General features: G+C 33.6%; 1 protein-coding gene across 1 annotated transcript; it reads right to left on the reverse strand.

The window, feature by feature from the left end:
• Positions 1-3612: 3612 nt before the first annotated feature.
• LOC143915144 (uncharacterized) lies at positions 3613-120621 on the reverse strand. Its single transcript, XM_077435612.1, has 5 exons — positions 120347-120621; positions 55373-55443; positions 20203-20498; positions 8457-8857; positions 3613-4402 (listed from the first exon to the last, which is right to left on the reverse strand). The coding sequence occupies exons 3-5, from the start codon at positions 20288-20290 to the stop codon at positions 4103-4105; spliced, it is 789 nt and encodes a 262-aa protein (XP_077291738.1). The 5' UTR covers positions 20291-20498; positions 55373-55443; positions 120347-120621; the 3' UTR covers positions 3613-4102.
• Between the last annotated feature and the right edge of the window lie 23558 nt (positions 120622-144179).

Raw genomic sequence — 144179 nt, forward strand, 5'->3', positions numbered from 1 at the left:
GAGTTTTCATTTCAAGTAAAAGGTTCGGGATTCAAATCCTAATGAAAGTCCTACTCAAATTTCATCATTATCATTTTGTAATGTTTTGAGCAACATCCAACTACCAAACCCCACATGTTATACTATATCCAAAGCATATTAAAAAATAATTTCTCTAGTGCCATAATTGAGGAAGAGAGAAGTTTAATACGTTTGTATGGACAAAGCGCTGGGTCTAGCCCTCTTAACATCTTCCTGGATACCGTTCAAGCATTTCTTCTGTCCATCTTTGTTTCACTTCGCTTATTATAAGACTATTCTTATTTAAACTTCACCTATTGGTCTTTAAACTTCACTATTCCTACGTTCTTCCAATTGATTTGAAACTACGCTCTAGTTTTCATATGTGAAAATGCAGTTACTTTTAAGAAGACATTTATAAATTATTACATTTAAAATTATTTATACATGTATTTAATGATGTGCGTGGTAGATAACTCATTTTATGGTTGTACCTCCTGCTGCCACAGTTTTTTTATCGAATGGCTCCTATTCCAAGAGCTTTCCGACTTCTCAATGAAATTGTTGCTACTGGGCCTGAGTGTGATATTTTCCACCTCAGTGAGCGTAGGTTATCGGAGATTATTTTAACCTATTTGTCTGCTAGCCTGCGCTCATCATTATTTTCATAATTGAAAGTAATATATGAGTGGAATTTTGTTCTTCTCTCTTGGGATGTTTTGTATTTGTGGCTGGTTCTTTTATATTGGTGCTGGCTTTATATGTGCAAGACATTTCCTACTTTGTATTTTATGATTTGATATGTTTACTTTATCTATGTACGTAGTAACAATAGATGAAGTTTTGTGATAATGCGAAAATTCCAACTTGAGATTTTGACTGATTCGAACTCAGAATCGATCACTGATCACGTTTTCATTTACTTTAGCTGCTATTATGATAATGCTATTGTTTTTATTTATGATTACAATGTATAAATGTATTTTTTGTCTGTGTATATGTATGTATATATTTATATTTTTCTCATCTTTCTGTATTTTTTCGACCATTTTGGCGCATTAAGTACTCCTGTGATACCACAATGGTCCAAACTTAAACTTAAATAAATAAATTTGTTTATAAACTGGTCGTCAATAATAAAATGTATTTCCAAAGAATAATTTGCATATGAAAATACATTTCGTAAGTATAAAGCACGGACATCCATCTGCGTAATATTACTCACCCCACCTCGGCGTATTTGATTAATACGAAAAAAATTCAAGATCGCCATTCTTCGAGAACGCTTTGTATACTTTTTTCGGCAGAAAAGTTTCGCACAAATGAGCCAACGCGGAATAAAACCCAGGGTCACGAGAGGAGCCGTCCTTTTGTCGCGCGTTATCTTCGAAAAGGGAACGAAAAAACCGAAAACAATACAAAATGAGAAATATTTATTTGAGAGCGACAAAGTAGTGATAAGGGACGAACCATGAAATATGAAACTTTTTCCCTTTCAGATGCGACGATACGCCGAGAGGACACCAGAAAAAATATTAAAAAGAGGGTGAGAGGGAAGAAAGGACATCGCTTTTGTACAGGGATATTTATATATGCTTGTATGTATAGGTATGAAGCTGGTGTATAACAAGAGGGTGTGAGATATTAATCTCGGAGACATGCTCGCATGTAACCAGAGACGTGACATTTTATTCTGCCTGCAATAAAAGTGCATAGAATGCAGATAAGATCGAAATTGAATTAAGTTCGCTACCACCCGTTGAAACTGATCGATATCGCGTATTACTAATGAAAAATTACCTTAGCCAAAATGTCTATGAAAGACCTACTTCATAAGTTTAGATTTCTCGAACACCATAGTTTCATATTTCATTATTCAGTATTGTTCACTTTCATTGTGAATATCCAGCAGTTTAAGAGCCACCACACAGCAGCTTACGTAAGCGACAGTTTCTATTCATAGTATCCAGCACCTCACGGTTCACAATTTTTGGCCAAGTGCAAGGCAAAATTGGCTTACATATACGTGACGATACGGCGCAATATTGCTTACGTCGTATCGTCACGGCCAAAGAAAACTAGTTTTGCTCGATACGTTACGGTGACATGTACTGCTGTATAGTATTTTTTTTTTATTTACTTAATTTATTCATATACATATATTTACAGGATATAATGTTTATTTCGAAGTTGGACATGTATTCCTTATCAGATAAGAGTAGCTCTTGTGCCTGATAAGGGAGCTACGATTCTATTATAAATTCTTAAAATCTATTATAATATTTTTTATATAAAAATTACATTAAAATTTTTCAGTGTAAGTTTTTTTGAAAAAGTGTTTAATTTTTTTTACTTGTTCTGTTTGGTTAACATACAGCGCAATTCAGAAGGGAGATTAGATTTGATTAGATTTTGTCGGAAACGTTAGACATATGTATGTATATGTATGTGTCCATACATAATGTACCGAAGAATACATTTCGTACTGCTGGCTAATTGCACTTGCCAGTTTGTGCTAGTATAAACTGACTTTACTAAAAGAGTAAATTTTAACCAGTAGCATATACTAGTGGTGAGCATACATATAATGCTTTCGAACAAAGTGGTCATGCGTTCAAATCCCAGCGGTTGCTGCTGGCCAGACCTTAGATACTTGGATATGTGACTACAGGTCGGTCGTTTCCTATCATAGTTTGACAATTTATGTCAAATGTTCATTGATATGATTCGAACAAATTGACAACCGTTAACCATTTTCTCGCAAAATTTCAAGTTTTTCAGCATCTGGAATTTCGCTGATTTGTATAAATGCTGCAAATTTGTCCATAGATGTTTAATATTTATTTTATGTTTGCCTCGTATAATAGATGTCGTGTTCAATGTAAGTATTTGGGTATATACCTATGTATATAATTAAGAATTCTTAAGAGGGATAGACACCAGCGCCTTGTCCATACAAACGTATTACACTTCTCCCTTCCTCAATTATGGCACTAAAGTAATTATTTTTTAATAGGTTGTGGCTATTTGCGGATACTACATATACCTGCGAATTATTAGCTATTTACAGGTACTATATCTGCGATTATTGGCTATTTGCAGGTACAGTTTCCTAGTTATAGCTCAGGTTATAATTTCTTACATTTAATGTATGCTAGACTTGTTTAATCAATTGTTCATTATACATGAGGCAAATAAATTTCGCACATTATTTTAATAGATTTATATCATTTAGCTAGTTCGCGGCTTGTACTTGTATGTAGGTATTATACGTTGTATATGATAATAAAATTCTAACAATTAATAATATTAACTAATTTGGATTATATTTTTTACTTTACATCACTTTATGAGTTCGAACTAAATTTTAAGAGGTTTAAAACAAAATTTTAACAGTAAGCAGTGATAGTTTACACGCATTCGCAAAAGGCTTTGCGCCTCTCGCAGATATAATACCTGCAAAAAGCCAATAATTCGCAGATATAGTACCTGTAAATAGCCAATAATTTGCATATATAGTACCTGCAAATAGCCACAACCTTTTTAATATGCTATGGATATTCACCATAGACATGTTTTATCTTTTTATTTTTTTGATTAGTTATTTTTTTTATAGGAGCTAGGAGCCACCAAACATCTACAAAATCGCCTCGTTTTTACACCAACGAAAAGAGTCCAGCGTGCTTATTTAACGGTTGATTTTTAAAAAAATACGTAAACACAAACATAGAAAATATTTTTGGCATACCGATGATGAATTTTTTTTTTAAATTGGTTCAGTTTCGGAGGAGAAAACTGGAGAATACGAAACCTCGATTTGTCTATTTAAAATGGGTATTATCTGCAACTAGATAGGTATAGCGCAACTGTCGCATTCACTCAATATGTATATCGAAGAAAGGAACGGCAAATAAATTAAGGTTTCGTGTATCCACCCCTTTTAATCTGAATACCACAATCTGCTAAGACGAATATGCATGATGGATTGATTCAAATCAAATATAAGTATACACGACATAATTTCGTGTATCAAGACGTACATACATACATGTATATGTAGTTCTACGTCAATAGTTAAAACGAATCTACCATTCAAGCGCTTCTACATATACAATCCCCATCCATGATTCGACTCAACTCGACGTATGTACATACAAATATAAGGTTTTAAAAGCAGTTTAAACTCACATGCAACTTCTACGTAAGCTGGCTGACTTCGAATCTGTCCTCGTCCTGTCCAAGCAATGCAGTCACACCGAAACTTGTCCTTGCTGAAGAACTCCTCGACTTGATTTCGAGTCACATCGCACTCTGCTTCGACGATTCGAATACCAGAATGAGGGTCTACAAACTCTTGCTGACGAGACGTGGGACACTTGACACCGTTGCATTTGAAATAGACCTGGAAAAATTCAAAAACTTTTCAATTAGGCGACTTGCAAAGCCCTCGCGGAATATTAAAACAGTTGACCGTGAGTGAAAGAATCACCGGGCAAAACTTTCCGAGTGTACTTTTGTACGACTTAGTATAGAGCAGAGATCGTAAACCGGTAATAAAATAATATGCTAGGTGTGTTCTTTCTCGCAATTGAATTATTGACTTGCCATTCTGGCGGCGATCGTAAATATTATGATCACGTAGCCAATTAATTAATATCAGACCTGCTCGAAATTATTATACTGTGTTGCTGAAGCTGTTTATATGTGTGTTGTGTCTTTATTATATAATTGTTTTAGAAAGTAATGTGATAGGTCGATTAAAATAATATAAAATATTGAATTTGATATTTTTGTATAGTTATAAATGAGGTGAATTAAACAATGAATGACCGAATCGCCACTTGTTCTAACGAGATGATTAAAATCATTCGCAGTCAATTGACACTTGGCCAACGGACACTTTGCCGAACGAATAAAATCTACTCAGAAGTGGATGGTGAATCGCTGTGGATTATGATGATGATGATGAAGAAAAAAGAGATGAATAACATTAAAAGAAAATATCTTTGCAGATTATTATTTCAATTATAATATAATTGCTTTGTTAAAAGTTGTATAAAAATAAAATAAAACAAAATTCAATAACGACGCCCATTAAGTGCCTTAAACATTGTTTTTGTCGTCTACTATTTATTGTACTAAATACAAATATTATTTTCAAATGATTTTATATTTTGATTGATTTAAAAAAATGGTCAGAATGTTGAGTAACTAGAAAAAAAAGTTTTTTAAAAACATACCTCTTCTATAATTATTTGTATATAAAATTATTATTTTGAATAAAAATACCAATAATTTTATTTTACTACCGCCATCTTTGTTTAAAACTAAAAATTGGATAAACGTCAGGCACTTTTCAGAAATTCAAATTTCAAATGCGTCTAAAACGATATTTTTTCTCTATCGTAATGGCGGAGGATACATTTACTTATATTGATGACCAAAATGAGCAATATGGCAAAGCATGAAAACGATCTGATAAGAGAAAAATTTTTTCCTGACATGTAATCGTAAGTGAAGCTAAAACGAGGTATGTAAAAAATTGGCAAACACTGAAATGAAACGATCGACCTGGAGTCACAATCCAAGGTCTGGCCAACAGGTAGGTAGATCAGGCTTTGCCAATTTTTATGATTTTAATTGAAACGATTCCTGTAAATTGGCATCTCCTTTCCAACCTGTCTTACAAATCTCGAGCTAGCGTCTTGATAAAAAAAATTCTTGAAAATTTTCTCCATAGATACATATATCACTGTGGATGATGTTTGTATGAATTCGTATTGTATAAAAATGCTTGTATTATTGTATTGTATCTACTTTAATACACTCGTCGCTTTGGAGCGATCTGTAAAGGCTAGTATACATGTTCAATTGAAATAAAATAAAAATTATAAATTTAAACGATTGAAAATTTCATTCGGCCAATAGCCCGTCAACCGTAGAACAGTTGAATTAACAGGTGTGCCTAGCAATTTAATAAATTTTACGTCTAATGCATTGATGTGTATAGATTTCCTTTTAATAAGTATCTAATCCACTTGTTTTCGATTGAAACGAGAATCGTCCAATTTGAAAAGGTTGGCAACTGCTGCCACAAAAGGGGTGTGCGAAGGAGCAGGTGTTCAGACGCTGACAAAATGGATCTTTACAAAAGTAGGAAAATTCCCTCTCTCGCACATCCTTTTACGTGTGACGAAGTAGAAGAAGAACAATCCGTTTCGATTTTTTCCCGTAAGCCGATTACTCCTATTTACTCTCCATTGCGTTTATTTCGTTTTTTTTCCCCGGCTTTTTGGTACATCTTCCTTGTCATGTTTAACTTTAGCATTAAAGGTTTCGTCTAATCCACTTATACAGCGTCGTTCCCGTTCGAAAGAAGCGCACAACAGCTCCAGAAGCAAACACTGGCCATCTTATTATATGAAATAGTGTCGTCTGTGCGAACAATGAGGGAATGTTTTGAATTAAATTAGTCTCGGGTAGACAGTCCACCTTCCAGTAGAGTCTGAGAAACCATCCAATTAGCGAGATGAAAACTTGTTAATTGAGGTCGAGTCGGGGATTTAAGCCGAGATAATCTGCAATGGGGATATAAAACCAATCGGAGCAGATGGAGACTTAGGCGAAGAATTGAAATTATCATAGAAAAGTAGGCGATATTCGTATTGCGACGAAATTTCAAAGCCAATTATATAATAGAAAAACGTTTCGATCAGCATTTTTTTTTTCACATTTATTTCATTTCATTCCCAGCGACGAATTAAAACAAACCAAATCCATCGGGATCGTACGGCTATCCAATTAAAAAGTTTCTACGTATTATAACAATGCTGTCATTGCAAATATTCTCACACGTTGTATACACAAAAAAAAAAAGAAAAACTCAGCATCCATTCTGAAACTTTTCGTAGAGCTAGCAGAATACTAGTACATACATACTGACTTCTTGTTTGCCTATACATAAAACGACCATTCGTATAATATAATACTGTAAATGTATCTATAGTAAGTTTTCTAATAGTATTTAATGCATGTTATGTAAGTTTTAGTATTAATAACCATAAAAGACATTATTCTGTATGTGTGATAATATTCTTTCTTATAATACAATATTGAAAACAAAATATAATAATTTCTTAGACAATCAATTATATTTAGTAGAGATGATGAAAAGAGATTCAAGAATAGTATTAAGAAAGGCGGTTATATATTATATATAAACAAAAAGAGGACGAAAAATGGTTCACAATGTAAGAAAGAGCGTTCTGAAATGAAGAGCTGTAGAAAAATATTACGGGAATAATAAATGAAGAATATCTGGAAGACTAAGCTTTTTTGATAAACTGAGGATTATTTATGTGTAATGAATTGTCTTTTGACAAACTTTGTATGAGACTGTTTCTTACATCTATTCCTTTATTTCGAATATGATATGAAATGGAAAAAAAGTGTGGCGAGAATATAGATAAGACACTCTGGATGAATGAAAAAGATTTTTTTTAATTGCATATTATTGTGTAAACTAGTGCTGTGCCCGTTGAAATTTCACGGGGGGTTTTGGAAACTAATTGATACATGATTTAAAATAAAGTTACAATACGTATAATAATAATTAATGGGAATCAGAGCCTATAAAGGGATCGGGATCGGAATTGAAGCAGGAATCGGGCATCGGAATTGAAACAGGCATCGGGAATTGGAACTGAAACAGGAATCGGGAATCAGAATTGAAGCAGAAATCGTGAATCGGAACTGAAGCAGGGATCAGAATCGGAATTGAAGCAGGAATCTGAAATCTGAACTGAAACAAGGATCGGGAATCGTAACCGAAACAGGAATTGGGAATTGGAACTGAAACAGGGATCGGAAATCGGAACTGAAACAGGCATTGATAATCTAAACTGAAGTAAGAATAGGGAATTGGAATTGAAACAAACATCGAGAATTGGAACTGGATCAAGAATTGGAAATCGAAATTAAAGTAGAAAACAAGTATTGGAATTGAAACAGAAATCGAGAATCTGAACTGAAATAGGAATCGGGAATCGGTACAGAAACAGGAATCGGGAATCGGAACTGAAACCGGAAACAGAGCTTTGAATGTTTGAAAGTATCGGCAGAATCTTTAGTATAGAAGAAGTGTAAAAAGGCAATTCTATTTAGCGAATACAAATTGCCTATAAAATGATTCAATATAGAGAAAATTTTGTAAATTAGATTGCAAGGAAATAAAACAAACGATTGTTATGAAAAAATAATAAAAAAAACCTTGTAAATGAGAATATTTACTAACATTCTCTAAATTATTTATATGTAGTTATTTGAAAAGTAGCTCTATTCAGTATTCGAAAATTTCAGATGAATTTTGACAAATAGTTTGAGTGTCGAGAGATTTAAAATGATTATCCAAATACATCCAAATCTTACAAGTGAAAAGACAATTAAATAATACTTACAATCAAAGCATGAGCAGCTCGGCAATGCAAAACAGCAGGCTTATTCTTTATGACGAACGCATTATGGGGCTCCATGAGGAACACTGGCAAATTGTCACCATTCAATTGGAGTAGATGATCAGTGTCCACATGGCTCAGGTGTCCATCTTCATCTTCGTGATGATCCACACTGGGATTGTTCATATCGTAGTCGTCCAAGTCCTCGTCCTCCGTTTTGGCGATCGGGATCTGATGTTTCGGGTTGTACGGGTCGTAAGCGTCCGGATGAAGCGGTTCCACGACATCCGGAAGCTTCGGAAGATCCTCGACCTTTTTAACAACAGTCGAATTGTCGTTTTTGACGACTTTGTGATTTTCGGAGACCTCGTCCATCGACGGGAAGTGCTCCGGCAGCAGATCATCTGAAACAAATGGAAATATGTATGTATAGTTCGATGTATGGATGTGTATCTATCTGGAGTGCCGTTGGTATGTGGAGCAAAAGGCAAATGCAATTTCCAGGGACGCTTCCTGAATTATGGAAGCCGATTCATTTGAATTCAATGCTGGTCGCATTGTACGGTTTACGACTGGTCCAGGATATTGAGCCTGGACGTCCCAGTGCACACACACTACACGTGGATGCAACTGGCGTGAGTGCATCCTGAATTGTCGTACGTTTAACGTTTCGGCTCGAGAATTCATATTGCCAATAAATTTGAATACCACGCAATAGTGGTTGAGAATACGTACCACAAATTTCAGTCGAATCATACCCGTGCTAATATATTCATAAATTTTATACTCAATCTACATACGTATAGGTAAATAGGTACATAATATGCCGTGTCAAGCAGAATTTCATATACATATGTAGTGAGATAAATAGATCGACACTACACACTAAAAAAGTAAACCTACTTTATATATACATATATATGTATACACCAGTTAAGCAGGTTAGGTTTCCGAAATACATAATTTTCAAGAAAGAAAACTCAAAATAAAATAAAATTATATCGCGCACTCATATTACCATTATTAACCGATGCTCCACCTGTATGGAATAACGCCTCGAATACTAATCTTTCCAAGCTCCAAGTAATACAAAATAAATCCCTAAAAATAATTTATAATACACCCATATATACTAACTTGAAAAAACTGCATGCCATATATAATATTCCGTTTGTTACAGACATTACTAACAAACTAACCAGTAGATTATATGACAGAATCACTAATTACCATACTAACACACTTGTGAAGAGTCTCGGTGATTACAACAAAATGTCTATACCCTTCAGGTATAACACACAGATTACCTAAACACAATATGCTTTAGGTCATCGACTTTAGAGAGTCTTTAATTATGTATTAGATGTATTATGAACATTTATAAGGATTGTAAATAGGTTTTTGAGCTATTTTTCCTATTACGCTGTAGATTAACATTAGAATAATATAATACTATGATTACTAACCAAATTAAATTAAATTCTAAAATAGAAAATGATCAGTAGATCAGTAGCTATTAAAATATATATAATATGTATGTATTGTGAACATAATTTCGTAATAATAAAAAGCATTTAAAAAGTAAAAGTAAAGAAAGAAACAAGGTTTTTAGTTTTACGTTTTGAATCAGATTTCTTAAGAAAATCAATTCACTTCAACTAAATTCCATCGAAAATTTGTCTGTAGACAAAACGGCAAAAATCCTCTAACAATTCGTCCATCGTAGTAGGTTTCCTAAAGTCCAATAAATTGTCCGCTAACAGATAAGATCCTATTAGTCTTTGTCAATTTATCCTATCGGTTAAAATACGATTTCAAATTGAATTGAAATTTCTTTCATAAGTATAATAGTATACATATGTCACGACAAAGCTCAGTTTTTATAAATAAGATCCCGAAAATTACATTATTTGTTCAAAAAAAGGTTTCAGAAACAAATTTGAGAGTCTCGTAGGATCTGTCCTAGTCTCTAGCTAAGATAAATTTCGTAAGGAGACTTATTTGCAAACAAATCAGCAGTTGGATGACCATCTTTACAAAGATTAATTTATTTACACACTGTACAAAACATTTAAACATCATTATAATTAGCAACAGTTCCGTAAATGACGACCATTTGGTATACATACGAGTATGTCACGATAAAACTTAGTTTTTTATCGATAAGATCCCGAAAATTACATTATTTGTTCAAAAAAAGATTTCAGAAACAAATTTGAGAGAGTCTCTCATAGGATCTGTCCTAGTCTCTAGCTAAGACAAATTTCGTAAGCAGACTTCCTACGAGAGACTTATTTGCAAACAAATCAGCAGTTGGATGACCATCTTTATAGAGAATAATTTATTTAAACACTGCACAAAGCATTTAAACATCATTATAATTGAAAACAGTTTCGTAAATGACGACCATTTGCTGAACTTCATACATTTTTAGTGTAAACTTTAACGCAATACTGTGACCTGACTGCAAGTCGTCAGACCAACATGTCATTGCTATTTACAAAGTGTTGTTTTTGCTCTATTGAATTATATGAATATAAATATTATAGAGGATATAATCTGGGGTTTATAGCAGTTTTAAGGGCGAAACTAATAAATTAGTTAGTTAATGCTAATATGTACTATGCACCCTCAAAAATGTAATAGAAATAATACCATTTATTAATTAAATATTACTAATGTACATATATAGCATTTAAAGGGTATATATGAAACACAGGTAGCAGAATATCAATTCAAAAACCTGTATATTTAATGTGAGTCGATCCTATCTTCATTGTATCGCTCGAATCATCATCAAGATTGCAGTTTTCACAAACGAGCAAAATTAGCACCCTTTCATGCGATCATACTACGCACTTCAAGCCGAGTATAAACAAATTAAAATATGCTCATAAATATTCAAAACGAAGCTAAAACCGCAAGCAGACAAACCTCATCATAACGCTTTCGGCAGTTGGTAAATCGGTGCATATTCACACGACCGCAATTATCGCAATTGGCAAAGTGCGGTTCGCGCAGGATTATTTTCATAATTAAATCTATTTTAGTATCGTGATAATACTATAATGATGATGATGATATCGAGTCGCGTGTGAAAATATTACGTGGGGTTAATTGGCGTGAAAAAGCGCCGATTATTTCCCACTGTGAATCTAGTTATGGAATTTTCCGCGCGAAAAACAATAAGCGTTTAATGTGCATGTATTATATGTATATGAAGTTTCGCGGTTGAATTTACAGAATTTAATCCAATTAAGATTAGGTAAAAAGGTTAACAATCCAAAAACGCGGTTAATTTCGTGTGCACAATTTTATAAACGCATTATAAACGTTCTCGTGTCAATTAAACTCGAGCTATTTTTTTAATCGAAATTTTTTTGTATTGTAAAAGCATTTTTTGTTCAATTTAATTTAATTTATGACACTCAGACATTCATTTATTTTTCAATTATTTCGTTTTAATGTTAGACATATGTGTCATTATCAAATTTAATTATTCAAGCAACTTATTTTTTACGTATTACTGGTTAAATGACTTGGCGTTGCTCAGGAGAGTGAAAGCAGAAAAAAATACAAAAACACGGATTTTTTCATAGTCTACAGTTTAAGTTAGAACACAGATAATAGTACTCCAAAATATACATAATAGTATCCAAATGTCATGGTTTTACATTGAAAATTGCAGATTGATGTATCATTCATCTTTATGTATTTTTATTTTATTTTATCTTAAATTAATACCAGGAGGGCCTAACAGGTAACCACAATGCGCTTTCCTGCCCAGAAACATTGTACATTTGATACAAATAATATAAATATTATACAAAGAACATAAATACATATCAATTAATATCCACACAGACATTTATGGTCAAATTTGTAAATTTGCAGCATTTTATTAAGTTCAGCGAAATTCGAGATTGCTGAAAACTCGAGATATTGCGAGAAAATGGGTAAGGTTGCCAATTTGTTGGAACCGTTTCAATAAAAATCAGACAAATTGGCAAACTCTGATAGGAAACGATCGACCTGGAGCACAAATCCAAGGTCTGGCCATCAGAAACCAATGGGATTTGAACCCGAGACCACTCTGTTCAAAGCATATTATAGGTTTTGTAGATTTTATATAAATATACATATGTATGTTTAGTATATATGTACATCTGTTAATGCAATGAAAAAGGTTTTATTAATATTTTGAAGCGTATCTGTAAAAAATATGTATATATTACCAATAAAACAAAATTTTCACGGTTAATGAATTATATCAGCTAGTCAACTTTTTGATAATTTAATAAGATGTTATGATGTGTTCTTTAGCAACGGTTTGAAATATTTAACGAGATTCGTAGAAAACGTTTAGCTTCAATTATAACTTCTAAGAAGAAAGTTTTCCTCAATATTCTATTCGATACAAACTGGATCAAACATGTCAGTGCAAAAGTGATCCAAGATTTATTGAAATTCATTTACGAATTCACTTTTTATCTTTTCAAAATCACATCCTAATTTTTTTCACAATGTAATATTCAACAATCAAGCATCAATTCCTTTCCAAAGCTACTACATTGAAACATCAACGAGCGAAACATAACACGCAGTTATGTACATAACTAGAGTACAAATATGAAGAATAATTGATTGCAAAAGCTGCCCTGAACAATTAGATCTTATTTAATTAAAATCGTTGCCGTCTGAGAATGTGGCAGACAACCAATGTTTAATAACAATTATAAAAACGAACATCGTAATAGTTAATTAAAACACAAAAATACACGATACGTAATCAGCGACATTAACAAACGATCGAACAGAAAATTTTTATGGTAAAACCGAACTTTGCCTCCGTGTAAACGTATTTTCATGTAAATTTATCGGGAACTACCGCATTTTCTCGTGTCGATAATTCCAAAAATGCGGTCGACGACTATCACAAACATACGTACATACTTGTTGTATACGTATGTATATTCGAATAGCGAGAACAAACAAATAAATAAACACATGCATATCTGGTTTCGAGAGGTGGGTGGGTTTGGGTATGGGTAGCGTAAATAAATTAATTAGGGCCACTTCGTATGTCCGTTTTGAGCTCGAAATAATTCATTGCAAGACTCGAAAGCGCAGCTTTTCAAAAGCTCACACGAATGCATTTAAATAACGGGTACCTAATATATTGCATTAGCGACGCTCTTTGACGCCGGAAAAGATGCAAGGTGCACCGAAGAGTGGGTGCATCACAAACACGTGTTTCGAAATAGACGCAATTTCAATTTCAATTCAATTCCAAAGTTCAAAGGGTCGCCTAGACGAAAAGGCATTCCTTCTACATGATAGTGAGTAGTTTTTTCTTTTTTTGGACAACGCTTTATATATATGTACGTATCAAAGCATGACGATTTGCACGTTTAAAATACAAAATGCATAAAGCGAAGAGCATCACTAGTATCACACGTGAATGATGATATATTGTAATTCATTTTTAGATCAACAGTTATTATTATTATATGTATATTTATTATTATTATTATTATTACTATCATTATATTATATTTTTTTGATTATCTATATATTATTTCGGTCTCCGTCACGGGCCCGAACGTGAAACGTCCGAAAACGCAAATATCGGAAGGTAAAGATCGAAAATCGAAAGATCTTAAGTCGAAAGATCAAAAAAAAGGGTGCATGGTAAACGGTACATACTCATTTAATTTGCGCGACCAGGATACAACAGAAACAAGAGGAACGGGCTTTTCCTCCCGTATTAATGTGCGCGCGCAAAATATTTCAGAAAATATTCAAAAAATACTGTCAATTAATATATTTGATCGACGTCAATTGACATATTTGGTCGACTGAATATATATTAAAATAAATATTTATGGTCGAAAACTCGATTTACAAATTCGCTGAAAAAAAATACCGATAAACTTGCCAAGGGCAAGGTGCTAAAGACTCAATACAATACCGTGTTGCCCCCACACCATAACATTATGATAAAAGCCAGATAGTAATTGACTTCAGGTGAAAACGATTGTAAGACTTTTAAAAGATAATTCCAAGAAAGTAAGACGCAATTTGGTGATCAATTGAGAGCTTTGGTCAAGTTTATGCCTGACGCGCTTAGCTTTGCGCGGAGTATTCACTTGAAGACGAATTTATTAACCTTTTCTACGACGGAACTCTAAACAAGTCTTATATTTTTTACGGAGCACCTTGTTTATTTTCCAATTAAAATAATATAAACAAAAAAAACATTCATTGTCAAGCGTTAATCATATTAAAGAGGCCCATTTGGGGTCACTGTGACGCAAAACAAACTTTGGACATTAAACAATAATATATTATACATGAATTTTATTGCAATATATGAGAGATTTATTACGATCATAAGGCGACGTATTTGCTCACGTAGTTCTACGTCAAAATGAAAAACGTTGAATTTAAACAATTTAAAAACAATATACGGCACACACGTGGAGTATAAAAATGCATCGGAAACAATTCTGAAACGGGTCGTATATCATGTCCGGAGCGAAAGCGTTCCGAACGAATGAAATCGACGTAAATCATCAGGCCTTCTGGTCTATAAAAGACGACATGGACTGAGACTATATGTATATATATATATATATATATATATATATATATATATATATATATATATATATATATATATATATATATTTATAGAGTTGGTCTGAGACGTGAAGCCATTAATTAAAGTCTTGGTCTTCAAAGTTGGCTAATTTCACGGTGACGCTTTATTAGATGCGGCGCGAAGCTAAATGCACGTGTGCGACCACTCCTTAGGGAATGTGCACATTTACCAGCTAAGCAGCCGTCGTATAATTGTGATTTTGTTCTGGGACTATCGTTACGATCCTCCTCTCCATGATGTTGATTGTTAAAATTTCATTGAAATCAAACTAGTCGATAAATTGGCGATGTAATAAATGTACATAGCTTGGTTGTAAACTCGAGAATGTATTTTGTAGTCGTTTTTAATTGGGATTCATATTACTTAAAACGCATAGTGAGTTATTAAAAAGCTTAAAATAAACTTGTGAGTTGTAAATGTAGAAAAATGAAGTTTGCATTCAACATGTTTTTGTATTAGTCTTGATGGTTTTGGAAAGTAATTGAATCATTTGAAAAAGTTTAAACGAGAAAAAATTACGATGATCGTTTTTTTATTTACAAGTTTCACTTTATCAATTGGTCTGACAAAATTCCTACAATCTTCTGATTTCTTTAAAAGTTTGCCACTTCTTAATCACCCAATAAATGCTGTGAAGCGACTTTGGCCTTCCATTTGGATCCTACACAACAATATCTATATATCTAAATTGTATAATATGTTTGGATATGTACACAGTTAGCCATAGAGTCGATTTTTTTAGATGGTTTGGACATGTAAAAAAAACGCTAGCACGCCCCATATATGCTATTGCAATTCAGGCCAAAACTCACCCTCTAGAGTTTTTTGGATTATTTTATCTTTGAATTGACGTACATAAGTTTGACAGTGATTTTTAAAGATTTTATTTATTCAATCGATCATACAAACTCGTCTAACAGATTTCTGGAGAGATAGAAAATTATTTACTAATTATTTAAACATATATAAAGCCATTTATTAAACACGACATCTATGGTCAAAAAATTAACAGCCACAGATACACACGTGGACAATTTTTTGCAGCATTTTCCAATCAGCGAAAATCAAGATGTTGAATAACTCGAATTTTCGCGAAAGGATGGCCAATTTGTTGGAACCGTTTCAATGAAATCAGATAAATTGGAAAAATATGATTGGAAATGATCGACCTTGGAGTCGCATATTCAAGGACTGATTTTTTATTTTATTTTATTTTATTTATTGAAAAATCAACAGACAACAGGATGTACATAGAGATATGTATAAAAAACAAATAGTAAATATATAATATATGTAACATCCGAGTCCAATAACAATAACAAAATAATGAAAAAGATAAATATAAGGAAAACAAATGAAAAAGAAAAGAATAAAGGCTATAACATGTCAAAATATGGAGAACATTGCATAATTAAACTATAGTATTAAAAACTGATATCAGAGAACCCGTGACCACACAATTAATGCATTAAATGTTAATGTTGGTTTTATTTGAAGACATGTAGGTCGAAATAAAAAGATTGTACGAATTCAAAATGATATGAGGAAACGCCCATCACAGCTGGAGTCTACCTCGGCGTGCCGTTCCGTATGATTCATATGATATATGGCATATGTGAAAAAAAATACATATTTGTGATCGATCAGTTCGGAGGCTGTATTCGATGAGATATACTTAAGCCGTCGACAAATACGATAACAAAAGCCTGATAATGCATTCAGAATGTGAGGTGCATTCATTGTATCGCCACAAGTTATGTGCAGTGGAAAAGCGATGCGGTATAGACCGCTCGTTCCCAACCTTTCCATAAATTGCACCGTAACAAACGACATGAATCGTTCAAATGCATATGAACATCGACAATTTCATGTTTATTACCACGAAAGTAATGGAGAATTTCTGAGACAAGTATGTGTGTATGTCCATGAAGATATTCTTTGCTTAACACCTGTACCTACATATGAACGACTCGTATCGTATGTTTGGAAATGCCTGGCATTTGCCGAGACTAATGCGCGGTCACGCATGGCGTTAGCGTGAATCGCCCACGCATGCTCACGAATCTCGCCAGGTTCTGACCATTGTTCGAGAAAGCCGAGAAATTTACAAGTCGAGAATTCTTGCGGTCCGCCGAGAGCAATTATGATTTTTGCCCATTGCCATTTTGCGGTCTCGCTCGCCCGTGGAAATTTTCCCCTGGGAATGAGGACCGGTCGTAGACCATGTTTATTGTCGTATTGCTTCGGCACAAATAAACAATAAATAAATACACATGCCCGAGAAACGACATGTCGCAAAGAGACATGCCTTTGATCGTGATCAATTGGGAAAATCCCCAATTATTACTATTATACTAGTGCTGTACCCGATGACATATCATCGCATGGGTTTTGGCATATTAATTTATTAAATTAAATAAATTTTATACATAGCTTGGTATTAAGCTAAAACTTGTAGATATGAAATTACAGTTCAATAAACCAAAAGGTTATTGAACTGAAAGTTTGCCAATCACCATCCCTTTCTCTTTCTCTCTCTCCACTAGTCCCTCACTCTCACAATAGAAAAGTAAACAGACGTGAAAGATGCACTGAGCTACCTGCCCTTTATAAGCAGGTACTTAGGCCATATCAGGTCATTCTGGAAGGAGCACTGGCTGTGTGTGGAACTCTTTAATCACCCAATTAATGCTGTGAAGCGACTTTGGCCTTCCATTTCAGTTCAATAACCAAAAGGTTATTGAACTGAAAGTTCATACACATAAAAAACCTTGATTTGCTAGAGTAAAATTTCTACTTCCGGTTCAGGTAAAAATATTTCAAAATATTAGGGTATTAAATTTATAATTTCTACTAGCTGAACCCGGTATGCGTTGCAATGCCACAATAACGCATGCAATTCCCGTTCCCGTTCCCATTCCCGTTCTCGTTCTCGTTCTCATTCCCGTTCCCATTTGTAAATTAAAATAAAGTATAGGAACGCATACGTGACAGACAAACATTGATTTATATAGATATGTAGGATTGTTATGGGTGGTACGTAATGTCAGGTTGGTATGAGTGGTACGCAATGTATTTTTACGTTGGCATAATAATCAAATTAAATTATAGTAAAGAATAGGAATGCATAAGTGACAAACAGACAAACATTGATTTATATAGATATGTAGGATTGTTATGAGTGGTACGTAATGTATTTGTACGTTGGCATAATAATCAAATTAAATTATAGTAAAGAATAGGAATGCATAAGTGACAGACAGACAAAAATTGATTTATATAGATATGTAGGATTTTTATGAGTGGTACGTAATGTCAGGTTGGTATGAGTGGTACGCAATGTATTTGTACGTTGGCATAATAATCAAATTAAATTATAGTAAAGAATAGGAATGCATAAGTGACAGACAGACAAACATTGATTTATATAGATATGTAGGATTGTTATGAGTGGTACGTAATGTATTTGTACGTTGGCATGCGTGCGCGCAAGTCGGTTACCAACGTAAACATTTCCTTAACTACACACTGGCGCCTCATACTTTCGCTACGATAAAATCGTAATTACGAATATTATTATTAAGAGATTTGATCCCGTTTTTTTTTAACAGTAATCTTCCCGGACATGCATACAACAAATCCTGAAAGTTCCATCATAATCGGTTCAGTAGTTTAAGAGCCTATTCGAGATAGACAGACAAACATTCAATTTTATATGTATATATAGATTACATGTAAAAAAAATACAGTCCGATTCAGTTGGCGGTTTGGAAGATAATTGAATTCAAAAACTTAAAAAGAGGACACCTATAAGGGGAGGTACCATTTCCGGTCAACTTAAAAATTTGAAAAAAAATTTTTTTTAAAAACATTTTTTAATAAAATACTAGTATTGTGCCCGTTGCATTATAATTATACATGCATTATAATTATTCTTCAGCTTCTACGTGGTAATATGTCATGCCCGTCGTTGCTAGAACAGTTGGGACTTCATGTCCCTAATAATTATGTGCTTGGACTTCATCATTTGATGGTTGTACCTCTTTATCGAATGGCTCATATTCCAAAAGCTATCCGACTTCTCAATGAAATCGTTGCTACTGCGCCTGAATGGAATATTTTCCACATCAGTGAGCGTAGGTTATCGGAGATTATTTTAACCTATTTGTCTAATAGCCTACGTTCATCATTATTTTCATAATTGAATGTGAGTGGAATTTTGACCTTCTGTCTTCCATTTGGGTCGCTATGATAATCTACAGTTTTCAATTTGTAATCACCGAATTTGGTATACTAGCTCATGGTAGTCTTACTTCGATTTTTGGATTTTTTAAAATGAAAATTGAATGATATAAGAACGAAACGAACTGCTTTTAAATGCTTGTGCAAATTTCAATATTTTATTTTTTGAATATTTTATATAAATATTTCTTTATTATTCTATGTATGTACTATACTATACACATTTTCAAATTAATTTCAACGTTGTACTTAATTTTTATATTGAATATTTTATCCATCAATTCTCATCAAACGATTTCAATCTCGATTATTGCAAATTAATGTAAATTACAGTATGCTATTAGACTCAAAAATTTATATGGATATTTTTAATTATTTTTCTTAGTGTACATAAACTTGACTCAATCCGCTTTTTATTTAAACATCTACAGTAAATATTGAAATCAAATAACGAGTAATCGAGCTCGACTAATGGGCTTCTTTTACAACATAGATAAAAAGCACACGAATTTTCCCAAGAAGTAAGCGCAAACAAATGGTACAACCCGGAGATACTTAATTTTAATACCCGAAAGAATAAATATTGATAAAAGGAAAACCGCCAAATTAATTCCGTTTCTTCCTTTATTTTTCCTCTCTAACTTCACTGTGCAAACACGGCGAGATCAAAGATGGACCGAACGGAAAATTAATTTTCACCAGAACGTGTCGACCACAAATACATACATATATATAATAATATACTCACTTAATATTATGCAAGTCTACACTATCGACACTGTATTGAGTGTTTGCTTTGGAAAAACATCACTTTTTGACAAGATTGAACGGTCAAATATTTACCTTCTTCTTCTTGGACGGTCGTCGGCGATCCCAGTGTCCCCAAAACGGTCAAACACGAGCACAAAATCAACACTTTCGAACACCACATTTTGAGCAACACAAAACGACAAAGAACTGAACACTTCTTCAACCGACACCATCAAATTGAAACATTTGAATTTTCCTCTATGCGCGAACTTCTCCACCATGCCAAATGATAATACCAACCTTCCACATATTCAATTTTATTCTATATTTAAAACTGTGAATTCATCGGTTATTATTGCAAAAGTTTCCAACACCTTCGAGGGTCAAATCTGAAACAATACAAAAAAAAAAAACATTAATAAACAATCATAAAAATGTATGTCTAGGCAAGCTTATTACAAGTGCATACAAATATTATACGTATGTGTGACTTTCAAAAATGTAAATATTTGAAAAAGCGACATGTTTTTTTTTACTTTGAACCGTAGCGATACAGACAAAATTGCACTGTGTAAAATTTTGTCGAAAACTAACCGGTTGATTCATTACAAAAGAGAGCCAATTCAAATTTAATATTTAATCACATCACATTAAAATAGAACCTTACAAATAGCAATGTCAAGCTTAAAACAATTATATTATTAAGTTACATTTTGTATTGTGCAATCTATCTAAAATTAGAACGGATTTTGAAAAGGTCTGGAGCCCGGAATTGTAGGTCTTCCATATAAAAACTACTAGACAAGATATTTGTCCGATATACAATTTGCTATACTATTACATACGTCTCGTTCTACATATGTTGAGGGTTTTAAGGGTCGAATTGTTTGACTTTTAAAGCGGTCATTAATATACTATTACATTAGAATAGCAGCAAAGGTCGATGGTTAGCATGTGATGCTTTCAATTATCAGATGTTGTTTTATAATTTTATCAGATTTAATTGAAACGGTTCAAATAATCTGGCAATCCTGTCCTATCTCTCGCGAAAATTCGATTTACTTTGCATTTCAATTTCTACTAATTAGAAAATGCTTTCAGTTGTGTAGTCACGGGTTCTATCCCGTATGCTGATGGTCAGACTTTAGATATGTGACTCCAAGGTCGATCATTTCCTATCCAATTTATCTGATTTCATTGAATTGGTTCCAACAATTTGACAATCCTGTCCCTTTTGCAACAATTCGAGTTATTCAGCATCTCGGTTTTCGCTGATTAAAACATGCCGCAAAAAATTGTCCATATATGTATGTCTCTATGGCTGTAAACCATTTGACCATAGATGTTGTGTTTAATAAATGAATGTGTACTTGTTTAAAAATTAATAGATAATACTGTAACGTACGCCGCCGGTTAAGTGCAATCGGTATTATCAGGCGGCTTAAGTGCTTTCGAGGGTAACAACCCTAAAAGAGTAGCATCTCCGTTATTTCCCAGAATCCGGACAAGCGTGAGAGAAACGTAAAATAATAGGTAAACGAACGTGTCGAGGAAGATGCACTGAGCGACCTGCCCTGTATAAGCAGGTACTAAGGCCATATCAGGTCATTCTGGAAGGAGCACTGGCTGTGCGTGGAACTACTTAATCACCCAATAAATTCTGTTAAGCGACTTTGGCCTTTGATTTGGATCCTCCACTCACCCCTACGCAATAATATCTATACATCTAAATTGTATAATATGTTTGGTTATGTACACAATTAGCCACAGAGTCGATTTTTTATATCTAAATAGATCTTTAGCATCTAAATAGCACGCTCGTCGCGTTTGAGCAATCTGTTAGACGAGTGCATGATTGATTGAATAAATAAAACAAAAATTATTATAGCAACGTATGATTTCGGAAAGGCTTTATTTAAGGTAGCTTGTATATATGTACATACATATAGGATTTTACCGGAAAACGCACGCTAATACATCATACAGTATACATTTTCTACCGCTGAAAGCAAACACCTGAATTGGAACTGGTCCACTTTTGGATGACAACAATGATTCAAGCACGGTTCATGAGCACCGAACACGAAAATTCCATTATTAAATCGCGAATGATGACATTCTGAAATCGCACAAAAGCATTTTTTTTTTTTTGGTTTTCGCTCAAATGCACTCGATTTTATAACGCCAACAATATTATATGTATGTATATGCAGTATATATATTATGTGTACATACTGAGGATTCGACCCAACTTTGATATATCGGCACGGACGTGTACAAATCAGGTAATTGGCAAATTATGCCTGACGATTCGCAATATTGTTGTAGTGAGAGGCGTTGAAATACAAAACGGCGTGTGACGGGTTTTACAAATTGATGCACAAGCGATAATAATAATAAACATGTTCGTTTTACCGAGGGGTCTTCTGTTGAACACAGGAAGGAGGTATAAACGGCAAACGGTGGTCTGACAAGAAGTCGATAAAGCTGTTCAAACAGGGATACGAGCAGATTTCAAATTGGTTGATTTAAATTAGCCAACACGTGGGATGGAGTTCAACTAGTCGGATTCGAGACTCGTAGATGTGCCAAGATAAATTAATATCGATAGTGCGAAAAAAAAGTGGTAATTATAATAACGTTCGATCAGATAGGCCGAATCGTGATCGTAGATGCCTGTTTATCACTAATCGAATCAATGTTTCATTATTAATAAATGATATAATGCGATTATACATTGCTATCAATTAAATTTTTATTACACTTGTACGTAATGTGGTCAAACAAATGTTTGAAGTTTCGCCTATTATCGAATTTTTGAAAACTTTATAACTACATATATATGATACAGTTGAAGTGTTTCTTCCAGTTGCGATATATTTTGTCTAGTTGGAATATATTCCATCTAACCTGGCAACAATTATGTTATAGTTGAAGTTAGCCAGCAGCATAGCTCGGTCGTTAAGAGGGCTGGACACCAGCGCCTCGTCCATACAAACGTATTACACTTCTCCCTTCCTCAATTATGGCACTAGAGAAATTATTTTTTAATATGCTATGGATATCCACCATAGGCATGTTTCTGTGGTTTTATTTTTTTTGATTAGTTATTTTTTATAGGAGCTAGGAGCCGCCAAACAGCTATAAAATCGCCTCTTTTTTACACCCACGAAAAAAGTCCAACGTGCTTATTTAACGGTTGATTTTGAAAAAAATACAAACACACAAACATAGAAAATATCTTTCTCATACCGATGATGAAATTAATTTTTAAAGTGATCCAGTTTCAGAGGAGAAAACTGGAGAATACGAAACGTCTATTTTGTCGATTTATATTTTGTATTATCTGGTCGAAGCTTAACTGTCGCATTCACTCAATATATATATTGATATATACTGTCGCATTCATTCAATATATATATTGAAGAAAGGAACGGCAACAAAATTAAGGTTTCGGGTATACAGCCCTCTTAAGCTTCTGCCTAACACCGAGAGGCGCCAGGTTCGATCCCATGAGCTGACCTCGATTTTAAAGACAGAGTATATCTGTAGTGCAGCTGGTCAGAGCTGGATATTTGTGTCACCTGCTCGATCGTTTCCTATCAGAGTTTGTCAATTTTCTCTGATTTCATTGTTGAAACGGTTCCCGATTAAAAATTAGCTAAAATCCTACCTACCTACTATGTCACCAATATTTGATTGATGTACAATAAAATGTGTGTACACAATTCATAGTTTTCAGTATCTCGTAATTCAGCGACTTGTATAATAAAAATGCTGTATTGTTTTTAATTGGCCAGGAAGGCGCATTGGGGTTTACCTGTAAGACCTTCCTGGTATAAAATGTAATAAGATAATAGAAAAGTGTATTTTGAGTTGTATTATATGTATGTTGACTAGTTGGAATGTATTCCATCTAACCGAAATAAGTTGATTCATATGGCGAGTTAGATTCCAATTGGTTAAAATATATTCCAATTGAAAATACAGTTCAACTATAAGTTGGTACCAGGTTAGATGGAGATGTTATATTTTCGGGAAAACATCACTCGACTAGTAAAATGAGTTGTAAAGTTACATTTTTGTTTTGAACACATTCTTAGAGTTATCGTAATACGGTACTTATTAACCTTATTCATAATACCTACCAAATATTAACACATTATCGCCTTCTAAAGCATTCGTAAAAACAACTGAGCTGTCAAAACTCAACTGTCATATTACAACTGGCGCATATTGTTGAAAGTGTATTTGCGCTTGTGGATATATTTTACTAGTTGAATTGTATTCTAATAAGAATGACCGAAAATGCCAGTTGGAATATATAACTACTGAAAAGACAACTGACAAATAGTCGTTACACCGCGGTTTTAAATTGAATTACATAAAACATTGTAATATCTCAGAACTCAATAGATTATTTTTGCTTGATTTGTTTGTGATTTGTATAATGATAGAGATCGGAATTGTCTGTTTAAATTTCTACTACTATAAAATGTCATTTGAGATGTTTTATATCATGTCGTACAAGATGGAAATAAAATTTCAAGGAATATTTAAGATGAAATTCTTGCCACAAAAATAGAAAGTTTCAAATTTGTTTTATAGGTTAAATGACACTAAAAGTAGAAAAAGCTTTAGATTTTTCAATCACCTTACAATGTAGAAAATATGTAGCTTAACTCTATTAGTTCAATGACATTCCAATCCGTCAAAAATTTGTGATCTGATTTTGATCCATTTCCACTCTTTAGATCACTTTGATATTTTACCGACGTATGGGGGATAACTAGTTAATGTCTCTGCTTGATGAAGCTAAATGAGTTAAATCATTAACGAACCCATTAAAAATTACATCAAGCGATGACACAGCTAACTATCCATATGCGAATTTCTACCACCCCTTTGCAAATCAATTAAACAGTGGTAAAAGTTACTTTTTTCACTCTCATTTGGCATATAGTCTGGATTTTATCTAAACTTTAACTTTAATTCCATACTACGTATTCCAGATACAATATGTACTTCATACTAGCTATTTGAAATAATTATAAATATATTATCAATAAAAAGTTATGAATCTATCGAATCAAACATCATTATGAAAGTCGATTTTGACTTTCAATACAGATAATTTAAAAATTCACATTCTAATTGTATGTACATATACTCAATTCGAAAGCGGAAATGTCGGCATTGACCCTTTCAGAACCAGCACACACGTACACGCGAGTAAATATTATACAAATGCATAAGCTAATATAATAAACAGTCGTTTATTTATCGGTGAATTACAAGCGTAATTTGTTATTCGTGATATCGGCGCGGTGAGTTGTTAAGCAAGTGCTTAAGTACGTTAATATTTTAAGATTTCTGTCAAACGGGTTTCGTCGTTGCGGCACCTTTCATACCGGCGGGAATGCCTTTTATTGCATTTTCACGTGAAATATCATATAATCCATGTTATATTAACTGAAAATATTTTGTGCGATGAATAAAAAAGCTCGTTTGTGAGATGATCTCGCGCGCGCGTAACGGTTTGATGTAGCAATTAACGAACGTCAATACGGATAATGTTGCGTTAAAATATGTACATTTAATTGAACGCAGTCATAAACTCGTGTAAACATTGCTAGTGTGGAGTTTTGCAAAATGGAAAGCATGTGCTTCAAATATGTATATAAGTTCAACGCTTTAAATACATTCCTGATTTAGTAAGCAGTTGGTATGCAGACTTCGACATTATATATAAAGATCTTTTTTACTTTGGATCGGTTATCATCTCAAATGATGGTGGGTTTGAAACCAAAATTAAAATATATATAGCAAAAGCCAAAGACTAGCTGACTCAAATCTGTAAGGATAGGTCTATCACCTCATTGACGAAGGTTTTTCAAGTCCAAACATATCTTTTCCAATATTTATTTATGATGTTGAATCTTGGACCAAAATATAGACGCCTTTGAGAGGTGCTGGAGGCATATCTTGAGATTATTATATACAGCAAGAAGAACTAATGGGCATGTAAATATGTCCTCCAGGAAGCTAAGATCGCCAATAGACTGTCATCAGTCTGTCTTTAAAGAATCCTTGTCTTCTTTGGACAGTTAGAAGATAGCTTGTCGGAGCCGAGTAGCTTGGAAATACTACTAGAATTACCGGACATGAGGAGAAGATTTCCTACTCGATGGACCAGACACATCCAAAGGATCTTCTATGACTTTTTAATCTGACGGAGTTCTGAGAAAGATGGAGACGAGCAACGAGACAGTTGATAGACTTGGGAGATCATGACCTTTTGCACGCAATATAACGACTTGATAAGAAGAATCCAGAACATTTTAGACATCTAAACGACATAAATACTACCCAAAATGATTTGAATTGTGAAGTAAAACAGAATGTTCCAGGAGTTTTTTTATGATAGCCCTTCAATTCCAGGCTCCAAACCATCCCGAAACTCGTTAAGGTGGTGGTAGCTTAAAATATAATACCAAATTTGATGATCTTAAGTCGAACAAACATTCATGAAAAGCTTTTTATTAGATTCACTGTTAGCTGAGTGACATTCACAGCCGTCAAAAATTTATGATCTGATTTTGAACCATTTCTACGCATCAAGTCGCTTTGATATTTTACCGACATACGGGGGACATTGAAGTAAGCTATTTTTTCCAACATAAAACTAGAGTTTAATCATTAACAAATAGAAACCTTGTAATAAAGATTGTGTCGGATCAAAGTGAGGACAGCTATCCATACGTGGCTTTCAACCGCCCCTTTGCAACTGAATTAAATAGTAGTAAATGTCATTTTTACAAGCTGTTTTTTACTCTCATCTTAATTTTTTCATATGTATACATTAGATTTAGTATACATATTTTAAATTCATTATTTTATTAGTGTTGAATAAATTTAAGCAATTTTCATAAATGAGTTCTAGTTATGAAAATATTAAAACTAAAAAATTAAGTTTTTAATGAGGAATGAACCAAGCAATGACTATAAATATAAAATTATTATGTTGAAATTCATTTTAGAACACAATAAGTATAACTTTAAATATAAAATATATACTCATTCAACTTTTTCAAAACAACACATTGTTTTCAAATATAGCCTCATCTAGCACAGGTATCTCATCGTAGTATATATAAAGTTACTCAATGGATTCTGCAATTATAATGATGAATCTATACACAAAATGTAATGCTATAATGACACACGCTGTTAACTCGTCATAGGCAGGACGACGCACACTGCGAGTATTTCCAAAATTTGGCGCAGATCCGACGACGCACATGTAAGTCATTTACAGTTTGATACAGAATTCAATCCTAAGCTGCAATTCCGACTGCAACACTAACCTATCCGGATATATTTTAGTCTAGCCTGCCTGTAGAAACGTTGTTTTTCTACTCGAAATTTTGAGAGCCACTGAAGGCACGAAAGCTCCTTGGTCCAGTAGTATATCTAAACCAATAACGGCTTGCCTCCGGCGGCAATCAACGTAATTATACGCGTCCCGCGCTCACCGAGCAACCCGATCGCTCTTTAGTCGGTGGTTAGGTACCTACCAGCTCTGAAAGCTTGCCCCATTATCTCAAGCACTTTATACTACCAAAGGAACCGCTGGTTTATTAAGATCCAGGAGCTTTCCAGACCAGAACAAACTTTTGAAAAAATAAAGGCTGAAACTTCAATGACTTCATTAAAAAATCCCTAATTCAATACTTTAATACACAAAGTTAATTCACCCATTGTACTTCACTACGTAGAACTATGTATATGTATTATGTGTTAACTGAGCACGTAAAACTACGTACTATGCACTAACTAAGCACGTATTTTATAATTACGTAAACCCAAGCTAGCTCGGAATTCAAAATACTAGAGTTGCTGCTTTACAAAGATGCATTGTCTTGTGCATTTGTTTTATAAACACCAAAATAACTGACCATAGTTATGCTTAATACAAAATTACATACATTTTTAACATAACTTTGACGCTATACTCGACTTTAGAGTCACACATTCAAGGTATGTACAAGGAACTGTACTTTGGATATGTGACCACATAATTGGAAACATTATACGGTAACCATTGATCTATGCCACTGGCTATGACGATTAAATATTGGGTATATTGAAGACATGCCACGTATCGTTAAAATATCTTTGAAATCATCAGGACTCTAAATATATTCTAAAATTTTCTAATCGATAGGATTTAAGGTTCATGTATGTATACTAGAAGTTTATTATAAAGCTAAATAGAATTGAGATTTACATAGCTATACAGTACAGTCCCACGACAGGAAATTAGAGCACCCGATTAACCATCCATTTGTGGCGGTCATAAATGGGACCTTCTGGGCTTATTTTTTTTTGTAAGAGTCATCCTTACAAGCAACTCTATTCACTGACAAAAAATAGCGGTACATTGTCCTTCAAAATTTCTTCAAAAATAAAAGAAAGATGTTAGAAGTCATTTTGCTTCTGAATTACGTTGAGTGAGTTGACGTACGTTCCCGCGAAGATTAATAATTATTTCGTCAAAATACCGCGATTTTTTTCTTTCACTGCATCTTTATCATATTTTTGAGGATAAGCTTGCAAAAAAGGATAATCTTATCCTTTAAGGATAAGTTTACAAAAAAAATAAGCCCAAAAGGTCCCATAGTGAGTTATTTATGACCGTCAATTCTATCAGGTGCTCTAATTTCCTGTCGTGGGACTGTACATATGTAGCTATGTAAATCTCAATTCTCTTTAGCTTTATAATAAACTTCTAGTATACATACATACATGAACCTTAAATCCTATCAATAAGAAAATTTTAGAATATACTTAGAATCCTAATGATTTTAAAGATGTTGTAACGATACGTGGCATGTCTTCAATATTCCCAATATTTAATCGTCATAGCCAGTGGCATAGATCAATGGTTACCGTATAATGTTTCCAATTGTGTGGTCATATATTCAAAGTACAGTTCCTTGTACCTTGAATGTATGACTCTAAAGTCGATCGTTCCCTTTCAGAGTTTGCCAATTTTCCTGATTTCATTGGAAACGGTTCTACTCTCTTCCATTTGGGTCTCGTTGTTATTTTTTTTTTTGTCTCCTTATGTACATTTTTATGTACTGTAACGTACGCCGCGGATTAAGCGAATAGAATCCCAGAGACTGTGTGACCGTTCAAAGATTATCTGTAACGGATATCTGTTAACGGATTAACTAAATGCATACCGTGCGACTGGTATAAGTGGGGTTTAAGGATTAGCGACAAGCTAAGTGCATGAAACAATGATTGCACTTCTCATGCCGTGGGAATACATATCCGAATACGTGACTATACAGTAGGTAAACAGATTAGACGTCCTGAGAGATTTACCCCTTATAAGGCGGTACGTAAGCGATCTCAGGTCATTCTGGACTGAACACTGGCAATACGTGTAACTCCTTAATCATCAATAAATGCTGTGAAACGACTGTTGGCTTTTACTTGGATCCTCCACCCACCCCTACGCAACAGTACTATTTTTTGTTTTTGTTTTGTAGTATTTTTCTGGTTTTAACTTTTATTTATTTTTATTTATGAATTATTACTACAATATTATTATTATGATATTTATTTTTCTCTCTTATTTTCTTATGGAGGCCATTATGACGCATTAGGTTCTTCATGTAATGCCACAATGGTCCAAAACTATAAATAAATAAATAAAATATACTTGAAAAGTAAATAGTTCTATGTAAAAATATGTGCATGAGAGTTTAAGTGCTCGATTACGTGCAACGAGATCGTGTCAGGATAAAAGAACTAATCTCATAAAACGAATTGTCCATTGTCAGCACTCCTCCCCTAGATGTTACGAGGTCGTGCTTTGGACTCGTGCTACCCAAAACTTTTACTAGGTACCATTTCCGTGTACGTGGGTTATGTATGGGCGTGATGGCTCACGTGCGCTGATAAATTTATCCCTAATCGCTAATTTCATCTATCGAAATTTTAATTAAACCGACACAGGCAACTGAACGAGCGCAAACAAATAGTGGGCCCCGACTCGTTTGCCCTTATTGAATTAGGGGAGTTCGTTCCCCGTTGAGGCATCGTTTCGCATTCAGGACTTTGGCACAAAAACTTGATTTAGGTCCTGCGCTTTGAGATTTCATTATTCGGCCGGTTCAAAGTAAAATACGACGGCTTGAGTAACAAGACTGTCGTGAATTTAATTATGGGGCAATTGTCTAAAAGCTGCTCCCTGCCCCCCCCCCCCACGTTCACCTGTTTGACAAATAATATAAAACTTTCACCTGGCGAAATTATTCTCGGCAACCTCTCTGACACTCTTCAACAAAGAAGAACGCTTGCTACTTTTCGAAACTGTGTCTATAGATATAATAAAACTTTCAAGGTATTCGTTCCTTCGACCGGCACGGTTATTTGGACACCTGTAACTTCAAATTTCAACTTCAGCTGTACATAACTTATAGCCTAGTCTGAAAGATCCAACAGTCAGTTCAGTCGAGGCGAATTTTCAATGTCTGAAACTGCTGGCAAAACTTATATGAAACCACATCAAATAAATAGCCTTTATTTTATATCATTTCGTATAAGATGGAAAAAATTCTAATTAGTAAAATGATAAAATACTACAGAATATTTGAGATGAAATTCTCGTTAGAACAGAAATCCTACTTATTCTATTTTAGACACATTTAGTATTAATTGGTTACGATCAATAATTGGTGCACTACATAGAACCCTTTATGCAGAAAACATCTTTGTCCGTTTGTTTATGAATGGCATATGTCATTTCCTTTTGAAAAGACGGTACCATGTATGGTACCACATGGTACCACGTATGTGACCACGTACACCATTTTTTTCTGTATGTTTAAAACTATGTAAAAATACGTCCCACATACCGCGCTGTGTGATTTCGCTCTAATGCGCCACAATGGTCGAAAAATACAGAGGTGAGAAAAATACATTTATATACAATCATAAAAAAAACTATAGCATTATAATAATAGCAGATACAGTAAAAATATCAAATTATAAAATACAAAGTAGGGAATGTCTTGCACCTACACGTACATACATACATATATAGCCAGCAATAATATATGTATGTATAAGAATCAGCCGCAAATACGAAACATCCCTACGAGGAATAAATCTAAGAGAGAAGGTCAAAATTCCACTCATATGTAGACATATATATGTACACTCAAGTACATATATAGACTTGCTTTGAGTACGAATTAATCCGTAGTAACTAGTCAGGAGATTATTATCTATTTTACAACGTTTTCTCTGTTAGGATTTATACTCGATTGATCTAAGAGAAAATAGTTTAAAAACATATTTATGATATTGTACGATTCATATACTTTTTAATGCATACTTTATGGTATTTAAATACTCAATAAAGTAGTAGATATATTTAAAATTTAATTATAATATTGTATACATCGTACCTGTTCGGTCATATGTAATTACTGATTGAGAAAACCTTAAATGATACTTATAAAATAGTAAATAAGTATAAATACAGGATAAAACAACTAATTTTACAGATACATTTCAAGTTTTGTGTTTACATAGCAGGTTTGTTAACCTTTTCCAGCTCTACATAATCTTCAGTTTTAATCCAGTTATCAATCTAAAATCACCAAATTGGAATGGAAGTACTTTAAGATAAACAGCCAGCAGTATGGATAGGTGGTTGCGTTTAATGTTTGGCACCGAGAGGTTACCGGGTTCAATGTCATGCTAATCTTGAATGCTGCTGGTCAGACAATTGCCTATTTGAATTATTTACAATTTCTATATAAATGTCCGTTGTGTAAATTAGTTTCCAATTCAGGACTACAACTTTGTAATATACTATTTCATATACATTACTAACAAACTAACCAGTAGATTTTATGACAGAATCACTAATAACCATACTAACACACTTGTGAAGGGTCTCGGTGATTACAACAAAATTTCTATACCCTTCAGGAATATATACAGATTACCTAAACACAATCTGCTTTAGATCATCGACTTCAGAGAGTCTTTAATTAATATTATGTATCAGATGTATTATAAGCATTTATAAGAATTGTAAATAGGCTTTTGAGCGATTTTTCCTATTATGCTGTACATTAACATTATAATAATATAATACTAGGATTACTAACAAAATTAAATTAAAATTGTAAAATAGAAAATGATCAGTAGATCAGTAGCTATTAAAATAGGTATTGTGAACATAATTTTGTAATAAGCTTTTCATTTAATCAGATGAATGTATGTACTTATAGGTGTAGCACAATACAAAATGCGATAAAAACAACCATTATACAAACATAAAACGGATCTATAGGTAAAGTTAAATTGTAATTTATGTGTCATAGTACAGGAAGAATACGAAAATTGAAATTTCACATGTGTGCGTTATAAAACTGATATTCGTTTTATATGATACGGTGTACAGATATACGGGCGAGCAATGAGTGTGAGCGGTGAAGTTCATAAATATTCATGCAGGAAACAGGATATTTTGCCACAAGGGAAGTTTTCTTAATTGTAATACAAGCCATAAATATGTTGGGCCATCCGAAGCGGTATAAAGGTTGACCGCCGTCACGTCTTAACCCAGAGGGTAAACAGTAGTTAATGTTCCGAAAGGAACGAGCGTAACCCAGACACGCCTCGAGAAACCTCAAAATTTACAACTAAAAATTAAAAAAAAATCAAATTAGTCGCACACTACCCATCCCAATCGAAAATGGTCCAGGTGAGAGATTTTTTAAATGCTGGAGAGCCGGAAAGTTGTGCGACGATCGGTTTCGCCCCATTGAAAAAGTCGAACTGAAAAGGAAGCCCCGAGTACGGAAACTCCCGCAAAGTACTTCTGTCGATAAGTATAAGAGCTTTTTCTTGTAAAAAGCTTAAACCCGTGACACATTTGTTTACGGAGGAAAAAATAAATAAATAATAAAACAAAAAAAAACCGACAGCTCAACATAAGACGGTCTATGTACGTACATACATATTTGACGAAGCGTTAAGATGCTTAAATCATTCAATATTTTCGAGGAATGATTTTATTATCATTAAGTATGAAACGTATGCTATAAATGTACATTATTTATAAATAATATTTATACTACAATTAAATTAAAGATATATTAATATATAATAAGCCTGAACGTGATATTTTCCACCTCAGTGAGCGTAGTTTGTAATTTGTTTGTGAGAGTAGAAGTGTGTCAAACTAACGGAAGAAATGAAACTAATAAAAACATCAATCTTACTTTATTCAAAGACAAATATTATTGATATGCGAGAGATAATCTCAAATTTATACCGATTTTAAAAGCGACACATTTTTCTCATAATTTTGACGCAAAACTGCGTACTACTTAGAATGTATGCAGTGGTGTAGTCGGGGCAGGTCGCCACCCTGGCACTTTGATTGATATAAACATTGTTTTTCGAGTACAATTAAAAAATATTTTGACTAAAATTTCACATAAAATGTTGTATTCCAAATATTGTGAGCAGACTCTCGTTCTAACACTCGATGATCACAATAGAATAGTAATCTGAGCACATTCAAAACTTAAAAGACGTTTAATGAAAATTATTGGCTTTTTTATCTAAAACCACACAAAACTTCGATAGAAAACATTCTTTGAACATATTGACCATACGCATTTGAGAATAGATATAAGATGAGGGAACTCAGCTTAAATGAATAGTTATCTCTAAAGTCACATGTTAAAATTTGATAGTTTTTTGACATATGTATACATATGGTTTTAGCATTTCTTTAGGGCTGGGCCGCACCGTCCAACTTTGTCGGCCGACTTGTTGCGCGACACGAAAAAATGTATGAAAATGTGTGCGACAAACAAGTTGACGAGTGTGGCATGTCCCATCTACCTGCATGCATTGGTCTGGTCGCCCTCAACCAAGTTGTTCGCGAGTTGAGCGGTGCGGCCCGGCCCTAAAATAAATGTTGCTGTTGACACACAAACACGGGTTTTGCAAAATCAAAGATGTTGAAGAGGATGCATTATGGAAGTTTTTATAAAATATAAGAAAATACATCATAATTTCAACAAGTAAGAGTATTTTTTAATTATTATTTGATTTTTTTTATAAATATTTGAACTACCAATATTAGGATACTACTTTTTTTTAGTGAAGAAAAATAGGGGGGGGGGGTGTCGTAAAAATTAAACACTGACCTGGTTCTTTTTTATTTAGCACTACACCACTGAATGTATGTATGTATTATTGATACAAAACGTCATTATTTACTATATTCAATAATTAGAATATGTATTAATTATATTCCATAGATAATATATGTAGGATTATCATACAAACATGTGTATATCTACGTAGCGTCACGAATACTAGTAGTTCTGTATATGAAATTCATTCAATAAAATGTTTGGTAAATGCATTCGGCTTTCTTTTCTCCATTTTTCGATCATCGATCAACGCACAGACGTCGCTGATTTTATCATTCGGAATCGAAAGGGTTAACACGCATCCAAAAACACAGCCAACCTTACGTATCAATGAAATCGTTGCGCATAAAATATACGCGTCGTCGCGGAACAAAGTCGTAGGTGTTGACATTTTTATTTACACCACATAAACATTCCATAGGCATTTTATTTATATATATGTACACAGTATACCGCAAGTGAAACCTCAGGATGATAAACGATAAAATAATGCATTATTTTGTCCTTAAGCGGCCACACGTAATGGTCCTGGCAATAAATTACTTATAACACAGAGGCCACTCTCTGCCGTACGAAATATTACACAATTGATTTTATTTCGCGATAAAAAATAAATATATTGCCCGCCTTTCATTCCGTGCCAATTTTCAGAACGTTGCCGTTTTTTATTAATATTAAATCATTATTGCCGAGCGAACAGATCACTCATACTTACTGCGACAAATATAATAGAACGGTTTGTTATGTGATGCGTTCAATGAAATAATATATCTTCATTGGACATGACGTTGATACGATATGTATTATTAACAAACGCGTACAGTGTGACCCAATGATATGAAACATGTACGCTTTATGTTGAATCAATTTAATCAACAAAAAAAAAAAACGATTCGCTAAGCCGTAAATTAAACCGACAATCTATTTTCGGTTACCGCCCTTAACCGGATTCGAAAACTGGTCGGTTGACAGTTCATATTTTCATGCCCAATTTGCCAAGATGAAATCAAGATTGGCAGACGGGACAAAAAATTGTCTTATAAGTTTTTTTTTCTATTAAATGATTGACGTTTCTTTAAGCGTCGTATCTAAAACGTGAAGATATGTGTGCATGTTTAAGGTCAACGTGTATGAAGTTGAAGTTCAAGGTTCGCATAACGTTTCGCTCGTATATTGTAAAATATTATCAGATGTGAAATTTAAGGAAAAAGTTGCCGGAAGTTAAGAGTTAATGTACAACGATATATGACCGTATTTGTTAAAAGTTCTGGGAACATTATTTCTATGCAAAATTTGATACAATCTCCAAGCGATATTAATCTACAAGTTATTGTATGAGGAATTGAGTTCGACATCAAAACGGAAAATCTCATTTCAAATTAAAATTGTTATTAATATAATACGCCTTTAAGATGTGTATATAAGTAAATATTTCAAAATGTATGTGGTTGATGTAATGGAAGGAGAAAATAGATTGAAATGACAAAAGGCGGATCACGTAGCTAGAAGAATAGACGATTGATGGAAAAAAGCGCTCGAATGATACCCAAGAGAATGTAAAAGGCTTCAAGAAAAGCCACAAGGGAGATGGGTCGATGAAATATGAAAAAAAAGTGTGGGATGAGATGGATGAAAGTTGCCCAATAAGACAAATGAAAGCGTTTTGGAGAAGATTTCATCCTGACATTGATGGCGAATGGCTGATGATGATGATGAATGTGTATTTAATAGTCAAACCTTATTCTATCTGTACTGATATTTTTTTTAATTTAAGTAAAAATCTTTATCATATATATATAATTGTTATATATACCAGATTTTACATAGATATGTATATACCAGAGAGGCCTAACAGGTAAACCCCAATGCACCTTCCTAGCCAATTACAAACATTGCAGCATTTTTTATTACATAATCGCTGAATTTCGAGATGCTGAAGTACACTAAATTAACTATTAATTAATTAACGAATTAATACATAGATACATCTATGGATTTAGACTTGTGCATACATTTTTACATATTGTACATAAATCAAATTCAGATATTGGTGACAAAGTGAGTGGGGTGAATTTTGACAATTTGATGGAGGAACTGTTTCAACAATGACAGCAGATAAATTAGCAAACTCTGATAGGAATCGATCGCCTTGGAGTCACAAATGTCCAAGTCTGACCAACATCATTAAAGATTAGCACGGCATCAAACCCGGAAACCTCTCGGTGCTTAGCATAAACGCAACCACCGAGCCATACTGCTGGCTAATATAAGACAATTGCCTATTCAAATTATTTACAATTTATATATGTATAAATGTCCGCTGTGTCAATTAGTTTCCAATTCGGGACTACAACTTTGTATTATACTATTTCATATACATATGTACATACATTACTAACAAAGTAACCAGTAGATTCTATGACAGAACCACTAACAACCATACTAACTTGTGAAGAGTTTCGGTGATAACAACAAAATGTACATATATACTCTTCAGGTATAACATACAGATTACCTAAACACAATCTGCTTTAGAGAGTCTCTAATTAATATTATGTATTAGATGTATTATGAGCATTTATAAGAATTGTGAATAGGTTTTTGAGCTCTTTTTCCTATAATGCTGTACATTAACATTAGAATAATATAATACTATGATTACTAACAAATTTAAATTAAAATTGTAAAATATAAAATGATCAGTAGATCAGTAGCTATAAACATAGATATAAGATAGATGTATTGTGAACACAGTTTCGTAATAATTTCGAAGCATTTAAAAATCAAATACTATTTCATACAATTTTAATCGCTTGGTCAATTGGCCTAGTACTCATTTAAAATTAAAAAATATAAAATCTCATTAGTTAGTGAATACATTCACACTACAACTTCATAAAAAGTCAGACACACTAAATAATTCGTTAATAAAAATAGCTTGTCAAAAGAAATATGCATGATAAAGTAATAAAACTCTTATTGCACATAGTAATAAATTTCGGCAAATTTCCGGTCCTCGCTTCGACTATTTAAGTTAAAATATAATTTCATACACTTTCATAAACTAAATTTCACAAAATACGTTCACAATAAATTGCACAAATGAGTCGAAAACGAATCAATTAATTCCGAATGGGTAACGTCCGGAAATCGGCACCGGAAACTGTCACAAGAGAAACACGCCATCGACAGAGCACTTCCGTTTCTCTAAAAAAAAAAAACAAAAAAAAAAAAACAACCCCACCAAATCAACTAGAAGGGATTCAACGCGAAGCGACATGGAGTTCCGGCTTTGAACATTTTATTTTATTTTATTTTATTTTATTTTATTTTTATTTTATTAATTGAAAAATCAACAGACAGGATGTACAGAGATAGGTATAAAAAACACAAAAAGTAAATAAATAATATATGTAACACCCGAGTCCAATAATAGATTTTTACAAAAATGAAAAAGATAAATATAAGGAAAACAAATTAAAAAGTAAAGAATAAAGGCATGACAAAATATGTAGTACATTGCATAATTAAACTATAGTATTAAAATATTTGGAAAAGGTTATAAGATAGAATATAAGAAGAAATTGAAATTTACAAATATAAAAAACAAATGAAAAAGGTAAATACAAAATAAACAAATGAAATGGAAAGGAATGAAAGCTATAATATGATTAAATAGCACATTACATAACTAAACTAAAGTATAAAAATAATGGAAATATTGGAAAAATAGAATAGAAGAAAAAATGAATCAATCGGTCAAGATTCTCTTGATGTTAGACCTGAATTGATGTAGGGAAATACCAAACAGATCAACCTCATTCAGCTCTCCGTTAAACATACGATAAACGCGCTGCAGATAAAAATATTTTTGGGAATTAGTATTGAAAGGATCAAGTGAAAAGAGTGTAACGCGTCTAGGGTATCGAACTGGGATTCTGAAATTAACCTTATTCAGTAAATCAGAACAATCAAGGAAACCATTTATGAGCTTAAAGAAGAATATAGCATCAGAATGTCGTCGCCTGACAGAAAGATTGTTAAAAGAAAGGATTTTTAAAATGTCGGAAACAGTAGAATGGGTATAGGTAGGAAAAAGGTAGCGTAAGGATTTAATAAATTTAAGTTGAACTTTCTCAATACAATTAATATGGGATAAATAAAAAGGTGACCAGATAATTGAGGCAAATTCAAGGTGAGACCTTACAAAGGAAAAATAAAGTAATTTTAGTACATAAGGATCATTAAAGGGTTTTGTTGAGCGGAGTAGGAATCCAAGAGATTTAAATGCTTTGTTGGTAATAAAAGAAATATGTTCAGAGAAATCTAGTTTATTATTGAGTATTACACCAAGATCCTTAATAGAAGATGACGTGTTAAGGATTGAATGATTTAATTGATATTGATTAGTAATAATTGACTTATTTCTAGTGAAATTTAAAATAGAGCATTTTTCTAGATTAATAAAAAGATCATTATTTAAACAATATATAGAGAATCTATCTAGATCTTCTTGTATCTTATGACAATCGTCTATGGTGTATATAGGTTTGTAAATTTTTAAATCATCAGCGTAAAGAAGTATAAAGGAATGTTTGAAGATGTATGAGATATCATTAATATAGAGTAAAAAGAATAAGGGACCTAAATGCGACCCTTGTGGGACACCGGAAGGAATATGTCTAAGTGATGATCTAAAACCATTGAGAATTATGATTTGGTGACGATTTAGTATATACGAAGAGATCCAACGAAATAAATTTCCTCGGATTCCAAGGGACCAAAGTTAATTGAGTAAAAGGTTGTGATTGATTTTATCAAAAGCTTTAGAGAAATCCGTATAAACGACGTCTATTTGGATTCGTTTGTCCATATAAGATGTGAGAGTACTAGTGAAATTAAGCAGGTTAGTCTCTACCGATCTCCCCTTAAAAAAACCATGTTGTTCAGGTATAATGTAGTTTTTGAAATTGGAGAAAAGGAAATTATAGATAATTTTTTCAAAGATTTTACTAATGACAGATAGTTTAGATATAGGACGGTAATTCTCAATAAGATTCTTATCACCTTTTTTAAAAATAGGGGTGATGTAAGATAATTTCCAATAGTCAGGAAATTTACCGTTCGACATAGAAAGATTGAAAAGGATTGTTATGGGAAGAGATAATGGGACAGCACATTTAACAAGGAAAAAAGAAGGCAAACCATCACAACCCGCACCAAGATTAACATTGAGAGAGTTGATGTGACTGAGTACAGTAGATAAGTCAAAATGAAAAGTAGATAAGTTACAAGAAGAAGTATCTGTATTAGAGATAGAAAGGTTAATGGTAGAATCACTATTGAAAGTGGAGTCAAAATAGTCAGCAAAAATGGTACAGATTTCAGAACCATGTGAAGCCGACTTATTTCCATAATACATTACGGAAGGATATGAAGAGGAGGTATTTTTTTTTGAATTTATATATGACCAAAATGATTTGGGATTAGTTTTAATATTATTTTGAATAAGAGAAATATAATTTCTAAAGCAGATTAAAGAATATTTTTTAATTCGAGCTCTTAATAGTGAAAAACTTTGATAATCTAAGGGATTTGAATAAATTTTAAATTTTTTATGGAATTTGTTTTTTTCTTTTATTATTTTAATAAGAGACGATGTAAACCAAGGGGGATATTTGGTACGCTTAGATTTAAGAGTAAAAGGGACGTGGCATTCAATAATATTTTGTAAGGTATCGTAAAATTTTTTACAAGCTAAATCAATATTTAAATTGGACAAAAGTGAATTCCAATTGATATCGCTTAAAATTGGAATAATTGTAGCATAGTCAGCTTTTCTAAAGAGGAAAGTTTTATTATAATTATAATTCAAGGGTGAAGATTTGTTGTAAATTATTGAGATGCAAAAGGATAAATGATGAGAATCTTCATGGATTAGCGTAGAGTCAGCACGAGAAATATATAAGGGGAAACTACTAATAGCTAGGTCAAGAATACGATTATTAGTATTTGACAAATAATTGTATTGATAAAGTTTATTATAAGATAAGAATTGAGTAAAGGAAAGGGAAGAAAAATTAATACAATTGGAAGGAAATAGATGCAGATTTGAGTCGTATTTTGTCCAATCAATAGTGGGAAGATTGTAATCACCGAGTAAAATGAATCGATCCTCTGGATAATTGGTTATTAGATCAGATACTTTATTTAAATGGGTAACTAATAGAGTTTGGTGAGAATTACCAGGAGGAATATAGACAGTACAGATATTTAGTTTAAAAAATTTAGTGGTAATAGTTGTAAATTTAGTGGTATTTATGTAAAATACAAAACAAAAAGGATCGACTTTGAATTCAATTTGCGAGAGACCTGGAGATCTTACGATACGTACATAAAAATAAAACGACGTGTGCATAAATAAAGTTGATGGGATAATTTAGCGAAGACTTATTAGCGTTGTTTGTTTAACAAGGACTTAAATTTTTACAAATGGCCGCCTCGGATGCAGGATAAATAAGCGAGCTCGGTACCCCTATAGATCATCGATACCTTTCGAAAAGAAAACAGGAGACCCTGCAGGGTTCGATGAGCAAATTTATCGCGGTCCCTTTTATTATTTGAGGTCTTGTTTTAAATTGTTTCAAAATATGTATCCCGAAGACAAAGAGAGAGAGAGAACGAAAGATCACCCACCTGGCGATGCTCGGATCGGTTAGTTTTGGAATTTCAAACTTGAAAAATTCCATGTAACCGAAGAATGCGACTGTGCATATCGAATACGTTGTCTTCTAAAAACCATCCCATATATTTGAATAGTAAAAAAACTTTTATTTACATGCATAAGCATTGGAACAAAACCATTAGAAGCCAATTAGCATTCGAAGACAAAGGAATCGTGTTGTGCCCGTATAGTTTGTTTTTTACTCCTTTTTTTTGTATTTGGTCGAAAAGAGAATATAAATTAGAGACCCTCCTGTCTCGTTTGTTTGAATTGATACATTAGGACAGCGCTTCTCAAAATATATTCAGCAGGATGTTGATAAACTAAAGAAATCATTTTTTTATTGCATTCACATATATGCATATAATAATTTTATTTTCCAAAACTACATATGTACATATGTATGTACCTACTTGTCAAAGGACCTATTTGATAATATACAGTATAATGTGAATAAGAGCTCAAAAACCTATTTACAATTCTTATAAATGCTCGTAATACATCTGATACATAATATTAATTAAAGACTCTCTAAAGTCGACGATCTAAAGCAGATTGTGTTTAGGTAATCTGTGTGTTTATACCTGAAGGGTATAGACATTTAGTTGTAATCACCGAGACTCTTCACAAGTGTGTTAGTATTGTATATATACATATAATATGTAGCTAATATATTAAATTATCACTTTCAAAGTAGCTCATTATAATCATGACTTCACGGAGTGACTTCATTCTACACACAGAAAATGTTGAAACAATCGGTTTCAAATTTAAAAATTATATGCTAGATAATATATGTATAATAATAATTTATAACCGATAGGAAAATGGCACGAAACGGTCACAAGAATGCATTTAATTGTCGAAAACTTTGAGAAGCATTATTCAGACAAGGCAACGAGCAAAATACACACGCCGAAGGGGTTAGTTTTTTACAGGTGTGTCAATACTTCAATTACACTGTAATAACACGGTGTATTTCGCGTAAATCATGTCAAAAGTTCCGCGCAATAATAGCACCGGGTATATATTAGTGCACAATTCGAACGGTAGACGGGGGAAAAAATTGGATATAATTCGCATTGGTTATAAATCAAACTTTAATTGCTGACATTTCAACGTGAGCTTTTTTGTGCGCGAAAAATTTCGCGCACACATAAACCAGAAGAATGGGACGATCGCATTAGATTACGATTCGTCGTCGATTTTCAATGTATTTTATGTATACACATACATACATATAAAAATCAACTTTCACGACGTTCGTTGGACTCTTGACTTTTGACGCCTTTGACCCAAAGTACAAACAATCACGCATTCGGATGATTATACTTTTGTTTTGTCACTGCGACGAAATGCATTAGAAAACCACAGGCGTGACAGAGCGCGATTTGAATCACATTTTGTTTATTAAAATGAGGCAATTATACTTGTACTAAAATGTAAAATATGAAATAAAACGCTGCTTAAATAAAGTACTACATAAAATATTACCAACGATTTCTTGTAAATTTCCTTTGTAAATATCTATTTACATATCAATACAGGTATATGTATGGCTCGGTGGTTGCGTTTATTTTATATTATTTTTATTTTATTTTATTTTACAAAATCAATTAATCAAGCACACTCGTCTAACAGATTGCGCCAAAGCGAAGAGTGTGCTAAAAAAATTAAGAAGTACAAAAGGAAATAATACAAGTTAAATAAACAAATTATATATACAAATATACAAATTAAATAAGGAAAGGATAACTAAATAAAACTTGAAATCATAATAAAATCATAATTAAAAACACTAACTCAACATTTCTAAATGGTCGCTACCTCCATAACTTAGGAAGTGGTGCAGAGAATGAAGAGAGACGTGACAAATGTCAATGGCACCATCCAGTGAATTTAAGAAACGGAGGCCGCGAGGAATGGGAGAATAACTAAATTCCACAGTTCTAGCTAAAGGAGTGTAAAAAAGGGGACGATGGCGGGTCCATATCACACTCTCTGGAGCATGAAGGCCCAACTCAGCCAGAATAGACGGACAGGAGATACAGCCTCTAAATATGGAAAACAAGAACTTGATGAGGGCACTCCTCCTGTGGTCAAGAGAAGTGTATCCGACCATACCCATGACGAATTTTGAAGGAAATAAGTATGGGTAAATCCCATATTGCTCCTTATAAAACAGTCTGAAAAATCGTCTTTGGACAAGTTTAAGCTTCACAGATAGAGACTTAGTGTAAGGATTCCAGATCATAGAGGCGTATTCCAAGATACTCCTAACTAGAGCATTGTACAGCAATCTCAAAACAGCGGGATTATGGTAGTGTCGAGAATTACGACAGACAAACCCAAGCATTCGTGAGGCAGAGGAACACACAGAGTCGATATGAACAGAGAAATTTAGGTCACTCTGGAACGCAACCCCAAGATCAACAGTTGAATCGATCCAGTTCAATAAAAAGTTTCCATCAAGATATGGAAAGGTACGATATACTATAGTATGTTTATGTGTAGCACCGAGAGGTTACCGGATTCGATCTCGTGCTAATCTTTAATGCTGTTGGTCAGACTTGAATATTTGTGATTCCAAGGCGATCGTTTCCTATCAGAGTTTGCCAATTTATCTGATTTCATTGTTGAAACTGTTTCTCCATCAAATTGGCAAAAATCATCCTACCCACTATGTCACTAATATCTGAATTTGATTTATGCACAATATGTAAAAAAATTATGCACAAGTCTACATCCATAGATGTCTCTATAGATTAATTCGTTAATTAATTAATAATTAATGTCGATATCGAACGAGTGTCCCGAACCGGGGATGACTAAGACCCCAGTATTTTTTAATCAAAATACAGCTTTTCTCAATACAAATGGGTTCGATACATATATCTTATTAATCATTTTATACATCAACATAAAAAAGTTTTAGTCCTATAGCATGTTTTTGACTAGTTTTGTATTAAAAAATAACGACAACCACCGACATGCAAACGCACATAGGTAAGGCCAACAGGCGACTGCATGACTCAATAGCCACGCGCGAAAAGCGACGAAAACAATAGCTTACGAAAATATAGCTGTTTCTTTCTCTCGCATTGATTCATCGATCAACAAGAATATGCAAGCGAACAGTCAAAAATATGACTTATTCGCTACCGCCTTTAAATCATACTTTGGAACGTAGAAAAGTATAAATGTATTTTTTTACGATGTACCCCTTTTCTAAATCAAACAAAATCTATTAAAATAATTTTCTTGTAGTTCATTCTAGGAATACAAGAAATATAGGGTGTATAGCTTTGAAAACCACATAGTTATTACGCAAAACATAAAAATTGGGGCACTTGCAAATATCCAAGTTTTTATCCTAGTAAAACCACACAATAGAAAGCATTACATACTAACCACTGGTATTTTTATTTTTATTTTATTTTATTTTATTTTACGGTCAAGAAAAAATTGACCATTTTACATGTTGGAAATAGAGAAAGAAAAAGAAAAAAAAATTAAAATGAAATATAAAATGTATGTTAGCTAGATATGTTGCTGGTAAATTCATTGAAATAAAAAAAGTCATTTAAAGCGCAGACACTGAATCGTACGGCAATAGCAATCATTTTATAGACTGAACGATGACGGCGATTCCTATATTTGAAGTAATGTTGGAAAAACTAATCGAATTGTTGAATTAATGAATACCCAATCCCAGCTAGAGTCAACCTAAGCATACCGTGCCGTACAATACAAGTGTGTCTGCGTCTTAAATCACTGAATCAACTAATTATAATTATTTAAAAGCATAATTCTTCTTCGATTTGTCAATATATGTACATACATACGTATTATTGAAAAATAAACTCGGATTTATAATATCAAAGGTGACATATTTTCATAATACATTTTTTGAATTTATATTATACGCTATACCGCGGACAGACTGTACGTCATAAGGCCGACTAATCAATATTGTCTCAAAGGATTATTATTAAACAAAACAAATGTGCAAAAAAAAATCTAGGCATCAACGCGAACAGACATCCTACGATGGTTCTACGTCCAAAAATATGTATCAAAGTAAATTACATTCCGTGATAAGACCTCCGTAGGGATACTGTGTAATTGAAGCGGTCGACAACCTTGTTCGTAGCGGGTAATTTTTATCCGCGGATTAATACGTTCACGTCGGGGTGCATTGTTGATCGTTCGCAGTCACGTCACGTAAACGATTGTCTAAAATTGCATTTTAAGGTATGAATCATGCGATACTATCCTGCAGACTGTGCATATTTTCAGGTACGTAATTATGCTAATAGTCGAGGGAGAAATATAAATATGGTATTTTTCGTGTGAATTTGACTCGACGCAGATATGGGCAAAGTTCGAAATGAACGTGCTAATATATGTATGTATGTATATATGTACATATATAAATAGTAGAATATTTTGATTTAAAGTTTTACCCGAAGACAAGTGTAAATTTTATTTGTCAACTTACTGTGTACATATATTGAGTAAATAACGTTCTTCAAATAATAATAAAAAATTGTCACAGGCCGTGTTTGATTCTAAGATTAAACGAATACATATGTATAATTTACTTGAACGATTTTGTTTTGAATAAAATCGATCAAAACTTATGGCGTTTTTTGTTTTTAATATATTCGATCAAACCGGTGCTATATTATAGATTTATGTATGTATGTAGTATTTATTTTAAATAATTATGAAAATTGTATTATAATTATAATGGCAAAATGAGGCAAATTTCAGCATTTCTTTGAATTCTTGTAGAATGTCAATGTTTTAATTTTGAATAATAAACACATAGATTTTTTTTTTTTGGTATAGATCACTGTCAAGCAAGGTCCACTGTCTACCATACAATTTCAACTACATATGTAGGTCGAAAGACTCGTTTTGAAAGGACGTGTTCCACCGTGTGCCATGCATGCGTACCATGATCGTCACATTTTGTCTATACATATGTATGTTTAAAACTATCTAAAAAATAACCACGTGCCAAATTCACCGCTGTGTGATTTCGCCCTAAGAGTTGCGCAAAACAGAGACGAGTAGAAGCGTTTTGGAGAGGCCTTCATCCGGCAGTGGATGGTGAGTGACTATAGATGATGATGACCCATTTATCTGGTAGTCTGCGCTCATCATTGTATTCATGATTGATTGTGATTTATGAGAGAAATTTTGATTTACTCTCTTTCATTTAGGCCTCACAGGGATGTTTTGTATTTGCAATTGGTTCTTATTTATTGGAACTGGCTGTAGGTAGACATAACATACGGCATTCATAATAAATAATAATGATACATATGTACATAATGCAATATGAACCTAAACTGAATCTTCCAACACATTCCAAAACTAACATTCGACTAAAACACACTGCTTTATAAGAATTGCAAATAGGTTTTTGAGCTCTTTTTCTTATTATGCTGTACATTAACATTAGAATAATATAATACTATGATTACTAACAAAATTAAATTAAAATTGTAAAATAGAAAATGATCAGTAGATGAGTAGCTATTAAAATAGATATTTATATTTGAGTCTCGATTCTGAAAGTTTTTGTGAGCTTTTACAAGATGATCTTCATGATTGGTCGTTAACCAACTGTTTGCCTCTTAATGTCTCCAAGTTCAAGGTTATGTGTTACTCCAGATCCAGATCCACCCCCGATCGTAACTTTCCATATCTTGTTGGTAACTTTTTATTGAACTGGATCGATTCAACTGTTGATCTTGGGGTTGCATTCCAGAGTGACCTAAATTTCTCTGTTCATATCGACTCTGTGTGTTCCTCTGCCTCACGAATGCTTGGGTTTGTCTGTCGTAATTCTCGACACTACCATAATCCCGCTGTTTTGAGATTGCTGTACAATGCTCTAGTTAGGAGTATCTTGGAATACGCCTCTATGATCTGGAATCCTTACACCTAAGTCTCTATCTGTGAAGCTTGAACTTGTCCAAAGACGATTTTTCAGACTGCTTTATAAGGAGCAATATGGGATTTACCCATACCTTTTTCCTTCAAAATTCGTCATGGGTATGATCGGATACTCTTCTCTTGACCACAGGAGGAGTGTTGCCCTCATCAAGTTCTTGTTTTCCATTATTAAAGGCTGTATCTCCTGTCCGTCTATCCTGGCTGAGTTGGGCCTTCATGCTCCAGAGAGTGTGATATGGACCCGCCATCGTCCCCTTTTTCACACTCCTTCGGCTAGAACTGTGGCATTTAGTTATTCTTCCATTCCTCGCGGCCTCCGTTTCATAAATTCACTGGATGGTGCCATTGACATTTGTCACGTCTCTCTTCATTCTCTGCACCACTTCTTAAGTTATGGAGGTCGCGACCATTTAGAAAGGTTGAGTTTGTGTTTTTAATTATGATTTTATTATGGTTTCATGTTTTATTTAGTTATCCTTTCCTTATTTAATTTGTATATTTGTATATATAATTTGTTTATTTAACTTGTATTATTTCCTTTTGTACTTCTTAATTTTTTTAGCACACTCGTAGCTTTGGAGCAATCTGTTAGACGAGTGTGCTTGGTTAATTGATTTTGTAAAATAAAAATAAAATATAAGATGTATTGTGAACATAATTTCGTAATAATAAAAAGCATTTAAAAATCAAAACACTGCGTTATATGTATGTATGTAAAAGCGTCGATTTATTTACTCGAAAATTTTAATTTATCGTCACGAGATTGAATTAAATTTCGTTCACGCAAATTAAAAAATAAATAAAAAAGGTTGGCGCCCCCTCGGACCCCCAAGATATCGCCGACGACGATAAATCAAGAGTCGCTCGTCCCCCGACTTTCGCGGCCCCTGATTATGATTTACGGCCGGCACCGCAGAAACGCATTATTACTTGCGGCGCGCTGAGTGCTGACATTTTTCAAAATTACATATTTTTTCAACGGTCGCGTTTTATTCCACCATTCCACGGCCGGCTCGCTTCCACACTCTTGCATTCCACGAAAATAGACATACGCGGAATATTTATCGGTTAATTCGTCTTCCCCGAGGGCTTCGAGCCGAGATCGGCGTGGGAGGGAGACCGCTCCTCGGAGATGTCGTTAATTAGGCTCCGAAAAAAAAAATAAAAGAAAAAAAAAATGTCGTCGAGGAATAAAATCCACTCGGGAGGTAAAGGGTCCCTCCCTTGGAATGAGGGCCTCTTATGGTGTCCCCAGGGGCAAACTGACGAGCAATTTACGGGTCGTCCCGCGTGGCACATGTCTGCAACACTCACTCAACCCGAACCCATTCTTTCTCGACTGGTTTGTTTGGTGCTTTTTTTTTTGGTATATTCGTTCAGAGTCAAAATTAAAGCATACGATTAGTGAGACATGTGTCTGGCATTGCATTGATGATTGTTTTCGTATTTGGGTCAGACGTTGTGGTTTTAGGTAAAGCCATTATTCAACGAGTTCAAAAGTCGCCAAGTGTCCGACTAATGCTTTTAGTGTTAAGTGTGTAAAAAATATATGAAGGTATTTTTTTTACTAATATTTTTAACTGTGGTTGCATTCAATACCTTTTTATTATTACATACCTCTTCTTAGCTTGCAAACGATTTGGTCGTGAGACAAAGTTTGGGCTTTTATCCGATCGTTTTCAAACTTTGCCATTTTGCTTGATTTGGTCATCAATATAAGTAGAAGTGTAATCCGCCATTATATAATATAATAATAATCGTAATAGACACATTCATCATTCACATCGGTAGTTTCATTACTAGTCACCGGACCCAGAAGGTGCCGCGTATTGTTCAAAGGTTGTAAATGATTTGTTAAAGGTTTGCCGAACCTTTTTTATAAAGGATTTACAACAATGGAACAATAGATAGCACTGTGACTATCCTACCTCTATTCATTACTTTTCGCCCTCCCATCTCGCTCAGACTATGACTTTTTCTTTTTTCACTCTATATTTTATAAAATTTGCTTTATAGGTTCTCTTTATCTCTCATATATATTTTTAGTTCACTCAAAGTGTTAATAATGAATGTTATCGATAGCCAAATATTCTCGACTCACTATAACCGCGTTAGGCCGCTTTTAGATCATCAAATACGTACATACATACTTACGCGGTTACAGTCGAGTCGAACTTACAGGTTCACTTCGGCGTCATATTTAAATACTGTTTTTGCCCTGAACAGTTTTATTTTTAGTTACAATTACTTATCAGATGATTGAAAAGTTCATCCCGGGCGTAGGGCCCATTCATATAACAATTTCATGCCTAATATATTTCATATTTCATATTCTAGATTTAGATTTAGGGGTTTTGTGACTCCAAATCGATCGTTTCTCTATCAGAGTTTGCCAATTTTATCTGATCTTTGCTGAAACGGTTCCTGAAAATTGGTATTAGATCTAATCCTGTTGTCACAAAATCTGCCTGTGTATAATTTGTAATAATTATAAACAGTAATCTGAAATCTATAAATATCTCTATAGACATCTCTATAATTTCGTATTTATTATATGTTTAAAAATTGTACACAAAAATAAAATCTTAAAATAATCCATAGATGTTTCTATGATTAATATTTCTGATGAATTGTTATATGCTATATATTCTGATTGTATATGTATTACTGTATTTCTGATTGTTTATGTATTCTATATTTCGTTAACGTACACCCGTCGCATTGGAGCAAATCTGTAATGACGAGTGTATATTGATTTGTAACAATAAAAAAATAAATAAAAATAAATAAATAAATATTCAGAATATGATACTGGTGGCCGAAAACACCGACCAACTCTATGACAACTCTTGACTACGTTCGGGTGATTGCCCATGGATGTTTGACCTTCCACTCGTTTTGTCAGATTTTAATGGTTTAAAATCTAACAAAATTAGTATACTACATGATTAACGTAAAAGATTAATGTAATTAAATATACCACTTCATATAAAGTTATATGTATACTAGAGGATTAATGTAATTAAATATCTTTATATCATATCATCTTTCCGTGACCCAAGGTTTTAAGTAGTATATTCAATTACATTAATCCTCTAGTATACATATTATAACTTTATATGAAGTAGGTACATACTTGCAAAATTGCAAAAATTTGGACAAGTCCAAAAATTTAGTTATATGGATGCGGTGCATCCGCTTTAAAATCGCCAGACAAATTGAACGACAGATTAACGGACGGCTGCTTTAAATGCAATTCTCGTCTTCTCGAATGATAGATTGCACATCAGATGACGGGTAACCTTTCGATGTGCACAGATGCAATTATTAAAATTGAGTTGAATCTTTCAGGCGAGTTTAATAAGGGAAGATTCGATAAGTTCCGAATCTTGCCTTATTAAACTCGCCAGAAAGATGCAACTCAATTTTAATAATTGCATCTGTGCACATCGAAAGGTTACTCGTCTTCTGATGTGCAATCTATCATTCGGGAAAACGAGAATTACGTTTAAAGCTGCCGTTCTGTTAATCTGGCGATTTTAGAGCGGATGCACCAAACCCAAGTTATATAAATGTATTATATACTAGTGTTTTTACCCGGAAACATAGCAAAACAATCTAATAGTAAACATTAATTTGTTTTTTTATTAAATTTATTTGAATCGAAAAAAAATAATATTCAACGATGTCAATATCATCGACATAGAAACCTTACATACATATTTACAAAGTCTTTTTCGAAATTATATATTAGATACATAGTGGCTTATGTTGCAGTATTGTTAGAAAATACAAACAAAATGAAGCAAGTCGATCGTGTTTCTTTTATTAAAAACAATTTTAATTCCAGTGCCAATTCCATACTAAGCACTTCAAAGGCTAAAGCAATCAATCAAAATGACCCAACATCCGAAAATACTCCTACGAACTGCATTCGATGATGCATCACAGCAATGATTGGCATCATCATCATCGCCGTCGTCGAACAGAGAGCCTGCCCGTTCTATATCTCCGTAGATAACCGGTTAATGCGGCTTTCGCCGAACACAACCGTGAATCTATTATACGGCCGATTGCACAATGCAAATGGTACATAATGGATGAGGAACCCCGCGTTTGAATAACATGTTAAATAACGTGTCAATGGCACACACAACAGTGACATCAGTCCGACAATACCGTGGATACCGAACCTCGATCCTCATAAATCATCTCAGCTCACAACGCCATTGTTGTGGCGAGATGAATATTAAAAAAAAAAAAAACGAAACCGGTAAAGAAGCGGCTAAATGAATCTACCGAAATGCCGATACTTACATAAGCATATGTTGAAAGAAGAAAAAAGCACGCAAATTTGTGAAATGTGTGTACAATGCAGAGTGCTTTATTTTTGTTTCGCATAATCGGATTTTCCGTGACGCGGTCACGAAGCTTTCGCCAAAAGTATACAAAAGCTCTCGTCAAAAAAATATTCGTACATTTGTTAAGTAAGTGAAAATAAACGTGCCAAAATAAAATACATAGATTAAATCGTACGTTGCGAAAACTTTGATAAAACATTTGAAAGCCGCAGACCCGTGCGAAATAAATACGGGGCGCAAAAGCGGGTACTAATGGCTAAATTTGCACGTCCTAAATAAATTAATAAATTATTCCAAAGGGTAATTTAAATTTGTTTTTAATTAGCTATGAATTAATTAATTATAATGCTTACAATGCTGTTCAAATAAGATACTATCTCTATACAGATTGTTTTACGGAACATAATATATGTACTACTATATAAAATAATACATATGTAAATATATAGAAATGATTTGAATTTAATAAACAGACAACGTGTGTAGATTTATTATTATACCTCCCCAAAATATGAATTGATTTCCTTATCAACAGACGATACAATTCTTCATCTTCCTTCAATTCCTATCATTTCAAATAAGGGCTGCAAGCAATTGACTGTCGACCGACAACGTTATTCTACACATTTAGAGCATTTACACAAATATACATTGCAATTTGATGAAGAAAAGCATAAACGCTTTAAATTTTTCAAAACAAGCGCTTTAAACAGTTTGAATCTGCACCCCGATGATTAACCTGAGATGCCAATTTTAGAGGAACCGTTTTAATGGAAATCAGAAAAATTGGCAAACTCCAAAAAGAAACGATCGACCTGGAGTCAAAACCAACAGCAACCAGTGGGACTCAAACCCGTCACCACTATGTTCGAAAGCATATATACTTACCACTAGCCCACACTGCTGCAATCGTCGGGACACCGTGACTCGTTAACTATACCTAAACGAGTGTTGTGTAAAAAATAAAGTTATATGTAGTATAATGTATAATGTAAGATAATTTATAGGCGCACGCGCACGTAATATTAATCGTAATAAAAGTGGCACATTATACACGTAGCAATCCAACCCGTTCGAAATGATGAATGAATGTGCGTGTGTGTGTGTGCCCTGAGGGCTTCGCCCCTCCAAGGCCCCCGGGGCTCTGGGGCTTCGTCCCCAGGGCCCCTGACGCCCAGAGCGCCCCCCTCCCTTACTTCCCCACTACCACGCTTCCCGGCGTCTCGATTACTCGACTGTGATTGGTTCCCCAAACCGGTTGATCGTCCGAAACATACAAACATATTTAGCGACAGTCGGTTTTTATATATATTGTTACGTACGCCGCGGATTGAGCGAATTGCACTTAGACCAACGGATATCTGTTATCGGATTAACTAAGTGCATGCACTTACTTCCAAGGATTATATCTGGACTGCATTTAGGCTAAACAATGACCGTTATTAGTTATTTCTCAGCATCGGTACGGGGAGACCCAATGTCGTGGAAATACATATCCGAATACGTGACTATACAACAGGTAAACAGGTTAGGCGTCCTGAGAGATCTACCCTTTATAAGGCGGTACGTAGGCGATATCATGTCATTCTGGACTGAGCACTGACAGTGCGTGTATCTCCTTAATCTTCAATAAATACTGTGAAACGACTGTTGGCCTTTTACTTGGATCCTCCACCCACCCCTACGCAACAATATTATTATAAAGAGCTACTTAATAATTTAAAAAAATATAGATAATTTAAAAATTCAATTAATTAGATTTAACTAGCATTTGAACATACTTGATTTGGTACGAATTTTATTTAAGCTTAATTTGAGGAAAAAACTCATAATCCATAGTCAGCACAATTTAATCCGATTTTATGTCCGTATTATCCTATACTATTCTAGTTTTCAGCGTAAGTACAATGGATTTTTTAAGCCCAATGAGTCCTCATCAACTAATCCAATTAAACAGATATTGGACATTATCTTTCGAAATATTAACGATGACAGTTTACTCTCAAAATATATAGAGTTTATTATTTAAATAGTTCGAAGGAAGTATTAAACATTATATGCATATTGAAAAGAAGCCGTTTAAAACTACACACACGTTCAGACAGAGTTATGAAAACTTCATATTGAATGGACTCGATTCAAACAAAAAATCCAATATTCCATTAAATGGTTCCGCAGCCTCGGATGTATGTACATACATACATATTATATAGTTCTGGAGCGAAGGAGAAATTCTAAATCGAATTCACATATACATATGTACATATAAATATAACAATCCATCTCGAAACGAGCAGCAGCTAGACATTGATCTCGCATTATACGCGTCCGAACAAAGGGACATCCCGCTGTCATGCTAGAATTTCGTTTCGACATTTCAACTTGGAAAGTCATTCTTTTTATTCATACACGGATCAATTCCGGCCGTAAATCATCCGAAATTAAAAACGTACAGACCGCCAGTTTCCAACGTCTTTTTCATACATACATACGTCGACGATAATATCGATTGCTTCACAAAAAGGCCTCACACCCGTCGATAGAAAAGTGTTTCGGCGATCGCGATGGCATTTGAAGACAAGTCGAGATAACAGGTAAGCCCCATTAAGCACTAAGTAAGTGTATATGCCTTCGAGAGCCGACAATTTCGTAACACAATTAAAACAGCATGTCGACAAGCAACACTTTCAGATCTTAATCTCGCGAGTTGGTCGCGCTCGTAAAAGCCCAAGTTCATTCCGTGGGGGGAGGGAAATATTGCCATAATAAGCCGTTAAAACAATATCTAATATTATTATCGCATCGGTTAAAGCGTATCATATAGCTGAGTACTCGCAGACGTGTCGAACTTGCGGCCCGCGAGCCGCATGCTGCTATCAATGAAACGGAAAACGACTGTTTGAAACCATTACATATTGTTTTATTCGAATTTGAAAGCCTAGAATTATAAATATAGCATATTGTATTTAACCTTTAAAGGACGGAGCGTCGAGATCGAATAAGTGTTACGAACCGGGGTCGAGTAAGACCCCAGTATTTTTTAATCAAGATACAGCTATACTTAATACAAATGGGTTCAATATTTATCTTATTAATCATTTTATACACCAACATAAAAACTTTTTAGTTCTATAGCATGTTTTTGACTTTTTTGTATTAAAAAATAATGACAAGCATCAACATGCAACCGCACATAGGTAAGGCCAACAGGCGACTGCATGACTCAATAGCCACGCGCCAAAAGCGACGAAAACAATAGCTTACGAAAGTATAACTGTCTCTTTCTCTCGCATTGATTCATCAATCAACAAGAATATGCAAGCGAGCAGCCAAAAACATGACTTATCGCTACAGCCTTTAAATCATACTTTGGAACGTAGAAATGTATAAATGTATTTTTTAAGATGTACCCCATTTCTAAATCATACAAAATCTATTAAAATAAAATTCTTGTAGTTCATTCTAGGAATACAAGAATAATAGGGTGTATAGCTTTGAAAACCACATAGTTATTACGAAAAACGTAAAAATTGTGGCACTTGCATATGAAAAATAGTAAAATAATTGATTTTCAAATTGAAAATAATAATTACAATTTGTAATTTATATCAAGATTTTTTCTTCCAAAATAAACTGTATATGTGTATGTATGAATATATATTTTTAATGTAACTCTTTTACAGTTCAATTCATTATATGTAATTTACTGTTCCAATTAGTGTCGTTTCTAATAGAATATAAATTTTTTTGCAAATCATAATTTTTGATAAATATTTTCATTAAATAGAGAGCGTAGTAATGATGCGATTTTGATATAAATTCGAATTTATTTTTATGACCTGTTAAGTCAAAGTTTGTTTGGCACGTCTGACCTATCAGAATATTGTCGAGTAGATCGGTATTTTTCCTAACAAGAAAACTTGTCTTATCAAAGTTTTTACCTTCTAAATTGGTGCCTTTCTACGTCGTAGTCGGGTTTGAAGAACTCATTCCATTCGCATTGCTTTCATTGCTGAAATAAAAAAATAAGTCAACGTTACTAAAGGGAATATACATACATACATACATAGATAGATATAAAACTGCAAAATGTATACACAAATGATATAAAATTCAATTGAGTTTCTGCTACAAAGTTTTCAGCTTTTCCATCATTGAGAATCGTAAATACAAATTCTTATTATAGTGAATTTGCAACTATGTACGTCTGTATTGGTTTGTATCGGAACAGTTAAAGTCTAAATAAAATACGACTTTGTAGCGCAAGTATCGTACGCTCAACAATGGTTAAGGCAAAACGTGTTATCTACTGGGCATATATTTAGCATATAATAGTTACGATATTGCCAACAAATCGTAAATTTGGCGGTTTGATTGTTTAAGTGTGTACAATATGGGCACATTGTAAGTATATATTACATATATAATATTTGGTTGCCAAACAGTGAGTATTACTTCTAATTATATACGTATACTTGGACTTAAATACAAGCGTTGCTTCACCTGTATGGAATAACGCCTCGAATACTAACCTTTCCAAAGTCCAAATAATACAAAATAAAACCCTATAAATAATTTATAATACACCTACATATACATATATACCTACTAACTTGAAAAAACTGCATGCCACAAATAATATTCCGTTTTTTACAGACATTACTAACAAACTAACCAGTAGATTATTCGACAGAATCACCAATAACCATACTAACACACTTGTGAAGGGTCTCGGTGATTACAACAAAATGTCTATACCCTTCAGGTATAACACACAGATTACCTAGACATAATCTGCTTCAGGTCATCGACTTTAGAGATTCTTTAATTAATATTATGTATTAGATGTATTATGAGCATTTATAAGAATTATAAATAGATTTTTGAGCTCTTTTTCCTATTATGATGTATGTACATAAACATTAGAATAATATAATACTATGATTATTAACAAAATTAAATTAAAATTGTAAAATAGAAAATGATCAGTAGATCAGTAGCTATTAAAATAGATATAAGATGTATTGTGAACATAATTTAGTAATAATAAAAAGCATTTAAAAATCAATCAAAAAAATCAAAATACAAGCGCAATTAATTTGCATCGTTAAAAAGATTTCAAAAATCTATACAAAAGGATTTAAAAATATATGTACATATAAATATATATAATTTTTGATATTCTGACATCCTCAACAATGTGCTTGGCAGTCAAAAGGTTGAAAAGTATAAACAAGACAAGAATGAATATATAAAATACATATGTACTACATATGTATTTGACGACCTATAAATGTATTAAGGATTCCAAAAATATCGAAATTTGTCACTACCGACCATACCGAAAAAATATACCCACTACCGGTAATACCAGTAAATACCGATATTGATTAATTTAAGTAATAAGTGTGATTACGTGTAGACTAACTGATAACTAACTAATCAGCTACTTTCTTGAAGCTTCTTATCGTTAACAGTCAGTTATAAATATTAATATATATAGGTATGTATTCGGAAATAGCTTAAGGTTAAGTACGATATTTTCGCATTCTTTATCTTTGATTTTAAATTTAAGTTACGCTTAGCGGCTACTTTGAATAGAATGTGTAACAAGATGTTGAGTTTTGACTCATTCTTCGACTAATTCAAAATAAATCATCAAACATAAAATTGAATTTATTATTTATTTCGGTACTGATGGTAGTCTGTTTTGTACTAACGATAGTACCGAAGGTTGAATTCTAACTAAAAACCGGTATATCCGATTTAGGCAGTACCAGTTTTGGAATCCCTCATATTTATATATGAATATTCAATTACTAAGTAGCATTATTTGCTTCTGGTCAGTTATTGATATATATTCCGATAAATAGGCAAACGGTCAGTAATTATGATCAAGAATTTTGGAAGTAATCCTTTTTTTAATTTGTAGATGCATTTTATTATTACTAAATTATGTTCACATACATCTTATATCTATTTTAATAGCTGCTGATCTAATGATCATTTTCTGTTTTACAATTTTAATTTAATGTTGTTAGTAATTATAGTATAATATTATTCTAATATTAATGTACAGTATATATATATATATATATATATATATATATATATATAATAGGAAAAAGAGCTCAAAAACCTATGTATTTACATACATGGTCAGTAGTACATATCTAGTTATACTGAAATCAAATGATTTTTTGGAGACAAAAGCAAGTGATTTTTTTTTTGTAATTTATAAAATTATCTAAATAATCGACCCAAAATTTTATTGTCTTTTTACACGTCAATTTGAAAGACTTGAACGAGCGTTTTTTATTATATTTTAAAGCGTATTTAATTTGCGATTCACCGTTGAAGTTTGATGTAAAAATATACAAATGAAGATTGAAAAGGTTGATAATCCCGATATTCGATCTCGTGTGTGTCAAATTAGACACATTTCAGAAGAGAGGCAATCCTCCCCTTTTTGCAAGGCATTGATTTATAAGCCGAGTCGCGTGTCGAGAAAGAGACGAGAGATCGATAGATAATTTTGCGTACAACAGTTGCGGCTTTTCCGAATTTTCACATGGGCTCGACGCTTCCGGTTCTGCGGAAAATACTGATTCACAAGTGATTCACCGGAAAAACCGACCGGTGCCCGCTCGTTAATTTTCTTCATCCGTTTCCCCTCACGTTTTCACGAATTCGACTATAGCTATACGTTTGTTTGTTTATTTTTAAATTACAGGTATAATTCGGTCAAATCGTGCGACACTATACAGACATTTGAAGAAACCGGGAAACCGCTCCGTCGCATTTTAATAAACCGGCGATTCATCAAAAGAGACCGCCGGATGCGCATATGGATAAAAAAACATATCAGATTTACATAGCGGATAAAAGAAATAGACATCACACTTGAAACGCCGATTAAAATAATATTTTCGACCACGGATTCCATTTTGGTACAAAGCAAACAAACATAGTGCATTTCTCGCATACATATGTATTTTATATACGCACTTGAACATAACTTGAGTTTTTTTTATGTGAAATGTGAACATGTGAGGTCTTCCAAAACACAAGTAGGCAAGCGTATTTTATAAAGACGTATACTTGTTTAAAAAAAATCTTAATGACGTGATACGTTATTTCTCGGAATTCGACGTTACACTTATCTCTACGAAATTCTTTCAAAAGATTCTCGAGCTTACGACGTCCGACAAAAGATGAAAATCTGTTAAATTTTCTCATAATAATAAAATGCCTGCTATTATTTATGTCATAATTAACCATAAAACTACAGGTGATTTCACGTACTTTGAATACCAACGCCAGATTGACCCGTCAAGAGGTTAAATACACACAATAGGAAAAGGCAGCTTTTTAAACGATCGTTAACTCGGAATATAATATGTAATTACAGTCAAAAATACAGCTATAAAACACACAAAACTTTCAATTATATAAGATTTAATTTAATTTTTAAAATCACTTAGATAAGTGTTCATAATAATAATAACACTAGATTACAATTTTCCATATTTTTCATACTAAACATATTAAATACCGATAACGAAAAATGTTCTTACTTCAAACTAGTTTATTTGATTAAGTAATATTTACTCTATTGTTTTAAGCTTAGAAAACAAACATAATATACTATAATATTGTATCTAAGCTAATCTATAGTTTTCAATCAAGAATCGCCTAATTTTATCTATTTTATATATTTTTATTTTAACTTTCTCCCGCCCGAGTAATGCTGGGCAATTCAGCGGAAACAAATTTACATAAAAAACACGCATGTATAAATTAACATATTCATTTCGATCATAGGCTTAAAAAAATAGGCACAAATCTTTAACTACTCGATTTAATCTATTAGTGAATTAAAAATGGAACATGAGAAAGTATAAAAGCTTTTAATTTTAAGTTTATATGAGATGAGAGTGAAAAAAATAGCTTTAAAACTGTTTAAATGAGTTGCAAAAGGGTGGTAGAAGGCCGTTTATAGATAGCTAGCTGTCATCGCTTCGATTTGACACTTCGATCAAGTTTGTTAATGATTAAACTCCTATATGCTTCAGATTGGAAACAATAGCTTACTTCAATGTTAACTAAGCCCCGCATTTCGGTAAAATATAAAAGAAAAGTCGGCAAAAGGGTGGTAGAAAGCCGCGTATGGATAGTTAGCTGTCATCACTCCGATCTGACACAAGATTCCGATTTTAATTTTAATAATTTCGTTAATGATAAGATCCTATAGCTTCATGTAGGAGACATTAACTTACTTTAATGTTAGCTAACCCCTTACCAATGTTACCAATGTTACTTCAATGTCGGTACGATATCAAATAAAGAATGGAAATGGTTCAAAATCAGATCAAAATTTTTTAAAGGGTAAGGATTTTTATTTATTTATTTTTTATTTATACCAGGAAGGTCTAACAGGTAGCCCCAATGCACCTCCCTGGCCATAAACATTGCACATTTGTTACTAAGGATGCCACTGAACGAACAAAGTGCAAGGTAATAAAACCTAACGTAATTATATTAATTTAATCAGTCAATTAATAATTTAAAGTTCTTTATCAGCAGTTCCGAAATAAAAAAGCAGGTGTTGTTGAAAGATTGCTGTCCAGCAAAATACGACTAAAGTGCGTACATATTAATTAAATTAAATCAATAAGTCATAAAATTATCTCAGGAAACAAAATTACACGGAAAACCGTATAATTATTTAACCTAATGTCGATTTTTTAAATTACAACCCGCTTATACCAGTCGCTAGCTAGTCTATAATTAAAAAAGGTACTAACTACGTGCGTCAAAAAAAACTTTCACATTTTCTGTACATACCAACCAGCATTAGTTTTCATTTTAGCCGTTGAACATTCGATTAATTGAATGATTGCTCGTAAAATTTATGTTAATCCCTCATATAATGTGTATTTTTTCAATATCTAGAATTGCATAGACGGCGAGTAGGTACGACCGGCTTTGGTGTGTCCGTAGATGGTCAAGATTAGTTCCGCGCTCATTATTACTATTATTATTGTTAATGCCTGTACTTGTCGGCGTCCATCCGATGAAGACGAGAAGAATAATAAAAAAAATAAAAAAATAAAAAAAATGAACCATCGGTACTACTTAAAACGTCTTCCATACATGGCTTCCATCGGTCATTAGCTCCCATTGTCGGCTTATTTAGAGTTGTGCGATCCGTTAGGTCGATTTTCCACTCTTGGATTTGTGTCCATGCTGAGGAAAATCCACCGTCACCGATCGATTTTCCACACCGGAGTCGTTAAGGTTGAAAAACGGTCGAAACCGACGGGGAAAATGTTTTGAAACCGTTGAAAATCGCATCGTTGAGCTTGAACGCTCGCATTTGCATACTAGTACTGTGTATAGTGGTCGTCAATTGTACAGGCCCGAGACTTAATGAGTCAGCATACGTAATGTTATCGATTGTGGAATGTGCATTAAACTAAAGCAAGGTAAAATTTCCGCTCCGATACCTAATCTTAAGCAGTTTTTACTCTTTAAAATGCGAAGAAAACTCTTTATTTTCACATTTTTATTTAAAACCCTTTTAAAACTCAGTGCTGGGTTTCATTTCTAAACTTGCTACATTGCAATGAGTAGTAAGATTTGAAGTTACATATTTACCTTTACTACTAATTATAATTCGGTTCATTTAGAAATGAAACAAAGGAGCTAAAGCTTTAATATTTGAAATAATTATAAATAAAAAATAAAATTATTCATATTTTGTTCAGAAAATTTAATGACCTTGATCTGTATATTACACTCGTCGCATTGGTGCGATCTGTAATAATAATAATAATAATAGCTTTTATTCTAGACGATGGGGAGAATAGTGCAATCCCCAACGCCCATATAAATAATATATAGATAGTAAAAAGAGTATTAATAAGCTTATTGTAAAAAACGAAATGTATGTAAGCTTATTGTAAATCATATTAACAATTCGATACAACATAACTTCTTATTGAATACTTTTCTCGCAGATAAAACTCCGTGAAGAGATATACTTTTAGCCGTGAAATGTCAGATCTGACATATTTGGCCATAAATCAATATATATATCGTGTATTACATTACATGAAGCTAGACGCCAAATTTGAAATTTATATATACATATGAGAGTTAAAACTATTAATATTTAAATATTAGAGATAACGAGAACCTATTGAGCAAATTTCATAAAATATATAGTGAATTATAGGCGTTTAAACAATTAAAATCTGAAATGGCCATATCAAGGCGAAAAGGTTGAAAATAGATTATGGTAGCTTGCCGTACCGTCATAGACGTCACCGTAACCGAGATTCTGGATATTTGATACGCATTGTATACGATATTTTATCTCCAACGTAATGGCAGACGATACATTAACGTATATTGATGACCAAAATGAGCAATATGACAAAGTATGAAAACGATCGGATAAGAGATAAGAGATATAAAAAATGACCACTAACACGAAAACCATGTGAACTTAATAATAGGTAAGTAAAAATAGTAAACAAAAATAAATAAATAAGTAAATATATATGTAAATATTACTCATAATAAATAATAATAATTTAATGTCTATTTAAGGCGGTCGGTGTAGTTCCATCCATCGAACATACAATGAAGAATGCAAATGAGAAGATGCAGCAGCAAGAAGATAATTAGGCGATAAAAATTATTTATTATTTATTAATAGTTTTGGACCATTGTGGCATTACAGGAAGAACCTAATGCGCCACAATGGCCTACATTTGATAAATATATGATGGAGGAACCGCTTCAACAACAAAATCAGATAAATAGGCAAACTCTGATCTGAAAAGTCTGATCAGTAACATTAAAGATTATACTCAGAATAAATTATTTTCAATCGAGGTCAGCTCATGAGATCGAACGTGGCGACCAATCGGTGCTTAGTATCAACGCAATTGCCGAGCTATGCTGCTGGCTAATTTTAAACCATACTAAAAACAAACTTGTAGATGCTTGAATTATACTTTGTATAATAATAGCATTCCAAAGTTGAGTTGTACAATTTGAATATATGTGTGTAATTCTTTAGTACGAAATTTAGAGGGTCCTCGTCAAATGACGCAGTATAATACGAGAACATATGAGCGATAATCAAGAACACGTTCCAGAATGCAGAATATGAGTAACGAGCGGTAATTATTAAGCGATGCTCTCATGATTTATGCAAGAAGTATTTCGCTATCGCCTGTCTAATGAATGCAACGCTCTCGCAATCAGAAATTGTAATGTCGAGACATTAGTCTTGGCCATTTTGCTCAGCAGTAATATATGCATATACATACATATGTACATACGTACTATATATGTAATAATATGAAATAAAGCGGGTCGCACACACACGCATATACATATCTACGTACATACATATACATATATTTCAGCTCTGGAACAAGTGGCGAGATTAAGCTTCGGCAATGAAAGCTCTCCTCTTCCTCTTTCTATTCCAGTCTCCCTCTAACTACGGTTATAATTGATACTTTCGTGAAAGCTGCCAGATGGGGAGCTTTCGCCGGAGCAACTTACACTTGTACCCCCTCGTGCGTATGCTTCAACTTTTAATTTAAACTGTACTGCGAGTACTGGGATCTGGGAGGGTTTAATTTATGCCCAGTGTTAAAGAAAGGTCTGGGGAAAAAATCTGGCGAGGCCAACACGTGACTTTCTATGTACGTGTTGGTACGTGTCAAAACTTATATTTCAATACACCTGGTGCGTCAAGATTAGTCAGTATTTCTATCTAATCCACCTATGTACCTACCTGCATATGTATATGGGAGTTTGAGCTAGGTTAGATTAGATTTAAGCTAGATTTATGACACGTTTAGAATGAATTTAGACTAAGTCAACACCGAGGTATGTGGTATTTGATTAGTTTTAGGCTAAATTGCGGCTAAGTACTCTTAAAGTTTACATATGTACGTTTAATGTGGGCGAAATTGAGCTAAGGTTAGGTTTCATTTGGTTTAAGAATGGATTTAATCCAAGCTAATACCAAGGTCAAATACTAAGGTAAGTGGGATTTGATTAGTTTTAGATTAATTTTCGGCTAAGTATGCTTAAAGTTTAAAGTTAAGGAATGAAAATGAAACTGAATTAAGGTTCAGTTTCGTTTGGTTTAACCCTTTGCCCGCGTCACCAAATTTAGCGAACATGCCCTGTACTTGCTTTTTGCTTTTTGCGGATTTTGTTATCGCGTTTTCGACTATAAATATAGGTTGTAATATTTTTTTGAATTTTACAACCTATATTTATTTTTTTTGACTTCTGCCATCTATTGAATTTGGTAAAGTATACATTTAGTAATATTTTCAACCAAGTTATAAAATTTTAACACAATAGACGGCTCTTTTACAGGTTGAAACTTCCAAAAATCTATGCGTGTCTCGCGCGCTGAGGACATGTTCGCTAGGACATGTATAGTAGTCGTACGCGGTGGAAAGGTTAAGAACGGATTTAGTCCAAGTATATTTAACCAAGGTATGTGGGATTTATGTGGGGAAGTTTTAATCTAAATTTCGGCTAAGTATACTTTAATCGGTTTAAGGATGGATTTATTCAAAGTTGAGTTTAAAATTGGTTATTGATATTTTTAGGTTAAATTGTTACGTTTATTTTAAGTTTTCCATCAAAGTTTAGTCCATGTTTAATCCCGATTTAATATTGGATTGGACAATGGTTATGTTAGGCTAAAGTTAAGAACGGATTTAGATCAAGTTAAGGCCGAGGTATGTGGGTTTTGATTAGTTTTAGGTTAAATTGAGGTTAAGTATACTTTTGGTTTAAGAATGGATTTATTCTAAGTTGAGTTTAAAATGGGTTATTAATATTTTTGGGTTAATTTTATGTTTAGTTTTAGTTTTCCATCAAAGTCTTAGTTTAATCTAGGTCAAATCTTAGATTGGGCTTATGTTAGGTTAAGATTAAGCTTGGATTAATATTATGCTAATTATTAAGGTATGTAAATATTTCAGTATGCATCATCATCATCATTTACAGCCATTCACCATCCACTTTTGTATGAAATACACACATTTGTTTGTTATCAAATAAACATTGATTTTAAACTGAATATGGTCCATATAAGTCGTAACTATTTAGGTTTAGATTCGGTTTAAATCTAGGTTGAAATTAAGTACGTAGTAAATGTATATAAATAAGATTTACAGAAATGATGTATAATTAATTAGCTATGTATGTAAGATCTCACAAATATACACAAGTTATTACACATATTAAATTACATCAGTAATTTTACTAAAGCCTCAACTTTTCACGATTTTTTCGAAAATTCGAATAACAAAAATGTTAAGCTTAATTACATCGAGGAAAAACCACTCATTTGTAGAAAATTACAAACCTCACCAACACTAAACCTTTACAAAACACAACACCGAAAGCAATAACTCAAACTTCCGGATTGAAACAAAACATCGAACGAATGCAGCGAGCAATAATAGATCGACCATTTGTCTTAAACATTGTAAATTCCAGTCTTCAGACTTCGATATATGTATATCGAGAACGAAAATTCAATTTGGTATTCCGTCGACGTCGAGAAACCCCGACAACTATCCAAAGACCGAAAATGTTTACCAAACAACGTTCCGAATTCGGGGAATGGCTTCTTTAAAGTCAAATCAAAACACAACCAAAAATCAAAATCTCAAACCGAAACATCGAACCACAAATTTCCCACATACATACATAATATGCCGGGAATTTTAGAGCAACCCTCGCACCAATTAACCGGGGGGGTGAGCCCAACAAGCACCCCCCATAACCCACCCATTCAAATCACTTTCAATTAGCATACGTTTAACGATAACGACGCGTCGTTATGAAAAGCTCCGCGTCATAAATACGCATGTTTCGTAATACGTATGTAAGTTTTTCACATTTTCCACGTGTCTAAATCGATATCGATATATCTGGCGTGGTCCTGGAGCTGTCTGAAACTAATTAGTGAGCAGATACGCTTCCGGGTGTGTCAAATTCGTATTGAACTGTCAACTTGTCTCTCGTATGTGTGTCATAACTAGTCGAGCTCGACGAAGACGACACGCCTGATTTATAACGAGGCATTTCATTACGGAAGATGGATGCTTTAATTGAAAATCAAAATTGATATTACACGCAAGCTTTTTATCTGTTTTGTTATGCCATTGTCGGTGTGACAGTGAACTGTGTCAATATCCGTTAAATGTGTGCTCGCTTTACGGTTATCTACAACGCTTCCAAAAGCAAACTTTTAAGCCGTTAAAACCGTAACATAAAATAAATATGTGACGTGTATTTTATTGAATTTGTCAACATACATACATAAAATGCTGGTCTATATAATCGAACATGAACACTTTATGCCTTTTCAGATCACTCCAAAGCCACTACTAAAAGTGTACTACATAATACAGATACAGCACAATGATACAATAAATACAAGCATTTTTTATACAATGCCAAATCGTACAAACGTACGTCATCCACAGTGACAGCTATGGAGAAATATTTGCAGCATTTTATTATAGAAATTTGAAGAACCTCAAGACTTGCAAAAGAGATTGGAAATTAGCTTGAGATTTGCTTATTTAAATTAGCTTGAGATTTGCAAAAGAGATTGGAAAGAAAAAGCCAATTTAAAGAATCCGTTTCAATGAAAATTAGATAAAAAAAAGTTTTTTAAAAACATACCTCTTCCATAATTGATTTTTTTCCCTTCTATTTTTAATATATGTAAATGAAAAGTGCTACAATTACAATGAAGAAACCAATGATAGACTTCAATGAGAGGATTAGTGAATTATCATATAAAAAAAAGTTTTTTAAAAACATACCTCTTCTATAATTTGTACATAAAATTATTATGTTGAATAAAAATACCAATAATTTTATTTTACTACCGTCATCTATGTATGTTTAAAACTAAAAACTGTATAGACGTCAGGCACTTTTCAGAAATTCAAATTTCAAATTATAGATATTTTTGCACCATCATAATGGCGGAGGATCCATTTACTTAAATTGATGACCAAAATGAGCAATATGGCAAAGTATAAAAACGATCGAATAATAGGCAATTTTTTCGACGAATAATAGGCAAGTGAAACGTAAAGGAGGTATGTAAAAAATTGGCTAACACTGAAATGAAACGATCGACCTGGAGTCACAATCCAAGGTCTGGCCAACAGCTACTAGTGGAAATCGAACCCGTGACCACTCCGCTCGAAAGCATAATATGCTAACACTAGTCCACGCTGCTGGTTAAATGATTTCTGCATGAGCAAAAAACATCGAAAGCCGGGTACGATTCTATACGTCTACACCTTATGAGTAATTTTGTTCCTGGTCATTCCAGGTCAACCAGAAGCAAATAAGAATTCACTCACTAATACCTACATATTAAGAGTATTCAATACGTGATGATACAGTCAAAAGTATTCATATTTTTCCTCAAGACGGCGCCTTTTCCTCAAGACAACGCTATTCTCCTCAAGACAACGCTTTACATTTTGAAAGATTGCGCCAGTTACTCAAGCAATAAAATCACTATGACCAGACCCATAACCGGCAACCGATCTCACTATTCGGGTGACTTTATAGCTCGGGCAACCGGTGAGTTGACTGGTGTGGCATGCTCCTTACAACTGCCTACATTTCATCTGGTCGCGCAACAAAATCACTCACCGAGTTGCCCGCAAGTCGCCCGGTGTGGCCGAGCTTATTCGTAGTTTCCAGCTACAATGAGCGTAATGTCATGTCTTATTATTTCGACAAGTTTCTGCTACATGTCTTCAAATATGGATAACACCATTATCGATCACTCTCCTATCTATGCCATAGCTATGTTATGTCTAATTTCTTTAGTTATTATTTTGTTTATTTTCTTTTCTGTTATATTTTTGACCATTGTGGCGCATTAGGAATTAAACCTGTAATGCTACAATGGTCCAAACTTTAAATAAATAAATAACGTGGATGAAATAACAACGAAAACACTAAAGGGAGTAAGTTTTGCCAAGGAACACTGGGATATAGATTTGGCGTACCGCAGTAAGTCTTGTGTTTATTTTTTATGTGTGAAACTATTTAATTATAGGCGTTTAAACAATTAAAATTGATAAGGCCGTGTCATGGCGAACAGTTTACGCCTTGTTAAACAACGCTTGTTAAACGTCAGGAAGATTTACTTTCCCTGTTTTTAAAACAAGAAGCTACACGCCAAATTTGAAATTTATATATACATATGAGAGTTAAAACTATAAATATTTATATAATAGAGATAACGAGAACCAATAGAGCAAATTTCATAAAATATAGAATTATAGGCGTTTAAACAATTAAAATCTTATATCGCCATATCAAGGCGAACAGGTTGGAATATACGGGACGAATGCTTATTAAACGTCAGGGAGATTTACTTTCCGCGTGTTTAAAACGCGTTGTATACGATATTTTATCTCCAACGTAATGGCAGACGATACATTAACGTGTATTGATGACCAAAATGAGCAATATGGCAAAGTATGAAAACGATCGGATAAGAGATAAAAATGACCACTAACACGAAAGCCATGTGAAACGTAAAGGAGGTTAGTAAAAATAAATACGTGCCGCTTTCCTCTCTGTGCGTCTTAGCCGTAATGGTAAGAATACACACAAAAGTGTGGCATAGGATGTGCTCCTGGTTTCCAGCATTGATGGGCGTATCCTCATGTCATTTTTAATTCGTACGATCTTATTATTTCGACAAGTTTCAGCTACATATCTTCAAATACGAGAATCACCGTCAAATCAATGTTAATACTATGATAAAATATCACCAAAAACACTCTAAAGGGTGATTTTTGCCATGAATTGCGACGGTATAGATTAGGCGTGCTAGCGTTTTTTTCTGAATATATAAAAAATATCTAAAAACTAAAACACGTGTACCACTCTTTGTCTGTACCTTTAGAATGAAACAACCCACAACACAAGGGAATGTAGAAAATTGAATGTGTAGCCACTGAACGAGGCACACACTTCACCAGACACACAGTGACGTGCACGATGCACCCGAAAGATTTACAGGATCGCGATACAAAACTTCCCCTCATTATTGGACCTCCATTCTTTCGGAAGTCGTAAAAGCGATCGGGGGATGTACACACTCGCCACGGACAAGACTCGGTCTCGTCTCCTGCGCCGTCGACCCTCTTGTTTTTTATCATTGGTAAAATTTAAGTGCAGACACTTCCGGTAAAGATGGTAATTTATCGTTTCACTCCCCTCACTTTTGTGTAAGGGTGGCTTTTCCGATCGCCGCACCCGACGATTTACTCCACTACGCCTTTTCAATTTTACAGTCACCCAGTTGAATGATAGCCACGGCGATATACCCAGTCGGTACTGAGTGCTAAGACAAAATGGATCTCAACTTAATAAAAGATATGTAATTCAATTTACAATAGTGTCATAGAGAATTTCCCGTCTTCTTTTTTGAATTTGATTTCAGACATCAATGACAAAATAGCAGAGGCGAAAGGTACAAACAAATAGTGGTACGTGGCACGTGTTTTTTTTTAGATATTTTTGGAAATGCAGAAAAAACGCTAGCACACCTAATCTATACCGTCGCAATCCTTGTAAAAGCTCACACCCTAGAGTTTTCGGTGATATTTTATATTTGTATTAACATTGGTTTGACAGTGATCGATAATGGTGATTCCCGTATTTGAATATATGTAGCAGAAACTTGTCGAAATAATAAGATCGTACGAATTAATAATAACATGAAGATACGCCCATCAATGCTGTAAACCATTAGCACTTCCCATGCCACACTTTTGAGTGTATTCTTAACATCAAGGTTAAAACACACAGAGAAGAAAGCGGCACGTGTTTTGTTTTAGATAGTTTCACACATGAAAAATAAACACTAGACGTACTATGGTACGCCAAATCTGTACCACAGTGTTCCTTGGCAAAACTTACCCCATAAAGTGATGCATGATCAAGTTATTAAATGCAGGATCAAGATCAATCAACTCAGTAGTGACCCTTGTTGGACTCTAACCTGCACGCCGAACATATGTATTGCTTCCCGAATTCGCGAGAGAGAGGCGATACCGGTTTTATTAGCTATAACATAATTTGTACCATATTACACCAAATATGACAACTCCAAGCTTTAGACCACACTATTGTACGGAATCAATGATCCAAACGGCTTTGTTTATGCAATTTAGAGCATCTTTTCCGGGAACCGAAATATATATTACTTAGATGTCGAACGATAAACAAAGCCGTTTGGATCATTGATTCCGAACAAAAGTGTGGTCAAAAGCATGGATTCATCATATTTAGTGTAATATGGTACAAATTATGTTATTGCTAATAAAATCGGTATCGCCTACCTCTCGCAAATTCTTGAAGCAATGGTTCCCGGAAAGATGCACTAAATTACACTGAATAGTAGCGCAGTTTCGAAAAGACATCGTTTTCAAAGGCGCTCAAAAAGAACTTACGCAATAGAATTTCATAAAAAAAAAAGGTTAGAACCCTCGGATAGCATACAAATACCCCTTGGCGCTTTTTACAAACCTCCTTTACGTTTCACTTACGATTACAATTCAGGAAAAGATTTGCCTCTTATCCGATCGTTTTCATACTTTGCCATATTGCTCATTTTGGTCATCAATATACGTTAATGTATCGTCTGCCATTACGTTGGAGATAAAATATCGTATACAATGCGTATCAAATATCCAGAATCTCGGGTACGGTGACATCTATGACGGTACGGCAAGCTACCATAATCTATCTTCAACCTTTTCGCCTTGATATGGCCATTTTAGATTTTAATTGTTTAAACGCCTATAATTCACTCTATATTTTATAAAAGTTGCTCTATAGGTTCTCGTTATCTCTAATATTTAAATATTTATAGTTTTAACTCTCATATGTATATATAAATTTCAAATTTGGCGTCTAGCTTCATGTAATGTAATACACGATATATATTGATTTATGGCCAAATATGTCAAATCTGACATTTCACGGCTAAAAGTATATCTCTTCACGGAGTTTTATCTGCGAGATAAGTATTCAATAATAAGTTATGTTGTATCTAATTGTTAATATGATTTACAATAAGCATACAATAATACATACAATTATTTTTAGTTATCGGCTGATTTAATTTATCTGATGATTGAAAAGTTCATTTCTGTAAATACATAAACTCATTTATAGACAATCGTACATTGATAAGCTATTTTTAAAGCAAATCATTAATTCAAAATAATAATTTATATATCTTAATATTATATACAAAACTAAAAAAGAGGTTTGTTTGTAAAAAACTTATCTTTTGTGGAGTTCTATTGCGTTAGTTCTCCTTGAGCATCTTGGAAAGTTTGGATGTCTCGAGAGTGCAACTATCTCGAGTGCAGTTTTCCCTCAATGAAGCTTTCACGAAATTTTGTAACTTTAGTTTGTTTTCGCCCATATGCTCACCGGTACACAGTCTATACTGCTGGTTAATTTTATCATAGATTTATAGAGCGAGCTATAGATGATTTGATTCCGTTTGAACCGACATATCTACATACATATGTATCTATGCAAACAAATATTCGATTATTGTTCAACATGACATGCGTGTTGCCTTGTCAAATACCACTCCTAAACAAGTACTTTATAATTTGATCAAAGAGCTCGCCTCATCCCATCATACATACACGGCTATGAAATGATACATATACATATTTAGAGTCGGCATTATTATCTATCAGAGCAGTGACAATTAACAAAGCGTGACCGAAGCCAAAGCTCTTTACACGAGCTTTGGCGTTCCTTTCGCTTATCGGATACGAAGATTTAATGAATGCTCGAACATTGATTGTGTACCAGATTGGCGTTAGGCACGCACCGCTCCCTTATTCTTAGGCTTGATAGCCTCCAGATAGCACTGCTAATGGCGTTCTTGTGCTTCGTACCGAAAAGCACCGATAACGCCTATAAAGCTCACCTGGTCTGTCTGTCCGATCAGGTACGTGCATACAAACGCGAAAGCTTTCCGGCGAACTTACCCGCGAATGGCGTGGCGTATCTGCACTTTCCATGTCGTCGATTCGGCTATTTTTGAAAAAGAAATGAATTAAATGCGCATTATATAAAATAAATGCGCATTTATCGAAAGCATTCCATAAAATTTATGGGAATTAAAAAAATATATATCTAATATATAATTTCAAACGAGACTTTGTATGTATGTTATGTCAAGTTTTGGTTCGTAGAATCTGTGAAATTTTCTATGACGACGATATCGATATTTATTTATTTATTTTTTACATACATATTTTGACATACATACATATATACAAATATACCAGGAAGGCTTAACAGGTAAACCCCAAATGCGCCTTCCTGGTCCACATAATTATTACATAGATACATGTAAATCTAAACAATATCTGACATCTATCGTCAGATATTACAAATATCGTATTTTACGATAAATAACGATGAATAACTTTCATGTAACAATACGAATTTTATATTCGATAAACAACCACAGAGACATCTATGGTGAGCAATATGGCGAAACCTAAGATATAACAATAACTTAACAGAAAATTGGGAAGGAAACGCCAATTTTACAGGAATCGTTTCAATGAAAATCAGAAAAATTGGCAAATTCTGATAAGAAACGATCGACCTTGACAAATCAAGGTCTCGCCATTAGCGAGACTTAGCGGGAATCGAACTCGTAACATCAAGTACGAGATAATTCAACATTCATCACTAGAGCACGCTACTGGTTGATATCGATTTCGATTCCGTTTTCGATCCCTATTTCTTTTTCAATTCCGATTTCGGATTCCTTTTTCCATTCGGGATCCGGACTCTTGTTTCAGTTTCGGTTCCGGATTCGATTTTTCAGTTCCGAATCCGGATTCCTTTTTCAGTTCCGATTGCGATTTGAGTTCCGATTCCCGGTTCCAATTTCAGTCCCTGTTCCCTTATATATTATTTATAAGGGATTATTTAACCTGCTTTCTGGGAGCCTTGATGTTTTTACTGCATCATACAGTTCTGTCAGGCAGCATATTTTAAATGACTTCTAGCTACATATGTACATACTTACACATATTGTTTTCATTTTGTAATTTTATTATTTAGCATAATGTGTATGTATGTTGGTTTTATCTTTATTTGTATATGTATGCTATTTTTTATTTTTATATATATGAGTAATTTATCTTTATTTATGTGTTTATGTGTATATGCATGTATAATGTTTGTATGTATATGGATGTATGTATTGTGTGTGTATATGTATATGTATATATATATATATATATATATATATATATATATATATATATATATATATATATATATATATATATATATATGTATATGTATGTATATGTGAATATATATATATATATATATATATATATATATATATATATATATATATATATATATATATATATATATATATATATATATATATATATATATATATATATATATTATATATATATATATATATATATATATATATATATATATATATATATATATATATATATATATATATATATATATATATATGGAGTTCGGTCTTTCGTGTCATGCGGGGAAGACGTGCTTCTGCGTTCTTCCCGCTATTACTCGCTTAAACCCGGCTATTGCACGAAATTTAATCTAAAAATTTAACCATCTAATCACTTATTTTACTAATTGCATCCTAGTATAATTTAAGTGTAAAAATAAACAGACGATCGGCCGTTAACAGCGTTTTTAATATCAGTGATTGCGAAAAATTTTGTGTTAATTTTGTGTCAGTTACAAAAGCGTATACGAACGAGATACATCTCCCTACCTGAATACAAAAAAAATAAGGGTCGCCAGTCAAAATTCGGTCCCACAGAAGCAATAAATCTTCCACATAATTGCTTTCAGACAAAAATTTTTAACGAACTTTACTTAATAGAATAATAGCAAACAGAAACGGTGTTTCCCAACTGTCTAATAGTTCTTTTTCATATTTAATTTATATTAAAGTAATTCGTGTAATTTTATATTCTTTACTAAATTTATTATTAAAATATTAAATTGCAAAAAATATTAAATTGCAAACCGCACTCACATATATAAATCCGTTGTCTCCAAAGAGGCGTCTCACGATAAAGATCTGTAAAAAAGTAGTATAACAATTGCTAATCTATTATTATCATAACTAACTACTTTCACTTACAAAGTAACCCTGTTAAATGGCATGTAATAACTCATAAGTGATCCAAGTGATACCTAGGATGACTATCTGTCAAAGCTGACCACAGAGAAGAGTCTATGGCGGTAAGAACTCACTCCTTGAATGGAAATCTCTCTCAAGTACCGCCTTTTTCTCAACACATCTTGGATAAATGCGAGAAAAATAATATCCAAACCTCCAACAAGGTAAGAGTGACGATGGATGATAGCTTAGCTAATAGAAACCTGTATTTAGCCACGTACAATGTAAGAACGTTATCGAGTGAAGGAAGTGTGCTTGCATTAGAGAATGAATTAGAAAATATCAAATGGGATATAATAGGACTTAGTGAAGTAAGACGAAAACAGCAAAACCAAATAATCCTAAAAAGTGGTAACTGTCTCTACTGGAGAGGGCTACCAAATGGTAGAATAGGAGGAGTAGGGTTTCTTATCAATAAGAGAATAGAAAGAAATATTATAGAAATAAGCGACATATCGGAACGTATATGCTATATAGTATTAAGAATCTCGAGCAGGTACACTTGTCAAATCTTCCAAGTGTACGCCCCCACATCTAGCCACCCAGACGAGGAAATAGAAGACTTCTACGAAAAAATACAGGACGCATACGATAATAGCCGTCACCACTTTAAAATAATCATGGGCGACTTTAACGCAAAAATAGGACAAAAGGCAAATACTGAAAGAGCAGTAGGCAATTTTGGTACCGGCCAAAGAAACGACAGAGGCGATCGCCTCATAGAATTCGCAGAACACAACAGGCTCTTTATCACTAATTCATTTTTCAGGAAAAACACCAACAATAAGTGGACTTGGGAGAGTCCTAAAGGAGACAGAAACGAGATCGATTTCATCCTAACAAATGCCCTGCACTCCGTTAAAGACGTTAGTGTTTTAAGTAAAGTAGATATAGGTAGCGATCACAGATTAGTCCGTGCCAAGATGGCCATTAATATAAATTGCGAACGTAGGAAATTAATAAAAGGATGCAGTAACTCTCCAGATTTCGCTCAACTAAGGTCTAGGAAAAAGGAATTCGAACTCGAACTTGGAAATCGATACGGGAAATTAAACCCAGAAGCAGACATCGAGGAATTGAACACTGTAATTAGTTCGGTTCTAACCTCAACAGGTAAGAAATTAGGTGGATTCAGGAAACAGATTAAATTAAGCAAAATTTCAGCGGAAACAAAAAACCTAATTAAGCATAAAAGGAATTTAGATAGGGATAATAATAAGCAAGAATACAATCTAGTAAATAAGGAAATTAAAAAGAGAATAGTCAGGGATGTCAGGGATTTTAACAGCAAGCTAATAGAAAATACCATTAAGAATAACCGTAGCCTGAAAAAGTGCAAACAGGATCTTTTCTTAGGCAAAAACCAAATGATCGCAATCAGATCAGAGAGCGGAGTAATAATTAGGAATAGAGAAGAAATCATAGACAGAGTTTACACGTTCTATGCAAAACTATACGAGAACGACAACGGCCAATTCCCCGCTCTGGAATCGACACACGGCCAAAGGGTTCCTGCAGTATTGCCTAGCGAAGTAGAGGCCGCGCTAAAAACTGCAAAGAACGGTAAAACCCCAGGGGAAGATAATATTCCCATTGACTTACTAAAATGTGGCGGCCCCCCCCTAATTAATATCTTAGCTAGGCTTTTCAGCAAATGCATCCAGAACCAAGTTATACCAGAAGGATGGAATAACGCAACTATCATTTTAATACACAAAAAAGGCGACAAAAGCGATATCAAGAACTACCGACCCATTAGTCTACTTTCAGCGGTCTACAAGCTCTTCACGAAGGTTATTACAGAAAGGCTGAAGAATATCCTCGACGAGAACCAACCTATAGAGCAGGCAGGGTTTAGGGCAAATTTCAGCACAATGGACCACCTCCAAGTAGTTGGCGAACTAATCGAGCGCGCCAACGAATATCAACGGCCATTGTGCCTAGGTTTCGTCGATTATGAGAAAGCCTTCGATACAGTTAGTCATAATGCAGTACTTAACGCTCTAAAAACACAGGGAGTGCCGGAACCCTATGTGGGACTGTTAGCTGCAATATATAAGAATGCCACAGCTTCGGTTAAAATTTTTTCAGGTACAGATAGATTTAGCATAGGAAAAGGAGTAAGACAAGGAGATACAATCTCGCCCAAGTTATTCAATGCGGTGCTTGAGGGAGTTTTCAGGAAATTGGATTGGGATACAGCCGGAGTAAGCATCAATGGTCGCTTTTTGAGTCACCTTCGGTTCGCAGACGATATAGTTTTAGTAGCTCGTGATTCAGCTGACCTACTTATCAGACTAACACAGCTGGACAGGGAAAGTAGAAAAGTAGGATTAAAAATTAACGTAGATAAGACTAAACTAATGTTCAATAGTTATTGCATGCCTGATAGCATCCCCTTAGATGATAAACCAGTAGAAGTAGTAAATAATTATTTATATTTAGGTCAAATAATTGACATGTCTGGTAGTAAAAATGAAGAGATAAAGAGACGTATGAAATTAGGGTGGAGTGCATTTGGACGGATGAATGCTGTTTTTAAATCAAAAATGCCACTCTGCCTGAAGAAAAGGATCTTTGATCAATGCGTTTTGCCAGTGATGACGTATGGATGTGAAACTTGGACACTGAACGCCAAGATGCAAAATAAAATCCAATGCACTCAAAGAAGTATGGAACGCTGTATGCTTGGCATAACGAGGAAAGACAGGAAGCGGAACACGTGGGTGAGAAATATGACAAGGGTAGTGGACATAGTGGATAGAGTGAAGAGATTGAAATGGCAATGGGCGGGTCACGTAGCTAGGAGGATGGACGAAAGGTGGACAAAAGAAGTGCTTGAATGGTACCCGAGAGAAGGCAAAAGAGTAAAAGGAAGACCGCAAGGAAGATGGGTGAACGAAATTAGGAAAATGTGCGGAATGAGATGGATGAGTGTTGCGCAAAACAGAGACGAGTGGAAGCGTGTTGGAGAGGCCTTCATCCAGCAGTGGATGGCGAATGGCTGTAAATGATGATGATGATGATATATATATATATATATATATGTGTGTGTAGGTGTGTATGTATGTATATGTATATGTGTATTTTTATATTTATGTATGTATGTATGTGTATTTGTGTATACGTGTAAGTATTTGTGGATGGCGCATTAGGTTTACCTGTTAGGCCTTCTTGGTTTAAATTAAATAAAAAAAATATAAGAATTGTATCGATAAGAATTTCAGTAACCGATGCGTTGAGTTTCAGTTCGATAGGACTAACGGTGGAATTAAATGTGGGAATAATTCTAAAACGCTACACACAATAATTAGAAGAAGAATAAAGGTTTTTGAACAAATTTAGACCTGGGTAGAAAGTACATATGTATGCGTATATATTAAAAATGAAAGTAGTGATGGGATAGTGTAGAATTGAAATTTAAGTGTTTCCAGAAATTAATCAATGAGTACTATCTTAACCTTTACTGTAAGTCAGTTATGTTTGGGGCATTTTGCCGTTATACCTGAATAAGAAAGTTTTATATATATATATATATATATATATGTATCTTATATATATATATATATATATATATATATATATATATATATATATATATATATATATATATATATATATATATATATATATATATGTATATATATATATATATATATATATATATATATATATATATATATATATATATATATATATATATAATACATTTGTTTCATAGAATAGGAATAGTATTATGGACTCGGTCATTATTGCGATAATGTAATGCGAGCGATTATCGTTTAATTTTATTTTTTATCAAATTAAATTCCGGACATTACAAAGCTCGAAAGCCTCCCCTTCAGTATGCGTAACAGTCGAACGATGATGATGATAATAATAAACGTAATGAGAAATCCTCGAGTCCTGTTTATTAAATTCGGGGGAGAGCAAGGACGTGCTCCGACTCGACGTGCTAGCAAACAAAACGCATTATGGGCGACTTCAAAAATCCGCTTTCGCGAGATTTCGACGTCGAAAATGACGACGATATTATTTACGAACGAAAAATGTAAACACACTCGAAAATGCGCAAAATCGTCAAGTGTCTGCGAGGGTAAAAGGCAAGTGGCCAACACGCGACTTTCCGATCGATCATTGTCGATTTTGTGAGCATTCCACTTCGACGCGGGCAAAAAGCTCTCGCTGAACAAATCGAGAGGACACGCTTTAAAAATGTACAACTCGACTGTCAGAACGTCTCAAATTGACGCTCATACATACTAAGATTTGACCATATAAGGTTTTATATTTTACCATTTCGTTAAGCTTCTGCCCAACACCGAGAGGCGCCGGGTTCGATCCCATGAGCTGACCTCGATTGAAAATAATTTTTCTGAGTATATCAGTAGTGCTGCTGGTCAGACTTGGATATTTGTGACTCCAGGTCGATCATTTCTTATAAGAGTTTGCCAATTTTTCTAATTTTCATTGAAACAGTTCCTTTAAAATTGGCACCTCCTTTTATATCTCTTGCTAATCTCAAGTTATTCGACTTCTTGAGGTTCGCCAATTTAATTATAAAATGCTGCAAAAATTTCTCCATAGATGTCACTGTGGATGTTTGTATGAATTCACATTGTATAAAATGCTTATTTATATTGATTGTTTGTATTATATTATATATAAGTGCACTCGTCGCTTTGGAATGATGTGTAAAGGCGAGTTATCATGTTCTATGAAATGATATAAATAAATATATTTCTGTTAAATAAAAATTGTGTGTTCACTTTGCAAATCTGCAGTTTATAAAAAATTGATATACCATCTCCTGATAATTAAACTTAAGCCAAATATGGTTTTTGGAAAGGATTGAAGTCCATGGAAGGGATTTTTTTCCAACTTTTACCCACCCAAGCAACGCCTGGCGATTAAGCTTACAGTATCCAAATAACTCAAGCAAATCCCATATAAAACGAGCACTAGCGTAAAATTAAGGTAAAGGGGGGTCTGTACAGATACATATATGCAGCATTTGTATAAAATGTTGCAAAAATTTCTCCATAGATGTCACTGTGGATGTTTGTATGAATTCGCATTGTATAATATGCTTATGTATATTGATTGATTGTATTGTATCTGTATACGTGCACTCGTCACTTTGAAGCGATCTGTAAAGGCGAGTGTTCATGTTATATGAAATAAAACTATAGGTGTCGCTTTGGGACACAATGGTAAAAGTTGGCCAAATGTCCATTCGGCCAATAGTCAACCGTATGCATATATCATTCCGATTTTCGCTCCTTCCGTTTCAGAAGATATTGAAAACTCTTCCCCAAGTGATCACAAAACAGACAAATGAAAATATATAATATAAATAAATTCACTAATGAATCAAGTTTAATGGCTAAATACAGGCCGGTTAAATTGCCAGGGCTCGAACCTCTTCAGGATCGTAAAATTTCTAGAATCCCGTAAGCATCGGCTATTTGGCCCCAGCTCGCTCGAGCGCCATTTTATTTATTAGCGGTAAAGTGGATGAGAGCAATCAGCAGAGCATTGGCCTCCCTTCGCGTACTGGGAAAACCCTAAAAACATAGTACCCACCCTTGCGGTAAAATTCCCGTACAGGGAAATAACTAACAAGCACCGTGCAAAAAAAAAACAAGAGGTGTGATCAAAAAATGCAGCGAACGTGTGTAAAAATAAACGCTTTTGGCATCGTTTTATAGCTCTGTGAAGTCGCCAAAGGGCAGTGGTCGCCACGTGGGCTCTTTTCAGGCGTAGTTTATATCGGTATTTTGGGCATGAACCTTTTTTAGCCTAATAAGGGATGAACACCAGTCAAGAAATTGATATTGTTCTGACATCTTTTGAAAAAAAATAACTTAAGCAATGATAACTTAAGGTCTGACCGCACTATGCGTCAAACGAACGATCCGACACTTCACAACAGTGTGCGACAATATTAGGTAAACCGCACTTAAACGACAACGATTCGACACTACGCAGTAAATTATGTCAATCATTCGTTCGGTACCTCGGAGCAAGATCGACGAAACGGACGCTATTATAATATCTTTGATATGCGAGGAAGAAGAACAATCGAGAAAAACCAAAAGATTATGGCTACATGCTATTTCAAAGTCATGATATGAAGAAGGAGACTAATTGTCGCAAGGCAACCCCCACTCAACGAAACATGCGTCACGTTGCGAAAGTCAACTTAAACACACGGTGTCGTTTTACGCCATGCGACTGTCGCGCAGTGCGTTATGTCTCATACAATTTCATACAAACAATATTTGGTCGCGTACTGTTGTTAAGTGTCGGATCGTTCGGTTGGCGCATAGTGCGGTCAGACCTTTATGGTATATAACCAGCAGTATGGCTCGTTGGTTGCGTTTATATTTAGCACCGAGAGATTACTGGGTTTGATCCCGTGCTAATTTTTAAAGCTGCTGGTCAGACTTGAATATTTGTGATGTCGATCGTAAGTGAAACGTAAAGGAGGTATGTAAAAATTGACAATATCTTTAATAAAAAGTTAGTATCAATGCTAATTTATTTCAGCCAGAAAAGTACAGATTCTGAAATACAGATATTAATAATACATAGATATATCAGATTCTTTTATCAATAATAAAAAATCAGTAATCAATAATAATAATTTAAAATATAGAAAACTCCAAAATCAATTGACTTTTAATCTCTTTTTCTTTTCCTTTCCTCGATTTTACAAATTCCATCATGGATAGTCATAAAATATAATTATAATATAATAATAATAATATAACAATCAAATATACATATGTACTTTTATTAAAACTGGTGATTAAAATTCATATAAATTGATGTTTATTCTATTTACTACAATAAATTGAAATTAAATATCGTATATAAATTGAAATTCAATATGCTCTACCACACTCAATTTATTCTAATTTATTACATTACTTTATTATTAATTATTTATTTATATTTTAAAACAATTTTTATCCATTGCGGGGGTTATTTGCACGGGGGTTTATGTCCATGGGGGCTTTGGCACGGGGTATGTGTCCGGGGGGTACGTGTCCAGGGGGTGCATATCCGAATACCAGTAAATACATATCAATTAATATCTAAATAGACATTTATGGTCAAATCTGTAAATTTGCAGCATTTTAACCATTTTAGCGAAATTCAAGATGAAAACTCAAAATTTGCCAGAAAATGGATAAGGTTGCCAATTTGTTGGAACCGTTTCAATGAAAATCAGATAAATTGCGAAACTCTGATAGGAAACGATCGACCTGGAGTCACAAATCCAAGGTCTGGCCAACAGAAACCTGAGGGATTTGAGCTCGTGACCACTTTGTTCAAAACATTACATAATAACCACTAGTATCTATATTCTGTTATGAAGTTGAATCGAAACGCAATGAAACGCGTTTGATAAGAAGTATCATAAATGACCATCTTAATCATCGAATCAAATTGAAACGAAACAGACTAAAAATACAGAAGGATATTAAAGATGAAATATTTTATTATCACACCTGTAAGTGTATTTTATATACGAGTATCGGTGTTAAAATTTTGACGTAACTCAGTTACGATGGTAACTGCGCGAATTTCAATAAAGCTCACGTTTTTACGATGCAATATTTTTTTTTTGTTTTTGGGGGATTGTCGTGGGATTTCCTTTACATACATATATACATACATATATAAATACTATGTGAGTGCGAACTGAGGAGACAATTGGTCCGTTTTACGACGAGTTTTTAGGAGTCTGTTAAGCACCCGAGTGCCCCGTCGGGTCTTGCTTATTGCATTTTTATAAGTCATTAAGTGCCCATTCTAGCCTTTTTTATGCCATCGAAGATATACAGATGCTCATTAACATTATGTATTTTATTGAAGTCGACGCAAAATAAACAGATCTTCGAATTCCAATTCTGTATATGATCCCGAGTCCTTTCCGTGTACGTATTATTTGAATTTATTTTTTAATTATGACACGTCCATTTGAATTCCTCGGGTTATAATTATTATTATGCGTAGGCTTCGTCCGATTTTGGCTCTACGTCATTTGTAATTGCACCGTTAAATTTTATTGCGGCCGCAAGACATTTAATTACGAAGAAGAAAGGAGGAGGACGAGCTCGAACTGCTTGAGCATCGGTGGACCAGGAGTTGTCAACTCCTGTCCTTCCTACATACATAGTACTTCGTATATTTGATGATAACACTTCGATTTAAATCAATTCCTTAAACAACAAAAACAAATAAACTATCGGTGACAAACATATTATAAACAGGTTGCATTGACATTTCAATACAAACAATTTCTCTACTAGGTATGTATGTTTACTGAAAGTTGGGTCAAAATCATACGCATGATACATATATATATATATATATATATATATATATATATATATATATATATATATATATATATATATATATATATATATATATATATATATATATATATATATATATATATATATATATATATATATATATATATATATATATATATATATATATATATATATATATGAGTTCGGTCTTTCGTGTCATGCGGGGAAGACGTGCTTCTGCGTTCTTCCCGCTATTACTCGCTTAAACCCGGCTATTGCACGAAATTTAATCTAAAAATTTAACCATCTAATCACTTATTTTACTAATTGCATCCTAGTATAATTTAAGTGTAAAAATAAACAGACGATCGGCCGTTAACAGCGTTTTTAATATCAGTGATTGCGAAAAATTTTGTGTTAATTTTGTGTCAGTTACAAAAGCGTATACGAACGAGATACATCTCCCTACCTGAATACAAAAAAAATAAGGGTCCCTGCTCGCCAGTCAAAATTCGGCCCCACAGAAGCAATAAATCTTCCACATAATTGCTTTCAGACAAAAATTTTTAACGAACTTTACTTAATAGAATAAAAGCAAACAGAAACGGTGTTTCCCAACTGTCTAATAGTTCTTTTTCATATTTAATTTATATTAAAGTAATTCGTGTAATTTTATATTCTTTACTAAATTTATTATTAAAATATTAAATTGCAAACCGCACTCACATATATAAATCCGTTGTCTCCAAAGAGGCGTCTCACGATAAAGATCTGTAAAAAAGTAGTATAACAATTGCTAATCTATTATTATCATAACTAACTACTTTCACTTACAAAGTAACCCTGTTAAATGGCATGTAATAACTCATAAGTGATCCAAGTGATACCTAGGATGACTATCTGTCAAAGCTGACCACAGAGAAGAGTCTATGGCGGTAAGAACTCACTCCTTGAATGGAAATCTCTCTCAAGTACCGCCTTTTTCTCAACACATCTTGGATAAATGCGAGAAAAATAATATCCAAACCTCCAACAAGGTAAGAGTGACGATGGATGATAGCTTAGCTAATAGAAACCTGTATTTAGCCACGTACAATGTAAGAACGTTATCGAGTGAAGGAAGTGTGCTTGCATTAGAGAATGAATTAGAAAATATCAAATGGGATATAATAGGACTTAGTGAAGTAAGACGAAAACAGCAAAACCAAATAATCCTAAAAAGTGGTAACTGTCTCTACTGGAGAGGGCTACCAAATGGTAGAATAGGAGGAGTAGGGTTTCTTATCAATAAGAGAATAGAAAGAAATATTATAGAAATAAGCGACATATCGGAACGTATATGCTATATAGTATTAAGAATCTCGAGCAGGTACACTTGTCAAATCTTCCAAGTGTACGCCCCCACATCTAGCCACCCAGACGAGGAAATAGAAGACTTCTACGAAAAAATACAGGACGCATACGATAATAGCCGTCACCACTTTAAAATAATCATGGGCGACTTTAACGCAAAAATAGGACAAAAGGCAAATACTGAAAGAGCAGTAGGCAATTTTGGTACCGGCCAAAGAAACGACAGAGGCGATCGCCTCATAGAATTCGCAGAACACAACAGGCTCTTTATCACTAATTCATTTTTCAGGAAAAACACCAACAATAAGTGGACTTGGGAGAGTCCTAAAGGAGACAGAAACGAGATCGATTTCATCCTAACAAATGCCCTGCACTCCGTTAAAGACGTTAGTGTTTTAAGTAAAGTAGATATAGGTAGCGATCACAGATTAGTCCGTGCCAAGATGGCCATTAATATAAATTGCGAACGTAGGAAATTAATAAAAGGATGCAGTAACTCTCCAGATTTCGCTCAACTAAGGTCTAGGAAAAAGGAATTCGAACTCGAACTTGGAAATCGATACGGGAAATTAAACCCAGAAGCAGACATCGAGGAATTGAACACTGTAATTAGTTCGGTTCTAACCTCAACAGGTAAGAAATTAGGTGGATTCAGGAAACAGATTAAATTAAGCAAAATTTCAGCGGAAACAAAAAACCTAATTAAGCATAAAAGGAATTTAGATAGGGATAATAATAAGCAAGAATACAATCTAGTAAATAAGGAAATTAAAAAGAGAATAGTCAGGGATGTCAGGGATTTTAACAGCAAGCTAATAGAAAATACCATTAAGAATAACCGTAGCCTGAAAAAGTGCAAACAGGATCTTTTCTTAGGCAAAAACCAAATGATCGCAATCAGATCAGAGAGCGGAGTAATAATTAGGAATAGAGAAGAAATCATAGACAGAGTTTACACGTTCTATGCAAAACTATACGAGAACGACAACGGCCAATTCCCCGCTCTGGAATCGACACACGGCCAAAGGGTTCCTGCAGTATTGCCTAGCGAAGTAGAGGCCGCGCTAAAAACTGCAAAGAACGGTAAAACCCCAGGGGAAGATAATATTCCCATTGACTTACTAAAATGTGGCGGCCCCCCCCTAATTAATATCTTAGCTAGGCTTTTCAGCAAATGCATCCAGAACCAAGTTATACCAGAAGGATGGAATAACGCAACTATCATTTTAATACACAAAAAAGGCGACAAAAGCGATATCAAGAACTACCGACCCATTAGTCTACTTTCAGCGGTCTACAAGCTCTTCACGAAGGTTATTACAGAAAGGCTGAAGAATATCCTCGACGAGAACCAACCTATAGAGCAGGCAGGGTTTAGGGCAAATTTCAGCACAATGGACCACCTCCAAGTAGTTGGCGAACTAATCGAGCGCGCCAACGAATATCAACGGCCATTGTGCCTAGGTTTCGTCGATTATGAGAAAGCCTTCGATACAGTTAGTCATAATGCAGTACTTAACGCTCTAAAAACACAGGGAGTGCCGGAACCCTATGTGGGACTGTTAGCTGCAATATATAAGAATGCCACAGCTTCGGTTAAAATTTTTTCAGGTACAGATAGATTTAGCATAGGAAAAGGAGTAAGACAAGGAGATACAATCTCGCCCAAGTTATTCAATGCGGTGCTTGAGGGAGTTTTCAGGAAATTGGATTGGGATACAGCCGGAGTAAGCATCAATGGTCGCTTTTTGAGTCACCTTCGGTTCGCAGACGATATAGTTTTAGTAGCTCGTGATTCAGCTGACCTACTTATCAGACTAACACAGCTGGACAGGGAAAGTAGAAAAGTAGGATTAAAAATTAACGTAGATAAGACTAAACTAATGTTCAATAGTTATTGCATGCCTGATAGCATCCCCTTAGATGATAAACCAGTAGAAGTAGTAAATAATTATTTATATTTAGGTCAAATAATTGACATGTCTGGTAGTAAAAATGAAGAGATAAAGAGACGTATGAAATTAGGGTGGAGTGCATTTGGACGGATGAATGCTGTTTTTAAATCAAAAATGCCACTCTGCCTGAAGAAAAGGATCTTTGATCAATGCGTTTTGCCAGTGATGACGTATGGATGTGAAACTTGGACACTGAACGCCAAGATGCAAAATAAAATCCAATGCACTCAAAGAAGTATGGAACGCTGTATGCTTGGCATAACGAGGAAAGACAGGAAGCGGAACACGTGGGTGAGAAATATGACAAGGGTAGTGGACATAGTGGATAGAGTGAAGAGATTGAAATGGCAATGGGCGGGTCACGTAGCTAGGAGGATGGACGAAAGGTGGACAAAAGAAGTGCTTGAATGGTACCCGAGAGAAGGCAAAAGAGTAAAAGGAAGACCGCAAGGAAGATGGGTGAACGAAATTAGGAAAATGTGCGGAATGAGATGGATGAGTGTTGCGCAAAACAGAGACGAGTGGAAGCGTGTTGGAGAGGCCTTCATCCAGCAGTGGATGGCGAATGGCTGTAAATGATGATGATGATGATGATATATATATAACATATATCTATATATATATATATATATATATATATATATATATATATATATATATATATATATATATATATATATATATATATATATATATATATATATATATATATATATATATATATATATATATATATATAAGATACATATATATATATATATAAAACTTTCTTATTCAGGTATAACGGCAAAATGCCCCAAACATAACTGACTTACAGTAAAGGTTAAGATAGTACTCATTGATTAATTTCTGGAAACACTTAAATTTCAATTCTACACTATCCCATCACTACTTTCATTTTTAATATATACGCATACATATGTACTTTCTACCCAGGTCTAAATTTGTTCAAAAACCTTTATTCTTCTTCTAATTATTGTGTGTAGCGTTTTAGAATTATTCCCACATTTAACATTCATTCATCATTGATTTTTATTTTTAAATGCTTTTCATTATTACTAAATTATGTTCACAATACATCTTATATATATTTTAATAGCTACTGATCTACTGATCATTTTCTATTTTAAAATTTTAATTTAATTTTGTTAGTAATCATAGTATTACATATATTATTCTATTGTTAATTTATAGCATAATAGAAAAAAGGGCTCAAAAACTTATTAACAATTATTTTAAATGCTCATAATACATCTATTAAATAATATTAATTAAAGACTCTCTAAAGTCGATGATCGAAAACTTGTGTTTAGGTAATTTGCGTTTACACCTGAAGGGTATAGACATTTTGTTGTAATCACCGAGACTCTTCACAAGTGTGTTAGTATGGTTATTACTAGAGACACATATTTTGGGCATTTTACTATTAATGCTTAATTGATGCTAAAATTCGGAATAGATGCTAATAGATGATAAAATAACAAACAAAAGTGAAATTTGCATAAAATTTATAGAATTTTAATAGACAATTTAGAAGGGTCTTCCTATCCCTTTGCCCATTTATTATGTGAAGAAATTGAGGGGATAAAACAGAGCTTGCAGTTTACCATAGACGGTGTTTTTCGTGTCGAAACCAAGCAACTGCTTTTTTCTACTACTGTAAACAAAAGAAGACAGTTGGAGCTGTGTATCCAAAAGGCTGCTCAAAAATAGATGCCCAAAATACGTGTCTCTAGTTATTACTAATAACCATACTAACACACTAATAACTTATTAGTGATTCTGTCATAGAATGCATCATTGATAGATCGAATGTATTCGGTCGAAAACTTTCTTCTTCGGGTATAACGGCAAAGTTGTACGATTAAACATTCTTACGATGAATCCAAATTGTATCCAAACAGCTGACAGATATGTATGTACATACAACGGATACAATATTGTTAAAATTAATTTTTGGGTAACATGTGTACGTCTGAATTGATGGCGTAACATTCAGTCGCAGGTACCAACCACTTCCATTTGTTCGGGGCAAACTGCGAAGACACTTCTCGCTTTTCAAGTCCCACGTTTGATATATGATTTGTGTGAATGTGACAAGCACTCGGAGACACGTGGCTACGCGAAGAATGGAAATTCAACTCCAGAGAGGAGAAAAAGCACGTCGAAGACACCAAAAGCGACAGACGGAGAACTTTACTTTTTTTTCTTTACTTTATTTTTTTTTTTTTTTAAAGAGAGCAATCAGGTTAAGTTGCGCGGAAGAAATCTTCGACGAGAAGAATATTTTCGACAACCCATCACCGACACTCGAAGATAATTTCGCCTCTCGGAGGAGAGACGAAGAAAATAACGAGGCGACGAAAGGTTCGACGCCCCTGAGCGATCTTTTGGGCGCGAATCCAAGTTTAATTAATTTCAGGGTAATTGTTTTTATCTGAACATATTTTTAATTATAAACTGAGGGGCGTTTTCGATTTTGGCGAACCGGGGGGGACAGGGAGGGGGGGGGGTGAGACGATTGCGATCGGACAAGACTGTGTGCTTCTTTTCGTGTGGGATTAATTGAAACTCCCGTTATGGAAGAAACGGGATTCGAGGACATGCGAATTCATCCTGCGAACAAATTCAAAGTTTTCCAATCCGGTGATTGGTTTATCGTCGAAAACAATGGGGATAAATATAAAATTATCATAAATTTATTATTGTCGACTCGACGGAGGAAATACAAGGGAAGAAAGCAATTTTCTCGCAGAGCGCGTGTTTTGACTTGTGTTCGCAATTTGAATTTCAACAATAATATGCTAATGCGAAAGAAATGAAAAGATCGACAAGCGTAGAAATAACAATCATGAAAAAAAGAACAAACAAATAGAAAATCGGATAAAGGCGTCCATAATTTAGAAAAAGAACATACATACATACGTATATACGAAAAACAAAACAAGCGGCATATTGAAAATAAAAGAATTATTTCGGTAATTTCAAGTAAATTTGTATGGAATATAATTTTCGAAAAATTCAAATAAATATTCCATTTATGTATATATATACTCTAAAGATATTCGATCCTTATCAGAAGATGGTAAGAGTTTTTATGTAAATTTATAGACGTTCGCCGTTTGAATAATTATCATAAATATTAAAATCGGCACATAAATTCAAATTATATAAAACCATAATTAACAAGGCTCATATAATTACATAGGTTTGACCTTTAATCATCATTAAAGCCTACGTTAACGTACATACATAAATATAATTCAAATAGTAAGGAAAATAACATAAACAATAATTAAAAAAAAATCTGATTACAGTTCAATAACACTACTTTTTACTAACCGTAGCAGAGTCTAATCAATATTACTAGATTAAACACATTTAATTCGAATATGACAACGATTTTTCTTGGTTTCTTTTCGTTTACGAGATATAATCGATTTAAAAAATACACAATATTTTGGCTTTTACAGTCTTTAAACCAAATTCTAGCATCGCTGTGGCAAAAGTGAGTATGGGAAACAATAGTCGAATGCTTTTTCTATCGATTGGGATTTTTTATTGCTTTAAAATACGTATTTTTAATTATCTAGCGAATTTTAAACGTAGAAAATATTTTTTTCCCGAGCTATTTATTATGTATCCATTGGGCCAGTATTGTATTTCGCACTTATCCAAACGGTAAATTAGTTAGTGAATTCTAAATTCGCTATATAATTAATTATAAGTATTTTAAAGCAATTAAAAATCACAATCAATAGAAAAAATATTTGACTCATTTCTAAATTCCAATATTCTTTTAAAATTTAGAAATACTAAATTTTAAGCTAAAAAAGCCAAAAATCTGTAATTATTGTGCATTTTTTTAAACGCTCATATCTCATAAACGAGAGGAAATAAACAAAAATTATTGTCATATTCAAATTTAGTAAAAATTGATTTGTCTGCGATCTGATTTATTTATTTTTATTGAAAAATGCAATTAAGTAGCTCATTTTCTAAATACTGGTACATAATATATTCATTTCTTTATTTTATTTGTTCAAACTGCGTTAAGGTCAATGTCTGGAGGGAAAGCAACTGGTTGGGACAGCATTAGTACGGATCATGTTCTGCATAGTGGTAAGAATTTCTTCATCATATTAGCAAGGCTTTTCAATGTGATGATTTTGCATGAACATGTACCTGAAGAGTTTTCAAGGACGACTATTGTTCCTGTCCTCAAGTCATCAAAGCTTGATGCTTCAGTCATTGACAGCTATCGTCCTATTGCTCTAGCCACCATTTTATCTAAAATTCTAGAGAAGATATTGAGTTGCAGATTAAGTGGCTACCTTTTGTCAGCTGATGAGCAGTTTGGATTCAAGAAGCACTCGTCGACGGACATGGCCATCTACACTTTAAAACAGGTAGTGGATTTTTATACATCGCGAAAAACTTCCGTATACACCTGTTTTCTAGACTTATCCAAGGCCTTCGATCGAGTGGATCATGATCTACTTTGGTCCAAACTTTTAAAAAGGGGAGCTCCAAGTCAAATCGTGAGGTTTTTAGCATCCTGGCACCGGAATCAGTTCAGCCATGTACGCTGGGGGAATTCATACTCTGATCCCGCTTCTTTGAAGTGCGGGGTTAGACAGGGTGGGTCAATGTCTCCTGGCTTATTCAACCTTTACATGGATGAACTTTCACATCGCCTTCGACAGACTGGAGTTGGTTGCCACATAGGAGGAATATGCAGTAACCACATCAGCTATGCGGATGACATGGTGATCTTGGCGCCTTCTCCGTCAGCTCTGAATCGCCTCCTGGAAGTTTGCTCGAGTTATGCTGCAGAACATAATATGCGGTATAATACGAGTAAATCCATGGTATTGATTTTCCGATACGGTCGAGGTCCTCATTTCGTCCCCAACATTATTTTAGATGGGCGTAATCTTGAAACTGTTAGGGAAGTCAAGTATCTGGGACACTTGCTGACGGAGGATCTATCTGATGACCGTGACATCGAAAGACAAAGAAGAGCCATTTGTGTAAGGGCAAATATGCTGGCTAGACGATTTTTCCACTCCAGTGTAGAGGTTAAGAGACAATTATTTATGTCCTTTTGTACTAGCCTCTATACTGGTGAATTATGGACCAGATACAAGCGGGAGACGATGAGGAAGATAAAGGTACAATACAACAACTGTTACCGTGCTCTTTTCGGGTTACCTAGGAGCTGTAGCGCGTCGCAAATGTTTGTAGAAGGGCATGTGCCTCATTTTGAAGCCATTCTCAGGATGAGAGCGGCCTCTCTACGTCTTCGTATATTTTTATCGCCTAATTGTCTTCTTGCTGCTGCATCTTCTCATTTGCATTCTTCATTGTATGTTCGATGGATGGAACTGCTACACCGACCGCCTTGAATAGACATAAAATTATTATTATTTATTATTATTAGACTTATTTATTATTATTTATTTATTATAATTATTATTATTATTATTTATTATTATTATTATTTATTATCAGTAATATTTATATATTTACTTATGTATTTATTTATTTATTTTTTGTTAACTATTTTTCAATACTTTTATTTTTTTTTTTTTTTTATTATCTATATATTATTTATATGGGCGTTGGGGATTGCACTATTCTCCTCATCGTCTGGAATAAAAAACTATTATTATTATTATTATTATTATTTCATTTTATTACTTCATAACCAGCAGCGTGGTCTAGTAGTGAATGTTGAATTATTTCGTACTTGATGCTACGGGTTCGCTTCCCACTAAGTCTCGTTGTTGGCCAGACCTTTATATCTTAGGTTTCGCCATATTGCTTACCATAGATGTCTCTGTGGTTATTTATCGAATATAAAAATTCGTATTGTTACATGAAAGTTATTCATCGTTATTTATCGTATTCATACGATGTTTGTAATATCTGACAATAGACGTCAGATATTGTTTAGATTTACATGTATCTATGTAATAATTATGTGGACCAGGAAAGCGCATTTGGGGTTTAACTGTTAAGCCTTCCTGGTATATTTGTATATATGTACGTATGTAAAAAATTTGTCTCCCCAGAAATTATACTCTCATTTAAGTAAAAGCATACATTATTGCTGAAATCTGGTTGATTTATATACGTCAAACTTATAACTGACAATCACGTTCAATACAAATTGACCAAAGGCTGAGAGATCGACCTGTCGAGCATTTATGTGAGGATTAGATACGCACGTTAAAATACGATTCATCACACCTATGTATGTATGTATTATGTAAGAGAGCTTTTTCTTAATATTCCATTGACGGAAATGATTCTTCAAGAGACAAAGTTCGACGGGACAAAGTTTCCGAAAGACATTACGAACAACGTTTAACGAAAAGTCATAAAAAACACGAACCAATCGTAAAACACACAGCAATATAAACACCGTAAAAACCTTTCAATTACCGAGACAGACTGTACGGCACGAAACTCGGCAAGGAATCAAATCGCGAACACCATAGATTCTTTGTCGACTTTCTGCCACACTTTATGTAAGATGAAGGCCAATCCAGTCCTATCCAATTTCTGCTCAATTACATACCTCAACATCCTACACACAAAATACCAATCATTCGAGCACGCATATTTCTTAAATATAGATCGAAACATCAGTAACATTCATTCGAATGTTATTCGAAACATCAGTAACGTTCAGTAACATTCCTTCCCATCAAAAATGTATGCTCTGTTTTTGAACCACTTCTATTCTTCATGTCAGATTACAGCTAATTATCCAAACGTGACTTTCTACTCGACTTTGCAACTCAAACCGTGGTAAAAGCTACTTTGTTCACTCACATTTGGCATATATTCTATACCTAACATTGGAGTAAGTCAATGAATCCGACATAAAGCTAGAGGAGTTTAATCATTAACGAACTCATTAAAAATTACATCGGAATCTAGTGTCAAATCGAAGCCAGCTATCCAAACACGTCTTTCTACCACTCCGTCACAACTCACTTAAACGGTAGTAAATTTAATTTTTTTCACTCTCATATAGGTAAATTTAATATTACAAGCTTTTATACTTGCTCAAGTGTAATTCACTAATTATTACATACATATGCATATTTTCGAAATATAGTCGTACTCATCAAATCTAGTGTATGCACATACATACATATTTCAATAACTACAATTTTAATACTATTTGTATTCAATTTGAGGAATTTATAATATTGTAGCATATACTAAAAAGAGCCGCCGGTTAAGTGCAATCGGATTAAGCCGAGGCGCATCCCTGACACTGTGCGACCGTTATAATTGGTTTCATGGATTACTAAGTGCATGTAGGCTAAACAATGGCCGATACCGTGGTACCGTGGGACCAAATGTCGTGGGAATACATATCCGAGTACGTGACCATAACATCAAGACATTCTGGACGGAGCACTGCCAGTGCGTGTATCTTCTTAATCACCAATAAATGCTGTGACACGACTTTGGCCTTTTACTTGGATCCTCCACCCACCCCTACGCAACAATATTTTATTTTTACATAGATATATTACCAGGAAGGCTTGACAGGAAGACACCAATACGCCTTCCTGGACAATTAATTACAAACCATTTTATTATTACATAAATCACTGTATTTCCAGAAGCTGAAGAATACGAAATAAAATAAATTAATTAATTAATTACATAATTAATCCATTGAGACATCTATGGATTTTAGATTTGTGCATAATTTTTACAAATTATATACACAATAAATACAGAAGATTTGTGACAACAGGAAAAATGATTTTTTGCCAATTTTGAGGAACCGTTTCAACAATGATAAGATAAAATTGGCAAACTGTGATATGAAATGATCGATTTGGTGTCACAAATACCCCCAAATCTAACCAGCAGTATAGCGGATCGAACCCACTGATCACTTGGTGCTAAACATACACGCTACCATTAAGCCACACTGCTGGCTGAATATATACTACGTATTTTTGATTCAGTACCATATAAAGAGATATTTATATACAGACTAATCGGCAAAGAAGTCTCTAGCAGTTTATCTGTCGTAGCGGTTTATTAGAGACACATATTGCTTTTCTGTAATCTATCTATCGTAAGGTTTTCTGTCTGCGTAGACAAATCTCTACGTGAATAGTCACGTTAAAAGTTATAAACACACTATGTGCATATAAAAAAGTACATAAAAAGCTACAAGTACCCTCTGTCGAACCTGAGAGTACATTTGAGGGTACTCGCGGCACAAGAGAGAAGGATCATAATTAAACGTGGCGAGTATTCGCTTTGGCCCTCACACACACGCCCATACAATTTCGTGTGGGCCACATAATGACAGGCCGACGCAAAAAGGGGCGAAAAACCCTTCGGATGTGAATTAACATTCCGAGCGTGTCATTTCTTTTATCCTCTTTAGCGACTCGTAATAAAACATTTAATGCGCGGTAATAACACGCCGCGGCCGCCAAGGGGTCAAAATCGCGAACTTTCGCTCCTCAATACGGTCGACGTTTGACATGTGAAGTCATCGAGTGAATGACTGCTGTTAATATGTTCATCTCTGACTGCAAAATAATAAAATAAAACAAAAGACGAGGCAAAGGAGAGTCATTGAGATAAGGAAACAGGGGCGACTTGTCCGAAATATGAACAGGCTTCGACCGATTGGACGTATTCGATAAGTCACTGTCGTGAAAGACAGTACATATTATATTATGAATTCACTAAAAAAAATCAAATATGAATATGAGATTGAATAATAAATAATCTTAATAAAATTTCAATGTAAAAAGTCATATGTATGTAAATTAGTCCGGAGAGAAAAATCCGCATTTTGAATTTTCATCGATGAAACTTTAGTCGTATTAAAGGATGGTTGAGTAAAAAATTTGATTCATTTTTAACAATGTCTTGTGCTTCCAATCAATCGATTTATACTGACAAAAATTTGGAAAAAGTAGATTTAATTCTTTATCGACAGAAGTTTCGATTTTTTTTACTATTTAAAATAAAATAAACACTCATTATTCACTTATTGAAATTTATTAGGATCAATTAAAATAAGTTTTGACTGATTGACGAGAATTCAAAGCCACTGTTTCGCTCCAAAGTTCCCATACAAAGCGCGCCGCGCTCACAATGGGTGTTTGTATGGAAGATGATGATTATTTTCAAAAAATCATCATTTTTTCATGTTCCCGTTATTATTTTAAAAACAAAATTCATTGAGAGCTTCGTTGGGAATATAGCTTTAATTTTTAGATAAAATAATACGAATAAAGTTAAGAATTTTATGAAATTTCGGGAGGCGAAAATAACCTGTTTTAACGTGAAACCTGATATTTAAAACCTGACAATCATTCATTCATAAGACAATTCAGTAATTCAAAAGAAATGGTATACAAAAAACAAGCTAAATTGCCCGGCGTTACCTACTCAAAGTAAAAGTTGAGAGGGAAATTAGAGTACATATCATAAAATAGTGTTGCGTAGGGGTGGGTTCAGGATGCAAATTAAAAGCCAAAGTCGCTTCACAGCATTTATTCAATGATTCAAGAGGTCCACACGTAACCACCCCTCAATCCAGAATAATCTGATCTACCGTGTGTAGCTCCTTATAAAGGACAAGTTGACCACCACAACTTCCCCGATCCATTTATGTATGTATCTATTGTCTAGGCACGTAAAGGTCTACCGTGGAGAGTCTATTCTTCTGTAAGAACTCCAGCGTATCCTTTGTTCGAGCACTTGCGCTTTCTGAGTCCCGTTAGCCTAATCCTGGGTCTCTATTGATCACCTACGAATACACTTAGACAGTGGATACTCTCTCATGTTCCCACACAATAGTATACAAAAACTAATGGTTCCAAATTTAAAACTGTAGATTGGCATAGTGCACAAACAAAGTGGAGGTATACATATATATGTATATACTACATATGAGCCGTCTAGTTTCAAAACCAGATAGATCCATTTTTTTCAATTTTCATTTTATGTTATTTTTGTTAGGTCAACATACGGATCCATATGTTGGCCAAGAAAGAAAGTTCAAAGCAATTTACATCCTATATTAATTACTTAGCTAAAGTCAAGGTTTGTTTCAAAATCAGATAAGTCTCGTAGTTATTGGTCAAAAGTGAAAATACAGTCAAGGATGTAAACATCTATGACCAGTTTTTATAAAATATTTAAAAAAATAAAAATTAAGCTAGTTATAAGTTTTTCCTTGTTCCTGAAAAATTTCTAAAAACTGACTTATCTGGTTTTGAAACTAGACGGCTCATATATAGTTAGCGACATTTTTGGTAATCATATTTTTAAAAGATATTTAACAGCCAAGAAATGATACTGACTCATTTTATATATAGGCTAATATTAAAATAGTTTCATATATTTTATATTAAGCGATAAAAAAATGATTACCTCTTCATAAGCCGATAATCTGATGGCATCAGTCCAAACGAAAATTAATTCAAAATCCACTCTTAAGTGTTACATTTTTATCACAATTTCTATATGCAGAAACTTTAATCTGAAAAATATTACACACAAGTGCAGTAATTACATTTCAATTTGCTACAAACCGGAAAGTCAGACCTCTCGAACATGCACCGTCATATAAAAGACATAAGCGATCGGTGGTAAAGAGTTAAAAATAATACAGAAACAATTTGAATACTTGTCAGGTGGTTGGTAACGGTGCCGACGAGCAAGAAACCAAATTACCTGTTGATGATGAAGGACGGTTCGAGTCTTCGAGTACATACATACCTCGTGGGTCCAAGAAGAAAACGACTGGTTATTAATATAGTTAAACCTTTTAAAAGACGTTAAATTATAGTGTCGGCTCCGTAGGGCCCATATTATAGGGTACCCCTCTTCGATGCCAAATCATTTCCTATAACGAATTACTCGTCTCATTATGTGCGACGAAAAAATAACACCGACAGATTATCCCGAGACCCAGTAGATTTGTACCAGAACGCTGGAAAAACTTCCCACACGCCACTAATCCAATGTGGCAAAAAAGTGGGTCACACGAAAAAGAGGGATAATTGCGAAAAACCCCCCAGAGGCTTAAGACGTCGGCGAAATCTTAGAAACGATTGCTCTTTCGATTTTTTTCTGAATTATGTATATTAAATAAAATAGATCATAGGATACATTCAATCTGAATATTTAAATATAATGAAATAGTCGACAGTTTTATCATATTACATATGTACCAATATAATTGAGGTAAAGTTAAAAAAAAGTCTTTAAAAAAAACTCAAATTTTACTGAATTTTTGCCTTGGCAGTCTTTAACTCAAAATTTAGTATTGATGTGCCAAAAGTGGGTATTGGAATCGATAGTCAGATGTTTTTTCTATGGATTGTCATTTTTTATTGCTTCAAAATACTTATAATTAATTATCTACCCATTTTTAAAGTCGAAAATATATATTTTTTTACACATTTTACATGAAATCTGTCAGCGAGTTGTCAGTAGGGATTGCAATTTACCGTCAAACTTCATAAACCAGTAAAAGGTCAATGTTTTTTCATACCACCGGTATACCGGTATATACCGGTAAATGGAAAAAAGTTTTTTCGTAGATTAGATTTACTTTTCCTAAAAACGTTAGCATAGCTTGAATCGTAAATAATTAAAAATATATAAAATCAATAACTAGAATAATTCATAATATAAACCGCTTAAAAATGACTAATCTAATAGTAAACATTTTATTAAATTTATTTGAATAGTTTTATTTGTTTTTTTATCAAATTCACTGTCACGAACAAGCAAACATAAATAGTAAGTCTCGTATAAAAAATAAATGTACACCCTTGGGGTCTGCGCCCCCTAGGGCTCCGCCCTCGGCGTCTGCACCCCCTAGGGATTCGCCCTCGGCACATACGCCCCCGGGAACTTCGAATCCTTTGAATCGGAAGAAAGCGAATTATTTGTTCGATGACGTCAGAACAATAGACTGTTGACGAAAAATACGTAAGTACATAAATACATACATACAACTTTAATGTTTTATATAGTAGATGCAATAATATGCCTGTGCATATATGTATGTACATATTTAATTCGGGATAAAATAGTTTCCGACAATTAATTTCCGGTAATTCATTTCCGACATTTTACCGATTTAAAGGTAAACCGGTATTCGAGTATTGCAGTCCCTAGTCGTCAGTGAAATGAAATATCCGAATACAAAAATTTAGTGATCGTAAGTCGAAAACTGTAGACGAATATTTGTATTTTTATTATTGGTTTAAAATAACATGTTGCAACAAATATAAAATTATAGCCAGCGGCGGGATTCTCCATAAGAATCCATAAAACGAAACTCAATTATGAAAGGAAGTCAATTATTTTCCTATAATTTACACTTCAGGTGTACTAAAGTTGGATATTTTTTTCAAAATTTAAATGCAACATTTAAAAAACTTCGATTTAGCAAAGTCGGTTGAGGAATGCTAATTTTTGAAATTTCAATTCGATTAAAGTAAATTTAACGACCGTTTTCATTAACCGCTCAACGGCCGGCGCGTTAATGCAAGCAATAAAAAAAATTTCATTAAAAAATTAACCGAAGAAACGCATTTAAAAATATTACGCAAAAAAACCAACATCGAGAACGAATCGGCATTGAATCCAATTAAAATTAAAAGCGCACAAATCGTTTCGCGAAAACCGCTCAATTTCCTCAAACGTCCATTTGCCCAAGTCGGTGCGTTGCGTTCGCATCTTATTTATACATCTGGCATTAATTTTTAACAGTTCTTCCCTTCGAATCGGTATTGGAAGGGAATCGGAAAAATTTCATACGATATACAACAACATGCAAAAGCGTTTAAACACAGTCATTAAATTTTACCGGTCCGTTTTCAGCGCAGATGGTTAGCGTGTGCATATTTAAAAGAAAACGATGACCGTTTCGAACCGAAATACACACGCACAACAATAACGAAGAATATACGACATGTATAAATTTCTAAGAAGTGCTCTGAGGAGATACCGAAGCGACCTTTGCATCTCGAGAAATCGAGAAACGAAGGGACTTTATTGCGGTACTAAATTGCAGCATCATGTACATGTGAGAATTCTCATTGTGTTGTCCGTCAAGATCGTCCATTTAAGGACGAACGGACAACGGGAGATCGCAATTATATATATTTGAATGCGTTATACATATATAATATAACAATTTGTCCATAGAGCAATCATATAAGCAGCGAAAACAAAAACCGAGATGCCCTTATCTAATCAGGGTTGACCCCACAGACGAAAGATCAACAGGGGTGTGCGTCGACATTTACATCTACAGATTCGTATTCGTCATACTGAACAATTGCACTAATGATCGCTTCAAAACCATTCTTATTCAAAGCCAATTTTGTAACGTCAAGACGGTAATTCAAATTAGTCATCAAACCATATACAAACGTATACTATACATATGTACTTTCATTAAATATCCATATACGAAATTGACACCGTTTAATATTTTTCTTAAGACAGCATGACGCCTCTCTAAAAGTATCATTTTCAAAACAGTTAAGATAAAAGACAGCAACTGAAGATTGGTTCTGTTTATTAAAGAACCCTATTAAGAAGTTGGAACTACGACCCCAATTTTAGATAAAGTATTGAAGAAAAAACTAAAATAACAGACTGTGGAATGAGTGAGAGAATATTCTCAAATATCATTGTTTGATTACACTGAGCAACAAAAAATCACGTTTTTTCCATACCGGAGCGGAGAAATCGATCTTTACCAAGTTTGAGGCACTAAATTCGAATATGATAATGATTTTTGTTGCTTTTTTCTCATATATAAGATATTATAAAGCAGTTAAAAATCACAATCAATAAAAAAAACATTTGACTCACTTTTAGCAATCAAAAATCCAGTATTGCTGTGCGCCAAAAGTTAGTATTGGAATCAATAGTCAGATGTTTTTTCTTATTGATTGTAATTTTTTAATTGTAAGCTTTAAAATACATATAATTAATTATCTAGCGAATTTTGTATTGTAATATATAAAATCATTTTCCGTTCGAATTAGTACTTTTGGCACAGCAATACAAAATTTTTGAGTTAGAGACTACAAAAGCCAAAAATCTGTAAAAATTGCACAGTTTTTTAAAAGCTTATATGTATCTTATAAATGAGAAGAAAACAACAAAAATCAATGTAATATTCAAATTCAGTGGGTCTTTAGTAAGGATTGAATAGTCTCCGATCTGAAAACTATTTTTTTGCTCAGTGTTGTCGGATGAAAAAAAAGATAAATAATGAAATATTTTCTTTTTGAAATACATATAAGAAAAACCAACATTTGTAAACTTACTTATCTAAAAAAATGAACTTTAGATAAAAACGTGTAAAAATCTATTATTGGACTCGGATGTTACATATATTATTTATTTACTATTTGTTTTTTTATACATATCTATGTAGAGGATGTACATAGATATGTATAAAAATAGGTTGATTTTTCAATTAATAAAATAAAATAAAAAAATTGGAACTTAAAAGTAATCATCTCAAATAAATGCTAACAGTATTTTAGCATTCCAAATGCAAATCATGATCAATGGTATAAAATAATCAAATGTGCCGAAATTATTATTAATTATGAATATGAAAAGAATCATTTCAACTTGACCCGTTATACAAATTTCGTATGTAATTTAAATTACATACACTTCCAATTCGAATTCCAATCAAAATGTCATTACATAATGTGCAATTTTCAACGCAATCAACCGCGTCAAAGCAAACACCTACTTCCGGTAGTGCCAAAATTCACATAAATTACAAACAAATCTATTCCATACTAATGTATGCACATACATATATTGTATATAAAATACACAAATGATTTGGGAGCCATCGGTTTATAGGACACGAACCGTGTCATGAGTTTTCAACGTGTACGTGAGTTCACATCGGTAACTCGAGATCAAATATAATATAATGAATAAATCGTGAGAATGTTTCCAACATGTAATAATATTGTATGTTAAAAAAATAGCAAGCAATTCCGAATGCACATGTTCGTTTTGTGAGCGAAATAGCTCAATTTTATCACGGAAACTTTCAAAATAACGACGGAAAAATATGTCAAAAGCAAAAAAATAAAAACCAAACACACATACATATCTTACAAATGCTCACTGAATAACGATTCTCAGAAAGAGGCAGTCCCAATAATACCCGGCGTTTTTTACTTTCCTATCCCTGGATATTTCCATCGTTATCAAAGGACCGAATCTTCATTAGCTTTCAACACAAAAAAGAACATAAATTAGTCGAACGAGCTGTAGAATTAGATAGCACACACACATTCGTGCGAGTGTGTCGATAAATTAAACGTCGAAATAAAAATGCTTTTATAGACCTATCTACCTGTCTGACCGAGTAAAGCTACATCCACACGAACTGAAGCGACAAAAATATTTAAATGTTGCATTAATGGTACCCAAAAACGAACATAAAAAAAATACATGTTAAATTTGAGGAATATGTAAAGTATCGTGGAAGCACCCCACCAAAACTCGCCAGAAGATGTTTTAAAGCAAAAATGGTCGTTGCGATAGTATCTTCTGAGAAGGACCGTTTTTATCATATTAAAAATGTTAATTTATTATTATATAAAATTCTTGACTTTTGTAGAGTGGATTCATTATATTATAATTGTGCAAGTTATAAAGCCGACAGAGAGAGCAATTGGTTGGATGATTTATCACTCGTAGACACGTATCTGCAAGAACTAGTAAGTAGTAGGTCTCTTGAAAAGATCTATCACAGCAGTGTGAAAAGTATTCATTGGTACATTCTAATGGATCCGTAATGTGTAGACGTAACAGCAGTAGCCGGCAAAATCTATTCATATTATACAGCAGTACATCTCACCATAACGTATCAAACAAAAACAAAAAAAAAATTTTACCTCTGTGAAAATATACACGCACTTATTATTTATTTATTTATTTATTTAAAGTTTGGACCGTTGTAGCATTACAGGAATTCCTAATGCGCCACAATGGTCAAAAATATAACAGAAAAGACAAGAAACAAAATAATAAATTAGACATAACAAAAACAAAACATATATATACACAAACAACTAAAAATAATAATTATTATTATTATATATATTATTATTATATAGTGCGCATGCTTTATGAATATACTCGAAGATACGACGCAAGCAATATTGCGCCGTATCGCTGCGCTCTGTAATGTATATGTAAGACGATTTTGCCTTGCACGGCTCAAAACTTGTCTAAACGTGCGTTGCTGTATAGTATTAATAGAAGTTATATTTTCCGTGCACCGCTGTGCCGGTGTGTTGCCTTGCATTGCTGGATAATATGAATAGACCTTTAGACGTTTTAATTCATTCCCAAATATATTAAGACGATGATTTTGGTACAAAATATGGTTAACTATTGTCAACCATGATTTTTTGCTCACTTGCTTTGTAAGTTAATGGAGCTTATGGTCTATTGTTATTTGACAAACACCCAGCAAATGCTGAAAAATATTCATCACTATCAAAACATTTCATGCAAACAATTTATTTTAGAATGACAATGATTTTTGTTGGCTTGCTCTCGTTAACCACTCAAAAACGACAATAGCACTCCAAGGGTCGAGAGCAATTAAAACAGATTTTTGGCTTTTGCAGACTTTAATTCAAAACCTAGTATTATTGTGCCAAAAGTGAGTATTGGAATCAATGCTCAAATGTTTTTTCTATTGATGGTGATTTAGTATTGCTTTGAAATATTTATAATTAATTATATAGCGAATTTTAAAAGTCAAAAATATATATTTTCTTTACACATTTTTTGCTGTAATATTATGAGCAAATTTCACTAATTTTTCACTTTATCACGTTTATAAAGATTGGTTTTTTATGTGAATATTTTTTGTTTTCTCGAAATGTACTAATAAATGCTCCTGACTAATCCGCTCCGGTAAGTAAAAACGTGATTTTTCGTTGCTCAGTATTATTATTCCAATAAGCGATAACAATACTAGAATTATATGTACGACTAGACGAATAGACGCATTTCTACATAATTTGAACAAGAAAAAAATTGATGAATCCAAATGAGAAGTATATATTATAGAGAAACAAGCTTAGAAATAGGATGTCGACCGGATTGATTTGGTCAAAGTGCACATTCGAATATGGAACTAATGTCTCACCGGTATCCATCACTGTCATCTCCCTGTCAACACGATCGAAAAATATCACGTAGAGACATCATGGAATGGGTGTTTATACTTTAATATACTGACTTGTGCTATTTTAGAACCATTGCACATGCTATTACAGCAGTAGACTTAACTTCCACACACACACACACACACACACACGTGCAAAATGGAGTTTCGACTAGAGATAAATAAACGTAGTAGTCAAAGAGGAGGAAGCATGTGACGGCGTGGCTTTGGTTAGTCCCAAAGCCAATTTTTAAGAAAACAGCAAAAGTGCATTAAGGAGAAGTTAGATAATGTCCCGTCTGGAAGGAAGCTGCAGCATTCAGGTAGACTGCAGATAAGATGCATCGCCGCACAGGGTCGTCCCGATCGAGTTGCACTTTAGTGCTCTCGTCGAGATTTATGACTACTTGCGCAAACTGACCCACTATCCCAAGCACCAGTGGGTATATAAATATATTATATAATACATAGCCACTACCACATTTCAGTAGTCTGGGACAAGGTGACTGATGTTCGAATTTGAGCCACGTGACGTGCAAACGAGGACATGTGTGCTCCGAGAGGATGCAAATTCGATAAGTGAATAAAAAAAAGTAAGAGATTTTCGTATAAGGACAAACCACTTAGTTGGTATCAATTAGCAAAACGGTGGGTGACATGTATGGAGCAGAAGCTTCAGGTGGTTATTTTGGAGCATTTTTTTTATACATATACATATATAGGTATGCATAATGGAATTAAAATGAGAATAAATCGGAGATAAGACAAATCGATGCTCCGTCGTTAGTTGAAGATTTAATATGCAATGCGATATCGACGGGTTTTATAGTGCAATTAAGGTTGTAGAAAAATGTACCCATTAAATTCTTCCGCCGCTTGAATATTGGTTTCAAAAAAGCATTTCGAGATAAAGTCGACTGTTCTAATAGTCTACTTCCATTATTGAAAAGTTTCGTTTTTTTTTTTTTTTGTAACTCGATAGAAGGAGTGATTGGATGTTGTCAAAAAAAAATGTTCAGATACCCAAACGTACAATATACATAGATTTGAACATAACTCAAACCAATACACTTATACTTTGTACTATATATTACTTTTAAAATCATTACTATTTCAACACATTTGAAATTACCGTTTTTTTATAGGGGACGATTAAAATGCGCATTTATTGTATGAATTAAAAATATGTTATAGCATTTAAAAATATTAAAATATATGTATGTGCATCTACATCCTACATATTATATGCATATCTCGAATATTCACTTTCAAGACTTTGCCACGTCTCTTAAGCGTTATAATGACCAAGCACCATATTTTTATCATTTCATGTTTTTTAACTTCGCACTTTTTAATTGTTAAATGATTTAAACCATTCCTTTATATTAATACTACAAATAAAATATTGCTCAATGTAAAAATTTTAATTTAACAGAACTTTTTTTATTTGATGCGCAAATAATTCGTTCTAAGGAGCAACATTTTTTTATAAATGCTCCGTTAAATCGTACCATTTTGTATACATCCTCCCATCTTTATTCTTTTTTATTTGCCGGTTCTGTTCGTCAGGGTTTAATCTTGCAATCAATTTTTGAACCAAGTGTATCGATTTTATTAAAATTTCGATGAATTTCTACAATCGATGAATTTCTGCTGTAAATTAAAGACATAGGGGGTCGACCGGGCACATATCTCACCAGTATCCATCATTATTGGCGCATTAGGTTCTTCCTGTAAAGCCACAATGGTCCAAAACTACTATAAATAAATAAATTAAAATATGTATACACAAATCTATTTAAGAATAAAAACGTAATGCAAACTGCTATTTTTTCTTTCATAAAAGTATGAGGGAATGTATTCAAAGTAACAGTCGAAGAAACAAAAGTATGAAATGTTTTATTTTAACATCAACAACTTCAAAAAGTAATTTCTTCAACCTGTCATTGCTATCTGGGTGGTATATTTTTTTATTTATTTTTATTTTATATAACAATAACAAACTACTTCAGCTATTAAATATTTTGAGATAAGAAAGAGCATGCAAGAAAACAATCATTAAAAATACCCACTCATTGAATATAAAAATGGCAGTTTTTATTACAAAGACTGTTTCATTGCCATTATCGAGTGCAAAATATAGAATAGAAATCGAGTTTGATTGAAATATGTCAACGAATATATAATAATAATTTACATAAAAAGCAATTGCCAATATACATAAGTACATACATACATGTAGTATAATACGTTCTATGTCATTAAATTAGTTATGGTCTAAATTTAAAATAGAAAAAGTCAATATTGAGGTGACGACGTGTAGGTTTTTATCGTTCGATTCGAGCCCGCCATATATGCTAATTTAATGTACGAAAATTCGATAATAGTAGCAATAACGTGTCGAAACGATAACCAAACGCGAGTGCAAAAATAAAACAAACCCAAAAAGAAAAATAGCCGCAAAGTTTGACCCACCTGTGAAATGATTAAGAATCCCGACAAAGGATCGTCCAGGTATAAAAGGGGACCTCCCGAAACGGGCATGTAAGTCTATCTCGCAGATAACAAACAAAACAAAAATAAATACAAAAAGAGAGAACAAAATCTCCGAAACAACGAGCTGGACCGCAGGTAAAATTTATGGTATTTGACCCGGTGACTTTTTGCACTAAATTCGGCGACGTTCCCTTAACATTTATCAAGAGGCGCACTGAATCTTTAGGCGGAATTAAAAAAAATAAATATATTACCCCATTAGAAAAAAAGTTCGGGAAAAAACTGGGTGCAGGAAAAGGGGGGTAAGAACAAGACTTATCACTTAAAGAAATCTGGGAACCAGAGTCTTCCTCGGCGTCCTTTTCTGAAAATCAATAATTTGACCTTTAATGAAAGGCCAAACCAGTAGTGCGACGTTCGATAAATGCAAACAAAGAACGAATAGGTCATAAATATACATAAGAAATGATAAGGATAACACTTTCTTAATATATAATATGTATAATTTTAATTTAAATTGGGTCAAATACAATTTATGTAAAACTAATTAAGTTCCAATCAACCGTTTTCACAATGAATTTATATAATTAAAATTCTATAATAATGCTATATAAGTAAAATATACTTTTGGGACTTATCAGATATGAGAAAAGCTGAATATTATATTAAATGATAGCATAAATAATTCCCAATATATGTATATTTAGTATCAAAAATGGATCAAACTCCACATACGTAAATCAGTTTTTGTCTACAAAATGTTGCTTCTTTCAAGATTGGTTTTCAATATTTATGCGATTTGTAGTTTATAAACCAGTCAAAACTTCATCTCTGTCAAATTACAAATTGCAAAATATATTAAAGCGTAATGAAGTGAAAATGTATATGAATAAGCCTCTACATAACCAGCAGCGTGGACTAGTAGTTAGCATATAATGTTTTCGAGCCAGACCTTGGTTTGTGACTCCAAGTCGATCGTTTCCTTTCAGAGTTAGCCAATGTTTTCAGATTTTCATATTTCGAGCAAATTCATACAAACATTATGCACAGTGACATCTATGCAGAAATTTTTGCAAGATCTAATTATAGAAATTGGCGAACTGCAAGACGATGAATAGCTCGAAATTTGCGAGAAATGGGTAAGGGTTGCCAATTTTTTGGAATCGTTTCAATGAAAATCAGGTAAAATGGCAAACTCTGATAGGAAACGATCGACCTGGAGCACATTTCCAAGGTTATTAGCAACCGGTGAGATTGAACCCGTGACCACTTTGTTCGAAAGTATTATATGCTACCCACTAGTCTATGCTGCTCGTTAGCACTTTGAAACCAATAAAGAGCTTATTATAATAAAAATACAGTAAAAATGTATATGACAGATAATGAGAGCCTATAATGCAAATTTTATGAGATATAGTGTGAAAATTATAAATATATAGGTATTTAAAGAATTAAAATCTGACATAATATTAAGATATATAAATTATTATTTTTAATAAAAATACCAATAATTTTATTTTACTACCGCCATCTATGTATACAACTAAAGACTACATAGACGTCACCCAGATTTCAAATTTTCAAACTTCAAACGCGTTTTAAACGATATTTTATCTCTATCGTAATGGCGGAGGATCCATTTACTTATATTGATGACCAAAACGAGCAATATGGCAAAGTATGCAAACGATCGTATAAGAAGCAAATTTTTTCCTGAATTGTAATCGTAAGTGAAAAGTAAAGGAGGTTTATAAAAATGAGTAGAGGATGGAAAGGCAAACAAAATCACTATCGGTGGCCAAACCTCGCAAAATTGCAAAGTTTCAAAGCAATCGGAATAATGTAGGAAGTTTGTCAGACCAATTGACGAAGTAAAACTTATAAAAACCTTGTAATAATAAAAATTTACTTTGTTGTTGACTTGTCATATTGTGCGCATATACATATTATACATACATACGTACATACATTGAATAAATTTAAGTAAAGATCACTTTTAATAAGTTATTTTACCCGTAGAAGTACCGGACCACTGCGCACGTGCAAAATCGTCGTAAAAATTAGTGTAGTATGCAGTCTCGTGTAATCGGCGGCAATTAAACAATAAGACCGCGTGTTCGCCGAACCGGAGCGGTTCTTCTAAATAAATCCACGTGGATTAAGTGAGCGGCGCACAGTAAATGAACTGTGGCCCTCCATTAAAATGGTAATGCAATACTTTGTTATGGTAATGCACCGGTCGACGGTGCACACTGACAAAGGGGCTGCTCCCTAGCCGTGCAAGTATCGCAAACAAGTACCTGTGCATAGTGCATTGTGCACGCATTGTCTTCGCCAGAGGTGATGCAATGCACCACTGTGCGCTGATTAATTGCCTGATTCCGTGACCCAACAGCCGTGTACCATTTCATGGAGATTGCCACGCCGTGTATATGTGGAAGCTGATGGGATTTCGATGAATTGGTCATTTAAAGTCACTAAAGCAGAAGTGACGTTGCTTATCTACCGTAAAGTGGTCCATGATCAAGCTAAAGATCAGTTGACTCAGTACTGACCCTTGATGGACTCCAACCTCCACACCGAACATAGTTCAGTGATTATTATGCAAAAAGCGATCCCGCACACGTCACTAAAATCTCGATCACGGAACATCTGGCACCCTCAAATTCCATACATCGAGAGTTACTCAAGCAAACTATTATACTAAAGAGAACTTAAAGTGCCTTATAAAATTCCATATTCGCGATTTTCGTGTGCGCAATCGCATTGTGCGAAATAGAGCGAAAACACACTGAGTGGTATGGGATGTCATGTGTCCTTGTCTTCCCAATGTGCACGTGCAGAATGAATTTGTTTAGGAGGTCGCACGTGTAATCATATCCATATACAACCGACAAGTTCTCCTACATTTTTTCAAATATGAGATTCACCGTTATCGATCACAAGGAAGAAATATCGAAAAAACTCCAAGGAGTGATATTTGGGTCTATGTACCATGATCCAACTAGGGGTGCTGCGTTTTTTTCGCATGTTCGAAAGTATTTAAAATAAAACACGTACCTTGTCCTACTCAGTGTGTTTTCGCGCATAGTCCGTTTACCTTAAAGTGATCCATGATCAAGTTAAAGATCAGTCGACTTAGTACTGACCCTTGTTGGACTCCAACCTTCACGCCGAACAAATGTATTGCTTGCCGAATTCGCGAGAGGGAGGTGATACCGATTTTATGAGCAAATAGCAATAGCATAATTTGTACAATACTACACCAAATTTGATGACTCCAATCTTTTGACCACATTTTTGTACGGAATCAATGATCCAAACGGCTTTGTTTATCGTTCGACATCTGACTAATATTTCAATGAAGCTTTCACGAAATTTTGTAACGTCTAGTAACCAAATACCCATTCTGACACCGAAACTCAGAGCCGATTTGTGACGGAATATACATAAATACTTAGATATACAGGTAAATATACCTACGTCGAATAGCTTTATACCAAACATTTTTCGAACGTTCAACTTTCCCTTTTGAATTTCGCCGATTGACGGAACACTCTGAAACTTTTCGGAATATTTATAAAACGCAAACACCCGAAATACCCAGAGACGCTATTTTTTCCTCTCCCGACGGTGAATGTAATTGACGTTTAAGCGGTGACACTCCTGCCGACTTTGAGCAGAGTTAAAAATTTTAATTTCCCCTCGGCGAACTCGGGAAAGGGTTCTAATTTTCGACTTGCCGCCTTGTCTGAGGCCGAAGGGAAAGAAAAGGGAGAAATGCCAGGGGACGAGGACCTTTTAATCCCCGAGGCTCACCCCGGGGTGTCACTCATTAGTCGGCCAACTTTGGCAAAGGGAGAGAGAGATCCGACACCTGGAGTACACATAGAGGGCCTGGCTCATTATTGGCCCAAAAAGTAATCGCATGCAAATAAACGGGAGTGCGAATTGGAATTGAGGGGTGAAAATCACCAGGATATTGATCTACGATTCCATGGATGCATGTATATGTATGTATAGTGTGATGTATGATGTTTTTGGACCGGATGGAAGCGGATCCTTTGTATTGAAATAAACGACAAACGAGACTTCCCGTTAAGTTTTAAACTCTCTCGGTTTAAATTCGTTACAAGTCTATGGCTGGAGTGCGGCTGGCTCGAGGCCAAAACGGTCGCTTTTAAAACGATACACTTTTCCCGTGTGTGTGTCGTCGCCGATATGATTAAAACGTTGAACTTCGCTCGAACAAATCGTCGTCGGCGTCTAAATCAACTCTATAACGAGATCGGAATAGTTGAAAAGTTTCCGTGATACAGAAATGCTTGAAGCATTTCCGAAAAGTTTGTATAAGACATTAATTTTATTTTATATACCAACATACATACAATCCATGTTAACTGTCAACGAACACAAACTTTATCTCATTTCAGTTGATTTTGCGAGCTTTAAGGCATAAATAGCTGAAAGTGTGGAGAAGCTGTAACGTAGGGGATCAACCGAACACTATTCGATCAAAATACTTTAGTTGAGTGGATATTTTTCTTTATTGCGAAAATGAATGAAAGAAACTAGGGAAAGAGTAGGCCGATTGATTTTATGTAGTATTATCTCAAAAATTAAGTCAGATAAAATCAGCAAATTCTAAAAGGAAGCGATTGATTTGAGTTATAGAATCAACCAAATCTCTACAACAGAAATCTAATAATGAAAATCTACTATGAAAAGGTGAACTTTCATCAATTTTTCCCCTACCCAATTCTATCTCGTGATCAGAGATCGGCGGACAAATTGCTTCTTGCCCACAAAAAATGGTTCAATATTGTCAACCTATTTTTTTGCTCTCTTGCTATGTAGGACAATAGTGATTGATAATAGTGAACCATTTTTTTAGAAACCGATTCGATTATTTTATGTATTTTTGTGTTTAGTGCCAACCCTTGACACTACCCTCTTAAATATATAACAAACTAAGGAAAAATATTGACTTTTTTCAATTCCATTAGCATCACAGGATATTTTTACTAACCTCTTCTTACTTTCACTTACGATTTCTAGTCAGAAGAAAGTTGGGTTCTTATCCAATCGTTTTCAAACTTTGCCATTTTGCTCGGTTTGGTTATCAATATATGCGGAAATGTCACGTTTGAAAAAACTACATCTTCGTTCACGGTGACGTCTATCGTCCACACTGTCGCATTTGTCCACACTGTTCTGATAGTTTTTTCCCTTTTCGCCCCCCTCTCGCTATGGCAGATTGAGCACTTTGCCATACTCATGATCAAAATTTACGGATAGAATTGGTGATTTATCAATTTAGAGAACTCTTCGTATTAACCCAACCAATAAACAAATCAAAATAATTTGTAAATAATAATTATTAGATGTCACTGTGAAGAAACCAAAATTAATTTCGAGTCATAGTCTCAATCACGAAAGAGCGCGCACCGGTGCGCTTATGGCGATTAAGTGGCTAAAGAATCCTAGCCACCGATATCTGCTCATGATAGTCTTCGAAGTTGGCTGGGTACTCGTCATATAACAATAGATCGCTCCATTAGTATACAAAGCAAGAGAGAAAAAGCATAGTTGACAATAGTGAACCATTTTTTGTGCCAAAAGTATCATCCCAACGCCTATCTTTGCTCGTGATACTCTAACTTAAACCATGAACTTTAACTTAGAACATGGATGTTAATTTTTTTGATATTTCTTACTTTTGTTTTTTAACTTTCACCAGTAATTTGACTAATCTACTATAAAAATAAAAATACTATTCCACTACGCAAATCTACACTTATCAGTCGATAATGGTACCTCAACAAACCATAGAGGGTTTTCGAAAGAGCTCAAAGTCCAACATATCCACATTTTATACTCGGTATTACGAAATATAATGAAGTCAATGTCAATATAATGAATTCAACTTGCATAGTATCCGAAACTTCGAACTAAACCCAAAAAAACACACACAAATGAAACCCAAAATTTTCGAAACAATTAAAATACAACGATATGGATCAAAACTTCACCCTCCGCATCATTCCGGCCGTAACGTGTTAACACGAATTATGAAAATTCAACACGTAAAAAAGTTCGATGCTCATTACCATACAAATTGTAATGGGAATACGTGACTGCGTAACAATGCAAATGTTCGTGCGGTTCGTTTTGTAACCATCAAAACAATACGCGAACCATCACAACACCAAAGTTTCGACACCAAACTATGGTCATCCTTCTCACATATCACATAGACACATACATACATATAACACAATGCGCGTATGTATTTTTACCGAATTCGAAACGAGAGAAGGGAAGAGAGATAGAGAGAGAGAAACGGGAAAGTAAGACAAGACGACGCGGATGTCTCAATCGCTTCAGATGTGGAAACCGTATATAAAAATAAGAAGTTACCGAGAAAGTTTCTCAAAAGTTAGCCGATCAAGATACAAGTCGGCGGTTATTAATTTGGAAGTGTCGTGGCAGTCCCTAGAGGTCTTTCTATCGTGAAATCTTAATCGCTTGACCGCTAAGACAGCTCGAAATAACCACAAACTAAATCCTCGTATCTTTGACTGGAGGAGATCAATTCACCAAATTCAAACTCCATAATCCCACGACGTTTATTTCAAGTTTATAAATCGGACTCGTTCCAGCAGATGATACCAGATCATGAGGTAACTGAAAAAACTACAATTACACGTAGATACATTGAATATAGTATGATCGGCAATCAGCTGCTGGATTATGTCCTATTGAGTATTGTCTAAGATTAGGTTAATTTACAATCCCAATAAAAAATAGCCTGTATTAGTCAAATATAATAAATAACTAAGAAGGCTTATATAAAACCGATTATTTATATGATATTTAAATTAGTCATGATCAGAGTGTGAAGGTTTTATGTTTGGCATTGATTTCTACAGCCTGTTTTATACTTGAACAAATCAACTTCTATCTACTATTAAATATATTCACATATGTATATCTAATGATTTAGTATAAAATATTGTTTTATGGTTAATGTTTGCATCTCTAATATTTCAAACTAAGCATTTATTATTTATTTATATTGTTATTTATATATCTTACATATAAAAAAACTAAAGTTGGTAAAAGGTACATGTGTACCTACGTATTTTTCGTCAATTTAATTAATAGTCGACAGTCTATTGTTCTGACGTCATCGAACAAATCGCTTTTTTCAAATCGGAACTCGCTTTTTTCCGATCCAAAATAAAATCATAAAACGATCATAAAACTATTCAAATAAATGTAATCAAATATGTATTATTAGATTAGTCATGTTTATATTACAAATACCGAGTGAAGCAGGGTAATAAAGCTAGTATATATATAATATCAGTATTCTGTCTGAGTTGACGCTCGCCGTACAATAATAGTCGTTTCAATTCGGCATGCATATGTACGTCACAGCTAAACCACTGCCAAAACGTATATACGAATATAATAACTAGTCACCGGAGCCTGAGGGGGCCGTGTATTGTTCAAAGGTTGTAAATGCATTGTTAAAGGTTTGCCGAACAATGGATAGCACTGTGACTATCCTACCTCTAATAATAACAAAAGAAAAAAACTTCTATATATACTATTCGATACCAATTTTTTCACTAGGCAAATAGACGGCGCTAAATCTCTGAGAATTTAACGCCTTTTATTGATAATTTATTATACTAATTAATTAATTAAAATCTATTTATTTAATTGATTAATTAAAATCTATTTATTTAATTATTTGATTAAAATTTATTTAATTACTTAATTAATTTATTTTTTAATCGGCGTTTTATATTGTTCATATGTAGGTAGGTAGGTAGTTTTCACCATTTTTACATACCACCTTTACGTTTCACATGGCTTTCGTGTTAGTGGTCATTTTTATCTCTTATCCGATCGTTTTCATACTTTGCCATATTGCTAATTTTGGTCATCAATACACGTTAATGTATCGTCTGCCATTACGTGGGAGATAAAATATCGTATACAACGCGTTTTAAAAACGGGGAAAGTAAATCTTCCTGACGTTTAACAAGCGTTGTTTAACAAGGCGTAAACTGTTCGCCATGACACGGCCTTATCAGATTTTAATTGTTTAAACGCCTATAATTCACTCTATATTTTATGAAATTTGCACTATTGGTTCTCGTTATCTCTAATATATAATAAATATTTATAGTTTTAACTCTCATATGTATATATAAATTTCAAATTTGGCGTGTAGCTTCTTGTAGGGTAATACACGATATATATTGATTTTTGGCCAAATATGTCATTTTTCATATTAAACAATTACATATATGTAAATCTTAAATTAAAAATAATTAAAAAAAAATATTATGGTTAAAAAAGCGTTATTTTAAACCCAACTGTGTATGTATGTATGTACATATATGCACGTGCAAAATAATTTGAATAAATGCAAGTTGAATTTCGCTCCAATTTTTATCATCACTTTTTGCCGACGCAGACCTGCATCGAGGACTCCTCTTTAGCATATTTTTTATGGTGCTAAAAGTTTCGTCATTAATGCAGCCGGTTTCCGGGAAAGTTTTACGTGTAAATATTTGCGCGGAGCGGGTTAATTGCTCGGGAAACCGGGAAACCAGGACCGGCTCTCGGAAAATCCCCAGCCTCCGTTTCTCTCATTCTCGGATATCATCACGTGTTATCTCCGACAGAAAAAAAGACGCAATTAGAAGCTGACGCCGGCTGCCGACGCGCTTTTTTCCCACTTTCGCCCGAACGGAATTTCATTACCATAAAGTTTTTATGGTAATGAAATTGATCCATCTATGGCACGACGAATTATTCCAATAATTTAATTTCCGAACATCGAAGATTCGTTACAAAACGACTCGAACTGAAACATGCATTACATCACTTTACAAACACATACCTACATACATTCTTTTCATTTTATCTTAATGACAGTTTTTCATTAGTAAAAACCATTCCCACAACACTTAAATATGTAATAAAAGTCAATTTGAACATGAAAAAACTACAGCGATACTTCAAAAAAAAAATGTTCAAGCATAAAAAACACGCATATCTCGCTACGATTAATTTGCATACGTAATATCGTATTTAATTTCAATTTGCGAATTTTATCCGATTCATTTTTCATACCGCCCATTCTGTTTAAAAAAAATGCAAGTCCCACGATGAATTAGCCGTAACGTAATTTATTATTATTAACCATAAAAAAGGCTTTTCAACAGCTAATCAAAAAAAAAAAATCTAACACACAACATATTTCACGTTCGTTGACACCTGATTTGCCACCGAATTTGGCCAACGATCCACATTGAGATTAATCTTTCAATCTCGATGGGCAACATTGTGCATTGTACCGAAGTCCGGATCAAATCTCTGCTATATTATAATATAAGACAGGTATACAAAAAGACTGGTTTCTTTTTAAAAATCCGCTGAATAAGCCGTTCGGTAGCGACTTTGTGCTCAGGGTGTGCGATAACTCTTTTTATGATAACATCTAGTTTTATTTGTCGCCACGGCCGACATCTTTCTTCCCTGGCTTTTAACGTCTTCCTCTCTTTCTTTCCTTTCTTCGGCCACACAATTAATTCCCCGACGAGAATAATAGCCTCAGATTAAACGATTCGTGAAGGAACAATATTTTCCTCGCGTATATAACCGGAATGAATCACCGACGGGTGACATTTGTCTCCTATACATTGTAGATACATAATTCGAATTCCGGTTCAATTAATTCCACACAAAATTATCACCGTTATTAAAAAGAACCGTAAAAAAGCGTCAAATAATCGACACGCTCTACGAGTCTCTTATCTGGAAAAATTTCGATTAAAATTCTAATGATGTGTGTAAATTGTGCTTGTTTCGAATTTGGCTACCGGCATTTTTTCGATAGAATTTTTTTTGTCGTCGAAACAAATTCTTATATGATTACTTCACACTCAACGCCGAGTTGAGTTTTCATTCAATTTTATTCGACATGCATAATTCAAATCGAAAATTTGTATCATATTAATCTAAAGCAGAAAGTTTTCAACCGATGCTTTTATCTAGTAATGAAGTGAATGTACAATTTAGATGCAAAATATACTCGACACAACGAGAAGAAGCAAATAATAGCCTTGTAAAAAAACAAACCCCTTTTTTAGTTTTGTATATAATATTAAGATATATAAATTATTATTTTGAATAAAAATACCAATAATTTTATTTTACTACCGCCATCTATGTACCGCCATCTAAAGACTACATAGACGTCACCCAGATTTCAAATTTGCAAACTTCAAACGCGTCTTAAACGATATTTTATCTCTATCGTAATGGCGGAGGATCCATTTACTTATATTGATGACCAAAATGAGCAATATGGCAAAGTATGAAAACGATCGGATAAGAGGCAAATTTTTACCTGAATTGTAATCGTAAGTGAAAAGTAAAGGAGGTTTATAAAAATGAGTAGAGGATGGAAAGGCAAACAAAATCACTATCGGTGGCCAAACCTCGCAAAATTGCAAAGTTTCAAAGCGATCGGAATAATGTAGGAAGTTTTTCAGACCAATTGGCGAAGTGAAACTTAAGGCGGAGGATCCATTTACTTATATTGATGACCAAAATGAGCAATATGGCAAAGTATGAAAACGATCGGATAAGAGGCAAATTTTTACCTGAATTGAAATCGTAAGTGAAACGTAAAGAAGGTTTGTATAAAACAAAATAATTAGTTATGAGAATTGAGATGGCGACAATTAGTTATGCAGTTAGTAGCTAGAAGATATGAACCTAGAAGAATTAAAGAAATTTGGTCAGCATGAGTTCTAAAATGGTACCCAAAAGAGTGTAAAGCCACATTTCCAAGGTAAAATGTCATTTGAGTAGTTTTGCTCGAAATTAAATTAAGACTAGTTAGACTCTAGCTGTGAATGGACGTGTCTTATGTCATTGTTAATTCGTACGATATTATAAGCATAGACAATTGGTTAGCGTATAATGTTTTCGAACAAAAAAACCCTTGCCGCATACCATTCCGTGTGTCTGCGCCCTTACATGGGGCATTGATTTTTGAGCTGTTTATTTCGAACAACTGTTTTTAAGCAATTCGAAGGATACTCAAGGCCACAAATAAGATGATTAGATTAAATCAAGAAAAAAAATATAGAAGCCTACATTCAGCAGTGGACGATGAATTATGATCGTGATGATGATGACATACATACATACTACATACAAAACGTATAAAATCAATCGTTAAATTGTATAAAGCCATACACATATTAAACACTACATAAATCTACCATGAAAACTATACTGATAATCAGTGGTGTAGTGCTAAATAAAAAAGAACCAGGTCGGTGTTTAATTTTTACGACCCCCCCCCCTCCCACTTTTTTCTTTACTAAAAAAAAGGTTGTATCCTAATATTGGTAGTTCAAATATTTATAAAAAAAATCAAATAATAATTAACAAATATTCTTACTTGTTGAAATTATGATGTATTTTCTTATATTTTATAAAAACTTCCATAATGTATCCTCTTCAATAGTTTTGATTTTGCAAAACCCGTGTTTGTGTGTCAACAGCAACATTTCTTTTAAGCAATGCTAAAACTATATACATATATATGTATACATATGTCAAAAAACTATCAAATTTTAACATGTGAATTCAGAGATGACTATTCATTTAAGCTGAGTTCCCTCATATTATCTATTCTCAAGTGCGTATGGTCAATAGTTCACAGAATGTTTTCTATCGAAGTTTTGTGTGGTTTTAGATAAAAAAGCCAATAAATTTCATTAGACGTCTTTTAAGTTTTGAATGTGCTCAGATTACTATTCGATTGTGATCATCGAGTGTTAGAACGAGAGTCTGCTCACAATATTTGGAATACAAAATTTTAATCGAAATATTTTTTAATTGTACTCGAAAAACAATTTTTATATTAATCAAAGTACCAGAGCGGCGACCCGGCTCAAAAACAAGTACCAAGGCGGCGACCTGGCCCGACTACACCACTGCTGATAATATATTAAAGGTATTTATGTAAATGCTCCTCGGCAGCATTAACGATCATAATAATACTTATCAGCCCCATTAAGCATAGCCATTTAACAAAATACGAAAATCATTTTTTACAATACGAACCGGCATCGTTGTATTAAAATATTCTCATTGAAATACATACAAATTTTGCAATTCGATTCGAGACATTTGCCGTTCGAAGCGCGTCAGTTTATTGCGCCGCGTCGCGAAAACGACGTATGCAAAATTGAAGATGGCGGCGTCCGAATCCAAAGTTTGCTTAATTAGATAATTCTAGGCGAATTGCGTCATGGCCGAGAAATGCAAATGTATGGAATTAGTCAAAGCGATTGGCCTGGGAAGATCATTAATCGGCGACAACAGGGCATAATCGAACCGACCGGTTAATCGTAGACCAGTAGACCGTACAGAAAATCAAACCAGAACAGAGCAGAAGGCCCACAACCCCACAATTATACAATTGATCAATCTTAATTAGACCGAATTAACTTATCAAACGTTGTGAGAGCGTATAACACACAACACACACACACATATAATCGAATTTCAGAAGTAAATTCCCGGTTAAATGGATTAATTTGATCAATCATCTTTATAGCGAACGACGAGCGTACATACATAGATACGTTGTAAGCTCTTATATTATTAGTTAGTTAATACACGAAATATGTACCCACTCGGGTATCGCAAATTAAGAACCAATTTAGATTAATCAGAAACTATACCATATACGTATATAATCGCTCTTAATAATAATTATATGACAGAATATAATAAATGAATCAGCAATAACATTTTGATTGTACCTTAATGTTCTATTAAAAAAAAGTACAATCTTTTATATGCAGTATGACTTATTTGGAAATGACAATAATTCTTCTCGAAGATAGTGAGTCAAAGCCTAGCATTATTATATTATATTACAAACATTATATTATATTATATTACAAATACCGAGCGAAGCCGGAAAAAAACACTGGTGTATAATATAATATACATATACACGTCCAATGTCTATACCCTTCAGGAATAAACACAGATTACCTAAACACAATCTGCTTTAGGTCATCGACTTTAGAGGGTCTTTAATTAATATTATGTATTAGATGTATTATGAACATTTATAAGGATTGTAAATAGGTTTTTGAGCTCTTTTTCCTATTATGCTGTAGATTAACATTAGAATAATATAATATTATGATTACTAACCAAATTAAATTAAATTGTAAAATAGAAAATGATCAGTAAATCAATAGCTATTAAAATATATGTAAGATGTATTGTGAACATAATTTCTTATTAATAAAAAGCATTTAAAAAAAAAAAAAAAAACAAATACACGTCTATTGAAAAATATTGTTTTAAAAACAAATATACGTATGTATGTATAGGCAATCCTTGTTCATCGTGATATCTACTCGTTGTTTGCTTTCGAATTTCATTGATTAGTTTTTTTTAGTATCCATAGCCAGCAGTATGGCTCAATGGTAGCGTGTATGTTTAGCACCAAGTGATCAGTGGGTTCGATCCGCTATACTGCTGGTTAGATTTGGGGGTTTGTGACTCCAAATCAATCGTTTCTTATCAGAGTTTGCCAATTTTATCTGATCATTGTTGAAACGGTTCCTCAAAATTGGCAAAAAATCATCTTTCCTTTTGTCACAAAATCTTCTGTATTTATTGTGTGTATAATTTATAAAAATTATGTACAAAATCTAAATCCATAGATATCTCAATGGATTAATTATGTAATTAATTAATTAATTGTTATTTCATGTTCTTCAGCTTCTGGAAATACAGTGATTTATGTAATAATAAAATGCTTCATGTTTGTAATGAATTGTCCAGGAAGGCGCATTGGGGTATATGTGTATGTAAAATAAAATAATATAATATGCATATGTATCAAAAACCAAATTGATTTTCTTTTATAAGTACATACAAATTTTAACATAACTTACTACATATGTATATCAATTATTTTCTGTCTGTACATACATCACGGCCGTAGCCAAGGGGGGGGGGGGGACTATGGGAGCGCTAGACCCTTAAATTTCAAAAAATATTATATTATAAATATGAGAATTATGTCTAGACATATCACTCGATCGTGAATGATTTATTTTCCCTTTGAATTGAACACACATATTCTATTTATTTTATTGAATAAACAAATAATCTAAAAAGTCAGAAAAATCCATTATGTCTAAGCTTGATATTCTAGTCGCGTGAAGTCCCTGGATAAATATTTCTTTTAAATATACATAATAACTCTAATATTCTACGAATTCTAGGAACAAAAAAAGCTTATATATATTATTTTAAAACACTTCGGAAGGAGGGTGTGTTTCAGCTCCCCCGCTCCTGAAAAAATTCGTGGCTACGGCCAGATGTACATACATATGTATATACACATATATACATACTTAAATATTCTGTAATTTTAAAACGTTTGAACAAAAAAATTACACGCCGAAAAACATCAAATAAATGAACAAAATTTTAAGCATATTTTTATATATTTACGAAACAATAAAATCTCCATATGAGCCGTTATTTTTGAAAGTGGCGTGAGTCCTCTTTACCTGATGTCGATAAACATCTCGCAAAACATTGAATACATATTATGTTTTGCGTTTAACAATAATTAAAAATGCTCTGTAATACGATTCATGATTCTGGACATAACGAATCAAAATAAATAATAACAAATTGTGAAAATCGAATATAAATAGTGATTTTGGAACTGAAAATTTCACTTTCAAATTTGACGTTTCATACATAAGTAAGTAGATAAAAATTTGCAACACTTAAAGTTGCATTACTTGACGTGCGCCTCAATTTTAGGTTGATTATAAATACATTGCACAAAAAAGTTTACGGTCAGAATTCCACGATCGTACATCAGTATTTTCCCAGATTATAAAAAAAATTACAAATTCTCATAATAAACGTCAGAACAATTTGAATACAGATTAAATCGCACTACATACAAATTTGATATCTAACTAACCTTTAGCGTGATTTTCTGACATTTCCATCAAACAACTACACAATAATAAAAACGTATAGTACATACATAAATAAAATAATCAACTCACCGAAGAAGACAACGAACAAACAACCACACCACTACTCGATCGGCAACAGGAATAAATTCAAACTCACAAACATACATATAACCGTTCCACGGAATCCAATCCGATTCCAGCGAATTCAATCAAAATTCAAAACAATCCAAATCCGAAGATGGGGAAAACGTTCGGGAAGCTTTTCCACTAATTTTCGCCAATATTCGAACACGCGTTCGCGAAATCGCAACCGAATTTTCGAAAAAACCGACACAAGCAACCTCCACGAAAGCCGTTGACTGACTGAGCTTGTAGCTTTCAAGCGCAACTTACACATGCGCTTTGGAAACGGGAGTGCGAGAGAGATGGCGATATGTAGCAATAGAGACGCGAGAAAGAGATGCATATATGCGATGCTTGTTTTGACGTTTGAGCTGCGGAGTTATTTGATCAAAAAGTGCATTTTCGAAACCATGAAAATTTTTGTATTTCTTTTAAAAAGAAGATCATCATGACTGTTGAAAAATTTAACCGGTTTTTTTAGCGACAAATCTGATGGAGGGCAAATAACGAATAGATATTTATTTATTTATTTATTTATTCTAAACAGACCTTTGTGGCATAACAGGAATTCCTAAAGCGCCACAATGGTCAAAATTATAACACAAAATAACAATTAAACATAAACATAAATACATCCATACATAAACATAAAAAATAGCATTTTAATAATAACAGATAAAGTAAAAATATCAAATAAAATATAACATAAGGAATGCCTTGCACCTACAGCCAGTTTCAATAAATATGTAAGAAACAACTACAAATACAAAACATCCCTGTAAGGCCCAAATGGAAGAGAGTTAATCAAAATTTCACTCATAAATCACAATCAATCATCAAAACAATGATGAGCGCAGACTACCAGATAAATGGGTTAGAGTAATTTCCGACAATTTACGCTCACTAAGGTGGAAAATATCACATTCAGTCTCGGCAGCAACGATTTCATTAAGAAGTCGAATAGCTCTTGGAATAGGAGCCATTCGAAAAAGGACTGTGCGGGCAGGAGGTACAGCCAGCAAATGATGATGTCTACCACGCACATAGTGATTAGGGACATAAAGTCCCAACTGCTCCAGCAACAACGGGCATGACGTATTACCACGTAAGAGCAGGAGAACGAAACGAATTAATGAGAAGTTTCTCCGAAGTTCAAGGGAATTATATCCAAGCATGCCCAAAAGGAAAGGAGTGGGGTAGAGATATGGGTAATACCCATATTCTTTCCTATATAGGAAACGAAGAAATGCTTTTTGCACTTTCTCAATCATCAGAGAGTAATTTGCTTCATGCGGATTCCACACAATCGCATTATACTCTAGCTTACTTCTCACAAGCGAATTGAAAAGCAAGCGAGAAGACAAAGGATTGGAGAATAATCTTGCATATCTCAAAACAAATCCAAGTCGACGAAAGGAAACGTCAGCGACTTTCTTGATATGGTTGTGAAAGGTGAGCTGAGGATCAAAAGTGATACCCAAATCGACAATAGATTCCACACGCTTCAACAAGAAGGATCTAAAAGATATCAACGATGAACAAGGATTGCCTGCATACGTACGCATATTCGTTTTTAAAACAATATTTTTCAATAGACGTGTATGTACATACATACATATTACACACTAGTGTTTTTATCCGGCTTCGCTCGGTATTTGTAAATATAAACGGCTTAAACATGGCCAATCTAATTGTAAACATTTTATTTGATTTGTTTTATTTTCTTTAAATTTATTTTAATATTCATTTGTAATAAGCTTATTGTAAAAAACTAAATGTATGTAAGCTTATTGTAAATCATATTAACAATTAGATACAACATAACTTCTTATTGAATACTTATCTCGCAGATAAAACTCACTGAAGAGATATACAGTGAAATGTCAGATCTGACATATTTGGCCAAAAATCAATATATATCGTGTATTACATTACATGAAGCTAGACGCCAAATTTGAAATTTATATATATGTATGTACATGTGAGAATTAAAACTATAAATATTTAAATATTAGAGATAACGAGAACCTATAGAGCAAATTTTATAAAATATAGAGTGAATTATAGGCGTTTAAACAATTAAAATCTGATATGGCTATTTCATGGCGAAAAGGTTGAAGATATGTAGATTATGGTAGCTTGCCGTCACCGTACCCGAGATTGTGGATATTTGATACGCATTGTATACGATATTTTATCTCCAACGTAATGGCAGACGATACATTAACGTATATTGATGACCAAAATGAGCAATATGGCAAAGTATGAAAACGATCGGATAAGAGATAAGAGATATAAAAATTACCACTAACACGAAAACCATGTGAAATGCAAACGAGGTATGTAAAAATAATATATTAAATTGAACGTCACGGATTTTACGAACCAAACAAACACACTTACAATTTCTCTTTCGAAACTATAAATGGATATACATAGTATGTCCTTCAATACAATTTACCTAAAACAAATATCTTTAAATCGTCAACTTTAAAGAATATTTACTTCCCAATGCGCCTTCCTGGACAATCAGTTACAAACAATGCAGCATTTTTATTATTACATAAATCACTGTATTTCCAGAAGCTAAAGAACACGAAATAACAAATAATTAATTAATTAATTACACAATTAATCCATTGAGACATCTATGGTTTTAGATTTTGTACATAATTTTTACAAATTGTACATACAATAAATACAGAAGATTTTGTGACAACAGGAAAGATGATTTTTTGCCAATTTTGATGAACCGTTTCAACAATGATCAGATAAAATTGGCAAACTCTGATAAGAAACGATCGATTTGGAGTTACAAATTCCAAATCTAACCAGCAGTAAAGCGGATCGAACCCACTGATCACTTGGTGCTAAATATACAGGCTACCATTGAGCCATACTGCTGGCTCTGGATACTAAAAAAAACTAATCAATGAAATTCGAAAGCAAATAACGAGTAGATATCACGATGAACAAGGATTGCCTATACATACATACGTATATTCGATATTACATACGTATAACAATATTTTTCAATAGACGTGTATATATTATACTCTAGTGTTTTTATCCGGCTTCGCTCGGTATTTGTAATATAATATAATATAATGTTTTTAATATAACATAATAATGCTAGGCTTTGATTCACTGTCTTCGAGAAGAATTATTGCCATTTCCAAATATTTCTCTGGAGTATTAAAGGGAAGAATTGACAACCCTTCGATTTTATTGGAATTTAAATTTTCGGCGCATGAATGTGGTAGAGCTTTGCGTCATCATTTACTTTTCCAACCTATTCCTGCGAAAATTTCAATAACTTTCAATAACTCGTCTCTTGTAAAGGCTTTCCGATTTCTTAATGTGATAGATGAGCATTCGGACCTGTTCAATTGTCATGTTGATGAGCTGGTCAGTTTCATGAGATTCAACACGAGTCTATTTGAATGAGATGAATGATTGGAAATTTTTATTATTCTTTTCTTTGTTATTTTCTTTTTTATTATTAATATTGTTATTATCATTATAAAAATAATAAATAAACCACTTAAACGTGGCAAATCTAATTGTAAACATTTTATTAAATTTATTTGATTTGTTTTATTTTAATATTCATTTGTAAAAATAATATATTAAATTGAACTGATTTTACGAACCAAACAAACATACATACAAAGTTTCTTTCGAAATAATATATTAGATATACATATGTCCTTCAATGCAATTTACCTCAAAAAAATTGCTTTAGATCAACAACTTCAAAGAATATTTACTTAAAAATAATATATATGTACATATAAAATGTACTATTTATTGAAATCACAAAGGTTTGTTAACTTTTATCTAGAAAGTTCATATTTTGAGTCAGCTTTTTCCTTAGAGCAGGTCATTTTATGTATGTTAAATTAACAGAAGTAGCTAAACCCAGATTGTGTTTGATTCAATACTGAATAGTTCTTCATATAAATAAACCTTGAAATTGAAAATTGTGTGGTTTTTTTAGCTTTCTCAATTGTTTTAGAAATTTTCTGTAACTGTTGCCAATATTTAAATATCATTTGGTATAAGAATTTTTGCCCGAGACAGAAAATCCCGCGAATTCACGGAATTTTTTATGTCCCGTGTTCCGGGAATTCTTATCTAGAATCGCAGGAAAAATATTTTAATCAAAACGTTCTTTAAATGTTATAATAAAGGCGAATGTACATATATCCTACGATGACACTATTATGAAGCAAGTGTATCCTTCTTGTTTTGACGATTCCACGTGTGTTTCACTATGAATGAAGAATTAAATACGGAATTATCAAAAATAAATCTACAAAACAGCGTCAATAAAAATAACCTCGACTTTAGAAAAGAAATTAAAATATACATGCTGACTGGACAAAAGCAGATAATCTAAAATCATTTTTTTGTCACCTCACAGAGTACAGCAGTCGGACTACTTGTCATCTCGCTTGCACCAACGTCACAAATGTGAATGGAGACGGACACCAACGAAAGCCTTTCTAACGCAATTACCGCTCGATTTATTACGTTTACATAAAAAAAAAATATTGAGATAGAAAACCAATCCTTATAAACGTGGTGAAATAAAGAAACTGGCCAAATAAACGCATAAAAAAAAATATTTTTGACATTAAAAATTCGCTAGATAATAAATTATAAGTATTTTAAAGCAATGAAATATCACAATCAATATAAAGAACTAGTCTATTGATTCCAATACTCATTTTGAACACAGCAATACTAGATTTTGACCGCAAAAGCCAAAAAACTGTAAAAATTACACATTTTTTAAACGCTCATATCTCGTAAACGAGAGCGAACCAACAAAAATCATTATCATATACGAATTCAGTGGGTCAAACTTAGTAAAGATTGATTAGTATCCACTCTGGTAACTCAAAAACGTGATTTTTTGTTGCTCAGTGTTATTAACGTATACGCGATAGAAAGGATTCCAAACAGTACTAGCAATTTCCAAATTACTTCTACGTATCAATTCAAATCCAAAAATAAATCCAAAACATTAAAAAAAGTAGTTCATCCCATCAACATTGAAGCTTTCAAATATAAACGTCAATTTTTTATGATTTTCCTACATAATACATATATATTAAGAATATGCCACTCAAGAATGTCAGACAATATGTATTGAATTTGATTGAATCAAACCGTTTGTTGAAAACTGGTACCGCGCAACCTGTTCTCTTTGCACCAACACCATTATTTCATTGACATTAAATACGTCAATAAACACGAAGTCAATACCAACGAACGTCAAAAACAAAACAGAGAAAATAAAAATAAATAAAAAAAAAACCATTAACCGCGTGCGAAATAGCTCTCCACGTCTTCTTATCTCACACATCTTATTATTATGTACCATCGAAGCATTTCAAAAGACTTCAATCAAAACGTACGACCGCACATCGTTCGACGTCCATGTTTATTTATTTATATTTACACAACGTAACGTATTGTGATAACCCGTTCCCGAGACATCTAAATTCGCCATTAGGATGGTTCTTTTTTATTTTATTATCATTTTTAAAACCCGTCCGCCCCATACAAAGTCCATTTTCGCGGGCATTTCAAACTGTCGAAGCTCGCATTCCGACCGCTGACATTTTAATTCCGTTGACGAAATCTCCGAATATTTCCACCGAAGTGCTTATGGACCACTTGACAAAAAAATACACAAACATTTATACGCTTTCGTCTATTAACTCCTATCCTCGCGACTATCACCCGCTATTATAAAACTTCCAACCGGTTAATTGATACATATAGAATACTGCACATTACACATAAATCCTATTCTATACCTGAGTCGTGGACTCGGCCAAGGCAGCGAACACATTCTGACATGATGTCGGTTGGAAACCATGATTGGACGTGATGATATGTTGCTGTCAGAACATTGGACGAATGGAAAATAAATACATACATATGTACATTTGACCGATTCGACCGAACTGCATGGTTAGACCGATTCATATCGTGTTTATATTTAGATACATATTATACGTACGCTTGCATACCGAAGTTGAGTGGATTTTGATGTATTCGATTCGAAAACTTCCCGCCGAGTGCTGAGTAATTAAGCATCACTGTTGCAAATTTTATCTGAGTAATGCAATAATCAAAAGTAACAACTATGTATGTGGAAACAACTTCCAACTAACTTGCACTGTGTAGGTCGGAAATATTCCATAATAAGGATGAGCAAAAAAGAATGATTCATCTAATTTGACTTGACGATTACCTTCGAAAAATACCTCACATGTATAAGTATGTCGGTAAGTAAATATAAAAACTGATTTGTTTAGCCTGGAGCTCAATTTCGCCTTTACCTGCTATGTTTATTATATACATAGGTACATACGTATTATACTATACAAAATGATAATACAAATTCATTACTTGAATTCATATGTAAAATTTTTCTTTTTGAATTGCATTCCCTAGAATGTGAAGTCGAAGTCTAAGTTGAAATTTTAGTTTAAAATATTTACGGTAAAGTTGGAGTCAAAGTTAAGAAGTGGAACTATAGAGTACACATCTGAATTGAATCCGAAATTGAAGTTGAAGTCTGAGTCATATTTCATTTTACCGACTTGTGTACTTTCAATGAAATTCTAAGAAATGAGGAGTATTAGACGGCTAAAAATAGCAAAGCTAAAGCTACATAATTAGTTGTTTGTTTGATCATTACCTCAAATACATACAGGTCGGAGCGAAAAACGCGAATTTTGTATTTTACCAATGGACCTTTCTATAATTATTTTTACCAATGGAATTTTGTATTCTTACCAATGAAAACTTTCGCCGTATAAAGGAAACGTTAAATAAAAAATTTCATCCATTTTAAAGTATATCCTGTGCCTTCAACCGATCTATTTACCTAGACAAAAATTTCGCAGTAGTTTTTTAGATTTTTTTCATACACATATCTCTTTTTTGAGATTAGTTTAGATTTTTTCACAATTGAAAATAAATAAATAAACACTCAATTTGCACCCATTGAAGTTTATTTGGGTCGATTATGATAAGTTTTGACCGATTAACGAGAATTCAAAGTCGCTGTTTCACTCAAAAGTCCCCATACGTATGGAGAAGCGTAATGTTAAAAAAATCGTCATTTTTTTAATGTTCCCGTAAAATTTTTGAAAATAAAAGTTGTTGAGAGCTTCCTTGGGTCTGTATCTTTAATTTCAACATAAAAAATACCCAAAAGCTATACGAATTTTATGAAATATACGGAGACCAAAATGAGCTATATTATAATGAGCAAAATAACATGTTTTACGTTAAAATTTCATAAAACTCAATTCATCACATCTCAATTGTTTTAATACTTAAAATTTAATAATGTATAATGACGCAGTTTATTATAAATTTTCTTATTAAAAAAACAATCGCGAAAACAATAATTACAGCCACTTCAAATAGGATGATTAATTTTGGCCCACAAACGGTGACTATTTGTTCTGAAATTTCGAAGACTTGCGACGACAAAGTCACAAAAAAACGGGATTTCACATGCCTAAAAATATCTAAACGAACTTAATAATTATAATGTGAACCACGTGTTACAATGTGTGCGTGTGTTTGTGCTGAAATCCTCCTGGAACTGGTTAAAAACATCTGAGACGGCGAAGGCGCTTAATGCGGCCATTATAGCGCGAGAGACATTTACACACTTTTAAAATAAACATTTACATATAAGCCTACTGCTCTTTTATTTATAAATCAAAACATTATACAAACAACGGATCAACGCTTCGATCTTGGACCGACTCGATTAAATAAACCGCTAAAATCACCACAAACTGTGAAGAGAACCGCACACGATTTACGAGAATAGGGTGTGTGGTTTAAAAATTAATAGTAAAATAAGTGAAATCGCTGTTTATAAACGTAGAAATATCCTAGCTACGCTGTCACCATTTTTACTTTATCTATGTTTGTAATAACAATAGATGAATTTTTGTGATCATGCGAAAATTCGAACTCGAGATTTTGACTGATTCGAACTCAGGATCGATCATTGATCACGTTTTTATGATCTAGAAAAAATGTGTCTGTGTGTCTTTGTATTTTGGCGATTTTTTGAACACCATTAGTCTTATCGAACCTAAACTTAATAACAGTCACTGAAATGCTAATCAATACGACGTAATGTTTTTTCAAATTTTTAAGTTGACCGGGAATGGTACCTCCCCTTATAAGGTCCTCTTTTTTTAAATTCTTGAATTCTATTATCTCCCAAACCGCTAACCGAATCAGACTGAATTTTTTTACATATAATAGAAATTTTAAATTTTATATTATAGTATTTTTACTCTAGAAAATCGAGGTTGTTTGTGTTTTTGTCATAAATCTTTTGCTTTATTGAACTAAAATTTCATATATAGAAGCTTAAGCTTAATACCAAGTTTTATTTAAAATTTGGTGAGCACCCGTCAACCGGAAGTGGCAGTTTACTCTTGTTCGATTTTTCTTCCACTATTTTTTTCGACCCCTTAAACATATGTGCTCTTCACGAGAAAATTCAAGTATAATCCTTGTATCAATGTGATGAAAATGAGAAAATCATTAAATTTAATAAACTGGAAGTGGGATTTTTGCTTCATAGAAAAGTCAAAAATGTTCTGACCACACTCTTTTTTCCACACAACTAAGCCTATCATGCTGAATATTTATATTTGTATTATTTATATACTGACTTAAGGTTTTGGTAAGAAATTATAAACCGGAAGTAGTATTTTCTTAAACAATATTTCATAATTTGATTTCGACCTTTTTTTTGATTTTTGATTTTTAAATGCTTTTTATTATTACGAAATTATGTTCACAATACATCTTATATCTATTTTAATAGCTACTGGTCTACTGATCATTTTCTATTTTACAATTTAATTTAATTTGGTTATTAATCATAGTATTATATTATTCTAATGTTAATCTACAGCATAATAGGAAAAAGAGCTCAAAAACCTATTTACAATCCTTATAAATGTTCATAATACATCTAATACATAATATTAATTATAGACTCTCTAAAGTCGATTTCGACCTTTTAAATTTTTTTTATCTTCTTGATATTTAATTTTATATACATATATATAATGTATAGAGATTTTAAGTAATAAAAAAAACAAACAAAATCTGACAACCGAAAGTAGAAATTTTGTCTTGAGTACGATTCCTTACATTTGCACTCAATTTCTGGTAATTGGATTAATAGTCACATCACGATCGCCCAAAAGACAATGTTTGCCATGTTATCGTTAGTATGATGGACTTTTCGGCTGCCAGATTTTCCGTTATAGAGATTTTAGTGACTTTTGGGCGAGCGCTTTGTGACCAATAATCACCGAACCTCAATTTGTATCGAAAATGCTCTCTCAACCGTTATGTGTGAACGCATATATATGTACATACATATGTTTCATTATCGAATATTGTTTGGTATACTTTTTATATTCCTCAAATACATAAATAAAGTCGTGGTTTGGTCACATCCAATTTTTTTTTTTTATAATATTAAATATTTATACCGATTTTTAAAGCGACGCTATTATGCACCGTCACGAATAGATGTAGTTCCTACCTAGAAAAAAAAACCCAAAAATTATTATCGAATATATGTAGTCCACGTGTGTGCGAGCTCGTTATCCGAACACTTAACTGTCGGAAGTAATTGTAGAATTTTACAGTGGCCTCAGACCTAAACATACATATTTCGTGGAAATTCCTCGAAAGCGACATCCCCAATAAGACGCGTCGATAAACTAGCCGAAATTATTATTGTTAGGTACTCGGGTCGGCTTCGCGTATCTCTTTTTTCCTATCTAAATGAAGACACTGATTTGTGTGTTCTTTTTAAGAAGATGGCGTTCATTAGCCACTTCCTGGCCCCGCTTTTTAAATTATATGCGCCATGTCTAATAATTGGGTCCAGGACCGGAGACCCATCTTCTTTCACACACAATACCGCTGTGCCGTTTCTTCTATGCACTTTATATCCATCTTCCCCCTACCTTACATATGCATACATACATATAGACGTCTGTATTATTTATGGAAAGAATGATTCTTTTAATAGAAACGTCGTAATTGTTTCAACGGACGCCATTTTTATTGCATCGCTAACTGTGACGGTCCATAATTTCTCTGGGTTTGTCACAGTCGAGGAAAAGATTCACTATTCAACTTTTACTAACATGAGCATTTATAATACTAAACATTTATCTTTCTTCCCAAACTGTGTATACAATATCGTGTGTGTATATTCATTTTTTTAAAGTAATTAACATCAACCAGATAAAGTAAAATATGAAAAACAGGAAATTTCAATCAAAACAATGGAAAAACTCTTGTCTGTTTATTGGATAGGAATTATCATAGGACTGTAAATGTCTCAATTGATTAATTAGTTAAAAGACAACATGATGTATCAATTCAAATAATTATATAATAGAACATCACAAATTTACAAATCACAAACATACTTGTATCTCTTTAAAGATTTTATATTCGTTTTATCCTTATACCCTCCAATTAAGAAAAAATAATTAAAATATAAAGGGGGGATTGTGTAACTTTTACAAAATTATAAAAAATAAATTTGCCCTAAATCACAAATCACAAAAATAAATTCACCCAAACAAGGAAAAATATATTTACAAACAACATCCAACGTGGCAGTTTCCGAGTAACGTACGAGTGCACTCGGTCAGAGTGCACTCGTATCGTATCAACGTGGTATTGAATTGGTGCACGATAAAATAATTCCTTAAAAACCGATTGGTCGAATTTCAAATTGCTCGAAATACAATTTGATCTAAAAAACAAACAAAGTTCCGAAATTTTTCTTTTATTTGTGAAATATACATAATTTTTTTTGTTGTAAATATTCCTTTGTATAACGTAAATTCTAGAAAAATGTATTAACATGAAATAAATAGCCCATCTCACAAATTAATTTTTTTATTTTGTGCAATGTGTCATCTGCATTGCACAGAGACATCTATGGTAAAATTTGTAAATTTGTAGCATTTTTAAACATTTCAGTGAAATTCGAGATTGCTAAAAATTCGAGATTTGCGAGTAAATGAGTATGGTTGCCAATTTTTTGAAACCGTTTCAATGAAAATCAGATAAATTGGCAAACTCTGATAGGAACCGATCGACCTGGAGTCGCAAAGCCAAGATATGGCCAGCGCAAAAACCAGTGGGATTTGAACCCGTGACCACTTTGCTCAAAAAATGATATGCTAACCACTAGTCTTTTCTGCTGGTTATATTTATTTATTTATACAGTTTATACCAGGAAGGCATTACAGGTAAACCCCAATGCGCCTTCCTGGCCAATTACAAACAATATAGGATTTTTATTTATTATACAAGTCGCTGAATTACGAGACACTGACTTAAACTCGCAATTTAACGAGACATCTATGAATTGTACACAAATTTTATTGCACATTAATCATACTCAAATAGTGGTGACATAGTAGGTAGGAAGGATTTTTAGCTAATTTTTAATCGGGAACCGTTTCAACAGTGAAATTAGAGAAAATTAGCAAACTCTGATAGGAAACGATCGACCAGGAGTCACAATTATCCAGGTCTGACCAGCAGCATTACAGATATACTCAGAAAAATTATTTTCAATAGAGGTCAGCTCAAGGGATCGAACCCGGCGCCTCTCGGTGTAAAGCAGAAGTTTAACGACCGAGCTATGCTGCTGGCTACTTACATATATATAATACATAAATTAATATTAAATATATGATATAAGAGATTTATAAACGACGATTTCTTCAGGATATCACCTTCTAAAACCATGTTGTAAATATTCCAAATTTAAAACACGTCATCATCGATTACGCTAATTGAATTTGCTATTTAGACACGATAAATAATCGAATTCATTACATCAAACAAAAACCGCCAATATTTCGGACATGTATTTATTTCTTTCGCGCATTGAATAAGAAAAATCTGTCGCAAACCACTACAGATCAAGAAACACTAGTACATTTCATCGGTCGATCCATCCCGATATTATCAGTGGTGTAGTCGGGCCAGGTCGGGGCAGGTCGCCACCCTGGTACTTTGATTGATATGTAAATTGTTTTATGAGTAAAATATTTTGGCTAGTATTAATAACACTTGAAGCGACTTAATTGAAGTCTTTAAAATATTAAATAATCATCATAATTGTCCTATGTCCAAACTCATTACGTTCAATGAAAACACTCTTCACACTCTCACACTCTCAGACTCAAAAAAGAACAATCCTCACAGTCACAATCGTCGAGGTAACACTCTCAGACTCAAAAAAGAACAATCGAATAAATTGATCAGAGATTACTTATTTTCAAACTTAACCAGCAGCGTGTTCTTGTGGTGAATGTTGAATTATTTCGTACTTGATGTTACGAGTTCGATTCCCGCTAAGTCTCGCTGTTGGCCAGACCTTGGTTTGTCAAGGTAGATCGTTTCTTATCAGAATTTGCCAATTTTTCAGATTTTCATTGAAACGATTCCTGTGAAAATTGGCGTTTCCTTCCCAATTTTCTGTTGCGAACCTTTAGTTATTGTTATATCTTAGGTTTCGCCATATTGCTCACCATAGATATCTCTGTGGTTGTTTATCGAATATAAAAATTCGTATTGTTACATGAAAGTTATTCATTGTTATTTATCGTATTAATACGATGTTTGTAATATTTTTATTTTATTTTATTAATTGAAAAATCAACAGACAGGATGTACATAGATATGTATAAAAAAACAAATATTAAATAAATAATATATGTAACATCCGAGTCCAATAATAGATTTTTACGATAGTGAAAAAGATAAATATGAGGAAAACAAATTAAAAAGTAAAGAATAAAGGCATGACAAAATATGTAGAACATTGCATAATTAAACTATAGTATTAAAATATTTGGAAAAGGTTATAAAATAGAATATAAGAAGAAATTGAAATTTACAAATATAAAACAAATGAAAAAGGTAAATACAAAATAAACAAATGAAAAGGAAAAGAATGAAAGCTATAATATGATTAAATAGCACATTACATAACTAAACTAAAGTATAAAAATATTGGAAATATTGGAAAAATAGAATAGGAGAAGAAATGAATCAATCGGTCAAGATTATAAGAATATCTGACCATAGATGTCAGATATTGTTTAGATTTACATGTATCTATTTAATAATTACGTGGACCAGGAAGGCGCATTTGGGGTTTACCTGTTAAGCCTTCCTGGTATATTTGTAAATAAATAAACAACAACAAGAATATTTGTTAATTAGCATTTGATTTTTTTTATAAATATTTGAACTACCAATATTAGAATACATATATTTTAAATAATGAAAATTTTTTTCAGCTGATAACTAAAAATAATTGTATGTGATGTATGTATGTAAGCTTATTGTAAAAAACTAAATGTATGTAAGCTTATTGTAAATCATATTAACAATTAGATACAACATAACTTTTTATTGAATACTTATCTCGCAGATAAAACCCAGTGAAGAGATATACTTTTAGTCGTGAAATGTCAGATCTGACATATTTGGCCAAAAATCAATATATATCGTGTATTACCTTACAAGAAGCTACACGCCAAATTTGAAATTTATGTATACATATGAGAGCTAAAACTATAAATATTTATATATTAGAGATAACGAGAACCTATAGAGCAAATTTTATACAATATAGAGTGAATTATAGGCGTTTAAACAATTAAAATCTAAAATGGCCATATCAAGGCGAAAAAGTTGGAAGACACGGGACGAACGCTTGTTAAACGTCAAGAAGGTCAACGTGCCCCGTTTTTAAAACGCGTTTTATACGATATTTTATCTCCAACGTAATGGCCGACGATACATTAACGTATATTGATGACCAAAATGAGCAATATGGCAAAGTATGAAAACGATCGGATAAGAGATAAAAATGACCACTAACACGAAAGCCACGTGAAATGCAAAGGAGGTATGTATGTTAAAAAGAGAGGGGGGGGTCAAAAAATTTAACACCGCCCTTGTTCTTTTTTATTTAGCACTACACTACTGGATATGATCTATTCCAAAAGTTCAAAACCAGACAATTTCAGCCATCCCCAACGACAGTTCGAACGACAAATTCGGGGGTTACGCGTATTTTTTATCCATATTTCATGCAACGCGTACCATAATTAGGTTATTAATGGTGTTGAGCCGCTCTCAGCTCTCGGTTTGGAATGCGAACGGGAAGAAGAGTGGCAGTCGAGGTCTAGAATAGACATCAAAAGCGTAAAACATCTCCTATCATAGTACCAAAAATTACTCAACACTAACAGTCCCCGCGTGAAACCCATGGACTGCTTCTTCTTTTATTTTTATTTTATTCCCCGCAACTGGCATGTCGAATTTTTGTCTCGTCAAACGTCCACCTGTTTCGTGTGCATTATTGATGGCGACCGCTACGTGAATAAATGGAGATTTATTGTCTAAATCCACACAAATATTCGTATATATCAGAAAATTTGTTTCGGATAAAGCGTACGTGTGTGTGCACTCGGACGACAAGCACGTGAACGACATCAATCACATTGATTGTGCCGCTTTTATATGTATGTATATAAAATCTGATGTTGAATTTTTTCCGTATTCCGACGATACAACTTCTAAGCTGATAGGAATTAAAATTCCGCATTCCTTCGGGTGGATCTGAAAAAAAAAAATCAAATCTATACGCTCTGAAAAGTCTATACGTATTGTTGTTGACGTGAGCGACGATGTATCAATTAGTTCGAGAGATTACTTTACAATGGTGATTAATACCGAAACAAACATCATTCTACACACTATTATATTTAAATAAAAACGACTAGAATATCGTGTGTACATTCTCATAATTAATTATGAGAGAGAGGGAAAAAAAACATTGTAAAACGCGTATTTTTCTGTAAATCACATTTTAATTGGCCGTTATCGGTCGTTTGCCGCTCGTTATGCGAATATAAATATTATAATAAGTATTTTTTTATCGTTTCGTATTATATATTGACCGCACGCTCACAAATAGCAAATCGATATTCAATTAATAAATCAATACCGAGTCGAAATGACATTTGCCACTGTTTTTATTTATTGGTCGTTGTCATTACGAATTATCTTTGACGACTCTTGTTGAACTTAAATTATTACTAACCGGCATTGGAATGCTGTCGCCGCTTATTATTATTATAAATTTCGTCATATTTCAATCTTAAATCGTTCATTGTGAACAACACGCGACTTTATTCTATCGCAATTCTGTCAATTCATTCCAAATCTTTATACACTTCCGGCCAAATATTTGCTCACACCTTCCTATGTATATTCTACCAAGTATAAATTATAGTATCTTAAATAGTTTGATTTTGAGTTTTTGAATATTTTAAAATTGCCGTTTCGTATATTTTTTTATAATTTTACTAAATTCATATTGAAGGTTTGGCTCAAAAAAGGGCCCTGAAATGTTTTTATGTACGTATATATGTATGTATGTATATGTACATATATGAAATATGAAATTTGCTTAAAATATTATATTTTGAAGACCAAGCATCTGCCCTATGTACTAAAAACAATATTAATAATCATTGAATAATTCCGAAAATGAAAATGAAAAATAATAATTAATTCTTATATTTAATTTTCTCAGTACTATGTAAATTGCTCAGAAGCAACTGTTTGAAAGTTAATTGCTCGAAATACGAGCTCTCTGATTGTGATTACAATCAAAATAGTTCATCAATGATTTATTCGCAGGGCTGTAAAGTCGGAGTCGGAGTCGTAAAAAATCAACCGACTACGGCTTATTTTTATTATTTTCTTTAATTAATAGTATTACAGTATGTGTCAACTAGAGTTTCCAATTTTATTGAGGTAAATAAATAAAACAAATTAATTAAAATTTAATCATTAATTTAGAAAAAGACTTTTATGTATGCATGTAAGTTTTGATTCGTAGAATCTGTGACGTTGAATTTAATAAATTTAATGAGCATTCAAATAAATTTGAATAAAAAAAACTATTCAAATAAATTAAGTAAAATATTTTATGTTAGATTAGCCATGTTTAAGCGGTTTATATTACAAATACCGAGCGAAGCCGGGTAAAACCACTAGTAATAGAATAATTGAATTGCACGTATTTGATGTGTTGTGGCCAAAATTGATTGTTTCCTCCATATCATATTTTTTTTATTGATTTATTTATGTATGAAATTCATACACTATATACATACATTAAGATACTTACTTTTTATTTATACCTATTAACTATCAATTATTCAATAAATTGAGTGACATGTTAATTTTTTTTTATATTTTGAAAAACGCTATTATTTTTATAACTAACAATTTCATATCTTGGCAAGAAAAGTTGATCTCAGTAAAATCGTTCAAATTGGAATCGGAGTTGGATCATAAAATAATGTCCACAGCCCTGTTTATTTGGGACTTTGTTTAGTTGAAACGGCTAATTGCTAGATTTTTTTGTCATTTATGTTAGATCTTAAAGGCTGTTATGATATTAGAAACACAGACAAAATAAATGATCTACATTTGCTTAATATTAAAAAAAATTTTTTTTAATATTTTTAATGAAAACTTGATATCATAATTTAATATTAACAAAATTTATGAGACTTATCCAAATGAGGGTATCAAAGCTAAGATGATTTTGCTTGTGAATAAACCCAAGCCTGATTTTAATCTACATATCTAGTTTTTAGGAAGGATTTTCAATTTATGAACAGTTTTAAAAACTTAAAAACTATAAACGAGATTTTAAAACATATGTAAAAGTTCAATCATTATTTTACCCATGTTCTCGCATTGATTTCAAGTCAAATTCGATACTGCTAAATATTCAAATCCAATACATTGCACACACGTGCCTGCAATAATACTCACACAGCACATAGTTCATTTATATTACACCTAGCGAGAATTATTAAATAAATTAACGGCCAGATTTTCACGTGGGATAAAATAGGATTAAAGCGACAAACGTAATAATTAAAACCCGACACTCGAATGCTTTAAGTGAAATTACAAAACACCAAAGCATGTCGTCTTTCAGTCATGAGTGGGCAGAAATATATTTTCCCTCCAATTAAACTGAGCCAACGTGGCCATTACACTTTGAAAGATATTCTCCCGGGTAAACCTCACCGTATTTTATTTTGTCTCGTTAGTATTTAATTTAATATGCGAATCGCATTGTACGAAAACGAGACCCGCGCGCTAAACGTTAACAAACCGCACGTACATATGTATGCATATACATATTCTCCAGGACAATTTCTCACATTGCGATAAAACTTTAAATAACAAAAATGTTATACGGATAAGTGAAATTTATACGAGTGAGATGAATCAACCTGTGCATACATACATATATCATTTACATACATACCTACATTATAATTGTACGTACGTACATTATAATCTCAATATTTCAATGTGCAAAATCAACCGTTCTATTTAACCATTCGCTATTCATATATGTATATATGATACAGTGAAAGCATATTTCAAGTGAATTCAAGCAGTGATTTTTTGATTTTTAAATGCTTTGTATTATTACGAAATTATGTTCACAATACATCTTATATCTATTTTATTTGCTACTGATCTACTGATCATTTTCTATTTTACAATTTTAATTTAATTTAGTTAGTAATCATAGTATTATCTTATTCTAATGTTAATGTACAGCATAATAGGAAAAATAGTTCAAAAACCTATTAATTCAAGCAGTGAAAATGTATCAAACAATGATCACCGGATTCATAGAATTCCAGATTGTAAGATATACAAAAAAATCACTAACCTCACGAAACCTAATCCAACCTAACCTAACCATCACCGAAATCAAAGAATTTGAGATTGTAAGTTATACACAAAACTCGCTAACCTCACGAAACCTAACCCAACCTGACCTAACCAAAGAATTCGAGATTGTAAGATTTACACAAAACTCATTTACCTCACCAAACCTAACCAAACCTAACCTAACAAACACCGGAATCATAGCATTCCAGATTGTAAGATATACAAAAAACTCGCTAACCTCACAAAACCTAACCCAACCTAACATAACCATCACCGAAATCAAAGAATTTGATATTGTAAGTTATTCACAAAAGTCGCTAACCTCACGTACCATAACCCAACCTAACCGAAACATCACCAAAATCAAAGATTTCGAGATTGTAAGTTATTCACATAACTTGCTAACCACACGAAACCTAACCCAACCTAACCTAACCATCACCGAAATCAAAGAATTTGATATTGTAAGTTATACACAAAACTCGCTAACCTCAAGAAACCTAACCTAAACTGACCTAACCATTACTGAAATCAAAGAATTCGAGATTGTAAGTTATTCACAAAACTCCCTAGACTCACGAAACCTAACCCAACCTAACCTAACCATCACCGAAATCAATGAATTCGAGATTGTAAGATTTACAAAAATTCGCATACCTCACCAAACCTAACCCAACCTAACCGAAAAATAACCGAAATCAAAGATTTCAAGATTGTAAGTTATTCACAAAACTCGCTAACCTCACGAAACCTAACCCAATTTAACCTAACCATCACCGAAATCAAAGAATTCGAGATTGTAAGTTATACACAAAAATCGCTAACCTCAAGAAACCTAACCTAAACTGACCTAACCATTACTGAAATCAAAGAATTCGAGATTGTAAGTTATTCACAAAACACAAAACTAACCTAACCTAACCTCATGAAACCTAACCCAACCTAACCTAACCATCGCCGAAAACAAAGAATTCGATATTGTAAGTTATTCACAAAACTCGGCAACCTCACCAAACCTAACCCAACCTAACTTTACCATCACCGAAAACAAAGAATTCGAGATTGTAAGATTTACAAAAATTCGCTAACCTCACCAAACCTAACCCAACCTAACCTAAACATAACCGAAATCAAAGAATACGAGATTGTAAGTTATACACAAAACTCGCTAACCTCACGAAACCTAACCCAACCTAACCTAACCATCACTAAACTCAAAGAATTTGAGATTGTAAGTTATTCACAAAACTCGCTAACCTCACGAAACCTAACCCAACCCAACCTAACCATCACCGAAATCAAAGAATTCAAGATTGTAAGTTATACACAAAACTCGCTAACCTCACCAAACCTAACCCAACCTTACCTAACAATCACCGAAATCAAAGAATTCGAGATTGAAAGATTAACTCAAAACTCGCAAGCCTCACCAAACCTAACCCAACCCAACCTAACCATCACCGTAATCAAAGAATTCGAAATTGTAAATTATACACAAAACTCGTTTAACTCACGAAACCTAACCAAACCTAACCTAGCAATCACCGAATTCAAAGAATTCGAGATTGTAAAATTTACACAAAACTCGCTAACCTCAAGAAACCTTACCCAACCTAACCTAACCATCACCGAAATCAAAGAATTCGAGATTTTAAGATTGACACAAAACTCGATAAGCTCACCCAACATAACCCAACCTAAACTAACCATCACCAAACTCAAAGAATTTGAGATTGTAAGTTATTCACAAAACTCGCTATCCTCACGAAACCTAGCCCAAGCTAACCTTAATATCACCGAAATCAATGAATTCGAGATTGTAAGATTTACAAAAATTCGCATACCTCACCAAACCTAACCCAACCTAACCGAAAAATAACCGAAATCAAAGATTTCAAGATTGTAAGTTATTCACAAAACTCGCTAACCTCACGAAACCTAACCCAATTTAACCTAACCATCACCGAAATCAAAAAATTCGAGATTGTAAGTTATACGAAAAAATGGCTAACCTGAAGAAACCTAACCTAAACTGACCTAACCATTACTGAAATCAAAGAATTCGAGATTGTAAGTTATTCACAAAACACAAAACTAACCTAACCTAACCTCATGAAACCTAACCCAACCTAACCTAACCATCGCCGAAAACAAAGAATTCGATATTGTAAGTTATTCACAAAACTCGGCAACCTCACCAAACCTAACCCAACCTAACTTTACCATCACCGAAAACAAAGAATTCGAGATTGTAAGATTTACAAAAATTCGCTAACCTCACCAAACCTAACCCAACCTAACCTAAACATAACCGAAATCAAAGAATACGAGATTGTAAGTTATACACAAAACTCGCTAACCTCACGAAACCTAACCCAACCTAACCTAACCATCACTAAACTCAAAGAATTTGAGATTGTAAATTATTCACAAAACTCGCTAACCTCACGAAACCTAACCCAACCCAACCTAACCATCACCGAAATCAAAGAATTCAAGATTGTAAGTTATACACAAAACTCGCTAACCTCACCAAACCTAACCCAACCTTACCTAACAATCACCGAAATCAAAGAATTCGAGATTGAAAGATTAACTCAAAACTCGCTAGCCTCACCAAACCTAACCCAACCCAACCTAACCATCACCGTAATCAAAGAATTCGAAATTGTAAATTATACACAAAACTCGTTTAACTCACGAAACCTAACCAAACCTAACCTAGCAATCACCGAATTCAAAGAATTTGAGATTGTAAAATTTACACAAAACTCGCTAACCTCAAGAAACCTTACCCAACCTAACCTAACCATCACCGAAATCAAAGAATTCGAGATTTTAAGATTGACACAAAACTCGATAAGCTCACCCAACATAACCCAACCTAAACTAACCATCACCAAACTCAAAGAATTTGAGATTGTAAGTTATTCACAAAACTCGCTATCCTCACGAAACCTAGCCCAAGCTAACCTTAATATCACCGAAATCAATGAATTCGAGATTGTAAGATTTACAAAAATTCGCATACCTCACCAAACCTAACCCAACCTAACCGAAAAATAACCGAAATCAAAGATTTCAAGATTGTAAGTTATTCACAAAACTCGCTAACCTCACGAAACCTAACCCAATTTAACCTAACCATCACCGAAATCAAAGAATTCGAGATTGTAAGTTATACACAAAAATCGCTAACCTCAAGAAACCTAACCTAAACTGACCTAACCATTACTGAAATCAAAGAATTCGAGATTGTAAGTTATTCACAAAACACAAAACTAACCTAACCTAACCTCATGAAACCTAACCCAACCTAACCTAACCATCGCCGAAAACAAAGAATTCGATATTGTAAGTTATTCACAAAACTCGGCAACCTCACCAAACCTAACCCAACCTAACTTTACCATCACCGAAAACAAAGAATTCGAGATTGTAAGATTTACAAAAATTCGCTAACCTCACCAAACCTAACCCAACCTAACCTAAACATAACCGAAATCATAGAATACGAGATTGTAAGTTATACACAAAACTCGCTAACCTCACGAAACCTAACCCAACCTAACCTAACCATCACTAAACTCAAAGAATTTGAGATTGTAAGTTATTCACAAAACTCGCTAACCTCACGAAACCTAACCCAACCCAACCTAACCATCACCGAAATCAAAGAATTCAAGATTGTAAGTTATACACAAAACTCGCTAACCTCACCAAACCTAACCCAACCTTACCTAACAATCACCGAAATCAAAGAATTCGAGATTGAAAGATTAACTCAAAACTCGCTAGCCTCACCAAACCTAACCCAACCCAACCTAACCATCACCGTAATCAAAGAATTCGAAATTGTAAATTATACACAAAACTCGTTTAACTCACGAAACCTAACCAAACCTAACCTAGCAATCACCGAATTCAAAGAATTCGAGATTGTAAAATTTACACAAAACTCGCTAACCTCAAGAAACCTTACCCAACCTAACCTAACCATCACCGAAATCAAAGAATTCGAGATTTTAAGATTGACACAAAACTCGATAAGCTCACCCAACATAACCCAACCTAAACTAACCATCACCAAACTCAAAGAATTTGAGATTGTAAGTTATTCACAAAACTCGCTATCCTCACGAAACCTAGCCCAAGCTAACCTTAATATCACCGAAATCAAAGAATTCGAGATTGTAAGATTTACAAAAATTTGATAACCTCACCAAAATGAACCCAACCTACCCTAAACATCACCGCAATCAAAAAATTCGATATTGTAAGTTATACACAAAACTCGCTCACCTCACCCAACCTAACCCAACCTAACCTAACAATTACCAAAATCAAAGAATTCGAGATTGTAAGATTTACACAAAACTCGATAACCTCACGAAACCTAACCCAACCTTACCTAACCATCACCAAACTCAAAGAATTTTAATTTGTAAGTTATTCACAAAACTCGCTAACCTCACGAAACCTAACCCAACCTAACCTAACTATCACCGAAATCAAAGAATTCGAGATTGTTAGTTATACATAAAACTCGCTAACCTCACGAAACCTTACCCAACCTAACCTAACCATCAACGAAATCAAATAATTCGAGATTGTAAGATTTACACAAAACTCGATAACCTCACGAAACCTAACCCAACCTTACCTAGACATCACCAAACTCAAAGAATTTTAATTTGTAAGTTATTCACAAAACTCGCTAACCTCACGAAACCTAACCCAACCTAACCTAACTATCACCGAAATCGTAGAATTCGAGATTGTAAGATTTACAAAAATTTGCTAACCTCACCAAATTTAAGCCAACCTAAACTGAACATCACCGAAATCAAAAAAATCGAAATTGTAAGTTATACACAAAACTCGCTAACCTCACGAAACCTAACCCAACCTAACGTAACTATCACCGAAATCGAAGAATTCCAGATTGTAAGATTTACAAAAATTCGCTAACCTCACCAAAATTAAGCCAACCTAACCTGAACATCACCGAAATCAAAAAAATCGAAATTGTAAGTTATACACAAAACTCGCTAACCTCACGAAACCTAACCCAACCTAACGTAACTATCACCGAAATCGAAGAATTCGAGATTGTAAGATTTACAAAAATTCGCTAACCTCACCAAAATTAAGCCAACCTAACCTGAACATCACCGAAATCAAAAAAATCGAAATTGTAAGTTATACACAAAACTCGCTAACCTCAGGAAACCTAACTTAACCTAACCTAACCATCACCGAAATCAAAGAATTCGAGATTCTAAGATTTACACAAAACGCGCTAGCCTCACCAAACCTAACCCAACCCATCTTTACAATCACCGAAAACAAAGAATTCGAGATTGTAAGTTATACACTAACTTCGCTCACCTCACGAAACCTAACCCAACCTAACCTAACCATCACCGATATCAAAGAATTCGAGATTGTAAGATTTACACTAAACTCGCTAACCTCACCAAACCTAACCCAACCCAACCTAACCATCACCGAAATCAAAGAATTCGAGATTGTAAGATTTACACAAAACTCGCTAACCTCTCCAAACCTAACCCAACCCAACCTAACCATCACCGAAAACAAAGAATTCGAGATTGTAAGATTTACACAAAACTCGCTAAGCTCACCAAACCTAACCCAACCCAACCTAACCATCACCGAAATCAAAGAATTCGAGATTTTAAGTAATACACAAAACTCGCAAACTTAACCCAACCTAACCCAAACTTACCTAACAATCACCGAAATCAAAGAATTCGAGAATGTAAGTTATACAAAAAACCCGCTAATATCACGAAACCTAACCCAACCTAACCTAACCATCACCGAAATCAAAGAATTCGAGATTGTAAAATTTACACAAAAC

This window comes from Arctopsyche grandis, chromosome 1, assembly GCF_051622035.1.
Source record: "Arctopsyche grandis isolate Sample6627 chromosome 1, ASM5162203v2, whole genome shotgun sequence".
In the NCBI taxonomy this organism is placed as follows: Eukaryota; Metazoa; Arthropoda; class Insecta; order Trichoptera; family Hydropsychidae; genus Arctopsyche; species Arctopsyche grandis.

Excerpts from the sequence above, each read along its gene's own strand:
- LOC143915144 (XM_077435612.1), bottom strand. The coding sequence starts at position 20,290 with ATGTGGTGTTCGAAAGTGTTGATTTTGTGCTCGTGTTTGACCGTTTTG. Across the intron at positions 8,858-20,202 it reads GACCGTCCAAGAAGAAGAAG|ATGATCTGCTGCCGGAGCAC; the intron begins GTAAATATTTGA and ends CATTTGTTTCAG. Across the intron at positions 4,403-8,456 it reads GAGCTGCTCATGCTTTGATT|GTCTATTTCAAATGCAACGG; the intron begins GTAAGTATTATT and ends GAATTTTTCCAG.